Source organism: Haliotis rufescens, unplaced genomic scaffold (genome assembly GCF_023055435.1).
Source record: "Haliotis rufescens isolate VD_foot unplaced genomic scaffold, xgHalRufe1.0.p SCAF_42, whole genome shotgun sequence".
Lineage (NCBI taxonomy): Eukaryota > Metazoa > Mollusca > Gastropoda > Lepetellida > Haliotidae > Haliotis > Haliotis rufescens.
Window position 1 is genome coordinate 3309000 of NW_025964135.1, and position 144179 is coordinate 3453178.

At 40.8% G+C, this 144179-nt stretch overlaps 6 protein-coding genes and 1 long non-coding RNA gene across 7 annotated transcripts; 3 read left to right on the plus strand and 4 right to left on the minus strand.

The window, feature by feature from the left end:
* The first annotated feature begins 11377 nt into the window (after nt 1-11377).
* On the plus strand, nt 11378-18992 carry LOC124148173. Its single transcript, XM_048382875.1, has 6 exons — nt 11378-12004; nt 13627-13681; nt 15521-15638; nt 16934-17102; nt 17983-18044; nt 18957-18992. The coding sequence occupies exons 1-6, from the start codon at nt 11686-11688 to the stop codon at nt 18990-18992; spliced, it is 759 nt and encodes a 252-aa protein (XP_048238832.1). The 5' UTR covers nt 11378-11685.
* Nucleotides 18993-52045: 33053 nt separating this feature from the next.
* Nucleotides 52046-57586, minus strand: LOC124148201 (uncharacterized transporter slc-17.2-like). Its single transcript, XM_046519179.2, has 6 exons — nt 57380-57586; nt 55880-56029; nt 53936-54068; nt 53186-53336; nt 52982-53075; nt 52046-52347 (listed from the first exon to the last, which is right to left on the minus strand). The coding sequence occupies exons 1-6, from the start codon at nt 57536-57538 to the stop codon at nt 52117-52119; spliced, it is 918 nt and encodes a 305-aa protein (XP_046375135.2). The 5' UTR covers nt 57539-57586; the 3' UTR covers nt 52046-52116.
* A 6950-nt stretch (nt 57587-64536) lies between these two features.
* LOC125372547 (uncharacterized transporter slc-17.2-like) lies at nt 64537-71353 on the minus strand. Its single transcript, XM_048382920.1, has 4 exons — nt 71214-71353; nt 69237-69353; nt 65262-65428; nt 64537-64849 (listed from the first exon to the last, which is right to left on the minus strand). The coding sequence occupies exons 2-4, from the start codon at nt 69337-69339 to the stop codon at nt 64604-64606; spliced, it is 516 nt and encodes a 171-aa protein (XP_048238877.1). The 5' UTR covers nt 69340-69353; nt 71214-71353; the 3' UTR covers nt 64537-64603.
* An 11147-nt stretch (nt 71354-82500) lies between these two features.
* Nucleotides 82501-88812, plus strand: LOC124148225 (cubilin-like). Its single transcript, XM_048382917.1, has 9 exons — nt 82501-82598; nt 82883-83064; nt 84095-84263; nt 84581-84762; nt 85806-85968; nt 86444-86628; nt 87080-87248; nt 87580-87761; nt 88031-88812. The coding sequence occupies exons 1-9, from the start codon at nt 82541-82543 to the stop codon at nt 88196-88198; spliced, it is 1458 nt and encodes a 485-aa protein (XP_048238874.1). The 5' UTR covers nt 82501-82540; the 3' UTR covers nt 88199-88812.
* Nucleotides 88813-92197: 3385 nt separating this feature from the next.
* LOC124148202 (cubilin-like) lies at nt 92198-118551 on the minus strand. Its single transcript, XM_048382919.1, has 5 exons — nt 118132-118551; nt 93966-94147; nt 93299-93467; nt 92781-92962; nt 92198-92545 (listed from the first exon to the last, which is right to left on the minus strand). The coding sequence occupies exons 1-5, from the start codon at nt 118196-118198 to the stop codon at nt 92378-92380; spliced, it is 768 nt and encodes a 255-aa protein (XP_048238876.1). The 5' UTR covers nt 118199-118551; the 3' UTR covers nt 92198-92377.
* On the plus strand, nt 99817-102890 carry LOC125372548. The gene is made up of 2 exons (XR_007218183.1): nt 99817-99971; nt 102668-102890. It is a non-coding gene; the product is annotated as an uncharacterized LOC125372548 (long non-coding RNA).
* Nucleotides 118552-122713: 4162 nt separating the features above from the next.
* LOC124129048 (sodium-dependent phosphate transport protein 3-like) lies at nt 122714-141059 on the minus strand. Its single transcript, XM_048382916.1, has 11 exons — nt 140790-141059; nt 138955-139298; nt 133969-134202; nt 133222-133309; nt 131540-131635; nt 130495-130628; nt 128437-128577; nt 127718-127850; nt 125933-126083; nt 124205-124295; nt 122714-122878 (listed from the first exon to the last, which is right to left on the minus strand). The coding sequence occupies exons 1-11, from the start codon at nt 140830-140832 to the stop codon at nt 122723-122725; spliced, it is 1611 nt and encodes a 536-aa protein (XP_048238873.1). The 5' UTR covers nt 140833-141059; the 3' UTR covers nt 122714-122722.
* Nucleotides 141060-144179: the final 3120 nt, after the last annotated feature.

A 144179-nucleotide genomic window follows, 5' to 3' on the forward strand; every position in this document is an offset into this window, starting at 1 on the left:
GTGTGCGTGTGGGTATGCGTGTATATGCGTTTGTGTGTGTCTGAGTATGTGTGTGCGTGTGTGTGAGTATGGGTGTCTCTGTGTGTAGGTGTGTGTGAGTATGTATGTCTGTGCGTTTTGTGCGAGCGCGCGCGCGTGTGTGTGCAAACACCCCGATCACATGCAATAAGATGATAAATAAGATCATTATTCAAGATGGACTCCTCAGTCAGGTGTAACATGGTTAGGTCACGTCCCATATTCTAGTGGCCAATGGTATATAACTAACGGGAACCACATAGGATTCCTACTTGGATATTCGGGGTGGGACTTGTTACAGATGTCTCAATACTTACATGCACAATCATTGTCTCTCAATGTGTTTGCATTACAGCACATTTTACCTGACATCTAGCCAGTACAGCTAAATATAGCAATATTTATTTCGTAAAATCTGAGGCAAATGTATTTTACCAGTTTTTTCTAAAACAAATGATTTAAAATATAAAATGATGTCTGCAAATGTACCCAAAGGGAGTAGCTTTGAAACAATTCTTGTTTTCTGTGTGGGTTTTCTTTATTGGATATGAAGTCATAATTTTCCAAAATATTTTGCATTTTACGCCCAAAGGATATTTGTTTGTTTGTTTCTTTGTTGTTTAACGCCGCATTCAGCAATACTCCAGCTTTTTGACGGCGGTCTGTAAATAATCGAGTCTGGGGCAGACAATCCAGTTTTAAGATACAATTCAGGTACGATGACATGCATCAACCAAGTCAGCGATCTGACCACCGATCCCATTATTTACTGGCGTTGACGTTTTTTATTATATTTGTTAATTATATATAAAATATATTAAATCACTATTTACAAATCGATGTGCTTTAAATTAAGCCCAAATCGTTTGGACAAAGATGACGTCTGTCTGGATCGAACTAGACTCCACGCATCCTTCTAGATATTGCCGTCAAATTCACATGGCGCGTCCTTCCGTGAATGGTTTGTCAGATCTTCACACAGTGAGGTGTCTCAACGAAACAAAAGATAATATTGAGAGTGGTTTATGAATATGCTTGAATGGCATAGTCCACTACGTTCCCGTGAAGATGGGTATAGATCAATACATTGGGTAAATGCTAGCTTTTACCCGTGAGGACCCGGGTTAGAATAGGTCTTCAGCCACCGATGCTTGTCGTAAGAGGCGTCTAGCGGGATCGGGTGGTCAGGCTCGCTGACTTGGTTGATGCATGTCATCGTATATAAAGCGATAAACCCTTTCCATATTCAATAGAAATCTCTGCATAAAGCAGAGTCGATGGTACGATTCTGACTATATCATGAACATGTGTTTATGAATCACTTTCAAATAATGATGATACCAGGTGTTCGTTGAAAAACAAATATCATCTCTTTAGAGACGTTATCTAAAGCAGGGCAACACCGATGACTTGCCACGGTCAAATGCGAGGATCAATGCTTATAATGTCAATCGGTAGGACCATTGTTTACAGACCGCGCCATATTGCTGAGTGTCGTGTTAAACAACAAACAAACAAACAAACAAACATTCTAGCTTTACGCGTCACATGCCGCGCTAAAACAACTAACACAGCCATATTCAGTTGAAATATAATAATACAATTTTTATTTCTCAAGTCAGGATCACTGACATAATTTTGCATGGAATGAGGTCGAGTCCGTCACGTGGTCATAGCTACAAAGTACGCATGCGTACAACTCATTGTTCAGTTCGCTGAAGAGTTAACGTCTGTGTTTGCCGGTACAAGTATGTGGCGATATGTCCAAATTATATGTGTGCTTCAGACACTACAGATAGGACACTGACGGGATCATTTTGTTGGTTGCGATGACCGTATCCCCTGTGGAGATGCAGTAGTGCTCTATACGTCCTGTAGCACATCTCCAGAATGTTTGATCGATGCCATATTGACATATAGTTGGTTGGTTGGTTGTTTAACGCCGCACTCAGCAATATTACAGCTGTATGACGGCGGTCTGTAAATAATCGAGTCTACACCAGACAATCCAGTGATTACTATCATGAGCATCGATCCACGCAATTGGGATCGACGACACGCATCAACCAAGTCAGCCAACCTGACCACCCGATCCCATTAGTCGCCTCTTACGACAAGCATAGTGGGTTGCCGAAGACCTCATCTAGCCCGGATCTTCATCTTACTCCCATACGATACCTCTCTGCGTGATGATCTGGGGAAACCTCAATAATCAGCTCTGGGTAAAATATAATCGATAAGTTCCGAATGCCACAAAAAATGGATGAAGACGAACAATAAACGGATGAGGACATATTGTTACCTCCGTTCCAGTTGAGTGTATTTCATTCATGTTGTGACTGAAATAGAATTGATGTTTTAAATGCTATATCCTTATGTTAAAATTGTAATTATTTCTCGCCCGTGAAGAGATCACCCGTTTGATAAACATACAGTTGTAATATATCCGTAACTCTACGTTGGGCTTCGATGACAGCACGTTGAGCCGTACAACCAATGTAAACAAAGGATAACTACGCCAAAAAAAGTAGATTTTCACGTATTTGCATACTTTCTTAATGAACCGTAACCATTTTTTGACATTTGTTTATGAAAATGTGTAGACTTGCCAAACATGAAACGGATGAAAAGCATATGCAATATCTTGAATGGACTGTGAAAGATGTGACGAATAGTCACATGGCGCTGGCCTGTGGCAGAGGGTAGGAGAGTGCAAGTTTCACTGACAAATACTGAAAAACTCCCAACCTCCCTGGGCTTTTTCAATGACATTGCGTGTAGAGATGTTAGATCACTGTGAGGAGCTTATGCATACTCGATGACCCCACAACCCTGTTGGTAGACTGACGTCACTTGGCATTGTTTTGTCGGTGGATCTTGCAACAAAATTCCACAAAATACGTCATAGGGCATTGTGACGTGATTGTAAATTTCGTGGTGTAGGTCCCTGTTCCACAAGTCGATCGTAGCGCAACGGCAGTCGTAAGATTATGATAAGTATTGGAGTTACAATAACTTTAATAGCGCTACGATAGCTTTGTGGTACGGACCTAAGAATTCTAACGGTATGCCGTTGTATGGTATTAAATTAATAAGTATCTATCACTGAAATGAATTATAATATGGTACATAACGATATGGTGAACCCCGACACAACCTCATTTGAAACCAGTGTATATGAACAAGGCTTAGAATGTCTGCGATGGAAAATAGCAGTTGCCGCTCTGCAGCTGAAACTTCACAAGCTTGTTCCCACCAAGGATGGCTAACACGTGTTATTTGTGGGCTCAGCCTATGTGTTCCGTTTTTTGCGATATTTTAATTCTTGACCTTGATCGGACCTTTGCACTTCATCGATGCTGAAAGCTGAAACGTGTATTGCCATTACTCAGCCATTTTGGTGAAATGGAATTTAGTATTTTAAGTAATTTACTGGACATGAGTAACCTGTCCTAATCATTTATCACAGGAAACCCCTGCCACCTTACCCAGCGTCGGTGTGTTTGCATTGACAAGCAATGGACGTCATGTCGAGCAATATTCCAGCAGCTCCAGCCTTTAGTGTTTACATTTCGCAACTTCTGTGATACAATTAGGCATGCTCTTTTTAGCAAGATTTCAAAGAGCGTCATATGAGACTTGCTTAAAAGGTGTTTGATCAAGGTTACAACATTCAAGGCCTCAGTAAAGTTTTCAAAAAGTTTTATGGTCGATATGTTGAGGACATTTTCAGATTTGACCCATCACTGACAAAAGTTATGTCCGATGCAATTCCCTATTTTGTCTTGTACCATATGTTCCCGTGTTTTTTTTCAGGTGAACAATTGACTTGCCTTTTCATGTGTTTGTGACCGGTGCCGTGCCGTGGATGGTGCAGGGTACTCTCACCCATTCGCGAACATCTTGTATCATCACTATTCGATAGTGATTCATAAACACATGCTCATGATATATTACGATTCGTACATTATGCGTTATGCAGAGATTTCTATTGAATATGGAAAGGTTTCTGTTGCTTTTATTGACATACTCCCGTAACGAGATGTTTCCAGTCCGGACTCACTCACTCACTCACTCACTCCATCTTCTTTCCTTACTCACTCACTCACTCACTCCATCTTCTTTCCTTACTCACTCATTCACTCACTCCATCTTCTTCACTCACTCACTCACTCCATCTTCTTTCCTCACTCACTCATTCACTCACTCCATCTTCTTTCCTCACTCACTCATTCACTCACTCCATCTTCTTCACTCACTCACTCATTCACTCACTCCATCTTCTTCACTCACTCACTCACTCACTCCATCTTTTTTCCTCACTCACTCACTCACTCACTCCATCTTCTTTCCTCACTCACTCATTCACTCACTCCATCTTCTTTCCTCACTCACTCACTCACTCACTCCATCTTCTTTCCTCACTCACTCATTCACTCACTCCATCTTCTTTCCTCACTCACTCATTCACTCACTCCATCTTCTTCACTCACTCACTCATTCACTCACTCCATCTTTTTCACTCACTAGTCCAGACCTTATGAATATTGGACTATTCCCCAGCTCGGCATAGCTGAGGCCATCTTCTTCACTCACTCACTCACTCACTCCATCTTCATTCCTCACTCACTCATTCACTCACTCCATCTTCAATCACTCACTCACCCCATCTTCTTTACTCACTAGTCCAGACCTTATGAATATTTGCACATTCCCCAGCTCAGCATAGCTAAGGCCATCTTCTTCACTCACTCACTCACTCACTCCATCTTCTTCACTCACTCACTCACTCCATCTTCTTTCCTCACTCACTCACTCACTCACTCACTCACTCCATCTTCTTTCCTCACTCACTCACTCACTCACTCACTCCATCTTCTTCACTCATTCACTCAATTTATGTTCTTCACTCACTCACTCACTCCATCTTCTTCGCTCGATAGTCCAGACCTAATGAATATTGGCACTATTCCCCAGCTCGGCATAGCTGAGGCCATCTTCATCACGGAGATCCATATCTATGAGGTGTTCTGGGCTGGTGGCGTTGAGGCGGTGTCTATCCGGGATTCGAACTCCAACTGGGTGGTGCTGTGGACAACTACAGATCTACAGACAATAAAGAACAGTCGGATCTTTACTCCTGAATTCCTGGTAAGCGTGTTTCACACATACAGAAGATCGATACCATGACACGACACGCACGGTTTTAATGATAGATTCTGGGTTTTTTAATTGCTGTTTGGTTAATTGAAGTTTTCTTACAGACAGACTAATTATATTTTCAGTCAGCGTTTAAAACATACAACCCTTTCAAGCTTATGTATTCTACCTGTAACACAATATTTTTCAGACCATCTAATATGGATTTATGTTGAGGGGAAAAATTATGCTTTGGCAGCAATAACGTGAACAGATTCTTTTTTCAAACAAATCCAGTTCTGATTCTTTTGCGCTGATCACGGTTTGACTGCCTGGGAAGTTATCGCCACACAATTGGTTAAAGTAATGTATCCATGGTTCACACAAGAAGGCTATATGTACCACGTTGAAATATTCTTCCTTTAGGCACCAGCTTTCAAATCTGACGCCATTAGGATTGACCTTGACCTTGGCACTACCAACGTTTGGTCCGAGTTTGATGCCATGCGAGTGGTTGGAACAAGAAACAGAACAAGAATATTTGATCTGCTGTGACCTTTTTAAAAAATGGATGAGGATCGACTGCTGATAAAGGACAGCGCTGATGACACCAAAATTGGGCCATGTGCAATATTTTGGAAATTTTCGGCTTTCAAACGAAGTCACTTCAAACATCGGGTTCATGAGGACAATGCTGCAGCTCAGCATTTTTGACATCAATGCTCCAATATCAGTGTACTTCGTGTATATAATATGCTCCTCATCCACACTGTTGTCATATTGCTGGAATATTGCTTAAAGCGGCGTAAAACCATACTCACTTACTCACTCACTCACTCACTCTCATCCATAATCAGTACCTCACTTACTTCATAACAGTGTTAGAATCAACACCATACGTCGCCCCTAACTGTAATAAAGAAGTTCTTCATGCACATAGCTTATCCTTACATGCAAAGCATGTTGCTCATAACCACATTGGGTCCAGATTTTGTCATTGCGAACCTGAGACAATGTTTTGCGTAACTGTGTTAGCAGACAAGGCGGTGTTTGAGTAATTCAAATCGATATCCTGGGACCGACAAATGGCAGGATAACGATTGACACATTATTATCAAATAATTGAACCATGAATCTGGAAGAGATTCTGTTCTTATGAACCACTTAGAGGTCGAGGTTTCAAATCACAATAACCACCTCTAATTGATACGGCTGGTTTCACGGCCGTATCATTGCGGAAACTACTATTTATGGATAAGTCCCTTTTCATTGTTATATAACAGTGTATATTATCGTTGAACAATGATTGAAATTGTGTTGTATTATTTCTGTATGGGCAGAGTGTGGAACTTTCCAGTATCTAGTTAGACGGTATATAAGGGGACAAGAGCATGCCTCTCGCATCTCTCACGCAGTTCATCACATCATGACCAGCTTTCATGTGAGGATCACTCATCATCCATAATTTTCTTTCATTACGCTACGCTTTCGGTCCCAAATTCAATATAGAACAGTTACATCTGCAGGAAGTTCAAATCCAAGTTCAAGTAATATCAAATATCACACCCACCGGTCCAATATCAATGTACTATTACTCATAAACAACATATCAATACCATGACGTCATTACATCATCATGGCAACATCCGAACAATGAATCAACGTGTAAGGTTCGTTGTTTGTAATCTTTATTTCGATTGTTTGTCCAGTGAAGACCAAATGAACCATGTACTCGGGGGAAAATTAATAGATTCCGTGTTCCTAAATTACCCTTTTATAGATATTGAGTAGCTGTTGATGTGCACTAAAGGTGGACTGGTATTGAACGTTTTGTTGTTTCATAGTGGATTGTTGATTTATGATCAATACGATATTAAAGAGGGACGTCTTTGGGCATTTCGACATCGAAGACTAGTAACAATAAAAGCAAGTATATCGGATTTGTGTTTCTAAATTGAGTTTCTGACTATAACAGACATTATTGATCATTACAAAAGTATATATGACAGTAAAAGAGTTAAGGGCGGTGTTCATATTATCTATGCACACTTTGTTCTTTCATGTGGCCCTATCGATATAAGGGGCGGTCGGGTAGCCTAGTGGTTAAAGCGTTCGCTCGTCACGCCGAAGACCCGGGTTCGATTCCCGACATGGGTACAATGTGTGAAGCCCATTTCTGGTGTCCCCGCCGTGATATTGCTGGAATATTGCTATAAGCGGCGAAAACCATACTCACTCACTCCAAGCTGACCAACATGCTTATTTCCATACATACATATGATAAGTTATTATATATACAGTAGAATACGGATAAAACGAACATGGTTAGAGCGAACAAACGGATACAACGAGCTGTTAAAAAGTCCCCGATTAATCTCCAAACTCTTTAGTTTGTAGACAACTGCCATGCGCACCCTACTGTTTCCAATCTGACGAACATTAAACTTGTGTTTCTTCCACCAAACACAACATCGAAGATCCAGCCGATGGACCAGGGGATTATCGCTAATCTGAAACACTACAAGAGGCAAATGATGTTATCCAGTTTTCACTCACTATCGATATTAGCTGTTTTTGTAATTGTTATATTACAGTGCCGAGCAAAATAAAAAATCACAAGAAAGTGATGGTGGCTAAAATGAAACAAACAAAAAGTAGTTATTCGATGATGATATGGTTAATACGAGTATAATTGTTTGGAACCCAACTCACTCACTCATTCTTCGGTCACTATGCGGTGCAGCAACGACATGTGTCTAATCTTGTGAGCCGTTGTTGTAATCCCTGATGTAGGTGAGTGAGTGAGTTTGGTTTAACGCCGCTTTTAACAGTATTCCAGTTATATCACGACGTGTCAGCTTAATGTGGGAGGAAAGCCCGAAGTGATGCAGGTCACAGACGTGTACCACTTCGGTTAAACCCACGAGCACGGGTATGATGCTGACAATCTTAGAAAAATAAGCGGGGCGAACCGGGATTCGAACCCACAATCATAGGTTTCTGGCGTGCCCAAGGGACGCAACTCTGCACAGCGAATCGCGGCGCCTTAGACGACTGGGCCACCCATGCCGGGCTATAGACACGTTGAACACGTTGCCAAGCGAGAAACATCACCGGTTTTGTAATGTTAGCTTAGAACCTTTGGGCCGAGCTGTAACTGGCTTACCTCGCGCTGCAACCAGGTTTTTAACTGATTCGTTGGTTACAAGGGGCACGGGTGGCCCAGTCGTCTAAGGCGCCGCGATTCGCGCCGCGTCCCTTAGGGGCGCCGGAAACCTATGATTGTGGGTTCGAATCCCGGTTCGCCCCGATTTTGTTTCTAGGTTTGTCAGCACCCTATCGTTTGCTTTGGTTTCACCGAAGTGGTAAACGTCTGAGGCCTGCATCACTTCGGGCTTTCCTCCCACATTAAGCTAACACGCCGTGATATGACTGGAATACTGTTAGAAGCGGCGTTAAACCAAACTCACTGACTCACTCACGCACGTTGGTTACAAACCTGGGCGAACATGGGTGAACGTAGGTCACACAAACACGTGAAGTATTGACGATGACCGAGTATAATGCATCCAATCTGAAAGACGTTTTGCAGACGATTTAGCAGAGATTTCTTATAAATATGGAAAGGATTTTGTCGCCTTTGTTTGTAGGTCTGTTGTTGTAATCAATACATTATCTAACTCTGATATGTGTATGTATCGTTGAAAACTTTGTGGCCCTTTCCACGCCAAGTGTTAATGTTGTGCAGAAACTGCATCCGAGACATGTTTTCTTAAACAATAAACTGCGCTATATCGATTACAGGAGTGTTCTGTTCGTTTTATATGTAAACATATATATGTGCATTACAATATGCCACCAAGTACCTAATGTAATTCGTATAGGTGAGCGATTAAGTTGGAACAGTTTCCCGATGAGTCAACGATCATTTGAGTGCAGCACGCCTAAGGGAGGCAGCTCTGCAAAGCTACTTGCAGCGCCTTCGAAGACTTGACTCCAGCGGAGTGGTGGATTGGGTGGATAATTACACTAAAGTGACTGTGTGCAATTGTGCGTCTGATCTGTGTTCCTGTAAGTCTTAGTTGGCATGTGAATACAGTTGCCATTTCAGATAATACTGTAAACTACCTTTATAACGAACACCATTATAACGAGTATACTATATAACGAACTGTTGTTTGCTCCCGAACATTTGCTGAAAAGAACTACGGATTTCACGAACAAACAATAACTGGTCCCTTTGAGTTCGTTAGAACCATAGTTTACTCTGTTTAACTTACCGCGTCGCTATATCAGTGCAATAATCTTGGACGCGACGTTAAACCTCAGTTCACCTCACCTCTGACTTCGTTATAACCATAAATGACTGTATTTATCATAACAATTTTGGCCCTCGATCGCGACACATATATATATCACTGACTAACGCACTCTTGTGGTTTCTCCCACACTTGTGGGATACCTTTGCAGAAAGCCCAGGGGACAACAATAGCTATGTCATACATACAGTTACAGAGTGAATAATCACACGACGTTGCAATAGTTTAACACACAATTAGCTGATAAGACCAATATTGTCCAAATAGTGGTTTTTATTCCAGTTCTATAGTTTCATTTATGCTGTGAACTGAAACACTGAACAAAAGCCAGGGCCGTAAGGACGAAGGCGAGGCGTGCTGCCCGGGTTGCCTTGGGGTTAAAGCTTTCGTTCGTCACGTCAAAGGCCCGGTTCGACTTTGGTTAGCCCCGTCGTCAAATTGCCGAACTATTACTAAATATGGTGTATATACTCACTCACTCACTCACTCACTCACTCGCCCACTCACTCACTCACTCACGTCCTGACACATTCTAGTTATATATATATATTTAAATTAAATTTCGAAAAAGGCCAGTATAAAGTTTCATTCTTATTCATTTGAACCCTTCCGATCATTTTAATAACGCTTTCTAAATGTTGTGCCCATTTGTTTAATTACGTAGATCAATTGGGTACACACTCAGCCTTAGCTGCAGCTTACCGACACCGTAAGTCAATAATCTGTCTTTCTTCTTCGACTTTGTGGATGGTTTAAAAGACCGGCAATATCTTTCCCGCGGCGTAAAACAATCTTTACTCACCGAAGTCTTTAAGCGCATTAGCGTCCCAATAGCTGAACTTTTAGCCGATCAACGTGACTGAGTATTGTTTTCGTAGGGCTAAAGAAGGCACCACTGTTATTGTAATAACATGTTATCTTTCTCAAAATGAACTTATTCAGCGAACAAAAAACTGCAACAAAAGACCTTTGAAAAAAGCGACAGAACCAATTCAGAGTTCATGCACACCAGAGACGAAGAAAAACTATTTCTCGATTTTTCACTATTTTATATTTTCATATACATGTTGGAAACACGGATTTCTTGTCTGTTGCTTAGAGGCCAATTGTTGTTTTTATCTCTGATACAGTTATGTTGTTTATGATCAACATGTGTTGCCACTGATTATCAGGAATCATGGCTCTTGATAAAGGTGAAAGAGCAATTGCACTCAGCCACACCGGCTATATCCGATCTGTAAGAATACAATCTGTATGCTTGAACACAATAGCCAACACTTTTCAATATATTGGGAATCCTCATAATTGGTCGTCATTTTTTAATATCTATTATCCATCGTTACAAGAACCTACGAGCTGTTCAATGTTTATAGTGTAAACCTATCGCCAGTTGCCATAAGACTCATCAACAAGGACGATATTTGTCTTTGATGGATTGATTGATGCGCCATAGGCCATGAAACATGAAACCGAATGTTTCTTTTCATCCTGAAAAACGATTTTGTCAGGTAAAAATCCGGTTCTAATGTTAGTTTTGCGCCAGTAAAGAATGTCCGTATATTACAAACAGTCATTTTCTTCATCCTATTTAGATACCGAGCAAAGAAGATAGGAAGACCTTTTCATTCTAAAAATGTGCTTCTGACAAGGTTTTCTTTCCTTGCCCTACGTGCCGATCATGTTTAGTAATCCCTTGGAAAACTCTTTCTGGCGTCACTTAGAAACGACCCAAAAGAACTTGCTTTTCAAGTGTAGAACAGAATAGATATTGGTTTATCCACCAACAGGACTATTGATCCCACCATATGGGAAGCTTGGCATAAGGACCTAAGGGCATATGTTATAAGGACCCGTACCGAAACGACGCTTTTCACAGTATTAAAGAAGTTGTTATCCTTAAAATTGTGTCTACCTTGTCATCCGTCAACTTCTAAGTAATGCCTATCAAACAACATATGGGAAGCTTTTGAAATTAGACTTAAACAAATACACATACCGTAACATTATACGGTGCCCAAGGGGCCGGCACAAGTGGACCGCAGTAGAGAGTTGACTACTGAGCAGGACGGAACCTTTCTGCAGAGCAATGGCAATCAACTAAGCAGACCATGCTGTAAATGACTGTGTTAAATAAGCCAAGAAACACTGATTGAATTTCGTTAATGAAAGTTCATTTCGTCTGTGTTATTACCATCTGAGAACGCTGAACATGAAGTGGACTATCGCATTTTATCTGTCATTGGTGCAACTGTCTGCCGCTAACCAAACGTGTGTGGACATGAGATTGACAATAGGTTTGCACACCTCTGGGTATGTACAAGCTGGTGCAGCCAAATTGTTTGTTAATGCTGAAAGCAAACTAGACTGCATCGCCTTCTGTTACTTCAAAGGAGTCAAGATCGCTATGACGTATGATCCAGGCACTCTGAAGTGCACGTGTTACAATATGCTGTTGGGTGCAGGGACAGCGGCTCCAGGTGCCTTTGCGTATGAGTTAACTGGCGAGCCTAAGCCAGCCATCCTAGCAGGTAAGAGAAATGCAATATGTCTGTCAGCAATGTTTTCAACAAAGTCTGCCTTGTTGTATTTCTTTTTAGAACACACATGACCTATGTTTTACCCTCCAGTTCCAGTTTGGTAAGTGTGTTCTTCCTTCACCTCCCCATCTATCGTTCACAATCAACAATCTGTTTAATATGTCACTACCAGCTATAAACGTGTTCAGCACCTGGATTCGAATCCCAGATTCACCCTCATTACGTGTTCAGGTCTGTCTGCACCATCCCATGGTAAAAGTCCAAAAATGGTAAAAGTCTAAAAGCGACATCACTTAAACCATTGGGTGCCTTTTCGACATATATGTCCCTCTTCTTCAACAATAGGGCGGTCTCGCCCATAATTAAGGGGTGTGAGTGCGTATTATACGCGAAAAAATAAGTCTTGTGTACATTGATCAATCGGAAGGGGTGCCAATTGGGATTGTTCTCTAGCCATTATATTAGCAAATATCGCCGTGGGCGCTTATTAGAGCGGGGCGCTTATTACGTCGAATACGGTAGTGGATGTCATGTCACCTAATCACTTGGAGCATTCCATGCCATGATCCGGCGGTCTCGGGGTTCGAATCCACACTACTTCTTTATTTTGATGGTTGGTCTGACAACATCTTATCCCTGTTGCTAGGTTCCTCTCACTCACTCACTCACTCACTCAGTCAAACACTACTTCAGAATCTAAAATCCAATCTTTTCTAGCATTGAGTATTGGCGTCACAAGCATTCCATTAACGTACTATGTATTGTCTTGTTAACGATAAAAACGGTTGTCTAAATAAATATGAAAAGTGATATCTTAAGAGTGAGTGAGTGCGTTTGGTTAAACGCCGCTTTAAACAGCATTCCAGTTTTATCACGGCGTGTCAGCTTACTGTGGGAGGAAAGCCTGAACTAATGCGTTTACCACTTCCATGAAACCCACGAGCACGGGTATGGTGCTGACAAACCTAGAAACATAATCGGGGCGAACTGGGATTCAAACCAACAATCATAGGTTTCTGGCGTGCCCAAGGGACGCTGCTCTCACAGCTAATCGCGGCGCCTTAGACGACTGGGCCACCCGTGTCCTCCATCTTAAAAGAAGCCTGAAGAACGATTAAAATAATAGATTAAAACATATATTTCTTTTCACAAAATATTTAAAAAAAATAATATTTATTACCTAAATGACCTGCAAATTTGTTTGGCATTGACCCAAACATATTTTGTCACCCCTCACGTGTTCCTCTCACAGTAAGCTGACGCGCTGTGATATAACGTCAATACTGACAGCGTTCAAAGACACGAGTGGAGATCCGGGTTACAATAGGGCTTCCGCAACCCATGCTGGTAAAATACGATTATGCTTGTCGTAAGAAGCGACTAACGTGATCGGGTTATCAGACTTGCTGACTTGGTTGATGCATGTGATCGTTTCCCAAATACATATATAATGTTCACGCAGCCAATCACTTGATTGCCTGGTCAAGACTCGATTATTTACAGACCGCCGTTATATACCTGTAATATAGCTGAGAGCGGAATTAAAGAATAAAAAAATATCAAATGAAGAACGTGGTATACCCACCTCACTCACCCTGAAAGTCTGATTGCAGATACGGTGGATACCTGGATTTCCTCCTTGATACGAGAATCGTCTGTATACTCATAGTAAGTACTGACTCAACATCGCAGGTGAGACACCGGTGAAGATCCGGGGTAGAATAGGTCTTCAGCAACCCATGCTTGCCGTAAAAGGCGACTATGCTTGTCGTAAAAGGCGACTAACGGGATCGGGTGGTCAGGCTCGCCGACTTGGTTGATGCATGTCATCGTGTCCCAATTGCGTGGATCGATGCCCATGATGTCAATCACTGGATTGTCTGGTCCAGACTTGATTATTTACAGACCGCCGTCATATAGCTGGAATTGCTGAGTGCGGCGTTAAACAACAAACAAACAATCAATCAATCAATCACAGGTGAGAGCTGATTCCTCTATATTTTACTATGTTATGCTACTCCGTACATGATTTGAGTTCGCTCGTCACGCCGATATTGCTGGAATATCTCTTAAAAACGGCGTAAAACCATACTCACTCACTCACTCACTCACTCACTCACTCACTCACTCACTCACTCACTCACTCACTCACTCACTCACTCACTCACTCACTCACTCACTCACTCACTCACTCACTCACTCACTCACTCACTCACTCACTCACTCACTCACTCACTCACTCACTCACTCACTCACTCACTCACTCACTCACTCACTCACTCACTCACTCACTCACTCACTCACTCACTCACTCACTCACTCACTCACTCACTCACTCACTGAGTGTTCAAAGGTCACGAGCCATCTGACGGCATTCGTGACCAACTCGTGTTATTCCGGGACAAGCCGAATAGCGACTCGTGCCCCTCTCGGTGCCATTTCTCCGACTCGGTTTCATCTAAGCGAACACGGGAACAGCTAAAAGAATTGTCACCTCGTCAAATTTCCACACAAATATCATATATACTGACTCAAATTAAAAACTTCACATTTTTAAAAGTAATCCCATATATGATATACAACGGACAAATGTATCAGAGAAGGTAATTTTTAATCATTTATGTCCAAAGAAGGATTTTAATTAACGGTGGTAACCATAATTTTATTCCAAGCACCTACAAATGGCCGTAAAGACTTTTGTTTTCTTGTGTTTTTCTTTTTTTGTTAATGACTGCTAACAAGTATGGTTGAAAACACGTGCGGTATTATGGCCACGTGATCAGTTGCACGTGAAAAACACTTTTGCCACTATAGTGCTGTGCACATGATTTTGATCGATTCACCTGCACAAAAACGGGTGTTATCTGAAGACAATACGTGGCCATTACTGTTTCAATACACAATAAGGGCCCACAATGATAACTGGTCAAAATGTTACAATTTTAGGATTGTGAAGTTTTTAATTTGGTTCAGTATATGAAGACTTACTCATATTCAAGAGATATTGTTTAGTTCGATGCACAAAGAAACATATTGGTATGTTGTGTGAACCTATGCTCATGAAGGCATCACAATTGACGTCATAAATTCACGAGTGAGTGAGTTGTGTATAACACCGCTTTTGACAGAATTCCAGTTAGATGACGGCGTGTGGTGCTGACAAACTTAGAAACATAATCGGGGCGAATTGGGATTCTTAGACGACTGGTCATATGACAGAATCGGGTGTTCCTTAACCTCTTTTGAGTAGCATATGTCATAAAGCACCTGTACGAATATTAAATGGCTGATGACTCTTCAACACTGATTGAGTGAGTGAGTATTGTTTTACACCGTCTTCAGCATTCCCATAGCAATATCCAGACAGGGGATACTAGACATGGGTTTCACACACTGTACGGGCACGAACCCGGGATTTCGGCGGGGCGAGCGGAGCTTTAACACTGGGCCATCCTGCCTTGCCGGTACTTATTTAGCATATGTCAAGAGTGATACTTGTTTGTATAGCACAGCATACGACTACAGCGGTCACAACGTCGTTGGAGCTCCCGACTACTACCCCAGCTACGGCAACACCGACCTGGCATGGTGCCCTGATTATTTGGATGCTGATCAGTTCATAGAGGTGAGATTACAAAGCCGTTTGTCGTGATTACAACCCCATATGTCGTGATTACAACTCTGCATGTTGCAACTACAGCCACGTATGTCGTGATTACAACCCCGTATATCGTGATTACAACACCGTATGTTGAGGTGACAACCCTGTATATCGTGGTTACAACCCCTTATGTCGTGATAACAACACCGTATGTTTTGATTACAACCCTTTATGTCGTGATTACAACCGTTTATGTTGTGATAACAACCCTGTATGTTGCGAGTACAACCACGTATATCGTGATTACAACCACATATATCGTGATTACAACCACGTATATCGTAATTACAATCCCTTATGTCGTGATAACAACCCCTTGTGTCGTGATTAAAACACCGTATGTCGTGATTACTACCCTTTATGTCGTGATTACAACAGCGTATGTTGTGGTTACAACCCCTTATATCGTGATTACAACCCCGTATGTCGTGATTGCAACACCGTATACTATGATAACATACCCGTAGGTCGTCATTAAAACCCTGTATATTGTGATTACAACACCGTATGTCGTGATTACAACCCTTTATGTCGTGATAACAACCCTGTATGTTGCGTTTACAACCCTGTATGGCGTGATTACAACCCCATATGTGTCGTGATTACAACACCGTATGTCGTGATAACAACCCTGTATGTTGCGATTACAACCCCGTATGTCGTGATTACAACCACGTATGTCGTGATTACAACCCTGTATGTCGTGATTACAACCCTGTATGTCGTGATTACAACCCTGTATGTCGTGATTACAACCCTGTATGTCGTGTTTACAACCCCATATGTCATGATTACAACCCTGTACGTCGTGTTTACAACCCCATATGTCATGGTTACAACCCTGTACGTCATGTTTACAACCCCATGTCATGGTTACAACCCTGTACGTCATGTTTACAACCCCATGTCATGATTACAACCCTGTACGTCGTGATTACAACCCCATATGTCATGATTACAACCCTGTATGTTGCGATTACAACCCCATATGTCATGATTACAACCCTGTACGTCGTGATTACCACCCTTTATGTCTTGATAATGACCCGCGAAGATCCGAGTTAGAATATGTCTTCAGCGACCTATGCTTGCCGTAACTGGCGACTATGCTTGTCCTAAAGCGCGACTAACGGGATCCGTTGGTCTATTATTTGAATAAATAGAACTGTGTCATTTTGTAATGACGTTACAACCGTGAATTCTGTTTATTATTATAGTTTTTATTATAAATATTTTTATTAACGATCACCTCTTTCCAGCTCGGCATACCCGAGGCCATCTACATCACGGAGATCCACATCTATGAGGTTTTCTGGGCTGGTGCCGTGGAATCGGTGTCAATCCGGGATTCGAACTCCAACTGGGTGCCAGTGTGGAGCACCCCTGCCGTCAGTGCCATCGAAGAGAGTCGCATCTTTGTGCTTTGTGGTAACCATTTTTCTCCGACAGGAGTACTTGGGCCTCTTAGAAGAATGTATGAAATATGTAATAATAAACATCGATCCATTAAGAATTAAGAACTATGTGACGAGGAAGTGAGTGAGTATGGTTTTACGCCGCTTTTAGCAATATTCCAGGAATATCACGGCGAAGGAAACCAGAAATGCGCTTCACACATTGTACCCATGTTGGGAATCGAACCCGGGTCTTCGGCGTGATGAGCAAACGCTTTAACCACTAGGCCACCCGACCGCCCGTGAAAAGGAAGAAATGTTTTAAACGTTACCATCGAATTTCCTCCTCCTGTTTGACTATTTGCACTTTTTATTACTGTAACAATTTTGCAGACGCGAACGGAAAACGTAGAAGTCCCATAATTCTATTGTATTTCAAATTTGTGAACGTTTGGGCTGGTAGACCCGTACACTGCCTACTTTATGTAATACAGCGCCTCATCAAGTGCCAGATAAAGTAATTAAGAAATGAATAATCTCCCCGTAAATTACTTATGCAAAGGAACAACATCTAAGATAAGTTCTTTACGCTTCGTAATGCATTAAGCCACGACGAGCGCTGGCAGTATCACCCACGGCAAGGTGCATCGCATTGTTTTTATCATTACTGAAAGTAGACTCGGATAAAAAATAAGAACATTTTATGCCGCGTTTGTGAAAGTTCTATGGATCTGTAAAGGAAGTACTAAAATTGATCATTTGCAGTCTAATTGTCCAATCCAATTGCCAAAGAATTTTATTGTTCAGTGGGTTTTTATTTTATAATATACCTGAGTATACTCCAATGTGTTTTGCACCGCTTACCCTCAGTGTAATAACAACCTGGTGAATTTCGAACTCCAACTGGGTGCCAGTGTGGAGCACCCCTGCCGTCAGTGCCATCGAAGAGAGTCGCATCTTTGTGCCAAGCTTTGTGGTAACCATTTTTCTCCGACAGGAGTACTTGGGCCTCTTAGAAGAATGTATGAAATATGTAATAATAAACATCGATCCATTAAGAATTAAGAACTATGTGACGAGGAAGTGAGTGAGTATGGTTTTACGCCGCTTTTAGCAATATTCCAGGAATATCACGGCGAAGGAAACCAGAAATGCGCTTCACACATTGTACCCATGTTGGGAATCGAACCCGGGTCTTCGGCGTGATGAGCAAACGCTTTAACCACTAGGCCACCCGACCGCCCGTGAAAAGGAAGAAATGTTTTAAACGTTACCATCGAATTTCCTCCTCCTGTTTGACTATTTGCACTTTTTATTACTGTAACAATTTTGCAGACGCGAACGGAAAACGTAGAAGTCCCATAATTCTATTGTATTTCAAATTTGTGAACGTTTGGGCTGGTAGACCCGTACACTGCCTACTTTATGTAATACAGCGCCTCATCAAGTGCCAGATAAAGTAATTAAGAAATGAATAATCTCCCCGTAAATTACTTATGCAAAGGAACAACATCTAAGATAAGTTCTTTACGCTTCGTAATGCATTAAGCCACGACGAGCGCTGGCAGTATCACCCACGGCAAGGTGCATCGCATTGTTTTTATCATTACTGAAAGTAGACTCGGATAAAAAATAAGAACATTTTATGCCGCGTTTGTGAAAGTTCTATGGATCTGTAAAGGAAGTACTAAAATTGATCATTTGCAGTCTAATTGTCCAATCCAATTGCCAAAGAATTTTATTGTTCAGTGGGTTTTTATTTTATAATATACCTGAGTATACTCCAATGTGTTTTGCACCGCTTACCCTCAGTGTAATAACAACCTGGTGAATTTCGTGATGAATAATTTGTGTTCACTTTGCCTTTTTTATGATGATAAATTTCCAGGTTATGACAGTAGATGCGTACATCGATCCATGCTAACGGTGAGGTACGGTGAAATGGGGTTTAACATCGCGTCCAAGATTATTGCACTTATATAGCGACGTGCATGTACGTGTGTGTGTTTGTGTGGCTGCTTGTACTAGTCCGGACTGATGCCGATTTATAGTGCTAGCTCACTGAGATACCATGCCGCAGTTTAACATGAATACCCCACTCAGACACAGTATACTGACTCCGAGTTAACCAGTCCTTGTTTTGGCCCCTTAATGCCGAGCGCCAGACAGGGTAACAACAAGTACCATCTTTTAACGTTTTTTGGTATGACGCGGCCGGGGATCGAACCCCGGACCTTCCGCTCTCCGGGCGGACGCTCTACCACTAGACCACGGAGGCGGTCTCAATGCTAACGTCTCCAGTAGCTGCACGACGTTGGCGTGAACTGTATGAGGATGTGTGGCTGACAGTCCTTGCCCCTTAAAACAGAATCATGAAATATCACGATGATTAATAAAATGGAGAATCTCACCCAAGTGTCTTTTGACATCAAATATATCTACACTACTACAAAATGTCGAGACAAATCCTTTGGTATATCAAAAGGCATATAATTAATTACGGACAAAATATAATTCTCATAGATCTATTTTTACAGACGGATTTACAAAATGATTGTGAAAAAGTGTTTGTAGCCAACTCATTGCTTAGACTTTTTTTATACTGGCTGGTATTGTGCACTATCCCCAGTAGCTGAACCGATGACGTAAATACTGCTGGGGTATCCTGCAGGAAACAGAGATACCGTAAGTCCCCATGATCCCCAGCGAGGTGGCCCAGCTATGGTTACTGGTGCCCAAGAGCCTGTGCTTTAAACAGTGTTAAATAATATTGTTTGGCTAAAATATGTTTGAAAAATATGACTTTGTATTCAAGACTCACTTGTGTATATATCAACTTGTTCTCGTCGCTATATTGTTGTAATAATGCCGATGCGACGTCAAATTATATTTCACTCACACACAATAATGACAATTATTGCAAAGTGCGCTTTTCAAGAAATATCCACTTTTTTATCGATAAACATCATCATTGCGTTTTTATCACGTAGTTACAATCCGGGCAAGAATCGACAGTCAGGTGACTGTGAGCGGTTATAGTCAGCAGTGAATTTGGTTGATAGCGCGTATAATACTATCTGCACGTGCTTTTCGTTCAGTTCGTGCTGGTAATGTGCGTAAAGATCGTCGCTCGCGGTGACCTGACTGACGATCCCAGTCGGATTGTTACCATGTGATCAAAACTCAATGACGATGTTTATAGCTGGCAAAATAGATATTTCTTGGAGAACACACTTTCCAATTTTTGTCATGACTGTAAGTAATGTTTCTTACCGTCGGAATGGCTTTTTTTCACTTTATAAGTATAGACACACATGCAGCTATCTTCGTTAATTAATCATCGCGATATTTCGTGATTCTGTTTCAAGTGGCGAGGACAACAGTACCATGTTTCAGGGGGGCACGGGTGGCGTACGTCGCAGTTTTTCGTGCCCCTCGAGTTGCGTCTTTAGGGCGTGCCCGAAACCTACGATCATAGGACCCGTGAAGATCCGGGGTAGAATAGGTCTTCAGCAACCCATGCTTGGCGTAAAAGGCGACTATGCTTGTCGTAAGACTAACGAGATCGGGTGGTTAGGTTCGCTGACTTGGTTGATGCATGTCATCGTATCCCTATTGCGTGGATCGATGCTCATTATGTCACTGCCTGGTCCAGACTCGATTATTTACAGACCGCCGTCATATAGATGGAATATTGCAGGGATACATTAATTATCCTTTTACGGAAATAAAGGGCTGCAACATAGAGAAATAGATTCGTCACAAGAGGTAGCGTTGGCGTGGGTTCGAACCCTAGATCCACTAGTTTATGATCCTTGTTAAATCCTCAACGGTTAATTACAAGAGTAAATGTATCCAAACTGTCTCTTCTATTCACGGGGCGGTCGGGTAGCCTATTGGTTAAAGACCACGCCGAAGACCCGGGTTCGATTCCCGACGTGAGTACAATGTGTGAAGCCCATTTCTGGTGTCCCCCGCCGTGATATTGCTGGAGTATTGCTAAAAGCGGCGTAAAACCAAACTCACTCACTCTTCCATTCACTAAGCTGTCACGCTTGATGCAACTGAAATACCTTTCAAAACTTAATTTACATCACCCACTCGTTAGTACACGGGGAATGGATTCATTTAATTGCCTTATTGAATCATTGAGACACAGAAAAAGCCATTTTACTTTCTTTTTTTGTCAGCCTCCTCCCTTCAAGTCTAATGCCATACGACTCGACCTTGACCTTGCCACCATCAATAACTGGTCCGAGTTTGATGCCGTGAGAGTGATTGGAACCCGTACGCGCTGGATTATGTAACGGTGGAATCGGTCAAACACTACACCACGTCGTCGACAAGCTCCTACGATGAGACTCTCGACTTCTGAGATGTTGGGAACGGACATCCTTGCTTTCGGATCATCTGTGCAGCATTTAACATGTTATATTTCGAATTCTTGGAGGAATCGTATATTTCTAATAAATCCTACATGCTTCGTTCCTGTACCTCATCTCCTGTCGTCCTTTATCACCATTGTTTGATGGCTATGTTAATCTCTGTGTATATGTAGGGGCGGTCGGGTGGCCTAGTGGTTAAAGCGTTCGCTGTGTTCGCCCAATCTGTGACCGTATATGTCTGGAATACAATACACAAAAGGAAAATACACAAAAAGTAAAACTGTTTCTGTAGCTAAATGCGCACAGGCTTGGCAATGTCTTTCAAATATTTCATGCATATATAGTTACATATTGATACCTGAAATGTGAAGGTCCTCAACAAAATAAACTGACGTCCAAAAGAAACTTTACCAGAGTTTGAAATCAAAAACAACAAACATACATGCCTGAAGTAAAGTGTATTGAGAAGATCAATATATCAACATAATCAACACTGAAAATGACAATCATACCGCGACCGAGAATGACGTCAGAGCCCCCCAAAGTTGGGTGTGGTACAAAACTCGAGCTTTCAGAATCATGGACAATATGCAGAGTACATAAACATTCGCTTACGTTCAATAACAACTCGTTAGTAGCGTGTGTGACCACCAAATGCCTCATTACACGCAAAAACTTTTCGACGCACAGAAAAAGTCAGTCGTCTGATGAAGTCATGCGGGATTTGACGCCATTCTTCTTGGAGGGCCAAGATCAGTTCTTGCCGGTTGGCTGGAGAGTGTGGTCGTTGTCGAACACGACGATCCATTCAGTCCCAGAGATGTCGTGTGAGCGTGCAGGCCACGGCAGGACGTTGATGGCTGCGAGGAAGTTAGTGACAATTCTGGTTGTATGGGCTCCAGCGTTGTCATGCTGATATATGACAGCACGTGGCTGCTGTTGGAGAAATGGTAGGACGAAGAATGTTATTCATGTAACGCTGAGCTGTCGCCGATGACGTCACAGTCAGGAAGCGAGGTGCAAGGTACGCAAGTACCGGTCATCATGGGGCGTAGTCACCCTACGTTTGCCTGTTCTTGGCCTGTCAGCGGTCCGCCCTGTCTGTCTGTAACGTTGCATCAAGTTGGTAACGGCAACACGGGAGCAACCGAAGGTTCGTGCAATATGGGCGTGGGTGGCTCCCATCTGTACCATACCCAAGGCTCGTTCACGTTGTTCGACTGTGAGTCGTGGCATTTCTTTTGTGTTTTTTTTATCACTGTGGATGTCTGACTTGCCGTTGCAATCGTTTTATACCCTTACCCGCACGTGCATTTGCAGTTGTCCGTGGTGCACGTGTTTTTAACCTTTTCGCGTGTTATCTCGCAAATATGTAACAGACGATTAACATTTTCTGCATACACTGTTGTTGTGTTTAGGTTATGTGTTTCAGATAGACTTTGGATGTCAGTTTAGATATTCATTGTTTCCACTCCCACTTACAAACTCTGAACAGACAAAACTTTACTACATTGTAAAACTATGATGGTAAAGTTATGTAATCAGCAGCAAGATATCTGCACTCTAAGCCCATTAATATTTATCATTTTTTTATAAAACAGTTGACTGATATGTTTCAGATGAATGTAGGGAAGTGGAATCTTTGTCTCCTCAGAACCCTAGTGCTGCAGCTTTTACATTTGCAGATGTATCTGGGGTATCTTACATTGCAATTCAATAACAAAGGAATGTTTTTGTACTAGACGGTTTTTTTGTGATAGTTCTTGTATGAGAATAGTGAGTGAGTGAGTGAGTTAAAATTTTACATCGCATCGGCAGTATTGCAGACATATCGCGATGAGAACAAGGTAGTTTCTATAATTAAAGACCTGTCGACAAAGGACAGTAAAACAGTAAGGTAAATATCACAGTTTAGATATAAAACAGACCACTAGCAACCAAATCTAGACCACCTAACTGGGAATCATGGGGACTTACACTGCCTTTGCTTCCTGCGTGATTCCCGGCAGGATTTATGCCATCACTTTGGTCACGAGTGGTTGATTGAAGTGCTAACCAATATTAAAAAAATATACGCACAATCAATACATTAAAACACTAGTTGATATTAAACACGTCAACAGAGATGGACTGCCAGGGGGACAATAATTATACACGACTTTGAGCCCCTGAGTGGCACAGCCTTCAATAATCTCAGTTGTTAATAATATCAGTCAATCACTGGATTGTCTGGTCCAGACTCGATTATTTTACAGACCGCCGTCATATAGCTGGAATATTGCCGAGTGTGGCGTTCAACAACAGGCAAAGCAAAGTTAATAATATCACACTAATTTAAAACAATTCAAAATTTATCAAATAATTCAATTTCTTTTAAAAAACTGAGAATTAAACGGCCATTTATATTAGTAAAAAGATCCTTTAAAGAAGTTGAATGATAATAGGTATCTCTTGTGAGAGAAAAGTCTATACAGTCAAGCAAAATATGTGACCAATGCGACATCGTCCTAGAACAACTTCGTCATGTGTGGACTGGCAACCCAAGTAGGTATAACCCAACTTGGGTTTAAATTCATGAAGTTCATTTGTACCTACTTGGGTGTCCCATCCTTTCTGCATCAAACTACGAATATATTCCTTGATGCCTTGTTGAAAATCACTGTAGGGAATGGTAAGATGGGACATTGGTTGATCAAGAGCTGCTTTAGCTGCAGCGTCAGCTCGTGTGTTACCAGCAATACCAACAAAGGACGATGTCATATTCGCCAGTAGCAAGGTAATATATAAGTTCTAAAATATCAATAATTAGCGGGTGGTTCGAGTTGTCAGTCTTAAGTGCCTGTAGGCATGATATAGAACCGGAGGAAATGATGAAGTGTTTACATACAGTTTGTTTTTTGAAAATGTGTCAAGGCTGTGTGAATAGCCTTAGCTTCAGCAGTAAATATTGAGCTATTATCTGGTAATCTGGAGGAAACAGTATTTGAACCAATGATGGTGAATTAAAAATACAATCATATGCTGAATTGGACGGGTTCGATTTTAGTTTTGTGATATATTGTAATGCAAGTTTTAAACGACATTGTTTCAACGGAGGCTCACCAGCCTCTACATACAGACTATATCAAGAGGTGAGGTCCTGAAAGCTCCAAGACAGAGTCTCAAGCCCGGGTGATGAATTGTATCTAGTTTCTGTGAGTTACTTTTACAGGCTCCATCATCAAAGATGGAACTATAGTCTAATTTTGAGCGGATCAAATATCGATACAAATATAGGCGGGTTGTCTGATCTCCACCCCATTTAGAGTGTGATACGACTTTCAGCAGGTCTAGTGCTTTCAAACACTTTGCCTTGAGATATTTATATGTGGCAAGGAAGTCAAGTGGCGGTCAAAAATAAGCCCAAAGAATTTGGTCTCCTCGACTACCTTTATGGGTGTGTCAGATAGAAATAGTTCGGGGTCTTTATGATGTCTATATTTCCTGCAGAAGTGGATAAAATTAGTTTTAGTTTTAGAAAATTTAAAGCCATTAGCAAGGGAGCATTTCTGGATTTTATTGAGACAACTGCAGTTGTCTTTCAATAGTGTTGATGTTTTTCCCCGCGACAAGAAATGTTAAAATCGTCCACAAAAAAACGACCCATCAACTGAATCATTCAAAACTTTTGAGAGACTGTTTAGCTTGATAATAAATAATGTTACAGACAAAATACTGCCTTGTGGGACACCCTGATCCTGATTATAATGGTCAGACAGGGTTGAACCATTTCGGACTTGAAATTGTCTGTCTGTTCATTAAAGTCTTTACCATTATCAGAAGTGAAATTGACTTATCTTTTCCTGTTGTTTCTTAATTTTTGGAAACTCCGGGACATAATTAGACGTTGAAGAATGTTTTGCTAACGTTTCTCCAAGTTTATTTGCAATGTCACTTTTATCCGTTAATAACGTGTCACATTCCTTAAGATGGTGAACAGATGATTCTGTACCTTTGCCTTTTATTTTTTTAACCATATTCCACACTTTGGATATGGGCGTGCGGGAATTTATTTGGGAGACATAATCCCTCCAAGACTGACACTTATGTTGTTTAAAAGCATGTCGTGCCTTGGCATTTGTAATTTTAACCTTATCTAAATTATCGACTGTAGGATGTCGGCGAAAATGTGTTTCTGCTTTCTTCCTACACTTTCATGCATGTTTGCAGTCACTGTTAAACAATGGTCTGCGAATATGAGGATTTGCAGAGGACATAGGAATTGTTTGATCAGCTATTTAATTGAGCTGATGTGAAAACAATTGAATCGGATCTTCAATATTTTGAAAATGATGAGGAGTAAAATTTTTCAGTACATAATGTTTCATACAATGACCAATTGGCCTTGTAAAATTCCATCTGGATGTGGGGGATTCAGGATTCGGGTTCACAGCTTTAAGAATGGTGGGAAAGTGATCGCTCCTGCAGAGGTCTTCATGGACAGACCATTCAAATTCGTTAAAAGGAGTTGAAACTGTGAGAGACAGATCAAGTGATGAGTACGTACCAATGGCAGGATGTAAATAAGTGTTTGACTCATCATTAAAGATTCAGAAATGAAGTACCTTCCCTTTATTATTGGTGTTCACACTTCCCCAAAGAGGGTTGTGCCCATTTTGATCACCCATGTTTAGGAAGCTGATCATATGTATAGATTTTGAAGATCACATTGTCGAAGTGTAGTTGATGGAGGAATGTACAATGACCACAGAGTAAATACTATGTGTAAAGTTAAATTAACGGCAACAGCTTGAAGATTTGTATTAAGAAGAACAGGGCTGCAAATGACACCCTGCCTCACAAAAATAGAAGATCCTCCAGAAGCTTTATCTCCTGGCGGAGAAAAGGAATGATGACAGTTGTACTGCCGTAAATCAAATTTATCTGTATGTTTAAGATATGTCTCTTGGAGACATAGTGCAGATGGTCTAAAATCTTGTATCAAAAATTGCATATTGTTAATTTCACTGAATCAAATTGAGGGTGCCACTCATGGAGGCTCAACTGGGGATCATGATAGTGTGGAATGGTCACTCCCACGTACAGGGTGTGATGGAGGTACGTCCATATCAAGTGGTTCAAACGGATTATGAACCGTTACAGCAGAATCTGGAGATCAGAAGATGGAGGCAACTCCAAATGCTAGAGAGTCCTGGCCTTTTTTTTCAACTGTTTCTTTTTCTTTTTCATTTGGTTAACTATCTCAACTTCTTGCTCAGATATTGGGTTCAGAGGTTGGTTCAGATGGACCTTGTGTTGGAATTTCTGTCTGAGACGCTGATGAACTGATATGTGAGGTGGTGGCATAAGTGTATCACCAAGTGTGACCTATGGATCAGTCGCCCAAGATATGTCTGTTTGACATGAAATGGATTGTCTCGTTACCTTGGGAACAGGAACAAAAGAGCGTGCAGTAGAATATGTGAGAGAGGGAGTTTGACTAGGATTGGGAAGTAACTTTTGGCTTCAGAAAAAGAGATATTGTTTGTGTGTTTAATTTTTGACAATGCCAAATGTTGTCCATCACAGTTGGCACACTTGATGTCATTGGTGCACTCAGGGCTCTCGTGAGCCCAAATGCAACGAAGGCATACATTATTGTGGGTGCAGGTCTTGGCACCATTGCCAAACTGTTGGCACTTACAACATCTGAGTGGGTTAGGAATATATACCTCTACATCGATGTTAAAGTAGCCAGCTTTTATTGATTTTGGAATAGTGGAAAGTCTAAAGGTGAACAGATATGTATTTGTTTTGATGACATTGTTGTCCTGTTTTCTCGTAAAACGTTTCACAGAGGTAACTCCTGATGTGTTAATGTTGCTGCAACTTCGTCTTCTGTCATGTCAGACAGACACTTTGCTCGGGCTCAAACAATTCCTCTGCAGGAGTTCAGAGATTTGTGCACTGAAACAACAACCTGGAGACCCAGCAGATTGACAGATTATTGTCTCCGTGGACATTCGACAAGAAATGAACCATTTCTGAGACGAGTTACATTTTTTACTTCTCCACAGACACTCTGAATGCCCTTGGGGACAGCAAAAAAAGAATTAAGTTTGAGAGGATTCCCATCAGAGGAAGATATGACTATAAACCTTGGCCAAGAATTAGCAACATCTGGAGAGACATCTTCATCAGATGACAAAGAGTCCACATGACGACGTTTATTGGTTTTCAATTTGTGACATGGTGTGAGAATAGAATTCGGCACCCCTGATCCCCACCCGCCATCGAGTGTCAATAAAAAACGATGCCGTAGAGGAAGCCAGTCTACAACATCAGGGCTACAGGAGTGTTATACTCCAGCAAATACCACACGAATAGCTAAATTTGTCTACCAAAAGAAATGCCCAGTTGTTTCGGCCCATGGCAGAACATTGGAGACATATAGAATTCGGAGGTTGACATCGCCAGATTTGCCCATGAGCCACCGCCTACTGGCATACGACTCGAGGCAAGATTTGATTTGCGTAATTGGGTTACCATAATTCATTATAGAAAATGGATTATTATGAGGTATCACACGTGACAGTTTTCCATGACGTGACCAGCCGATTGAAAGAACCGGGCCCATTCTACCACCCGTCAAGGTGAAGTTAGGGTCAAAGTAGTGTGTTTGCGCAAGAGCAACACTGTTCCTGGCTCCAGTGCCCTCAACCACCAGAATCCCGCCCTCCACCGACACAGGGACGCAACCCACGGCAAACAGGTTGCCCAATTCGGTCGCCTTTTACGGCCAGCAATGGGGTGCTGGGGAAAGAGCTATTAGCGCTACCCAGCACTCACCACGAGGAGGTTGCTCTTCATGAGTGCCGTATTACTGTGAAGTATGAACATTATTGCGGAAGTTCTGAAAATTGTTGTACCAATAGCAAATACACCAGCATGCTCGAGAATGCCGAAAAAACTTATTGATATGTATTGTTGGCACGTGGCTTACATTACCGAAATAAATGTCAACACAATTAGATTTTTCAATGTGTATTTGGAATGTTTATGGTGTCACTGGAGATAAAATAAACCAAATGTTCTTGCAACCTGTTTTTCATACCATATTGTCAATAATCTGGTTTGAAGGTTTCATAAGAGTTACAATGTTTTACGTCGCACCCAGCAATATTCCTGCTATACGACGGCGGTCTGTAGAGAATCGAATCTGGACCAGACGATCCACATTTGACATGACTACCCATCTACCCAATTGGGATACGGTGTCATACATCATCGAAGTCAGCCAGCCTGACCACCCGATCCCATTTGTCTCCTCTTGCGACAAGAATGGGTTCCTGGCGACTAATTCTAACCCCGGGCGGCGCTCTACCACTTGACCACGGAGGCGGTCTCTATGTGGAATGGAGGAAGATCAGCCTCGTTCTCTTTAGAACTCAAAGTTGATAAAGAATTAGTCAGCATCAACATTTCGATTTATGGTCAATATGAATAAATAAAATAATCACTGAGTGAAAAATACTCAATTTAAATAATAAACATGAAAGGAAATGGGGGCCGACCATTTGATATCGGGTAATGGGTTGATTTTATCTAAAAAATTAAATTGTCACCAAAAATTCCTTAAAAAAATAATTTTATAATTGAAAACATGCCTGCTACAGACATTACAATAAAGTGTTTTTCTTTTCTAAAACTACAGGCTCATAGTTTTAAATAAAATCCTATCCACAAAGGCTGTTCTGTGGTGATAATAGCGGGATGATGCATCAATAATTTCTTTCCATTTCTTCGAGCTGAATATTTATTGAATGCTTGCTGTGAACTTACTTTGCAGTTGATCTTGGAAAGAATAGGTCTTAGGACACCCATGCTTGCTGTAAAAGGCGACTAACGGGATCGGGTGGTCAGGCTCACTGACTTGGTTGCTGCATGTCATCGTATCCCAATTATGTGGATCGATGCTCACGATGTCAATCACTGGATTGTCTGGTCCAGACTTGATCATTTACAGACAGCGCCGTCACATAGTTGGAACCTTCTAAGGGGAACTTAAAACAACAAACACAAACCATAACGTTTAAGGTTCTGTGGAGTTACATCCCTTTACTCGGGGCACAAATATATGTATAGGTCAGTATCCACTGGCGAGGAAGCTCAGTAGGGATAGGCAATTAAGCCGGTGCACCCGGTCATGTATTGGAACACCCAGACAGAGGTTGGCAAATAGTCTAAGCCACATTTTAGTCTGGACAAGCTATTCACACATCTTTGAACTTTAAAACAAATGTGGTTGATTGGTTTGTTGTTTAACGCCGCACTCAGCAATATTCAAGATATATGACGGCGGTCTGGACCAGACAATCCAGTGATTGATAACATAAGCATCGATGACATGCGTCAACCAAGTCAGCGAGCCTGACAACCCGATCCCGTTAGTCGCCTTTTACGGCAAGCATTGGTTGCTGAAGACCTATTCTACCCCGGATCTTCACGGATCATTAAAACAAATGTTGGGTAGATATCATCAGTTATGATAATACATTTATCAGTTTCCTGACGAGAAGATTAAACATGCATTGCTGAATGGATCAGGTCAATTAGTTTCTCCATGGAGGACACTTTGTTGTGTACTCCAAGTGAGACAAGTTTCTCTCGCAAGTCAGCCACAAACATGTCATCTAAATGTGACTGAGTATTGGGAGCAACGCTGTTGATGTCATTTTGTATATTGGCCCTCTTTGCGCTTCCGGCCTCTTGTAGCTCAGATTCCCAGTACTCAAGCTTACGTTTTGAGTCTGGTCAAGTGTGACTGACTTTCGACACGCTTTCTGACAGTCAAAGTCTCAATGGGATCGTCCCACTTTTGTGTTTTCTGCTGATGAATCCTTTTGATATCATCATATATTGTTTCAAGAGTCTGTCCACTAAATTTTGCAATATTCCCGTGCCTCGACATGAAAACGGGTACATGGTACACTAAGCAGTGCATGTAGGGAGTGATATTCTTTTTCAAGAAGCCCCTCCTTTTCTCCCCTACTCTAAGAAGTAACTATCCATTCCCTAGCCATGTCGTGCAACTGTCGTGCGTCAACTACGAATTTGTAAATGTCCCTGAACCCTGTCCAAACGTCTATGAAGTATGTCTCCGTACCTGGAGTCAGTCGACCGTGAAGTTTGTCAGGCAGTTGATTGAGAACTTTTTTCTTGATGTCCACTGTGGACCCTTGCTGTCCCTATCCTCCCATACATAAAACGACAACCCTCAACATCTGACGCTTTCTTCTATCCCATGTTAATATTTAGGTTTCCCTTGCCTTAATTTTGCTAACTCTTTATCCCTTGCTAGAACGTCCGTGATTCTCATCAACAGAAGTAGCTCGTCCAGGACAAAGTTGTCGACAGCAATTTCAAACAGTGGTGTGTGTTGAACGCCTAACTGGGGCTTATCTGAGTGCGATCTTATCTCGTCCATCGTCCTGCATATAGGGTTGATAGAGTAATACATCCAGTCATGCGTCATGTTGTGTCGGTCGTCTTTGTTTACTTCACGCAGTGGACACGCATAATTTCCCGTAGAACCCCCCTAAGCCAAGAACTAACTGAATCATTTTCAAATCAGCCCCAAAGAAAATATCGACCTCTACACATCTGTCCCCAATTTGGATGAACTTGTCCTTAACGATGGAGTTAACTTCTTCGAACAACGGGACCAGAGACATTTTGAGGTTGCTGTAGTTCTCTTTGCAGATGATAATTGCTAACGTGTATTGATTTACTGATGATTGTTTGATTGCATCATCTATGATATTGAAATTTGAGAGGCTACCGACTCTAGTCCCATCCCAATCAAACTTAAATCTAACTTTTTCCACACTTAGCCTAGACTCTAAATACTCTAAACATTGCCTGGTACTCTATGTATTTTGAACTCGCGTGACAGTTTAGCTCTAGATTCTGCAACTGCCCCTACTCTGGGCAGGTCTTTGTTGATCTGGGCAATTTTGTGATAAGTTGAGTCACCTACCCCAAATTTATCAAATACAAACAAGATCTGTGACAAATTTTCACTTTCCCCATCTACTGATTCCTCACTATCATAATTTACAGTAATTCTTCCCCATTTGATAACTTTAGTTAAAGACAAGTTGGTGTAAGTCCAAGGGTTCTAATGACATCTAATGCCTTTAATGTAGATGCCTGAATATTGTTCAGGGTTCTGTGGGCCTGGCGTTTGCTCATTTTGTCAAAATGTCTACTCTGACCGAGTGGCGTTTGAGGTGGCATATCAGCAAGCTCCACAACAGTCTCCCTCATTTGCCTAGCATTGACAACTTCTTTCTCTAATAACCCTTCGTCACGATATGGCTGAAATATTGCCGATGTGACGTAAAGCATAAACTCACTCACTCTAATAACCCTAATTTGTAAGACGGCTTTGCATACGCCTGATTTACACACCAGTAAGCCTTTTGAATTTTGAGTTAACTTTTGAAATTGTAACGCATATGCGTTTTTCTATTCTGACAGATTGTTGTAATTGTATTACATTTAAATTTGCATTAAGAATGTCCATGAAAGTGAAATCAGGATGTGCGGTTGGGTAACTGTCTATTTCTCGCAAACATTTATGGAAATTTTTTTAAAAGAGACAATTTTCGGCTGATTGTGGAGTTGGTGATGCACTGACACATGATACATTAATTCTACTTCTCAAGGAAGTACCCCTAACATCATTGTTGTTTGCCCTGGCTATATACGTGTACCTAGTCAACCACACATTAAGAATCCATAAGATGAACCAAAGATAGGTCATACTAAGTGTTTATTACTAGGAGTCAAGTGTCCTCAAACTGCACACTTTACTGGTGACAAACATGACAAGCTTCTCCATCGGTGCATTCCGCATTGTCAAAACTCCACATCTTCTTCATAGAAAGCTCTCGGTGAAACTCTCACAGGAAAGTTAATCTGATGACCCTCGCTATGTTGGTTAAGGGTATACCTCCAGTGACATTTTACTGAAATCCTTCTTTTGAAGAAGGGTCGCATTGTTATAGCTGGGCAGGTGACCAAAGGCGTGTCTGTATACGTCAAGCTCTATGTGTGCTGATAGTTGACCACCTGGCGATTTGACTGCTGTCCTTAGTAACCTCTCAACAGTAGCTGTAACGAGATTCAGGCACTCGCCGGACACGGGAGGACAGTTGTAATCTTGCTTTGAAAGTATGTCAGTTATATCAGGGCGTGTAAGCCTAACGTGGGAGGAAAGCCCGGAGTGTGCAGGTGTCAGACGTTTAACACTTTAGTGAAATACACGAGTTTGGCCAGCTAGAAACATAATCGGTGAGAACCGGAACTCGAACTCACTAACGTATGTGTCTGGTGTGCCAAAGTGACGCAAGTCAGTACAGCTAATTGCGGAGACTCACACGACTGGGACACCCGTGCCCCCATAATGTTTACGAAAACAAGTAATTGAAACACAACGTTTGAATAACCGTTAACCATAATAATTAATAAATATCTTAAATGAACAAATAATGCAGTATTTATGAATATAGCTCTTAATATTTTTTTCTTTGTCTGAATATTTATTATATCAGCATAACTATGGGAATTATCAAGATGACTTTCAAAACGCAAGTATAATTAATCGCATGTCAGACAGAAATCTTGACAAATTTCGTTTTATATTATTAAAAGAGAACTTCAATGAGTTCTGCTTACATACGTTTCTTGATATAAATCTTTAATTTAGTTTCATAGACGTTTTACGCAATAATATAGGCTTTTAGTACATTTTGCAACAATTTCCAGTTGTTATAATGCAAAAATAATAGATCCTTCATTGCGGATTGTCAATTTCCCGTTTGGAATGGTTTGTTTTTGGAGATGTAACATGTTATGTCAACCAGACAACTTAAACTATTGGTCGAAAGTATAGGAGATAAAATACACTTTGAAAATCATCATAATGTTTTTTATATTATATGTTGTCTTATTGTTGCCATCAATTAACATATCAACATGCCTGAGGAGTGAGTGAGTGAGTGACTTGAGGTTTATAGTCACATCGGCAATATTTCAGCCATATCGTGACGAAATCAAGTTATATATTAATGAAAAACAAAACTGAACTATAAAACCTGTCGACAAATGAAAGTAAAATAACTAGATTATCACAGACGTAGATTTAAAACTAGCATGTGATTATAAAATTTGAACTATTCATACTACAAAATAAAGATGGGCTAAAGATCACCAACAACCAAAGGTAGGTCACCATACTAGGTACCATGGGGACTTTCTCATACCTGAGGAGACTTGCGCTTCCAAATGAGTCTTTCTATGGGGTAGCTTCCAACTGTGACACGATTGCTGACAGATTTGTTGAAAGAAACAGTCTGTCCTTCGTGGAGCGCTCTTTAGTTTGTGACAATTTGAGTGCGAAGTTCCATGTTAAACATTTGGCGAACTGATGAAAAACACCAATGAGGTTCCACAAGCATTTAGAGCTTATTCTTTCAATCCAATTAATACACAACATAAACAACATTTCAGTGCTTTCATTTTCCCCTATGACATAACGAGGATAGACGGACAGGTGTAACTCTAATGGACCAAATGATGTTTTCATAAAGGATCAGTGTAGGTACACGTAATCGGGTATGGACAAATTCGAAGATTATCCACATTTCCTGGCTAAATTAGCATTGTTTGTAATGTTAAAAACGACTGCAGTGGATAATAATGGTTATGATACTTTGAATGAAGGTCTTGTACAATGGTTTTAGAATGGCTCAGATAACACAATAAATACAATCGCTGCTGTGCCTTTTGTAAAAGTAATCTGAATGAACATTCCATGCTAGTTTGTGATGAGGCTTATTTCATTTATGCCTGAGTCACATATCCACCGATGCCGGGAAAGATTAGTTTCGCCGGACGATCATCTGTGAGCATTGGCAATGTCTTCGACATCGGAGAGAATCCTGGTGGAAACATCGGAGGAAATTAACTCGGAGTTATTTTCTTGCGGCGACAGGTGGTCCACACCCCCATCAGTAATGGATCTGTGACACATCTTCCGGCAGGCCATCAGTGACCCTCCAGGCACCTGCCAGACCGCAAGGGAATCGGACAAGTTTTGTAGTGTGCTGGTGTGGTATGGTCATCGGAGCATAGCCGAAGGGTCATCTGCCGGGAATCAGTCAATACTCAGGTGACCGGACGATTAAGCCAAGTCGTAAGGTAACCAACCGGAGTCTGGGCAAGCATTGAGCAGGCGCCGAGCGGGTATCATTTATCAGACACCGGAAATGTTAACGTGCCTGTTCCGGAGTGTATATTTAATGGGCTGAATGGGAGGAGCAGGATAGAATATCTTCAGGATGCCTGTCCCTCCACACACACTGAGACTGGGCTGGCTCCGTATGCAGTACACTAGAGCCCGAAGCTCCTATGCCTTTCCACTCTTCATCTCCGAGGCACTCGTGAAGAGCAACCTCCACGTGGTGAGTGCTGGGTAGAATGTGTCCACAGCACCCCATTGCTTGTCGTATGAGGCGACTAAATTGGGCAACCCGTTTGCCATGGGTTGCGCCCCTGTGTCGGCAGAGGAAGGGAAGAGTCTGGTGGTTGAGGATGATGGAACCGGCAATAGTGTTCTTTAGTCCAACACACCACTTTGACCCTAACTTTGCGTAGACGGGTGGTAGAATGGGCCCGGTCCTATCAATCGGCTGGTCATGTCAACCCCTGTGTATGAAGTCTTTGATATGGTTTGACACTGTGCATTTACGTTTTTAATAGTCTTGTTCTTTAGATACTTGCCTAGAGCATATACCCAGAAGGCGGTGGCTCATGGGCCAATCTGGTTGATCTTTTCGATCCTCTGGAGTAAACCATTCCTGTATCCCTATGGTGTTAGTTTGCTGGAACTCCGCTTACATTTGACATCGCCCTTGTTGGCGCTCCGTTGCGGGCAGGGACCAGGTTTGCTGATTCATTACATATACAACCATGGGTAAACACAATACAAAAAAACCAAAACGGCAATTATCAGAATCTGATTCTGAACTCGATTCATCTGATGATGAAACAGTGATTATTGTATTACGAAAGGGATACTTGGCCTCGTTTTATGGTTATGGAAGCTAAGTGTGACCGTACTCTAGCTTCATATTCTCCATTTTTATTGGAAAAAGGACTCAAGGGTAAAGCTGGTGAGTTAAAGGATGTTAAGAAATTACGTTCTGGAGCGCTTTTGATTGAATGTACCAGGAAATCACAAGCTATCAATCTCATGACATCAACCAAGTTGGAAGATACACCTGTTAGCTGTTCTGCTCAAAAGACCTTAAATTTTAGCAAGGGCATAATCAGAGATCGCGATCGCACTCTGGCAGAAGAAACCATTGAAGAAATTGTATCTGAACTTCAGAATCAAGGTGTGATTGAAGCCAAACGATTCACATATGGTAAAGATGGCCGAGTTTCCCCTTCAAACACATACCTTTTGACTTTCGACACAACAGTTCTTCCAAATTCCATTAAAGTTGGTTGTTTTTCCATGCCTGTGGACCTCTACATTCCACGACCTACTCGCTGTTTTACGTGTCAAAAATTTGGACATTGGCAGAATTCATGCACGCGTAAAGCTACTTGCTTCAGATGTGGTCAACTTGATCATGATGGAAACACATGTACTCAGCCTCTCAAATGCTCAAACTGTCAAGGTGAGCATATGTCATCTCCAACTGACTGTAGTGAATATCAGTTTCAATCCATGGTACAAAAAATTAAGTATGAACAAAACCTCAGCTACTTTGATGCAAGGAAACGCGCAAAAGCAGTCACATCCGCTAACAATACAGGGCATTCTTATTCCTCTGTAGTTAAAACAGCTACAATGGTTCAAACAACATCAGTTCACTGTCAAACAGATCTGTCATGGACATAAGGAGACAAGCCAAAGCCAGTCTCTTACATTGAAAACAGGCACTCGTGAAGAGCAACCTCCTCGTGGTGAGTGCTGGGTAACGCTAATCGCTCTTCCCCCGTGTGGAACCGGGGCAGAATATTTCCACAGCCTCCCATTGCTGGTCGTATGAGGCGACTAAAATGGGCAACCTGTTTGCCGTGGGTTGCGTCCCTGTGTCGGCGGAGGACGGGAGTCTGGTAGTTGAGGGCATTGGTTCCTGGAACTGTGTTCCTTTGCCCAACACACTACTTCGACCCTTACTTCGCCTAGACGGGTGGTAAGATGGGCCCGGTCTTATCAATCGGCTGGTCATGCCAGGCCCTGTGCGTAAAATTGTATCTGCACACCTGTGTTGTATTTTAATGTATATTTTGGTCTTGGTCATGTTAAACTTGTATGTACTCACAATTTGTGATGGAATTAATTGCCTAGAGTCTTATGCCAGAAGGCGGTGGCTCATGGGCCAATCTGGTGATGTTGACCTCCGAGTAATGTATGTCTCCAATTTCTTGTCTAGGGCAGAACCAGTCTGACATTGAATTGGTAGATAAATATAGCTATTCGTGTCTTATTTGCTGGAGTATAACAACCCTGTATCCCTGGTGTTTGCATTCTGGATATCCGGTGCAATGTAACACTGTCCTTGTTGACACTCCATGGTGGGTGGGGAGCAGGGTTGCTGAATACTTTTCTTTCACCATGGCTTCTAATCATCCTGGTTCAAAGCGTAGACATATAGAATTAGGCTCATCTGACGAGACAGCTGCAAATATTGATTCTTGGGCTCGTTTCCTTGTGATCGAGGCTAAAGATCATGAACCCATCAAACTGAACCCCTTTGCCATTTCTAAAGCCATTCAAGGATATTGTGGAGAGGTTAAAAACGTGACACGACTTCGCTCTGGCTCCCTTCTTGTTGAATGTGTAAGGAAACAACAATCAATCAATCTGTTATCAATCAGTCAATTTGCCAATATTGAGGTTGTTGTTTCTGAACACAGGACACTCAACTCCTGCCGAGGCATTGTCCGTGACAGGACTCGTTCTTTGTCGGACATGTCTGAACAAGAAATTGCTGAAGAGCTTTAAACTCAGGGAGTATCTGCTGTTAAACGTTTCTCCCGCAAGAAGGACGATTCAACTTTTGAACCAACAAATACGTACTTGTTTACGTTTGCCAGATCTTCTATCCCACAATCAATTAAAGCTGGATACGTCAACATCGGAGTGGAGGTGTATGTCCCCAATCCACTCCGATGCTTTAGATGTCAACATTTTGGCCATGGCTCTAAGTCCTGTAATCGTTCTGTGGTTTGTCAACGCTGTGGCGACAACCATGAGAGTACTGATTGCCAACAAGCCCTCAAATGTGCGAACTGTGATGGCAAACATATGGCTTCCTCCAAATTCTGCCCTATTTGGCAAAATGAATAAAAAATACTAAAGATAAAGTGTGAAAAAAACATTACTTTTGGAGAAGCAAGACAACTGTTCAAGTCTCAATCACCACCTCAGTCGACACTAAATTACTCTGCTGCTGTCTCAAAGCCAGTCCAATCTTCATCTGTCTCGTGTCAGACAGAGTTGACATGGGTCAAATCTGATCGACCCCTGGCGACTGCTCCTGCCGTCGAGCATGACAAATCTGATGCAAAAACAACAGCACCACCTTCAACTTCTCAGGCAGCGAGTCAGACTCCACCTGAACCAACAACAACTGCAAATGTCAAGCGGTCAAATCGGGAAAGAAAAAAGTTGGGTAAAAAACAATTACCAAGGAATCCCTCTCCTTCAGAGGTACCTCTTCAAAACTCCTATAGTGCTCTGGACATGGAAGTAACACCATCGTCTGAGAATTCTGGTAGGAGTTCTTCCTCCTCACTTTCGCGTGAGAGATCCCCTATTGAACCACCATGATTCATTCGCCTAATATACTTCAATGGAATTGCAGAGGACTAAGAAAGAATTTTAATGACTTACAATTGTTAGTTCAAGATTATAACCCGTCAGCATTATGTCTCCAAGAGACATATCTTAAGCACACTGATACGTTTGATCTCAGGCAGTACAACTGTCATCATTCATTTTCTCCTCCAGGTGATAAAGCGACCGGAGGCTCTACTATTTTAGTCCGACAGAACGTCATTCACAGTCCTGTACATTTAAATACTAATCTTCAAGCTGTAGCTATCCGTATTACTTTGCACATTGCATTTACTTTGTGCTCTTTGTATATCCCACCTTCATCTGCTCTTCGACAGTCTGATCTACAGAATCTATATGATCAGCTCCCAAGGCCCTGCATCATCATGGGCGATTTAAACGGGCATAACCCTCTGTGGGGAAGTGCAAGTACAAACAACAAGGGGAGAGTTATTGAAGATTTTGTTTCTGATAATGGTTTATGTCTATTTAATGATGATTCAAACACCTACTTACATCCTGCTACTGGAACCTATTCTGCCCTTGATCTGTCCCTCACAGATTCAAACATTTACAATGAATTTGAATGGTCTGTGCATGACGACCTGTGTGGAAGTGATCACTTCCCTACTGTCTTAAAAACTGTAACATCGAATGATGACCTGACTTCATCACGATGGAATTTTGGCAAGGCCAACTGGTCCTTGTATGAAAATTTATGTGTTGATATATTACAACCTGACAACTTCATACATGTACCTGATCCCATCCAGTTATTTTCGAATCAACTCAATGATATTGCTGACAAAGCAATTCCTAAGTCCTCTGCAACTCCTCATCTTCGTAAACCATGGTTTAACTATGATTGCAAACAAGCAAGAAAGTGTAGGAAGAAAGCGGAAAAATATTTTCGCCGACATCCAACAGTTCACAACTTGAATACTGTTAAAATTACTAATGCCAAGGCACGACGTGCTTATAAACAAAATAAGCGTCAATCTTGGAGGAACTATGTCTCAAAACTTAATTCCCGTACACCCATTTCCAAGGTGTGGAACATGGTTCAAAGAATAAAAGGCAAAGGTTCAAAATCTTCTGTACATCATCTAAAAGAAGGTGACAGATTAATAACTGATAAATTAGATATTGCAAATAAACTTGGCGAAACTCTTGCCAAAAATTCTTCATCAACAAATTATGTCCCTGAGTTTCAGAAATATCAGAAACAACAGGAAAAGAAAAAAGTTAATTTTGATTCTACTAATGGTGAAGATTACAATGAAGTATTTTCATTGCATGAGCTACATACCGCTCTTGAGCAAGCTCATGATACTGCAGCGGGTGCTGATAATATCCATTATCAGTTATTGAAGCATTTACCTGAATCATGTCTTGAGACACTTTTAAATATCTTTGACCAAATATGGACTTCAGGGCATTTTCCTCCTTCGTGGCATGATGCCATTGTAGTCCCCATCCCAAAACCTGGCCGGGATCATACAGATCCCTCAAATTATCGCCCTATATCGTTAACCAGTTGTGTTTGCAAAACCATGGAGCGAATGGTGAATAATAGATTAGTTTGGTATCTGGAATCCAATAACCTTCTCACAAATATTCAGTGTGGTTTCCGGAAAAATAGAAGTACTATTGATCATTTAGTACGGTTAGAATCCTTTGTTAAAAATGCTATTGTTAATAAACAACACGTGGTATCCATTTTCTTTGATCTTGAGAAGGCATACGATACTACCTGGAAGCATGGCATTCTGAAGGATTTACATGATTTTGGCTTGAGAGGTCGTTTACCTCATTTTATATCTCAGTTTTTAACAGACAGGCAATTTCAAGTCCGAGTGGGTACAACCCTGTCTGATCATTATAATCAGGATCAGGGTGTCCCACAAGGCAGTATTTTGTCTGTCACTCTATTCAGTATAAAAATTAACAGTTTGTCAAAAGTTTTAAATGATTCAGTTGATGGATCCCTTTTTGTGGATGATTTTAATATATCTTGTCGTGGTAAAAATATGCACACAATAGAAAGGCAATTACAATTATGTCTCAATAAAATTCACAAGTGGTGTCTAGAGAACGGGTTTAAGTTTTCCAAATCAAAAACTAACTGCATACATTTTTGCAGGAAATATAAACCGCATAAAGATCCTGAGCTTTTTCTAAATGGCACCCCTATCAAAGTTGTGAAGGAGGCCAAGTTCTTGGGACTTATTTTCGATAGCCATTTAACTTTTTTACCACACATTAAATACCTTAAAGCTAAATGCCTGAAGGCACTTGATTTGTTAAAAGTCGTTTCTAATTCGAAGTGGGGAGGGGATCAGACAACACTATTGCACTTGTACAGGTCCCTGATCCGTTCCAAACTTGACTACGGCTCCATCGTCTATGGTGGAGCCTGCAAAAGTAACTTAAAAAAACTAGATACTATCCATCATCAGGGCCTGAGGCTTTGCCTTGGAGCTTTTCGAACGTCTCCAATTCACAGTCTGTATGTAGAAGCGGATGAACCTTCTCTTAAACAACGCCGTCTGAAATTATCTTTACAATATGTCACTAAATTATATTCAAATCAGTCAAATCCAGCTTTTAATTGCGTCTTTAATCCTCTTTACCATGATATCTACAATAAAAAATCATCTCTCGTTCCACCACTCGGAATAAGAATCCAGTCTGCCATGTTTGCTTCTAATATTAAATTGCATGATATTGCTCCCTTTCAACTGTTTTCATCACCTCCTTGGCAAATGGTAAGGCCAGAGGTTGACCTCACATTAACCAACTTAAAGAAATCAGATACTAACCAATTAATTTACCAACAAGAATACAATCAATTAAGAACCACTTATAACACTTATAAATCTATATTTACTGATGGTTCCAAGGATGGTGGTGCTGTTGCTAGTGCCACTGTCATTGGATCCAGGACAATATCTTCGCGATTACCAGATAACAGTTCTATCTTTACAGCAGAAGCAAACGCAATTTTTACCGCACTACAATATATCAAAAACCAATCTAAACATAAACAATTCATTATTTTTTCAGATTCTCTATCGTGCCTTCAGGCGATTAAAAATATATCTTGCAAACATCCACTTTTAATCAAGATTCTTGAATTATTTAATGATCTTGCTACTGGCCAATATGACATCGTCTTTTGTTGGTTACCAAGCCATGTTGGTATCACTGGTAACACAATGGCCGATGCTGCTGCAAAAGCAGCACTCAACAAATCTGTGACACCACTTCTGATCCCATACACTGATTTCAAACCCGCGATTAGATCTTACATCCGAGATTTAATGCAGCAGAAGTGGGACACCCAAGTAGGTATCAATAAATTACATGCAATTAAACCAAATATCGGTTACACCTACTTGGGCTGTCAGTCCAGATTTGAAGAGGTCATTATGCGACGATGTCGTATTGGCCACAGCAGATATACGCACGAATATTTATTACAAGATGAGGATCCTCCGTTTTGTATCCCTTGTGATGAAAGAATCACGGTCAAGCATGTCCTGCTTGACTGTATTGATTTTTCCATCACAAGGGATAAATATTTCAAAGTGTTATCTGTAAAGGATCTTTTTAATCAAGTACATGCTCATTTAATCCTCGGTTTTTTAAAGGAAATAGAATTAATTAATAAATTTTGATGTACAAAGATATATATTTTATAAATTGGTAGAATATGATAATTAACAGAGATTGTTAGTGGCTATATCCTCGAAGGGGGTTGAAGTAGCGTAAAATTATTGTCCCCCTGAGAGGATATGTAAGCCCACATAAATCAAAGTAATTTTATATCTGCCAGTGTTTTAATCGAAGCATATTTGTTGGTTTTAAATCTCCGGCTAAACCCTGTCAACGGTCGCCAGTGACTAAAGTGATGGTGTAAAAATCCTGCTGGGGTCCATGCAGGTAGCAACGGTACTGTAAGTCCCCATGGTCCTCAGTATGGTGTCCTCACTTTAGTTGCTGGTGATATATAGCCCAATTTTATCTATTGTAATGTTATGAATTGTCATATTTTATGGTTCTGTACTAGTTTTAAACATATATCTGTGATAATCTAGTTGTTTTACTGTCCTTCGTCGACAGATTTTTATACAGTTTACATATATGTTATTAAAGTCACATTTTCTCTCGTCACGATATGGCTGCAATATTGCCGATGTGACGTTAAATATTAACTCACTCACTCACTACATTGAAAACAACCAACCCAAACAAAATAAAGTCAGTGCACCCATAGTAACGTAAGAGGCATCTACATCAACATCACCTGAAACAACACCCAAAACTGTAGCACAAAATATTGTTAAAAGTCCAAAGAAGAATTATCAAACTGACAGAGTGTCAAAGGCACTCAAGGATCCCGTACAACTTTACAACAAGTATGGGTCGCTTGAGGATATGGATACGGAAGTATCCCCTCACTCACTCACTGGTGGTCGTACACATGGCCACTCTCCCAAAAAGAAAGACAGGAATCGACCCCCTGTTACTCCACCTTGATGAGTAACATACATGATCTAATTCAGTGGAATTGCAAAGGTCTCAGGACAAGGCACTCGTGAAGAGCAACCTCCTCGTGGTGAGTGCTGGGTAACGCTAATCGCTCTTCCCCCGTGTGGAACCGGGGTAGAATATTTCCACAGCATCCCATTGCTGGTCGTAAGAGGCGACCAAAGTGGGCAGCCCGTTTGCCGTGGGTTGCGTCCCTGTGTCGGCGGAGGACGGGAGTCTGGTAGTTGAGGGCACTGGTTCCTGGAACTGTGTTCCTTTGCCCAACACACTACTTCGACCCTTACTTCGCCTAGACGGGTGGTAAGATGGGCCCGGTCTTATCAATCGGCTGGTCATGCCAGGCCCTGTGCGTAATATTGTATATGCACATCTGTGTTGTATTGTAATGTATATTTTGGTCTTGGCCGTGGTTACTTGTTTGAATTCTCAATTTTTGATTGACTAAATTGCCTAGAGTCTTACGCCAGAAGGCGGTGGCTCATGGGCCAATCTGGTACTTTCGACCTCTGAGTTCTGTATGTCTTCAATTTCTTGCCATGGGCCGAACCAGCCTGACATTTTATTTGATAGACAAATACAGCTATTCATGTTGTTCTTACTGGAGTATAACACCTCTGTATCCCTGATGTTTGCATGTTGGAGATCCGATGCAGGACAACATCGCTCTTTGTAGCACTCCATGGTGGGTGGGGAGCAGGGGTGCTGAATACATTAATTTCATCATGGCTCACAATATATCTGGTTCAAACCGCAATGACAAGAAGAGACGTCTGGAAGCTGAGATTTTCTCATCTGACGACGATGCTTCTATTTCACAAACTTCAAATTCTTGGGCTCGGTTTATCGTCGTGGAATCACGTAATCAACTACCTTTGAAAATCAATCCCTTCGCTATTTCTAAAGCCATTGAAGGTATCTGTGGTGAGGTGAAGAATGTTTCACGGCTCCGGAGCGGCTCTCTTTTGGTGGAGTGTGCACGGAGACAGCAGGCTATTAATCTTTTAAAATGTACTAGCTTTGCTAACACAGAAGTTGTTGTTTCCGAACACAGAACGTTGAATTCGAGTCGGGGGATCATCCGCGACAGAGCTCGTTGCCTGGCAGAAATGTCAGAAGAAGACATTTTGGAAGAACTCAAAGGACAAAGTGTCACATCAGTGAAACGTTTCAATAGAAAAGATGGTGAAAATATTGTTCCAACCAATACCTATTTGTTCTCCTTTTCTCTTCCCACAATTCCACAATCTATTAAGGCAGGCTATTTTAACATCGGAGTGGAGGTGTATGTCCCCAATCCGCTCCGATGTTACAAATGTCAGAAGTTTGGCCACGGCTCCAAATCATGTGATCGTCCAACTGTTTGCCACCGTTGTGGTGGAAACCATGATGGTACAGGCTGTACAGCAGACCTGAAATGTACAAATTGTAAGGGTGAACATGTAGCATCATCGAAATCCTGCCCTTTTTGGACACGTGAAAAAGACATTTTGACAATCAAATGTCAAAACAATATCAGTTACTTTGATGCCAAAAAACTCTTTGATAGCCGGACACCTTCATCCAAACAATCTTATGCTGCTGCTGCTGCTGCTGATGTCTCTCGCTCTTCAACACGTAGATCTATAGAATGTCAGACGGACTTGACGTGGACACATTCTGAACACCCGCTGCCTCTGACTACATCATGTGACAGTCAAACAACTCATTCTGTCAGCCCAGGTGAAATGTCTTCAGATTCTATCATTGTGACTCAGGTTGTGGCCCCATCTACACCCACTCCTGATAAACCAGCTACCAACAAACCATCAACTGAAATGCCAAAAAAACAAAAGAAGAAACAAAACAAGAAAATTTCTACAAAGATCCCTACTCTCACTGAAACATCTGTAGATGTTCACAATTACTTTGAGCCTCTTGAGATGGATGTCACCCCATCTTCACACCACAGCAGTGGTGACTCCTCTTCACGTTTACGTGAACGATCTCCGGTAGAACCACCATGAATCATTCGAATCTAATTCAATGGAATTGCCGAGGACTTAGGCACAATTTTAACGAACTGCAATTATTATCAACGGATATTTGTCCATCAGCAATTTCTTTACAAGAAACGTACCTTAAAACAACCGACACATTTGATTTAAGGCAGTATAGTTCGTATCATTCCTTCTCTCCTCCGGGAGATAAAGCTACTGGAGGAGCTTCTATTTTGGTGCGGCGGGGCGTTGTTCACAGTCCTGTTCCGCTTGACACGAATATGCAAGCTGTTGCAGTTAGACTTACACTGCATATTGCCTTCACACTTTGCTCCTTATACATTCCTCCATCTTCAAATCTTCAGCGTAATGATCTCCAAAAACTGTACGACCAGCTCCCAAAGCCCTGTGTCATCATGGGTGATCTAAATGGACATAATCCTTTATGGGGAGGTTCTATCATTAATCAAAAGGGTAAAGTCATCGAGGATTTTGTTTCTGATAATGACCTCTGCATCTTTAACGATGACTCGGACACCTACTTACACCCTGCAACTGGTACGTATTCATCATTAGATCTGTCTTTGACTGATTCAGTGTTGTTGAATGAATTCTCATGGACCGTCCATGATGACCTATGTGGGAGTGACCATTTCCCCACCGTGCTTAAACCCATTCATCCCGTTGATGATCCACCTTCACCTCGATGGAATTTTGTGAAGGCTGATTGGCTTTTATTTCAATCTTTATGCAAAGATAAATTACAACCTACGTCTTTTCAGAATGTTATTGACCCCATTCAGTTGTTCTCAGATCAACTGAATGAAATTGCTGATGAATCAATACCTAAGTCCTCGATCAACCCACGTGTTCGTAAACCGTGGTTTGATGACACTTGCAAACACGCTAGGAAATGTCGTAAGAAGGCGGAGAAATACTTCCGTAAACATCCCACTGTCCATAACTTGAACATCGTCAAAATTTCAAATGCTAAGGCGAGACGTCTTTTTAAACAAAATAAACGTCAATCCTGGCAGAATTATGTCTCAAAAATTAACTCTCGTACCCCCATGTCCAAGGTATGGAACATGATCAAAAAGATCAAAGGCAAGGGATCAAATTCTACAGTAAACCATCTAAAGGATGGCGATACTTTGCTAACGACTAAATCTGATATTGCCAATAGACTTGGGAAAACGTTATCTCAACATTCGTCTTCATCTAATTACGCTCGTGAATTTCAAAAGTATCAACTCCAACAGGAAAAGAAAAAAGTAAATTTTACATCTGATAATGGTGAAGATTACAATGAGGTATTTTCACTACATGAGCTACATACTGCCTTAGGGCAAGCTCATGATACAGCAGCAGGCGCTGATAATATTCATTATCAGCTACTGAAACACTTGCCAGAATCATGCCTTGAAACTTTGTTGACTATATTTGATGACATTTGGACATCTGGGACGTTTCCACCTTCATGGCATAATGCCATTGTTATACCAATACCCAAACCCGGGCGGGATCATTCTGATCCATCAAATTACCGACCTATCTCTTTAACTAGCTGTGTTTGTAAAACGATGGAACGCATCGTAAATAATCGATAAGTGTGGTACTTGGAAACAAATAATCTTCTTACCAATATACAATGTGGTTTCCGGAAGAACAGAAGTACTATCGATCATTTAGTGCGTTTAGAATCGTTCATTAAAAATTCCATTGTAAATAGACAACATGCTGTATCGATCTTTTTCGATTTAGAAAAAGCTTACGATACAACATGGAAACATGGTATTTTAAAAGATTTACATGACTTTGGTTTAAGAGGCCGTTTGCCTCATTTTATATCGCAATTTTTAACTGACAGACAATTTCAAGTTCGTGTTGGATCAACCCTGTCTGATCATTATAATCAGGATCAGGGTGTTCCACAGGGCAGTATTTTGTCTGTCACATTGTTCAGTATAAAAATAAATAGTTTATCAAAAGTATTAAATGACTCAATTGATGGGTCATTGTTTGTGGATGATTTCAATATATCATGTCGTGGTAAAAATATGCGTACTATTGAACGCCAATTACAGTTGTGTCTTAATAAAATTCATAAATGGTGTCTTGAGAATGGCTTTAAGTTCTCACAGAGGAAGACCAATTGTATACATTTCTGTCGGAAATATAAACCCCATAAAGACCCTGAACTCTTTTTAGATGGCACTCCAATCAAGATTGTAAAAGAAGCCAAATTTTTAGGATTAATTTTCGACCATCATTTAACCTTTTTGCCACATATTACTTATCTGAAGACCAAATGCCTGAAGGCCCTAGATTTGTTAAAAGTCGTTTCAAATTCAAAGTGGGGAGGGGATCAGAAAACCCTCCTTCACTTATATCGATCATTGATCCGTTCTAAATTGGACTATGGCTCCATTGTGTATGCTGGAGCTTGCAAGAGCAATTTAAAAAAGCTGGATTCAATTCACCATCAAGGACTACGTCTATGTCTTGGTGCTTTTCGAACTTCTCCGGTTGACAGCCTCTATGTGGAGGCTGATGAACCTTCTTTAAAACAACGCCGTACTAAATTGTCTCTTCAATATATTTCTAAATTACGTTCGAACCCCTCTAATCCTGCTTATGCCTCTGTATTCTACCCCCTCTATGAAAATCTATTTCTGAAGAAACCGAAGCTGGTTCCTCCACTTGGGATTCGGCTCAAATCCAATATTACTGCTGCAAATCTTGATCTGGATCTTATCTCTCCTTCTCGGCTTTTGTCTACTCCTCCCTGGCAGTTGGTGAGGCCAGAAGTAGACATTTCACTGACACGCTTTCTCAAGTCTGAAACAAATCAACTGGTTTATCATCAGGAATATTTACAATTAAGAAACAAATATGACACTCACCGTTCAATCTTTACTGATGGATCCAAGGGTGGTGGCAAAGTAGCAAGTGCCACTGTCGTTGGATCACAAACCATATCATTTAGAATACCTGACAATAGCTCTATTTTCACTGCTGAGGCCAATGCTATCCTTACAGCTTTGATATATATTAAACACCAGTCTTCATGTAAACAGTTTATCATCTTTTCTGATTCTCTTTCTTGCCTTCAGGCACTGCATAATGTATCTTCCACTCATCCACTGATTTTAGATGTTTTAGAACTTTACAATGATCTTTCAACTGGCCAATACGACATCGTCTTTTGTTGGTTACCGAGTCATATGGGCATCACAGGTAACACAATGGCTGATGCTGCTGCTAAAGCAGCACTCAACGAATCTGTGACACCACTTCTGCTTCCATACAGCGATTATAAACCTGTAATAAGAAACTACATCAGAGATATAATGCAGCAGAAGTGGGACACCCAAGTAGGTATTAATAAATTACATGCTATAAAACCAACCATCGGTTACACCTACTTGGGTTGTCAGTCCAGATTTGAAGAGGTCATTGTACGACGATGTCGTATTGGCCACTCGCGATACACACATGAATATTTGTTAAAAGGTGAAGATCCTCCGTTCTGTATCCCTTGTGATGAGAGAATCACGGTCAAGCATGTCCTGCTTGACTGTATTGATTTTTCCATCACAAGGGATAAGTATTTCAAAGTTTCATCGTTAAAGGATCTTTTTAATCAGATTAATTCTCATTTAATTCTTGGTTTTTTAAAAGAAATAGAATTGCTTGATAAATTTTGATATGTACATGTATTGTAAAAAGTATGTGATTTTAATTTGGTAGAATGACGTAATAACTGAGTTTGTTAGTGGCTGTACCTTCAAAGGGGGTTGAAGTAACGTAAAATAATTGTCCCCCTGAGAAGGTATGTAAGTCCCATTTCATTCAAAGTATTTTTCATTTTCCATGTTTTTAATCGTAGAATTCTTGTTGTTTTTAAATGTTTTGGCTTAAACTTGCCGACAATCACCAGTAACCGGAGGGATGGTGTAAATCCTGCTGGGTTACCATGTAGGTAGCAGAAGTATCGTAAGTCCCCATGGTACCTAGTATGGTGACCTACCTTTGGCTATTGGTGATCTAAAGCCCATTTTTATTGTGTACTGTACTGAATTGTTATGAATTTTATTCTGATATGCTAGTTTTACAATCTACATTTGTGATAGTCTAGTGTTTTTACTGTCCTTTGTCGACAGATTTTATTGTCACTATGTATTAATATATAACTTGATTTAGTCACGTTATGGCTGAAATATTGCCCATGTGACTTAAAACTTAACTCACTCACTCACTCACTCAGGACAAACTTTAATGAGTAACAGCTAATAATACAAGACTATACACCGTCAGCAGTCTGTCTCCAGGAGACTTATCTAAAACAGACAGACAACTTTGATTAGCGTCGGTACACGTCTTATCATTCATTTTCTCTACCGGGAAATAAAGCTACTGGAGGATTACGATTTTGGTGAAGCAGGGAGTGATCCACAGCCCTGTTTCACTTCATACTAATCTTCAAGCATGTGCAGTACGATTAACTTTGCACGTAACAATTACATTGTGCTCTTTGTACATTTCACCTTCATCTGCTCTTCAACAGTCTGATATTCAGAAGCTACATGATCCGATTTGCGTGGATCGATGCTCACGGTGACTATTGATGAATATTGCTGAGTGCGCACAAAACAAACAAAAGACAAACAAAACCACTATGTATACCATTGTTTATCATTGTACGCATTCCTATCACCCTTATGCATGATCCAGACAGTTATGATCATGAAATATTAGACAGTTTTAGAAATATTTCACAAATTGTATTTGAATGTTGCTCGGCTCTTTGCCTTAGGACAATGGTGCTATACTGGGAGGATACACCCCCTCTTTTATACCCCGCATGCCGGCTAAAAAAGCGTGTTCCGATCTTTCATACTGGAAGACGTCCTGTCATTTTTGAACATGATATTAACTCCAGAAGGAAACACCCATAAAACATATTTCCAAGCATGAACTCAACCCCTGCTATATGTGCATCCCATTTTATCTGAAGAGGGGACCCGTGAAGATCCGGGGTAGAATAGGTCTTGAGCAACCAATGCTTGCTGTAAAAGGCGACTATGCTAGTCGTAAAAGGCGACTAACGGGATCGGGTGGTCAGGCTCGCTGACTTGTTGATGCATATCATCGTATTCCAATTGTGTGGATAGATGCTCAAGATGTCAGTCACTGGAATGTCTGGTCCAGACTCGATTATTTACAGGCCGCCGTCATATAGCTGGACTATTATTGTTGAGTGCGGCGTAAAACAACACACAAACCAACCAACTTAAGAGGGAAAAAACAGAAGGCTCTGGGCTCAAGATAGTTAAAAAACACTCAAAACGGCTGCTTTAATGTCTCTGCCCAAAAGATTATTTTGTCATTGCTACTTCCGCCCACCTATAGAAGCATCGACCAAAAAAAATAAACATGGGAAGTCAATACATGGAAAGAGGACGAAAAATTACCGGTAGCTATTCAAGACCATTCACTGAGGGTTTAGTATTTTCTTCATCATACTAAGTCCCCATATTTATATTGTGTCTGCTTTTAAATATTCCTCAACTAGTTTTAAATCTAATCTGTGATATTCTAGTTATCGTACTGTCCTTCGATGACAGGTTTTTATAAAGTATAAATAGATGTATCATTAATGTATAACTTCCCATCACGATATGGCTGAAATATTGCCGATGTGACATTAGATTTTAACTCACTCACTCTTCATCATACAGCCAATGCAAGGCAGGGCATGTCTCACCGTCAACACACTGACAGCACATGGTTACATAAAAAATAGGAATCTGGTGCTACGAATCGAGTGCATATAATTGTTGATCCGGCAACTAAATGGCAGATAAACGAAACTACTACCCATGACATGTACAGCGCATCGACTATAGGCGAAGAGCCTTACTTTTCGTATTATCATTGAATAGTATTCATTGAATTACTTTGTTATGACGCCAAAAATTAAAACATAACACATGCAGAGTCCCAAATTGATTATAATATAACAGTTCCCTTTTGCTATAGATGCAAGGCACACAAATAGCCTATAGATGCAACAGACAACAAATATTCCCCGATCGCATATAAATGAAATTCACATAAATAGCCCCCGGTTGCTTATAGATGCAACACACACAACCAGTCCCCGATCGCTTAACCATGCAAAACACATGAATAGTTTCCGATCGCATATAAATGAAATTCACATAAATAGCCCCCGGTTGCTTATAGATGCAACAACACAGCCAGTCCACGATTGCTAATAGATGCAACACACACAACCAGTCCCCGATCGCTTTACCATGCAAAACACATGAATAGTCTCCGATCGCATATCGACGCAACACACACAAATAATCCCCGATGGCTTATAGATGCAACACACACAAATAATCCCCGATGGCCTATAGATGCAACACACACAAATAATCCCCGATGGCTTATATATGCAACACACACAAATAATCCCCGATGGCTTATAGATGAAACACACAAATAGTCCTCGAATGCTTGTAGCTCCAACACACACAAACAGTCCACGATTGCTAATAGATGCAACACACCCAAACAAATAGTCCCCTATTGTCTATAGATGCAACACACATAAATAGTCCCCGATTGCTTATAAATGAAACACACACAAATAGTCCACGATTGCTAATAGATGCAACACACCCAAACAAATAGTCCCCTATTGTCTATAGATGTAACACACATAAATAGTCCCCGATTGCTTATAAATGAAACACACACAAATAGTCCACGATTGCTAATAGATGCAACACACCCAAACAAATAGTCCCCTATTGTCTATAGATGTAACACACATAAATAGTCCACGATTGCTAATAGCTGCAACACACCCAAACAAATAGTCCCCTATTGGCTATAGATGTAACACACATAAATAGTCCACGATTGCTAATAGATGCAACACACCCAAACAAAAGTCCCCTATTGTCTATAGATGTAACACACACAAATAGTCCACGATTGCTAATAGATGCAACACACCCAAACAAATAGTCCCCTATTGTCTATAGATGCAACACACACAAATGGTCCCCGATCACATCAAGCATCCACCATCTTTAGCCCCCCCCCCCCCCCCCCCCCCCACCCCACCCCAACCCCAAAACACACACACCCTTTCCTAACACAGGCACACACACACACATCTCACTTCTGTATCAAGCACTATCTCATCAGAAATTATAGATGAGTTGAAATGCGTGTAGTTTTCTCTTCAAGCCTGCCACTGTTGAGTTGAAGCGCACTGCTCGACACCGTCGGGACATCCTTGCTCTCCCCCACGATTACCTCCACCTGATCCACGGCCCAGGGCTGCAGCTCCCCCCGGGCCTGGGTGCCGAACACCACAGTCCCCAGGACACAGAACCCCCCACACACGTAGAACACGTTCCGCCATTCTTCCTGGGTTTTCTGTGAGAGAGAAGTTGGTCCTTCGTTGAAACGTTAACTAGCATTATGTGGCACTTATAATGATAAGGGTGTGCGGGTAAGTTGGGTTTAACACCCCTTAGAACCGTGTTGCAGTTAATTGTTTTACGGCGTGTCAGCTTGATGTGGGAGGAAACCAGAGTGATGCAGGTCTAATACGTTTATCAATACAGTAGAGTCCGTTTATAACGAACACGCTTATAATTATAACGAACTGACCGATATAACGAACTTATTTTTCAGTCCCGACAATTTGTTGTGTAAATTATGTATATATGCTTATAACGAACTACGGTTATTACAAAAAATTAGTGGTCCCTTCAAGTTCGTTAGAACCGTAGTTTCCTGTATTTTGAAACCGCTAGTGTGGGTTTGGTACAAACAAACCTAGTGACATAATCACGAAGAAGGGAATTCGAACCAATGATTCTGGCGAATCTAAGGGACGCAAATTTGTTCATGATATATGTCCAACAACTTGTGTGTCATTTGTTATTGTCTTGAGATGCCAAATTCATTAATCATTTTAGCTATAAATTGCCAGTGAAAGTCTTATTAGCTGAAAACAAAATGCAAGCTTTTTTGACATACTTCGAACAGTATTTACACGACTTACATTTGGAGTCAAAGCACCAGCCACCGTAGGCCCCCCAACACCCGCCACTAGTGCCATGATGGAGTTGATCACGCCGAACAACACGCCGCTGTGCCTACAACATATGAGTGAGTGAGTGAGTGAGCTGATCTTCCGTTTCTCTCGTTGGCCTGTTTCTGTGTGGAAATATTATTGTAATAATAATATGGCTATAATACACATTACCTAGGGGCAAAGTCCACAACGTTGACCATAAATCCTGCAGCTCCCAAGCCAATGAACCACATAGCACACGCAAGGAGAAACACAGCGACGTAGCGGTCGTCAACGTCAACGTACCCAGTACAGACTAGACTCGCACCTGTCCCAATAAATCCTGTCGGAAAGAATAGAACACACATAACAGCGTCAACATAAGAATTCTCTATTAAAAGCAGAGCCAGTTTTACTATTCATACCATTTCATAAGCATGTCTTTATGAATCACTATAAAATAGTCATGGTGCAGATATTCGCGAAGGGGTGAGCGTACCCTGCCCCACCGGTGGTACCCGTCACAAACACAGGCACGGGCAAGTCTTATAGAGACACTTTAGAAAGCTTTACTGGGGCCTTAAATATTGCAACCCTGAATTATAATACACTGGACATTCCAGGATGGGATGGGACTTGCTTCGGAGCCCCGACATGATGAGTGAGTGTGAGTGAGAATGGTTTTTACGCCGCTTTTAGCAATAGTCCAGCAATATCACGGCGGGGGACACCAGAACTGGGCTTCACACATTGTACCCATGTCGGGAATCGAGTCCGGGTCTTCGGCGTGACGAGCGAACGCTTTAACTACTAGGCTACCCGACTGCCCCTGGGAGCTCTGTCAGGTGCATGTTGCATTGAAGTAATATAAGTTGATACAATGCTGTCTTCTAGGACACCAAATCGGCAACCATGGAGGGAATCAAAGAAGATTGTTCTTGCCTACGCTTTGGAAGATCCTCCGTGTGGCCGTCGTGCTGAGGTATTTTCTTGACCGGAGGTAGTCCGCCAACTGACCGGCGATCAAAGAGGACACAGTCTGGCTCATATATGGGATGGAGGAAAGAAGTCCGTTCTGCAAGCCAAACAATAAATGCTTGCGTTCATCAAAACATATATCCTTTCCCTTTGTTACAAGGTTAACGTTATTATCCTATTTTTGAGGGCATTGTCATTTGCAGAAGCCCGAGGTCTTCCATTAACTGCCCGACAAAGGAGGGCAGTTGAAAAGAGCGAGGGCTTCTGCAAATGATAATGCCCTAAAAAATAGTGTTACCGTTATTTTAGGTAAAATGGATAGAATTTGTTATGAAATTAAAATAAACAACAATATCGGTTTTGACCCACATTTACAAATATGGAAACGTCATAGAACAAACCAGATGACGTCACTATTGAACATCAATATGACGTAATTTAACAACGGGCGTGATAATGGCCCGTCGTCAAACAATATTAGGGCATTATCAAGTTACAGTGGCCGTTCATTTAAGAATTGACCTTCACTTTGTGTGAGTTCATTGGAGTATGAACCTTCATAGAGTGAGGGCCAAACTGTATGAACGTAGGAGCTTGCGACACTATGAAGGTTTATACTCCAATGAACTCACACAAAGTGAAAGTCAATTCTTATAATTTTTTATCACAATTTCTTACCTAAAAGGATGCAGGCCAAGATCTAAACACAAATATGTTTAGTACGTGTGACTTAATGTTTACACTGACAGCCATACAACAACCAGCTATATCGCGGAGTAAAATAGTTCCTCAAAAAGAGAGGTGACATGGGCGTATGGATGCACAACTTGCTCTTCCGAAACATCTTACGCAGCACGTGTTCAAATCATATCCTCATTAGATAAGAAAGGTATGTAAAGGTCTGTTCAAAAGCGAACTCACCGTTGTGTCGTCACTAGCCATGCTCATGCCTCCCTCGTTCCTTACTATTATCCATTCAACCTTACAGTGTTCCCTACCACACTTTTCTGTCACAAAAATCACCCGACGAATTATTAAATACCATATCATTCATGCGTACTCGCGAGTTCGACGTCTGACGTCTGACGCCTGGAGCCGTTTGCAGTTGCCATATCGGCTCAATCCTCACAACTCGGTATCTCGTAGATTACGGAATGGGACGAGTGTCCCTGAGTATGATGCGCTGGCGCTACACCAGGCAATGACCGCACAATGGCCGTCTCCACTAGACAGACAAACATGGCGGACATGACTGTGTTTACTAAAGTAAGACGCTAAAATGGGTGGCTAAAGTTCATTTTCATGAATGCTGTTACAATGTATATGTCACGAGAATAACGTCAAATTGTTACTTTTAGTGAAGGAAAATATTATTCAAGCTGTTTCGGGACAAATGTCGCCGATTATGCCCCGTTTCCTCCGATTGTTATGTTGAGGGTTGAGCGGAATTATTGAACGCCCTGTATAATAACTTGGAAAAAAATATTTTGATCCGCAAAAATGGTCTTTAAGGATAGGGACACGCCTTGGTTCTGATATTTGGCCACTGAATTTTATTTGGAATTTGTTTTGCTATTACATAATTAAATTAATCATAAGTAGATGAAAATGTTTTGAAAATAATATTTAATTAATTTCAATCTGGTGTTTTTATACTACAGTAGACTACGGTTATAACGAACACGCTTATAACGAACTACGGTTATAACGAACTAAAATTAGTAGTCCCTTTGATTTCGTTATAACCGTAGTTTACTGTATGTGGGTACTTGTAATTGCATATCATCCTGTGAAAAAGAGAATACACATGGAAGTGTCATTGTTTAATTAAAAATAAGGAACATATTCTATATTATTACCCCATGAGCCGGTATTTTTACATATACTACATTAGTTCTACATACGTACCTCGGTTATATTAAAGTTGAAGACTTCATTCATGAAAGTTGGCGCATGCGTCCTCAGAGTCTGAGTTGCCCACTCTGAACAAACATGCCCAATCAAACAAGCCCACGTGGCTGCTGACGTCATCATTAACAACCATGGCGTAGGGGAAACCTATGAATGCGAGCACATGTTCCCTCAGTAGACTGAACATGACGTTACCCGGATGTGACATGACTGACAATATAGACTGGTAGAGAATGATGAGCTGATCTAATAATCTGAAACACATTAGGTGTGTGTTCACATTGGAGGTGAGGTGAAATGGGGTTTAACGTCGCGTCCAAGATTATTGCACTTATATAGCGACGTGCATGTACGTGTGTGTGTTTGTGTGGCTGCTTGTACTAGTCCGGACTGATGCCGATTTATAGTACTAACTCACTGAGATACCATGCCGCAGTTTAACATGAATACCCAACTCAGACACAGTATACTGACTCCGAGCCGAGCAGTCCTTGTTTTAGCCCCTTAATTTCGAGCGCCAGACAGGGTAACAACAAGTACCATCTTCTAACGTCTTTTGGTATGACGCGGCCGGGGATCGAACCCCGGACCTTCCGCTCTCCTGGCGGACGCTCTACCATTAGACCACGGAGGCGTCTGGTCACATTGGACGTCAACTGTTTGGATTGATAACTCTGAACTCCTTCTGACTTCTAGAGCATTGCGTATACACCACTCAACATGGCATTACGCGGCCATGAACGCTTGTCGCCATCGCTAGGGGGACACACAGACAGACTTCGGACGTCACATACAAAGTTAGTTCACGCAACTTATGATACCGGTAGTTGCGTATCTGAGGTATGTTGACATAGATAATTCCGTTGTTTTTAGGATTCGTGAGTATTAAGGTGGCTTGTAGCTCACTGAGTCTGGATTAGAGAACAGCGTGGCGATAGCGTGAGCAAAGAACATTGGGGAGCGATTACATGCGAATCCCCGCCCTGGAATTTCCACCTAGAGATTTTCGTGATTCGTGTAGCATTTAACAATTGCTAAATTGACATACGTCTTATAATATACATGCACATCTAACTATAAATACATTTTATTTTTCAAGCATACATTTTAGTTTTCAAGCATCAAGTGATATAAGGTCAAAAAACATTCATAGGGCCAGACCCGTGAAGATACCGGGGTAGAATATATATAGGTCTTCAGCAACCCATGCTTGCCGTAAAAGGCGACTTTGCTTGTCGTAAAAGGCGACTAACGGGATCGGGTGGTCAGGCTCGCTGACTTGGTTGATGCATGTCATCGATCCCAATTGCGTGGATCGACGCTCATGATGTCAATCACTGGATTGTCTGGTCCAGACTCGATTATTTACAGACCGCCGTCATATAGCTGGAATAATGCTGAGTGCGGCGTTAAACAACAATCCAACCAACCAATCATAGGGCCACGTTTGGTTTCACTAAGATTAGCCGGAAAGTGTTGCAAAACTCGGTGCCTCACCTTGTGGGAGCCCCCTATACTGTCCAGGATGTAGGTTCTCTCTTCCCGTGAGATGCGGGGATGTTGGGAGGGAGTGCTTGACACGGTGATGCACCACACCCCACACCATAACACACAAAGCCCACCTACACAGGTAAGACAGATATTATATGTCTCCATAGTCTTCACTACAGCAATTCTCAATCTCTTCTTTCTTTGTTTTTGTTTAATGCTAAATTGGATCGTACATGATCCTCTAAAATAGTATTAGTTTTACTTGTGTATGATCCTCCAGTATTAGTTGCCGTGTAACTGTCAATCGTCCCCCAAAATACTTAATATCAACATTTTTTCACATCCTCCGTTTGTTTGTTTCTTTGTTGTTCAACGCAACACTCAGCAATATTATATTCCAGCTACATGACGATAGTCTGTAAATAATCGAGTCTGGACCACACAATCCAGTGATTGATATCATCATTATCGGTCAACACAAAGGGGATGCGATGACATGCACTAACCAAGTCAGCTAGACTGACCACCCGATGCCGTTAGTCGCCTCTTACGACAAGCATAGTCGCCTTTGTACGGCAAGCATGGGTTGCTGAAGACCTATTCTACCCCGGATCTTTACGGGCCTGACACATCCTCTGTACATATATAAGTCTACATCTAATTAGGATCTTGTATTACATTTATTTCTTATCATGTGTCCGTCATGATAGGTTCAGTTTTATATCTAAATATGATCTTTATATGAATTCCAATTGATATTCTATCAATGCTAACATACAAAATTTCATATGAGTTGACATATGTCTCCATGTGTGTGTCTAAATATTCATCTGACTTAACATCAGTGAGTGAGTGAGTTTTGTTTTATGCTTCTTTTAGCGTTAATCTAGCAACATCACACTGGGGGACACTAGATATGGGCTTCACACATTGAACCCATATGGGGAATCGAACCCGGGCCTTCGGCGTGACGGGTGAACGCTTTAACCACGAGGTTACCCAAATGCCCTTTTACAACAATAGCATTTATAATCTTCAAAAAACGAAACGCAAAACGGATATTCCCGAGACAAGAGAGTTAATTGACTTCAAAAGTCCAGTTTCCACCCTTGCCGACCTAGGCTGGAATTCCTGGGCTCGATCGTAGCGCCACCTGTCGCTTTTACGTGTTATGTCCTTTCCATGCCTCTCCTATGGACCAATCACATTCCACCTCTCTTATCACTTGCATTTGCTTCAAACAAAATGGCGGTGTAAATCCACACGCCGACGTCAACCACAACCCCACACGTTGCAGCAGTTGGCTTTTACGTTGCAGGCCGAGTGGGCTACCATTTCCAAGGATGTGATTCACATACTCGTCTCTTCCATGGGCAAGATGTGTCAGGCCGCTATCGATTCCAACGGGGGACATACGCGTTATTGATGGTAACTGACCTTCACCTTGGACTTTTCCTATGTACCGATAACTGAGATGACTACAATCACCAAGTGTTCTCTCCACAACATTTTGGTTCAATTCCTAGGACGGTTCCTCGTATAAATGTATTTTCCTACCGCACACAAAACTGGCTTTGCGTTTCTTGTTTAGGAGTATATAAGAAAACGAATACCAGCTTTTGTTTTTTCATCTAGCGACGTTTCGATATAGATTCTTACTCCGTTATTAATCGACGTCGAAACGTCAATTTTGTTATCGACACAATTGTACGTTTTCCTATTTACTCACAAACCTCTAAAATGCAAACCAAACAGGTAACACGAATTCAGTTTTCCTATGTTAAGACATTTAGATTATCCAGTATATACAAAATGCAAACTTCATACAGAACCTGATAAATAGAACATTGAACCCCAGCCATTGTCGAAGCCGTACTCGCAGAGAAAGCCAGAAAACGCAAAAGCTGCTATAGTTCCAATTTTTGTTCCTGAAATGTGATTGTTGACAGTTAACATACAGATATGCTATATGAATTCATCATTTCAACATTCGGGGATGATTCTACGAACAGAACATTTTTACCGCACACGACATCATATACACACAATGTTGAAGACAACCTGATTCTTGCATTGTAGTGAGTGAGTAAGTGAGTGAGTTGGGTTTGACGCCGCTTTTAACATTATTCCAGTTATATCACGGCGTGTCAGCTCAATGTGGGAGGAAAGCCCGAAGTGATGCAGGTCTTAGACGTTTACCACTTCGGTGAAACCCTCGAGCACGGGTATGGTGCTGACAAACCTAGAAACAAAATCGGGGTGAACCAGGATTCGAACCCACAATCCTAGGTTTCTGGTCTTTCATTGTAAGATATATTAGTTTCTGGTAATAGTTGTATGATCAAAATAAACAAACTGGCAACACATACATCCGGTAGGCTGTACGAAAATGAGTTTAGAATCTAAACTCAGACAAGACATGCTTAGATCTAAACATGATTAGGAATGTTTTTTAACCCTTAGCGGAATACACATTTGGTGCGTTTTATCTAAACGCATGTAGGGGCGGTCGGGTAGCCTAGTGGTTAAAGCGTTCGCTTGTCACGCCGAAGACCCGGGTTCGATTCCCGACATGGGTACAATCTGTGAAGCCCATTTCTGGTGTCCCCCGCCGTGATATTGCTGGAATATTGCTAAAGGCGGCGTAAAACCTCACTCACTCACTCACTCACTCACTCCTGTACATGAGGGACACTGACTGACACTCACTCACTCACTAAACGCATGTAAGTCTAAACACCTGAAATGGGCTATCATCTCACAGCCTGAACACCGCCTCAACATAACGTCAGAATTTAAACATGTTTCAATAAAGTGCATATAATTAGGCAATATATCAAATATGGATAAGATGTACAATATAAATGGAAATTATATGTGTAAATCAGATTCACAGGCACTTGTATAACACATATTCGGCGGAACTCGGTTAATTGCGACAAGGTGACACTTAAGCTTGTACGACAACAGCCACCATAGCACAAATCAAGAATTAATAGTATTTCTCTCATACAGGAGTAAGTGAGTGAGTATGGTTTTACGCCGCTTTTAGCAATATTCCAGCAATATCACGGCGGGGGACACCAGAAATGGGCTTCACACAATGTACCCATGTCGGGAATCGAACCCGGGTCTTCGTCGTGACGAGCGTACGCTTAACCACTAGGCTACCCGACCGTCCCTCTCATACAGGAGGTTGACAATGAAAGTGTATCTGATAACTACGAAAGACCCTTAACTTTTTTAAGTTACCACCCAGGTCCTATATTTTCGAAACCATCTTGACCCATAAACTGTCGTAAAGATATCGTAGACTGCCGTAGCCTATTCACGAAACTACCGAAATCTATGCTAACTCCATACCAGTCCTAAGTCCAGGCTCATTATTTACTGTCTTCTGTCATATTGCTAGGATATGCTTTGTTAAACGACAAACAGCCATACTGAAAGAGAGGTGAGGTGAGGTGAGGTGAGGTGAAATGGGGTTTAACGTCGCGTCCAAGATTATTGCACTTATATAGCGACGTGCATGCACGTGTATGTGTGTGTGGCTGCTTGTACTAGTCCGGACTGATGCCGATTTATAGTGCGAACTCATTGAGATACCATGCCGCAGTTTAACATGAATACCCCACTCAGACACAGTATACTGACTCCGAGCCGACCAGACCTTGTCTTAGCCCCTTAATGCCGAGCGCCAGACAGGGTAACAACGAGTTCCATCTTTTAACGTCTTTTGGTATGACGCGGCTGGGGATCGAACCCCGGACCTTCCGCTCTCCGGGCGGACGCTCTACTACTAGACCACGGAGGCGGTCACTAAAAGAGAGGACCTTTTAAGACATACTCCATGGAGGAAAGAGTTGAGAGTGACCTTTGGGTACAGGAGAGGAACGACGTCAGAATTTGTGACCACGAGGGTTATTCATGACATTTTCGTCATTGTGGTCCCTCCGGCAGGCATATGTTTAACACTGACATTGGTCTGTTCTTTGCGCGGGATATTTGAGTGTAACGTATTTTCTACTTTAAGTCATGTCCCCGAGGCACTTGGGGTGTTGCTTTATCGCGTGACATTGGTTGTTATGTAGGACGGGAAGGCTTCACAAATCTCAAAGGTACAGAAGCAAAATGTTTAAATCGATGTAAAGAAATAGAGAATCTCACCCTCGTGTCTTTTGATATCAAATATATCAACACTATAGTTGATAAAAGTGGGAAAACTCCGAGGCTTGCCGATGATTTTTTCCACTTTTATCAACGTGTGTTGATATATTTGATATCAAAAGACACGAGGGTGAGATTTTATTTATCATCCAACATCATTCTTTTCAGTTTGTAGACAGTAATAAGCAGTGTCTTAAGTGTAAACAGTGTCTTAAGTGTCTTAAGTGTACTGCTAACAGCTTCAGTAGCAGAGTCATTAGTGATGTCATTTGATTGTGACGTCATGGTAACCAATGACGTCACTATGGTCTGCAAAGCATTGTGATGATGCAATTTCATTGCAGCGATATCTGCAGAGTAGATATCGCTTGATCTCACCCAAGCGATATCTCCTGTGGGTGCCAGTTTGGGATGATGAAGATAAATATTTAAAAGTCTCTAGAAATCCCTACAAAGAAATCAAGAACGTTTCACCTGAATAGCAGATGGCCAGCAGTTTGGTCCTCTCGAGTGGGGGCGCCCATTGCCCCCACATACTGTGCATTGAGGGGAAATAGACGCCCTACAAATAGAATAGGTCATGGGGTGTATTGAGGGGAAATACACGCCCTGAAATCAGCAATAGGTCATGGAGTACATTGAGGGGAAAAAGACGCCCTGAAAACAGCAATAGGTCATGGAGTGCATTGAGGGGAAATAGACGCCCTGAAACAGCAATAGGTCATGGAGTACATTGAGGGGAAATAGACGCCCTGAAAACAGCAATAGGTCAATGAGTGCATTGAGGGGAAATAGACGCCAAGAAAACAGCAATAGGTCATGGAGTACATTGAGGGGAAATAGACGCGTTGAATGCAGCAATAGGTCATGGAGTGCATTGAGGGGAAATAGACGCCAAGAAAGCAGCAATAGGTCATGGAGTACATTGAGGGGAAATAGACGCCAAGAAAACAGAAATAGGTCATTGAGTACATTGAGGGGAAATAGACGCCAAGAAAACAGCAATAGGTCATGGAGTGCATAGAGGGGAAATAGACGCCAAGAAAACAGCAATAGGTCATGGAGTACATTGAGGGGAAATAGACGCGTTGAATGCAGCAATAGGTCATGGAGTGCATTGAGGGGAAATAGACGCGTTGAAAACAGCAATAGGTCATGGAGTACATTGAGGGGAAATAGACGCCCTGAAACAGCAATAGGTCATGGAGTACATTGAGGGGAAACAGACTCCCTGAAAACAGCAATAGGTCATGGAGTACATTGAGGGGAAATAGACGCCCTGAAAACAGCAATAGGTCATGGAGTACATTGAGGGGAAATAGACGCCCTGAAACAGCAATAGGTCATGGAGTACATTGAGGGGAAATAGACGCGTTGAATGCAGCAATAGGTCATGGAGTGCATTGAGGGGAAATAGACGCCAAGAAAGCAGCAATAGGTCATGGAGTACATTGAGGGGAAATAGATGCGTTGAAAACAGCAATAGGTCATTGAGTACATTGAGGGGAAATAGACGCGTTGAATGCAGCAATAGGTCATGGAGTACATTGAGGGGAAATAGACGCCAAGAAAACAGCAATAGATCATGGAGTACATTGAGGGGAAATAGACGCGTTGAAAACAGCAATAGGTCATGGAGTGCATTGAAGGGAAATAGACGCGTTGAAAGCAGCAATAGGTCATGGAGTGCATTGAGGGGAAATATACGCCAAGAAAACAGCAATAGGTCATAGGGGATTGAGGGGAAATAGACGCCAAGAAAACAGCAATAGATCATGGAGTACATTGAGGGGAAATAGACGCGTTGAATGCAGCAATAGGTCATGGAGTGCATTGAGGGGAAATAGACGCCAAGAAAACAGCAATAGATCATGGAGTACATTGAGGGGAAATAGACGCGTTGAAAACAGCAATAGGTCATTGAGTGCATTGAAGGGAAATAGACGCGTTGAAAGCAGCAATAGGTCATGGAGTGCATTGAGGGGAAATAGACGCGTTGAAAACAGCAATAGGTCATGGAGTGCATTGAGGGGAAATAGACGCCAAGAAAACAGCAATAGGTCATGGAGTGCATTGAGGGGAAATAGACGCGTTGAAAGCAACAATAGGTCATGGAGAGCATTGAGGGCAAATAGACGCGTTGAAACCAACAATAGGTCATGGGGTGCATTGAGGGGAAATAGACGCGTTGAAAGCAACAATAGGTCATGGGGTGGTATTGAGGGGAAATAGACGCGTTGAAAGCAACAATAGGTCATGGGGTGCATTGAGGGGAAAAAGACGCGTTGAAAACAGCAATAGGTCATGGAGTACATTGAGGGGAAACAGACGCCCTGAAAACAATAAGAGGCAACCAATTGCCTGACACCCCACTCAGCAGTAGTCCAAAATTGTCCCTGTCATAAACACAAATATGTACTCAATGATACCAGTAGTATTGAGGATGAGTATCACAGATTGCATGAAATATATCGGCTGAACTAGGAATAAAATGGATATTATTGTATACGTGTTTGGGGCCATAATGACCACTTGGTGATTGTTGACGATCGCCTGAAGAATTGGTCAACAACCCAATCAGACTACGATGCCAATATGCTACATGACTCAAGGGGTGGATTTGACAGGTTTTTTTTGCAGTGAACTGGGCTGGTAGCAAGCTACTGTTTTTCCTGTGATCTAAAAAACATGTCATTCCAATCGTCAAATGTCTTTAAAACAAATTATGCAGAGATGACTGTCAGGAAGGAGGGCCTTATGACAGTGAAGGTCAAAGGGGCATCCAAGGGGAACAACTCTTGTGATCATGTTGTCAATCCTCTATTCATTACGTTTTAAGGCTAATATACCACCATCATAATGCTGCAAATATGTTTGAAGGTCAAAGAGGCATCCAAGGGGAACAACTCTTGGGATCATGTTGTCAATCCACTATGCATTAAGTATAAAGGCCAACATACCACCATCATAAGGCATGCAAATATATTAAGACTATTCTTGCAGAAAGTTAACATTTCGCCATGATCCATTAACTATCATTACAATTTCAGCTGCCACAACCATTCATTTTGTCACCTGTGAAGCGCCAAGTATCACGCGCAGCACATACACCAGGTAGATGGACGTCCGGGCCCCGATTGGTAGAAGCAGTGTGGTGATTGATCCAATCAGCATTCCGATAAACACGACGTGCTTCCCGCCATATTTACTGGCCAGAATTCCCGCGGGAATCTGTGTAACCATATAGCCATAGAAAGAGGCGCTGAGGATACCCGCTTGCTCGCTCTTCGACCAGAAGAATTCAGCATGCTAAAAATAATATGGATGACAATTTTTCATCTTTTTTTTATAATTCTTGTGGGAGTTTCTGGTATATACAGACTCTGCACTGTCCCAGGTGATGTAGTTGAGATATGATTTCGAATGAGTGAGTGCGTGAATGGTTGAGTGAGTAGGGTCTTACTGAGCTGCAGCAATATCCAATATCAGAGGCCTCCAGAAATGGATAGAGTGAGTGAGTGAGTGAGTATTGTTTTTTCGCCGCTTTTAGCAATATCCAGCAATATCACGGCAAGGGACACCAGAATTTGGCTCCATACATTGTGCCAATGTTGGGAATCGAACCCGGGTGAACTTCGGCGTGACGAGCGATCGCCTTTATCACTAGGTTACCCAACCGCCCCAGAAACGGAGAAACGCAAAAATGAGCCATAATCTGTACCTCTGAAACTGGTGATGTGGTCTTCGTAGTGTTGATGGTGTTGAGGTCGGTGTTGTTGACCATGCATACGATGGCCACACTGAGAATTGCTCTGTTCGACTCTAACATCACCCCTCCGAACAGGCCAACGAATGCCAACAGCAATCTTTGTGAACAGAGGCTCCGGCCTGTGATCATACGAAAGTCATATACAAGTTTTGTTTTGTTTGTTTGTTTGTTCTTTTACGCCGCACTCAGCAATATTCCAGCTATGTGACGGCGGTCTGTAAATAATCGAGCCTGGACCAGACAATCCAGAAATTGGCATCATGAGCATCGGGATACGATGACATGCATCAACTGACCACCCGATCCCGTTAGTCACCTCTTACGACAACCATGGTCGCCTTTTAAGGCAAGCATGGGTTGCTGAAGACCTATTCTACCCCGGATCTCACATATACAAGTGGGACTGACTTGTGGTGCGTGAAAGTTCTCAATATGAGAGTTATATGACCACAGTTTCCACATCGTTTTGGTTTTGATGACCATATATATTTACATGCATCCCTACCGTCAAAAACCAAATATATGTCATCTAAAGTTTACAGGAAAACAAAATGTGAAATGCTGGACTTCTTTACAGATAAATATAACATTTATGTGAAAAATTAGGTACAGGACATTAAGGCAAGAAGTAAGCAGCCCCATTGGCACCAATTGTATCCCTGATCTTGCTAATCTGATTCTTCATGCATATGAATCGGAATTTGTGCTTGGATTTGCAAAATTAAATCATGGGAATTTGGCTAAGAATTCTAAATTAAGTTTCAGAAATTTCAACGACCTGATATCGTTCATCAGCCATCAAATAGCCATTTTCCTTCCGCTGAATTATTCACCTTAACTAGAAAACGAATCAAACCGCCTCATCTAGATCTTTCAATAACGATGCAGAGTGACAGGGGCACCAGTAATGGATTCCCACAGTGTACCTATCTGTTGAATCGATCCTGGATCTTCGGTGAGAAGACGACCGTTTATCATCTAGGCTACCCGCCGCCCCTCCACCAGGGTGAACAATCAAGCCCTCAGTAAAGCTTTCAAAAGGTGTTATGGTAAACTTGTGTGTGGAGGACATGTCCAAATTTGACATATTCTGATGCAATTCGCTGTTTGGACTTGTACAAAATGTCCACGGATGGCGAAGGATACGCGCACCTTTCTGCGAACCCCTGGTGTGATCGCCGTTTGAGAGTGATTCAGAAATATTGTCCATTGTACGATTCCGACTGTATCATGAGAATGGGCTATTTGCTATTCCCTTCTTTTTATTTTGCTATTTGCTTTCACTTTTTGACAAATTGACCTGCATCTCTGGAGAAAGACATGTAACTATATATATTGTCACCACGTTCACCATGGTGTACAATTGAAATATCAAATCTTTTTGACAGATTGAACTTGACTATTTTCTGAAATTGCAAAAGGCCAAGAAGGCTTGAGAATCCACAGATTTTACATTTAACGTGTCCGTAAAGAGAGTCGTTCCTTCATTGTAATCAAGAAATAAACGACGAGTTTTTTATCATCACATAAAACACTGCAGGGAGAATAATTTCTGAGGGGCTCCGAGTGATTTATCTCCTTGCAGTGTTTTAGTGTACAATAAACGATAAACAACGACCACGAGTCGTTTACTTCTTATATTAGATGTTAGCATTATTTACAACCTTATTTTTTATATGAGTTGTTAGAATTATTTACAACCTTTAAATTTTGATATTTCCTGACTATTCTCACAGTTCTCACTTTTTCATTACGATTATCTGTACCTTTTTCTCCCAAAACCGATTGCCATATTTCGCCCACCTTTGGATGCGATCTTTCGGTCATTGCGTTTATTTGCGTTGCATCTAAGGGGAACAACTTACTACCCTCTCAAAAATAAAGTCGTCCAAATTACGACGTCATCAAGTTGCCAGCCTATGTTCGAATTTTCAGAAAGGACGTCATGATAATGTTTCATCGTGAAATAAACCACGCTCGTTCTTCATTGTTCCTTCCCATATATCGAGTAGCTATCATATATTAAGCATAATGCTTTACTTTGAGACATGGATGTAGTGGTACATTTGCTGGAACCAGCAATGTATGTCTCTTTGTTCGGGTGTGAATGGAGCTTTGCAATCCAATACAAAAGAGGAATGGACATCAGGTTTTAGAATCAAGTTAAAAGTCGATTGTACTGATGCATGAATTTGGCTATTTTTCCCTCAGTTAACATACTGGCCATACATGTGAAATTATATGTGATAAGTCACTCACACCAAGTTCTTTGATCAAACACATGAGATTGTAGGAATAGTACAATGCTTTTATTTTGGACAGATCATACACAATGAGTCAATCCCACATTGGGCCACCCGATTCTAATTAGTCAGCTCTTAATACATGCATGGGGAACTGGGGACCTACTTTCTCCGTTAGGGCATGCATTCGTTACTGGGAACTTGACTATCCCGAAAAACCCGTTATGATAATAATAATAATGTGCACTTATAATGCGCTAGCCTCCATGTAGTGTTCATGCTCAAAGCACTACATTCAAATGTCACCCTGGAAAGCATTTTTGAACAAATGTGTCTTTAGTTTTGCTTTGAATGTCTGAAATGTTGAGGAAAGTTTAATCTCAAGTGGGTACTGGAACCTATTCTGCTCCAGTCTTCACTAAGGAAACACACATTGGGTACTGGGACGTTTTCTGCTCCGGTCTCAACTTAGGAAACACACGTTTGGTACTGGAACCTTTTCTGCTCAAGTCTTCACACAGGAAACACACGTTGGGTACTGGAACCTATTCTGCTCCAGTCTCCACACAGGAAACACATTTTTGGTGCTTTGGACCTTTTCTGCTCCGGTCTTCACACAGGAAACACATGTTGGGTAGTGAAACCTATTCTGCTCCAGTCTTCACACAGGAAACACCCGTTGGGGACTGGGACCTTTTCTGCTCCGGTCTTCACACAGGAAACACATGTTGGGTGCTGGGACCTTTTCTGCTTCGGTCTTCACACAGGAAACACACGTTGTGTGTTCATACCTATTCTGCTCCAGTCTTCACACAGGAAACACCCGTTGGGTGTTGGTACCTATTCTGCGCCGGTCTTCACACAGGAAACACACGTAGGGTACTTGGACCTTTTCTGCTCAAATCTTCACACAGGGAACACACGTAGGGTACTCGGACCTTTTCTGCTCCAGTCTTCACACAGGGAACACACGTAGGGTACTGGGACCTTTTCTGCTCCGGTCTTGACACAGGAAACACATGTTTGGTACTGGGACCTTTTCTGTTCCAGTCTTGACACAGGAAACACCCGTTGGGTATTGGGACCTATTCTGCTCCGGTCTTCACACAGGAAACACACATTGGGTACTGGGACCTTTTCTGCTCCGGTCTTGACACAGGAAACACATGTTGGGCGCTGGGACCTTTTCTGCTCCAGTCTCCACACAGGAAACACACATTGGGTACTGGGACCTTTTCTGCTCCGGTCTTCACACAGGAAACACATGTTGGGTGCTGGGACCTTTTACTGCTCCGGTCTTCACACAGGAAACACACGTTGGGTGTTGGTACCTATTCTGCTCCAGTCTTCACACAGAAAACACCCGTTGAGTGTTGGTACCTATTCTGCTTCGGTCTTCACACAGGAAACACACTTAGGGTACTGTGACCTTTTCTGCTCCGGTCTTCACACGGGGAGCACACATTGCGCACGTGGCCCTTTTCTGGTCTCTTCACCCCCACCGCCCACCCTTAACCCCCCATACCCCATACCCCATCCCAACCCCCCAACCCCCTGCCCCAGGGTAAAGGTGAAACGAGTTATGAGCTTTGGCGTTAGTGTATCAATTCCTGTTTTCAATGGTCTAGTAATGATATTAAATTAAACAGTTGTTCACACATACACGTAATGTGCTTCCTTATACCTTTATTTTCAGGTGCCCCACTGATTTCGGATGGCGGTTGATGTTTAAGGTGACCGTTCTGAAAGAAACCGTTATTCTCCACAGCTGCATCGTTCCCTGTCATATCGAGTGTAGGTACTGAAACATATTGGATTTCAACGTATTCTAAATTATCACTGGTCTTTGGTGTCTTATTCGAGCTGTTGGGGATTAAACTTTCCGTTAGTATCAATGCTGATTGGTCAGCTGTGATATGTCTGATTGCTTCATTGACGAGAACAATGTAATATTACGTCATGTCCATGACGTCACGTATTGAATACGTTATATTATAAGAGGAAAGTTTCTCTGTGACCTGACATTCGTGTAAAAATTTGCACATAAATTAGAAATAATATTATATTTAATATTATTTTCTATTTTCAAATTAGAAACGAATGGCAACCTTTTACTGATGGCCGTTGTTGCAACTGGCCAATTTTCTAAACCTCTTATTCGTTCATCAACCTTATCAATTGTCATTTAAAGTTAACTTGCATGCATGTTTTTTTTATGGTCACCCTTGTCCATAATGATAAACGCATTCGTCCCCGATTACAAGACACCCAAGTACATCAAACCGTGATCAAGTAGTCGAGTGGTTAAAGCGTTCGCTCGTCATGCCGAAGACCCGGGTTCGATTCCCGACATTGGTACAATGTGTGAAGTCCATTTCTGGTGTCCCCCGCCGTGATATTGCTGGATTATTGCTAAAAGCGGCGAAAAACCATACTCACTCACTCACTCAATCACTCACTCACTCACTTACAGTGATCACACGTTGCACCAGTTGCTCAACCATATTTCGGGGCGGTCGGGTATCCTGGTGGTTAAAGCGTTCGCTCGTCACGCCGAAGACCCAGGTTCGATTCCCGACGTGGGGGACAATGTGTGAAGCCCATTTCTGGTGTCCCCCGCCGTGATTTTGCTGGAATATTGCTAAAAGCGGCGTAAAACCATACTCACTCACTATACTATATTTAGGAAATTGCTCGCATAAAATACAGATGTTTCCTGTGTTGAAATAATGTTTAGTGTGTCTAAATTATATTATTCATATTATATAATATTTGTTATTTTTTATGTATCATAATCATCACCATTTCAATGCCAATTATCAGTCACTTGACACTCCACGACAAACCTAATCTCACATACTCACAGTATCTTCTCTTTGAAGGTTATGACTCTAAAGAAATGACCTTTCACATCGTGACGTGAATCAGCTAAATTCTTAGTCAGTGACTCACGTCACCACGGACGTTGAACGTCACGTCTTGGAAATATACTATAATTAATATATTGAATAACCCACTTGAATCACGGAATTACTGATTATGGGTCAAACATGAAAATAATGACGCTGTAATTCAAGCTGGCATCCTGAGTTATCAAGGGCATAGTCTCCCAAACATGAAAACAGCCCTGGACCCATTCGCCACCATGTCATCGCTGGCAACATTTCTCTTTATTTTGCGAATCCGTGCAGACATTCTGATTCCTATGCATTAAGCAACAGATCTTTCACCCTCCCCTCCAAACTGTGTTTAATATTGCCCAGTGACCTCTAAGTAATTGGTGGTTATGGACAGTATTACAGTCACATCACAGCAGTCTGATTTCCATGTCCCCCTTTCTGTCATTTAGAATTTTGATTTATGATACGTTCCGAAATTTTTGTACATGAAAAGAGAAAAAAGTCCTTATAAAGAGGAATTAAGATATGAATCGGTACATATAAACAACATACTGCCAAACCTTCACTGTAATTAACATTGAAGTTCACAATAGGGGTTTGATAGATCATCGCAATAAAACTCTACACGTGATAGGTGCAACATGGAGATATTATGGTGATGTATCATAGACTGTACTGGACAAATGAACACATTGTATATATACTCAAAAATATAAATATTCATACTCAGATTGAACATTAGAAAAGTATGCGGTGTTTACCTGTGAATTATTTTGTATTTCGACTCTCAGTAGATGATCAGAGACATAAACTGCAATGCTCCTCGACGAGCTGATAATCCCATTCATTCATGTAGCGTCCGTCCTTTACGCGGTAACCTTTGAACGACATTGTGCTTGCAAGCTGGCTTGGTCCCATTACTGTGCCTGTGTTACAGTAAGTCACGGTATTAAAAATATATGTTGGCTGCATAATGAGTGACTGATTGTTCGTCATGACAAAACTGCTGACATGTTTTTGCTAATGAAGTTAATACAAGGAGTGGCTGTGTATATTTTCGGCTCATTGAGGTGTGGAGGAAATTCAAACCGTACGAATTTTATGAATCCTAGGAGTGGATAAGGATAGGAATCATACCTCAAAGGAGCGAACAAATACAGTCATCCTTGAAATTTAATGTTCACCTAAGTTTTATTCGTTTGTTGTTTAACGCCGCACTCGGCAATATTCCAGCTATATGACGCCAGTCGGTATATAAAAGAGTCTGGACCAGACAGTCCAGTGATTGATATTGTGCGCATCGATCAACGCAATTGGGACACGATGACATGCATCAACCAAGTCAGCGAGCCTGACCACTCGATCCTGTTAATCGCCTCCCACGACAAGCATAGTCGCCTTTTACGGCAAGCTTGGGTTGCTGAAGTCAAATTCTAATTCTGATCGTCATGGGTGTTCTCATCAGTAATGTAATGGCAAACACTCATATAAATCAATTACATACTTTTATGATGGGATCGATACACATTCCTGGAGTAGGAATGAAATTTCTGGCTGGATATGAATCAGGTAACTGCTTAATTCATGAACATAAGCTGGAAAGCCTCCAAAGTCAGTAGCCATGCAACGCAAATTAACACCAAACAAAGTTCACTGAGCCTGTCAACAAAGGCATACAAAGGGAAATAACTCCCAACTACAGGATGAACTAAGAGCAGTTACGGTCGTTTCTGTAGCTTCACACACTTTCCATGTTTATCCTTAACCTGTCCTGTTTGTCCTGTAACGTATCAGTAAATACAGAGATCGCAGCTCGTACTTATGATTGGTCCTGAAAATTGTAATTTCGATCGACGGGTACATTGATCTTAGCCTACAATGGCTTTTTGAAAGTGGATGGGGACTTAAGCCGAGATCTAATATAATCACGATCTTATGGATTTACAAAAATTACCTCGATAATAAATTCGCAAGTAGGCCCTGGTGAGAGGCTGTCATGGAATCACTCGACATCCTTTGGGGTTCTTCTGAGGTCAAAGGTGTCCGTATCGGTGGTACTTTTTGTATTCATTGGGGAATGAAAAATACAAAATAATTTGACTCATTTAGCCATACAGATTGCAGTTATTAGAATGAACGCAGACAACAATGCATACTTGACAATTGTTGTGTTTGAGCAACAATTAATAGTATCATGCAAAATTGTTTTCCACAGCAGTTATATTTTTGGTGAGATTCTAGCAGGTATCGGTACAATGAAATTGCATCAGAATGCGTTGGAGACCATTGTGACATCATCGGTTACCATGACGACGCGAATGGTTGATTCGCAATGAGTCGTGGATGAAGGTTATAACCTCCTCGGAAAGCATCGGAGTTTAAAACTTTAATCGACTTGGGTTGATATAGTTCACACCAAAAGATATTCCGGTGTTATTATCTATTTATTGTCTGTGCTTGAGCATCAGTTGATATTTGGTGACCCTTTAGTATAATCCATTCGCTAACTGAGTTAAGCTGAAGTGGAAGTATGTTATAAACCAACGTTCATCTTCTCTGCACGGACGTACGCGCGTGTTCGCGCGATCAAATTTATTTCACATCACTTTAGGCTCGTAAAACAACAAGAGCAAAAGTGAGCGTGGCTCACTAATACTCCCGATCCGCCTAGTGTGTCAGTAGTTTCAAATTAAATAGCTAGGATAGGGTTAAGGTTTGAAAAATTCATTTAAAAAATGAAAAATTCATAAAAACATTTTTTTTTCTTTTGACTGCACCCCTCCATATGAGACAGATTCTATGTACTAAGTTTGAGATGAATCCACTGAATCGTTTAGGAGAAATCGCGCCGACAAAGTTTTCGGACGGACGTTAGGGTTTGAAAAACTCATTAAAAAAAAAGGAAAATTAACAACAAAAAAAGTTTTCTTTTGACTGCACCCCTCCATATGACACAGATTATATGTACTAGGTTTGAGATGAATCCACTGAATAGTTTAAGAGAAATCGCGCGGACAAAGTTTTCGGACGAACGGACGGACGGAACCTTGGTATAACTATATAATAAAATGGGGTATAATAAAATGGAAGGAAAATATGGATTTATTTCTCGTTCTGGTTCTGGAATATTCCTTAGCGAAAATAGTGTCACATGTAAGTATACATGTTTCCTGTCGTTGCGTCATCCCTATAACCATCTAAAGCCACGCCCAGCAACGGGCCAGTTTAAACCATCAGACACGCACACGAGACATACAGGTTACATTACAGGGTTGAACGAGTCATCTCCGAGATCCTATTCAAAACACGTGCCTGACGTTTTAAAGCTGAGAAGACTATCAGTAGTTACCAAATATAGACATCGACAGAAAGGGCTTCATCATGGTTGCGACCAGCTGTGCCCTGACCCGGATATGACGCGGTTACGAATTCACACCAAGATGGCCAGGCAACAAACAAGACAAAGTTGTATTTGTTGTATTTTCAGAAAAAAAACCATATACGATGTTTAATAAGACTTGTCACGGGAATAATTTTCATAAATATTTCCCATCACCACGTTCATTTCGTACTTCTTAGTCCAATCAGTATAGTTGAGAATATGTATTGTATATGCTGTCATATTCAAATTGTGTCGAATAATGCGTATACTTTGATAATCAGTGTATTTATTGAAAGTGAATGCAATCAATCAGCAATACTCCAGGTATATTTATGTGTCATGTACGTTATTGAATATGCACCATGCAAACCAGATCACCTCCCCCATGCTAAACCCCATCTTTTTCCCAACCTACCTTCACCTCCGGCACCCCACGCCAGCCTACCACCACTCCTTTATCCAGGGATACACCTCCCCCACCTACCAATACCCCCTTCCCACCGCGTTCACCACCAGCACACCACGTCAGCCCACCCCCACCCCCCGCCCCCCCACCCCCCAAATCAACCTCCAGCCAACCCCTACCACCACGTTCACCACCAGCACACCACGTCAGCCTACAACCACTCCTTTATCCCCAAATCCCCTCCGCCCTATACCTATACCCCCCTCCCCAAAATCAACCTCCAGCCACCCCCTTACTACCATCCCCCACCAAGTTCAAGTTCAGCCGGCTCCCACGTCAGCCACGCCCCCCCCCCCCCCCCCCCCCCCCCCCCCCCCTTGAAATAACGTCCTTCCTAACGTCCATCTTATCCACTCCACAACCCCAACCCGCATTTACCAGCTGTGTTTATCATATGCGTAATTGAGAAGCAGGGTATGCAGAACATAATAATCAGATTATATGGTAACACATCCACCCAAGACCCGTGAAGATCCGGGAATAAGGTCTTCATCAATCCATGCTTGCCGTAAAGGGAGACTATGCTTGTCCGTAAGAGGTGACTAACGGGATCGACTTAATGCATGTTATCGTATCCCAAGTGCGTAGATCAATGCTCATGATGTCAAGCAATGGATCGTCTCGCCCAGACTCGATTATGTACAGACAGCCGTCGTATAACTAGAATGTTGCTGAGTGCGGCGTTAAACAACAAACAAACATCCATCCATCCGAAATCCGTGTAACTTGACAAGGCTTCGTTCCCGTGTTTTTTTATGTGAACAATTGACTAGCTTTTGCATGTGTTTGTGACGGGTGCCATCGGTGGGGCAGGATACGCTCACCTCACTGCGAACACCAGGTATCATCACTATTTGATGGAGATTCATCAACTCATGCTCGTGATATATTCGGAATAGTACTATCGACTCTGCTTTTAGCATAGACTTCGTTTGGACATGCAAAGGTTTTTCTCGCTTTGTTAACTAGGCTAACATAGCACTTGCCCAAAGGCGGTTTTGTGATATGACCTCAGTTTTGACGAATACGTTTTACCATCCTTCTAACTGCAATTCTTACACACAGATTACACATACCAGTACCTGTCGTCAAAGATTTTCGATTGTTAGAATATTTATATATATATATTTAGTTTGTAGCGTATGTCCAAAATAGTGATTTACTTAATTTCACAAAAAAACTGGTTGTAATTTGGAAGTTGATATAATACATTTGATGTTCAAAACGTACGTAAAGGTACATGTAATGTAGGTGATGGAGACTGTCTGCTCGCAGGCACTCGTGAAGAGCAACCTCCTCGTGGTGAGTGCTGGGTAGCGCTAATAGCTCTTCCCCCGTGTGGAACCGGGGTAGAATATTTCCACAGCACCCCATTGCTGGTCGTAAGAGGCGTGGTGAGTGCTGGGTAGCGCTAATAGCTCTTCCCCCGTGTGGAACCGGGGTAGAATATTTCCACAGCACCCCATTGCTGGTCGTAAGAGGCGACCAAAGTGGGCAGCCCGTTTGCCGTGGGTTGCGTCCCTGTGTCGGCGGAGGACGGGAGTCTGGTAGTTGAGGGCACTGGTTCCTGGAACTGTGTTCCTTTGCCCAACACACTACTTCGACCCTTACTTCGCCTAGACGGGTGGTAAGATGGGCCCGGTCTTATCAATCGGCTGGTCATGCCAGGCCCTGTGCGTAATATTGTGTCTGCACAACTGTGTTGTATTTCAATGTATATTTTGGTCTTGGCCGTGGTTACTTGTTTGAATTCTCAATTTTTGATTGACTAAATTGCCTAGAGTCTTACGCCAGAAGGCGGTGGCTCATGGGCCAATCTGGTACTTTCGACCTCTGAGTTCTGTATGTCTTCAATTTCTTGCCATGGGCCGAACCAGCCTGACATTTTATTTGATAGACAAATACAGCTATTCATGTTGTTCTTACTGGAGTATAACACCTCTGTATCCCTGATGTTTGCATGTTGGAGATCCGGTGCAGGAAAACATCGCTCTTTGTAGCACTCCATGGTGGGTGGGGAGCAGAGGTGCTGAATACATTAATTTCATCATGGCTCACAATCCTTCTGGTTCCAACCGAAATGAAAAGAAGAGACGTCTCGAAGCTGAGATTTTATCATCTGATGATGATATTTCCGTTTCACAAAATTCTAATTCTTGGGCTCGATTTATAGTAGTTGAATCACGAAATCAACTACCGTTGAAAATTAATCCTTTTGCCATATCAAAAGCCATTGCGGGTATTTGTGGTGAAGTCAAGAATGTTTCACGGCTCCGGAGCGGTTCTCTTTTGGTAGAGTGTGCACGGAGACAGCAAGCTATCAATCTTTTGAAATGTACTACATTCGCAAACACTGAAGTTGCTGTCTCTGCACACAGAACGTTAAACTCAAGTCGAGGCATCATCCGCGACAGAGCCCGTTGTCTGGCAGAAATGACAGAAGAGGAAATTCTTGATGAACTCAATGATCAACATGTCACGTCTGTGAAACGTTTCACAAGAAAGGATGGAGATAACATTGTCCCAACAAATACTTATTTGTTCACCTTTTCACTGTCGACCATACTACAATCTATAAAGGCAGGATATTTTAACATCGGAGTGGAGGTGTATGTCCCCAATCCACTCCGATGTTACAAGTGTCAGAAGTTTGGGAACGGTTCCAAATCATGCGATCGGCCGATTGTTTGTCACCGTTGTGGTGCAAATCATGACGCCTCAGATTGTACAGCTGACCCCAAATGTGTGAATTGTAAGGGTAAACATGTTGCATCTTCAAAATCATGTCCTCTTTGGCAACATGAGAAAGATATTTTGACAGTCAAATGTCAAAACAACATTTCTTTTCAGGAAGCAAAAAAAGTCATTGCCAGCCGGTCACCTCCATCAGTGCACACTTATGCTGTTGCTGTCTCTCGACCTTCTACCACAAGATCAATAGAATGTCAAACTGACTTGACATGGGCACACTCTGAACACCCTGTGCCTGTGGTTACAACATCAGAGAGTCAGACAGATGATTCAGATACTCAATCATGTGGCATCTCTCCAGCATCTCAGGTTGTGACTCAGACTATGGCCCAACCTAAACCGACTCCTGAATTACCAGCAACTAACAAACCATCGACTAAAATGCCCAAAAAACAAAAGAAGAAACAAAACAAGAAAATTATTACTAAGATCCCTACTGTCACTGAAACATCTGTTGATGTTCAGAATTTCTTTGATCCTCTCGAGATGGGTGTTACTCCATCTACTATGAGTGGTGACTCTTCTTCACGTTCACGTGAGCGATCTCCTATAGAACCGCCATGAACCATTCAAATATTTTTCAATGGAATTATATTGCAGAGGACTTAGGCACAATTTTAACGAGCTGCAATTATTAACAACTGATTTAAGTCCATCAGCAATTTCTTTACAAGAGACGTACTTAAAAAATACAGATAAATTTGAATTAAGGCAGTACAGTTCGTATCATTCTTTTTCTCTTCCGGGAGATAAAGCTACTGGAGGTGCTTCTATGTTGGTGCGGCGGGGCGTTGTTCACAGTCCTGTTCCGCTTGACATGAATTTGCAAGCAGTTGCAGTTAGACTTACACTGCATATTGCCTTCACACTTTGCTCCTTATACATTCCTCCATCTTCAAATCTTCAGCGAAATGATCTACAAAAACTATACGACCAGCTCCCAAAGCCCTGTGTCATCATGGGTGATCTAAATGGGCATAATCCTTTATGGGGAAGTTCAACCATTAATCATAAGGGAAAAGTGATCGAGGATTTTGTTTCCGATAATGACCTCTGCATCTTTAACGATGACTCGGACACCTACTTACATCCTGCAACTGGTACATCATTAGATCTGTCGTTGACGGATTCAGTTTTGTTGAATGAATTCTCATGGTCCGTCCATGATGACCTATGTGGGAGTGACCATTTCCCCACGGTGCTTAAACCAATTAATCCCGCTGATGTTCCACCTTCACCTCGATGGAATTTTGTGAAGGCTGATTGGCTTTTATTTCAATCTTTATGCAAAGATAAATTACTACCTACGTCTTTTCAGAATGTTACTGACCCGATTCAGTTGTTCTCAGATCTACTGAATGAAATTGCTGATGAATCAATACCTAAGTCCTCGATCAACCCACGTGTTCGTAAACCGTGGTTTGATGACACTTGCAAACAAGCTAGGAAATGTCGTAAGAAGGCGGAGAAGTACTTCCGTAAACATCCCACTGTCCATAATTTAAATATTGTAAAAATTTCAAATGCCAAGGCAAGACGTCTATTTAAGCAAAATAAACGTCAATCCTGGCGGACTTATGTCTCTAAAATTAACTCTCGTACCCCTATGTCCAAGGTATGGAACATGATTAAAAAGATCAAAGGCAAGGGATCAAATTCTACAGTTAACCATCTGAAGGATGGCGATACTTTGTTAACTGATAAATCTGCCATTGCCAATAGCATTGGTGAAACTTTATCTCATCATTCTTCTTCATCTAATTACGCTCCTGATTTTAAAAAATATCAGCTTCAACAGGAAAAGAAAAAAGTAAATTTTACATCTGATAATGGTGAAGATTACAATGAGGTATTTTCACTACATGAGCTATATACTGCCTTAGGGCAAGCTCATGATACAGCAGCAGGCGCTGATAATATTCATTATCAGCTGCTGAAACACTTGCCCGAATCATGCCTTGAAACTATGTTAAATATATTCGATGATATTTGGACATCTGGGATGTTTCCAGCTTCATGGCATAAAGCCATTGTTATCCCCATTCCCAAACCTGGGCGGGATCATTCTGATCCATCAAATTACCGACCTATCTCTTTAACTAGCTGTGTTTGTAAAACGATGGAACGCATGGTAAATAATCGATTAGTGTGGTACTTGGAAACAAATAATCTTCTTTCCAATATACAATGTGGTTTCCGGAAAAATAGAAGTACTATCGATCATTTAGTGCGTTTAGAATCGTTCCTTAAAAATTCCATTGTAAATAGACAACATGCTGTATCGATCTTTTTCGATTTAGAAAAAGCTTACGATACAACATGGAAACATGGTATTTTAAAAGATCTTAATGATTTTGGATTAAGAGGCCGTCTGCCTCATTTTATATCCCAGTTTTTAACAGACAGGCAATTTCAAGTCCGAGTGGGTACAACCCTGTCTGATCATTATAATCAGGATCAGGGTGTCCCACAAGGCAGTATTTTGTCTGTCACTTTATTCAGTATAAAAATTAACAGTTTGTCCAAAGTTTTAAATGATTCAGTTGATGGATCACTTTTTGTGGATGATTTTAATCTATCTTGTCGTGGTAAAAATATGCACACAATAGAAAGGCAATTACAATTATGTCTTAATAAAATTAACAAGTGGTGTCTTGAAAACGGGTTTAAATTTTCTAAATCAAAAACTAATTGTATTCATTTCTGCCGAAAATATAAACCGCATAAGGACCCTGAACTATTTCTGAATGGCACTCCTATCAAAGTTGTTAAGGAGGCCAAGTTCTTGGGACTTATTTTTGATAGCCACTTAACTTTCCTCCCACATATTAAATACCTTAAAGCTAAATGCCTGAAGGCTCTCGATCTATTGAAAGTTGTTTCTAATTCAAAGTGGGGAGGGGATCAGACAACCCTCTTACACTTATATCGATCACTGATCCGTTCTAAACTTGATTACGGCTCCATCGTCTATGGTGGAGCATGTAAAAGTAATCTAAAAAAACTAGATACCATCCATCACCAAGGTCTGAGGCTTTGCCTTGGTGCCTTTCGCACTTCTCCTATTCCAAGTCTGTCTGTTGAAGCGGATGAGCCTTCTCTTAAACAACGCCGTGTGAAACTATCATTACAATACATCACTAAATTATATTCAAATCAGTCAAATCCAGCTTTTAATTGCGTATTTAATCCTCTCTACGAAGATATTTACAATAAGAAATCATCTCTTGTTCCACCACTTGGAATAAGAATAAAATCAGTCGTTTCTGCTGCGAACATTAACTTTCAAGATATAGCTCCTACACAACTTTTTTCATCACCTCCTTGGCAAATGGTAAGACCAACTGTAGATCTCACATTAACTAGTCTTAAGAAATCTGATACAAACCCACTAATTTATCAACAAGAATACAATCAATTACGAAACAATTATGACACTTATAAATCTATATTTACAGATGGATCCAAGGATGGTGGCGCAGTTGCTAGTGCCACTGTCATTGGATCCAGAACAGTATCTTCAAGATTACCCGATAATAGTTCCATATTCACAGCAGAAGCACACGCCATTTTTAACGGCACTAAAATATATCAAGAACAAATCTAAATATAAAGAATTCATTATTTTTTCAGACTCACTTTCGTGCCTTCAGGCTATTAAAAATATGTCATGTAAACATCCATTTTTAATTGAAATTCTTGAGTTATTTAATGATCTTGCGACTGGCCAATATGACATCGTCTTTTGTTGGTTACCAAGCCATGTTGGGATTGTTGGTAACACACTGGCTGATGCTGCTGCAAAAGCAGCACTCAACAAATCTGTGACACCACTTCTTTTACCATACAGTGATTATAAACCTATAATTAGATCTTACATCCGTGATCTGATGCAAAAGAAGTGGGACACCCAAGTAGGTATAAATAAATTACATGAAATAAAACCAAATACTGGTTACACCTACTTGGGCTGTCAGTCCAGATTTGAAGAGGTTGTATTAAGACGATGTCGTATTGGTCACTCACGTTATACTCATGAATATTTACTTAAAGGTGAGGATCCTCCATTCTGTATCCCTTGTGATGAAAGAATCACGGTCAAGCATGTCCTGCTTGACTGTGTTGATTTTTCCATCACAAGGGATAACTATTCCACAGTTTCATCGCTAAAGGATCTTTTTAATCACGTAAGTAGTCATTTAATTATTGTTTTTTTAAAAGAAATAGAATTATTACATAAATTTTGATGATATGTTCTGTAAATAATATATATTTTAGTATTGGTAGCGGAAAACTTTTTAACTGAGATTGTTCGTGGCTTTACCCTTGATGGGGGTTGAAGTAGTGTAAAATGATTGTCCCCTAGAGAGGGTTTGTCAGACCACGTCATTCTAAGTAATGTTTTTTCACCACAATTTTAATCGTAGTATATATGTTCTTTTATTCTGGCTACATTTGTCAATCATCGCCAACACCTGAAGGGATGATGTAAATCCAGCTGGGGTCCATGCAGGTAGCAAAAGTACTGTAAGTCCCCATGGTCCCCAGCGTGGTGATCTACCTTCAGTTGTTGGAGATCATAGCCTGTTTTTATAATGTATTGTTATGTATAGTAATATCAATTTTATGACTCCATACTAGTTTTAAATATTTCTCTGTGATAAGTCTTGTTATTTTACTGCCCATCGTTGGCAGGTTTTTTATATGTTTTCAAAGTATTTATAATCTTAAACCTTTGATAGTGACGTTATGGCTGAAATATTGCCCATGTGACTTAAAACTTAACTCACTCACTCACTCACTGTCTGCTCGCAATGAACATGTCTAGAAGTATGTTTTGTTTCTATGACCTCTCTATACCGATGCATGGACGCATTGTTAAGTTGCAACAAACAACACGATATGATGTCTATAATTGATTTTAACATACTTGAGAATATATTTCATCTGTCAAAGTATATGTATACATTACAATACATTAAGTAAATCAAAGACACATATAACGTCATATATATATGTCGACCATGTTTATACATGCCAAGAATTTACACAAATATGTCATGTAATGAACAGTACCTTCCTCAACTACAGGTGAGATCAGTTGAAATTATGCTTAACGTCGCGTCCAAGATTATTGCATTTACATAGCGACGTGCGTATGCACGTGTGTGTGTGTGTGTGTGTGTGTGTGTGTGTGTGTGTGTGTGTGTGTGTGTGTGTGTGTGTGTGTGTGTGTGTGTGTGACTGCTTGAACTAGTCCGGACTAATGCAACTTTGCTGCCGTTTAACATGGATACCCCACTCAGACACAGTATACAGACTCTGAGCCGACCAGTCCTTGTTTTAGCCAACTGAGATACCATGCCGCAGTTTAACATGGATACCCCACTCAGACACAGTATGCTGACTCCGAGCCGTCCAGTCTTTGTTTTAGCCCTTTGTTTTCTCCTCCTGCATATCATTCTTCCTCCAACCGACTCTACATTCGCATGATCACAGACGGTTCAGTTAGCAGAAAAGGGTTTCAGGTTAAATATGAGGCAATAAGTAAGAGCCTTTATCTCTTTCTTGCTGAACTGTTTGACAGTCATAACAAAGTTGATGGATAGCAAAGTAAACAAAACGTTTATGGATAACAACTTCTATGGTATACTGTAACAGCGGCGATACCGAACAACGGAGAAATGATTCATATATCGATACATCACTATACTGAAATTAACAAATTGTTCTGTAGATCACTTAGTAACATATCATTAAACATGTCATTCCATTGCAAGATTGACCAAATATCAACACCAGGTATTCCATTCAGCACTTTCGTATTACAGCATGTGGCGGATCGCTCACAGGAACATATGGCGCTATCAAGAGTCCCAATTACCCGAATCCCTACCCACATGGAACAAACTGCTTGTGGAAGATAACTGCTCCAACCAACTACTACATCAAGCTCACCATTAACGACTTCCACGTCGAATCACACTCGAACTGCAATTTTGATGCTCTTGAGGTAGGAGAACATCACCCCAGATGTAATTACAATTAAAATTAAGTTTGATTTAAGACTAAAATTATACCAATATGATGGCTTCGTCAGATCACCGTTAAATGTTTCTTTCAAATAGGAATGTATACTGTGATTCTTTCTCTATCATATTTTTTGTCAATGGTAGTATGTGATGTCACGTAGGCTAAAACAGGTTCCGTATACCTCATGTATGTGTCAGTGGGGATTGGATGATATGATTATAACCATTGTATGTCACCATTAGTAACATATCATTCAACATGTCATTCCATTGCAAGATTGACCAAATACCAACACTCAACGGCTAGGCACTTTCCTATCGACCAATGGTTTGCCCAGGCCAGTCTCAATTGTAGGCCACCGTAACACAGCTGAAACTGTGCTGACTGCCACCATCTTCCGAGGCAAGGGCGTTAACCGACTATAAAAGTCCAGATTCTACCCTTACCTAACTAGGATGGACTATTGTTGCTCAATCGTAGCTCCACCAGTGACTATTACGAGTTATGTCCCATCTATGTCCCTTCTATCCATCAATTAGATTCAATCTCTTTTTGCATTTGCTTCTGACAAAGTGGTGGCACCTATTCAAGACGATCGTATCAATAATCCTAATCTACGATGTAATAAAACGGGTCTCACCTTGCGAAGTGCATCAAATCACTAGAACGCCTTGATTAACAACCTAAACACAATATTTGAAAATATCTTTCGATGCCCACTTGACGGTACACATTCTTTGCAAATCCTGCAATCAACCCAAATCTGCATGTTGAAATCCATGTTGCTCATGAACTAGATGTCTCTTTCGTTGGGCGATTTTGATTGGACTATGCTCGCACCAGTTAGTTCAGCCAATATATAACTCCAGAATTCCAGCTTAGTTCGGCAAGGGCGGATACTGGACTTTTATAGTCAGCTAACTCCCTTGCCTCGGGAAAATGAATACCACATAAAGCTACAAACTAACAAGTACTGTGTGATATGTATACGTCTTGTATGTCCCATGAAGGTGTATGGAGGTCCAGACGCGTCGGCCCCACAGTTAGCCAAGCTTTGCCACAGTCAGACAACAACACAAGTCCTCACAACCACTGGCAATACCTTGTCCCTCAGATTTAGGAGTGACGCTGGCGTGACCATGAAGGGCTTTTCAGCCGTGTACAAGGCATTTAGTGGAGGTAATTGACATGCTGTCAAGGCTGCCATCTTTTGATGTTTATTTGTTGCATATAATTACGCACACGGCAGTGAGAATATATTTGATTCGTATCCATCATATATACTTCCTAATATTTTCTATTATGTTATATCATATTTTAAATGACCCTTGGATATGTCAACAGTAAAGATTCAAATAATAGTTCCATGCGTATGTGAAATCATCCAACAGTAATTCTTTCCCTCTTCGTATCAGTTAGTCCTTTCCAAAAAGATGCAAAAGCAAATAAAACGTATGACGTTTTTCATCGTTTTTGTATTCGTTTGCACGTTTAGGGCTGCGGGGGCAGCTTCAGTATTCCCCAGGGCGTCATAGTGTCCAAGAACTACCCCCAGAACTACCCCCACAACACCGACTGTCAGTGGCGGATCACAGTGGCGAGGGGAAGCAGGGTGCGGCTGAATATAACCGATTTCGACGTAGAAAGTCACAGCACCTGCCAGTACGACTATGTTGCAGTAGGTATTTCTGTAATAAAGGCGATAAAAACCATTTCCATAGTCACAAGAAATCTCTGCTAAATGCAGAGTCGATTGTTGCGAATATTAATTATCCCCCGCCCCAACGAAGTTGGCGGGGGATATAGAAATGGGTTCCGTCCGTGTGTGCGTGCGTGTGTGCGTGTGTGTGCGTGTGTGCGTCCCAAAATCGTTTCCGGAGCATAACTCAGAAACCGTTAAATATTTCTCTACGAAACTTTGCATGTCTATCAGACTCATGCTGAACTGGTGCCTTTTGCTATTTAGGATTTTTGATAATTTTTTAATTTTTACGTTTCATTGGCAACAAGTTGGACTTAGGTTCTATAAGTGTGCTGTTCGTTTCCGATGCGTAACTCAAAAACCGTTAAATAATCTCTTACAAAACTTGGCATGTTTACCAGACACATACTGAACTGATGCCTTTTGCTATTTAGGAGTTTTATAAATTTTTATTTTTTACGTTTCCATGGCAACAAGTTGGACTTAAGTTTTAATAAAGGATTGGTTTACTTAAGGAGTATAACAAATAAACTGTTAACTACTTCCTTGCCAAACATTGCATGTCTATATATAAAGCGCATACTGAACTAGTGCCATTCGATAATAAAGAGTTTTAGAAATGTTTATTTTAGAATTTCCATTGCAACTTTTTGACATGGGCTAAGGGAATGTACGGTCAGTTACCTGGTTTGGGACCATAACGTGTTAAAATGGGCGGGGGATATAGATGACTTTGTCAACTATACGCTTGTTACATATAAATACATGGACCGTTAGAATTCTTACTGAGCTACAAGTAATACAGATTAGGAAAACATATTTACATACGTGCAAGGGACCGACTATTTGTTATTTTGGGAGTTGGGATTGTATCAATGAAAAATAACTTTGCCTCTAAAATGAAATTGTTCGCTTCACGTACAGTAACTGAAAGACGTGGGTCCAAAAAGACGCCATTTTACAAGAAAGTACAAATATGTGCATATATGGTAATTCCTTTTATCTTTTGTTTCTTTAAGCTACACGATGGCTATTCTGCTGCATCTAGGCAGATGTTGAAGTACTGTGGCTCAACGCTGCCATCTCAAAGGATATATACGTCATCATCCAATCAGATGTATGTACACATGAGAACAGATGGCACCGTGAGCGCCCGTGGATTCCGAGGGGAATTCACCACTGGTGCGTATAGAATGTAACTTAGATGATGATTATGTATAAAAACTTAAAGGTGTTTCACAAGTGTAACTTTTAAATATGGACTTTCGGTCTGTTCAAGAATATTTTATGGGTACGCATCCGTTGGTTTTTGAAGAGAGTCTGTACAAATTATTTTGAATGATGTTTTCGAAACATCCTTTAACTAATTATTTTTCTTAAATTATGAGTTTTATTTGTCGTAGCAGTCTGACAGGAACATTTCATTGCAAGATTGACGAAGAATATTAATTTATAATTAGTTGCTTTCTGAAGAGTATTTCTTCTGTTTGTTATGAATTTATTTTTCAAAACATCCTTTAACTAGTTAAGATGTAATTCTTTTTTTTCATTTGTCAGTTTTGTTATTTCAGCGTGTGGCAACAGTCTCACAACAGTCTGTTTTATGAACATCTTTTAACTAATTATAATTAATTCTTTTTCTAAATTTTGAGTTTAGATGTATGTGGTAGCAGTCTGACAGACACTTACGGAACATTGACCAGCCCAAATTACCCCGGCAATTACCCCGTGAATAAAGATTGTCAGTGGAAGATTACAGTTCCAAGTGGCAGTTATATCAAGTTGACTATTACCAGTTTTGACCTCGAAACACATTCCAACTGTTCATACGATGTCGTTGAGGTATAATTTGTTGATATTTTTATAGCAACATTTAAGTTTCACCGTTTTGTTCGGTGCACCCTCTACTAATGCTTGAAAATACTCAGAAGTATGTCGGATCTTTGAGCAGTAATGCCGAGTTTGTTGGTGCCTATTGGCTGAATCGTGACCTAATAATTGGTCTCAAGCGCCTAAAATAATAGAATGTATTGTGAAGTGCAATGTAAAATCTTCATTGATGTATGTTTCTTTTGGTGCCGTAGAGCTTTTTATATATTGGTGGAATGTCAGAATAAAGTGCAGACTTATTTTTGTATTTCCATACATATATATATATATATATATATATATATATATATATATATATATATATATATATATATAGTCCATTATCTGAATCATTACAGATCTACCTCACACATACCCTTCAACCCGGCGTTAACCAAACTCACTCATTCCTCCATTGTTGCAGGTCTTTGGAGGGCCTGACCTGTCCTCTCCACGTCTTACGAGACTCTGTCACAGACAGACCACTCATCAGATTGTAACATCAACGGGGAACACCATGCTTGTGAGATTCAAAAGCGACAGCAGCGTATCGGGCACAGGGTTTTCTGCCTTTTACCAGGCTCTAAATGGAGGTAGCTAATGTTTTCAGTAACCTTCTCCTGTACGCAATACGTCGTTCTTAAAAAAACCATATACTACATTGAGCCAGCACGATTCAAGCTGTATCTCTGCGATCTGTGCATAACCGAACGCCAGTTACTGACAGCATAAGCAAATATACAGGCTACCAGGGTATAATGACACACAAATCGGCCCGACCGAACCAGACCTATCCTGACCTGGAATCCTGACTACAGCACTAACACATTGGAGTCTTAATGCAGATACTCATAATGTCCAAGACCATTCATTCCAATATGTTTATCTGATGACATATGTTAATACATACATGTTATTCTAAAGGATGTGGCGGTACATTCAGCACCCCTAATGGAGTCATTATGTCCAAAAACTACCCACAGACCTACCCTCACAACACTGAATGCCGCTGGCTGATCAAAGTTGAGTCTGGCCAAAGGATTACACTCACCTTCGTGGACTTTGACGTTGAAGATCACGCTAGCTGCAGCTATGATTATGTCGCTGTAAGTTCAGTTTGATATGGTTCATATATGTTTTGTTTTTAAAAAAAGAATATTCCCTTTTCTTTTACACGCATTTATTACTGATAAAATATGGAAAAAAAACATAATTTGAAAACATGATATTTTATCTCTCTTTTTCTAAACCTCATATTAAAGTTATTTAAACATATGATCAGAAATAAAATATTGATATGATTTAATCGATTTTTTTATGATTCTTTAATGAAGTAGACTTGGCATTTTAACATTATTCCTTTGTTTTCACATAGCTCTACGATGGGACAAGCACATCTGCCAGGCAGCTGTTGAAGCACTGTGGAAACAGGTTACCTGCTCCGACTGCATACAGGTCATCATCCAACTCCATGTACGTGCGCATGCGCTCTGACATCTCCGTCGCGTCACGGGGATTCAAGGCAGAGTACAGTTGCGCCTGATAGCGATGAGGAACTGTATTGCATTTTAGTCCATATCAACATATTCTGGACTCATTGCGATTTTATCTTTTCCTTCATATAGCTCTTTGTTTTATGCTGATATTACTGATTGAGATGATTCTAAACTAATATATGGATTTGTATAGAAAGTATTTTTCCTCTTTTTCTTTTGGAGGTACTTGATCGCTAATGTTTGCAACGTTCATTTTGCTTTGATTTTATGGTGACTTCAAACAGTTGATACCAGTGCTACTTTTGTTAACATTTCCGTTTAAATGTTATGTAGACTTGTAGAGAGTGAAACTTGTAACTTTATCCTGATAACATAAAGGTTGGATACACGTAGATGTTGTTTTTAAAAATAAGAATTCTGGTATACATTGATTTTACAATTATCATTGTTTTCTTATTCTTCGCTTACCAAGAAAGCTAAAGGAGTTCCACAATATCATTTTAGTAATAGCATGTATGACTCTGTATTTAGTATTTTCAGAAAAGATTATGTGGGTGTTATTGTTCACCTAATGGGTAAAGAAACGAACACTTATATCAATTATAATGAATATGTTTCTGAAACATTCGGATACTTTCTAATTTCGCATATGAATATATGTTTCTAATAAAAACCGTAATCTTCACTGATATACTTCTCAAATTCATTCTTTTAATTCTTTCTTTGTTTAATGACAAACAATATGCATGATTAAAAATTATGATTAAAATACTCCGTTATTAGTATTTGTTGTTTTGATACTGTTTTATTACACATAGACCGCCTGCGTGGTCTAGTGGTAAAGCGTCCGCCCGGAGAGCGGACGGTCCGGGGTTCGATCCCCGGCTGCGACATACCAAAAGACGTTAAAAGATGGTACTTGTTCTTACCCTGTCTGGCGCTCGGCATCACAGGTCTAAACAAGGACTGGTCGGCTCGGAGTCAGTATGCTGTGTCTGAGTGGGGTTAAACTGCGGCATGGTATCTCAGTGAGCTGGCACTATAAATCGGAATCAGTCCGGGCTGGTACAAGTAGCCACACACACGTGCATGCACGTCGCTAGATAAGTGTAATAATCTTGGACGCGAGGTTAAATTTAACGTAGCCAATTCTCTTCACCTTAACAGAACCAATGTTAATAATAGATATGAAACCCATGAAGATTCCGGGGTAGAATAGGTCTTCAGCAACCCATATTGGCCGTACAAGGCGACTATGCTTGTCGTAAGAGGCGACTAACGGGTGGTCAGGCTCGCTGACTTGGTTGATACATGTTATCGATCCCAATTGAATGGATCTATGCTCATGTTGTCAATCACTTGTCTAATTCAGACGCGATTATTGACAGACCACCGTCATATAGCTGGAATATTGCTGAGTACGGCGTTAAAAACAAACAAACAAACAGCATAAAAAAGATAACAAGCTAGACAGTGTTTACCCAACTACCATCTATATACTCTGTTTTGTTAATTATCTCGGAATGCATTCATCGTAGAAAGGTAATACATTAATACAAATCCTTAAAATAGCCAAATAAAACTAAAATTGACACAAAAGTGCGCTGGTATGAAATAATAATGCCGTGTGTACTCTTTGAAGCACCTTGTTTAGTGAACTTTATTGAGTGTCAGTAATAAATACTATGGCGATTGTAGTCTGGAAGCCCTTCAATGCATGAAAAAATTTTAGATTTAGGCCAAGTTTAGTTCAAACGCCATGGACACCCGCGGATGAGATGTCTTGAGGGGAGGTACATGTAGAGGGGTCAAGCCAGTTGAATTTATTTGCTGAGGAGAAATATGTTTTGGCTGTGAAGGGTAGTGTAGATGCCTTTACTGGGTTTTGTTTCTGTTTGGGGAAGTACAGATTCCCTTGTTGTTTAGACCCGTGGCCCTTTGAGAGTAATAAAAGTGACTAAATACAAATTGTCAATCCAAGAGAATAACCAGTCTAGATTATATGCCAAAACAGATTAAAGATTTGGCGTAAAGGGAAAAATAGACTTATATGAATGGACCACTGAAAATCAGTGATGACACCAGGTGTTCGAGAAACGAGTAAGCATGTTCCCTACCGGTAGCACCTGCTATTAACACAATTTGCAAACTAGACCTGAAGCCGCACAGCAATACTCCTACCATGCGATGGTGGCCTGTAAACAAACCATACAATAAATTGGTTGATGAACCAGAAAATCTAGTGACACGATAGTCCATTAACTGATTTTGTTAAAACTTATGAAAACGATATGTTAATTTAGAATTACGTCTGCTGTGTAATAACATAGCGTGAATGTTTCGCCCCAAAGCTTTCCGTTGTAGTTGACACAGCATAGACAAGTGAAACTCAGGAAAACCCCTTCCATTATCCAGCCACTGGTGGATACATTTTTTTCCTGTTTTACTGTATTTACATGATCGAAAATTGACTTTGAATACCCTGTTCACTTTGAAATGTAAGTTACTTTTATTATCTTGTGGTGTTTGTAAAACAAATTTTACTATCTGATACTAGCCAATCCTGTATCGGTATATTGTATCGGATTCAAGAACCGATGTCTGTAACATAGCAGTGGATCCGCCTACAACAACTTCCGTCATATTTGCTTTTTGCTAGTTGTTATTTGTATTAATTTATGTGAAAAGAGGTGAAGTGAAATGGGGTTTAACGTCGCGTCCAAGATTATTGCACTTATATAGCGACGTGCATGTACGTGTATGTGTGGCTGCTTGAACTGATGCCGATTTATAGTGCCAGCTCACAGAGATACCAGGCCACAGTTTAACATGAATACCCCACTCAGACACAGTATACTGACTCCGAGCCGACCAGTCCTTGTTAAGACCCTTAATGCTGAGCGCCAGACAGGGTAAGAACAAGTACCATCTTTTAACGTCTTTTGGTATGACGCGGCCGGGGATCGAGCCCCGGACTGTCCGCTCTCCGGGCGGACGCTCTACCACTAGACCACGGAGGCGGTCAATGTGTAAAGCAACAGTATTTAAACAACACATACTAACAACAGAGTATTTTAATCATAATTTTTAATCATGCATATTTTTTGTCATAAAACAAAGAAAGAATTAAAAGTAAAAGTACCCATTAGGTGAACAATAACACACACATAATTGTTTCTGAAAATGCTAAATACGGAGTCATACATGATATTACTAAAATGATATAGTTGAACAACTTTAGCATTCTTGGTAAGCGAAGAATAAGAAAATAACGATAATTGTAAAATCAATGTATACCAGAATTCTTGTTGTAAAAAAACAAAACATCTACTTGTATCCAACCTTTATGTTATCAGGATAAAGTTACCAGTTTAATTCTCGACGAGTCTACATAACATTTTAACGGAAATGTTAACAAAAATAGCACTGGTATCAAATCTTTGAAGTCACCATAAAGACAGAGCAAAATGAACGTTGCAATCATTAACGATCAAGTACTTCCAAAAGAAAAAGATGAAATATACTTTCTATACAAATCCATATATTAGTTTGTGATCTTAAATTTGGAAACTGACAGATACTCCTGTCCATATACTTGCAACTGCGTTACTTGTTCGTATTCCTGTACATGGGGACGGTCGGGTAGCCTAGTGGTTAAAGCGTTCGCCCGTCACGCCGAAGACCCGGGTTCGATTCCCGACAATGTGTCAAGCCCATTTCTGGTGACCCCCGCCGTGATATTGCTGGAATATTGCTAAAAGCGGCGTAAAACCAAACTCACTCACTCACTCACTCCTGTATATGAGGGACACTGACTGAAACGGACATAAAGCATTCACATGATTGACTTCCATGTTGTCCTCCATTCAGCAAAGGAACTGCTTTGTTTATTGTTATTACATTCAGTGCATGGAAGAACATATACTACTGGAGGGTATGAACTTTAATCATCAATACTTTTGAAATACTTATGTATCCGTTCAGCAGGCGCGCGGACAGTTCAGTTGTCAACACGTGTATATAAAAAAACAAAGCTAAATAAGTCATGATGCTACATCTACTTTATCTACAAGTACACATGTGTAAAATACACGGGCAATAAAAAACAGAATCAGCTCCATCAGTAATATCAGCATAAAAAAAGATATATGAAGGAAAAGACATCATCGCAATGAGTCCAGAAGATGTTGATATGGACTAATATGCAATACAGTTCCTCATCGCTGTCAGGCGCAACTGTACTCTGCCTTGAACCCCCGTGACACTTCGGAGTTGTCAGTGCGCATGCGCACGAACATGGAGTTGGATGATGACCTGTACGCAGTCGGAGTAGGTAATCTGTTTCCACAGTGCTTCAACAGCTGACTGGCAAATGTGCTTGTCCCATCGTAGAGCTATGTGAAAACAAAGGAACAATGTCAAAATACCAAGTCTACTTCCTTGACGAATCATCAAAATTTCTATTAAACCATATCAATATTTTTTTTCTTATCATATGTTTAAATAACTTTAATATGAGGTTTAGAAAAAGAGAGATAAAATATCACGTTTTCAAATGATGTTTTTTTGCACATTTTATTAGTAATAAATGCGTGTAAAAGAAAAGGGAATATTTCGAACTGAACTTACAGCGACATAATCATAGGCGCAGCTATCGTGATCTTCAACGTCACAGTCCCTGAAGGTGAGTGTAATCCTTTGGCCAGAGTCAACTTTGATCAGCCAGCGACATTCAGTGCTGTGGGGATAGGCCTGTGGGTAGTTCTTGGACATAATGGCTCCATTAGGGGTGCTGAATGTACCGCCACATCCTGTAGAATAACATGTAATTATGTATTAACATATGTCATCAGATAAACATATTGGAATGAATGATCTTGGACATTATGAATAAAAAGTATCCGCATTATGTGTCTAATTTGTTAGTGCTGTAGTCAGGATTCCAGGTCAGGATAGGTCTGGTTCGGTCGGGCCGATTTGTGTGTCATTATGCCACTGGTAGCCTGGATATTTGCTCATGCAGTCAGTAACTGGCTTTCGGTTATGTAAAGATTACTGAGATACAGCTGGAATTGTCGTGCCGTGTGCGTAATTATGTGCAACTAATAAACATCGAAAGATGGCAGCTTTGACAGCATGTTAATTACCTCCACTAAATGCCCTGTACCCGGCTGAAAAGCCCTTCATGGTCACGCCAGCGTCACTCCTAAATCTGAGGGACAAGGTATTGCCAGTGGTTGTGAGGACTTTTGTTGTTGTCTGACTGTGGCAAAGCTTGGCTAACTGTGGGGCCGACGGGTCTGGACCTCCATACACCTTCATGGGACATACAAGATGTATACATATCACACAGTACTTGTTAGTTTGTAGCTTTATGTGGTAGTCATTTTCCCGAGGCAAGGGAGTCAGCTGACTGTAAAAGTCAAGTTTCCACCCTTGCTGAACTAAGCTGGAATTAAGATGAGTTGTATATTGGCCGAACTAGTGAGTGAGTGAGTTTGGTTTTACGCCGATTTTAGCAATATCACGGCGGGGGACACCAATAACTAGTGTATGCATAGTCCAATGAAAATCGCGTGACGAAAGAGACAACTTGTTCATAAGCAACATGGATTACAATATGCAGATTTTCACATACTACCCATGACAAACAATTTGATAGAGAAAGAATCACAGTATACATTCCTATTTGAAAGAAACATTCAACGGTGATCTGACGAAGCCATCATATTGGTTTACTTTTAGTCTTAAATCAAACTTAAGTTATTCTTAATGGACATATTGTAATTTGATCTAGGGTGCTGGTTCTCCTACCTCAAGAGCATCGTAATTGCAGTTCGAGTGTGATTCGACGTGGAAGTCGTTAATAGTGAGCTTGATGTAGTAGTTGTTTGGAGCAGTTATCGTCCACAAGCAGTTTGTTCCATGTGGGTAGGGATTCGGGTAGTTGGGACTCTTGATAGTGCCATATGTTCTTGTGAGCGATCCGCCGCATGCTGCAATTACGAAAGTTCTGAATGGAATACCTGGTGTAGGTATTTGGTCAATCTTGCACTCGAATGACATGTTCAATGATATGTTACTAAGAGATGTACAGAACAATTTGTTCATTTCAGTATCACAGCAAAAAAATGCAGTATCCGGATACCTGCCGGATACCTCCGGACACTTACCCAAAACGCGTCCGGGTATCCGGTGGCAGATATCTTGCCCGATACCAGATCCGTGGTATCCGACATGGACACATCACCTGAAAGTATGCCACCTGGAATCCGGGTATCCGGCACCGGATACCTCAATCTGGGTGTCCAAGGATCCGGCACTGGATACCAAGGATCCGGCACCGGATACCTCAATCTGAGTTTCCAAAAACATGTCACAATTTGGGGGGTTGCATTTTGTTCAATTAAGTGTGAAACACCTAAATATATATTGGAAACTAACCAAGAAAATTGAACATTGCTGAAGGTATCCGGAAGGTATCTGGCAGGTATCCGGATGCAATTTTTCGAGGTGTCTTATTTCTGGTAAATAATGTTAGCCTGGGCATATCAGATAGCTGTAGTAATATTCTGTGTCATTTTAGTTGTAAATATCCCCTTAAAGTTGAGATCTATGGGCATGTACTTTTGGAGAAGACAATTTTTTCAATTTCATCTATAATTCTTTTTAGATGTTAAGCTGTTTAATGAACAAACATCAGTTCTAATACATGTATGATGATTAAATTTCATGTTCAGACTTCCAGATTGTTCTGAGTGAAAGTATAAACTCATCGACTGTGTGCTCACTTGGGCCTTTGGTCCTAGTGAGATGATAATATGATTATTTGTAAAGGTACAAGTACTTGTTACGAGCATACCAGCTTCATTTAAGTTTGAAACAGAATATGCCTCACTCTGAGGGTGACATGTACCAGATTTCATCACACTACAGAGAGCTGTTCCTTAGTTACTGTGAACATTTTTACTGAAAGACATTGAAAGCTAATTTGACCTTCAATATCAGTTGCGACTATTTCAAAAACAATTGTAAAGTGCTTCATTCAGGGTAATATTGACAAACATATGACAATGATATACAACTATATGTATAAGAGTTATTTAGACTTCTGCAGGAAAAGGCACATTAGAGAACAAGAGTCATCAGAAACATGACATATACCCCAGCAGCTGTCTGTAAAGTAACTACTTGTAAATGTGCAATTCTGTATGTAATGAGTCAACAGTTTAAAGTTCTTTAAGAAGCATACATTGTTTACCCACAAAAGATCAACCATGGTCGCATCCATATGAATGCCAAGTTTCGATCAAATACATTGAATGGTTTTCGAATTCTGCCCCGGAAACGAACCCCATCCCCAATTGAGTCTATGTCGAACTTCATTCCATAAAAATTCCACTATGCACAGCAAGTTGTGGTGCCTTTGATAATTAGGCCATCCATGCCAACAGGTGATAAAGAACAAGCAAACTGAAGAAATATTTGCAGAATAGCTACATGAACATGATGAACCAAACAGAATAATTTCAAATATTTACCACTGACTGCTACTCTTCTCTTGTTCCTCGTTGCTTCTCTTTTTCCATTGATGCTGTGCAGATGACTGACTCATTCATTCATCCAGAAATTCTGCAAACATAAGTATCATTCACATTAAAGAAATGTCCAAACGGTACATGCTCTACATTGAATTCAATTGAAAAGACCCCAGTTGAGATTCCAACTTAGAACTGTCCTTATTAAAATATTTCATCCAAAACATTCAGAGATAAAACATAACCATGATAACCCCATATTTAACAACTGTCAAACAATTATTTGACAACAAAGCCAGGGTCATTCAACATACACTTTACATAGGGAATCACTTTTTGCAAAAAAAGATCCTCGCCAAGGTCAGAGTCATTCCATGAAATATTGAATTATTAAGTTATGAAGCTTAACATAACAGTGTAATTATTAAAATATCTTAAGCGTAAAAAAAATAAAGTCTTTGGTGGCCATTAATGTAAATTATAGTCTGTATTAGCATCCCACGAAAGTTTAGAGTTAATAATCGTTCCTAGATCTTTGTACTTTTCTTCATTATCTATAAAAAGCGGATCTAATTTGGATCATCTTGTTTTGACCACAAATCCATTACGCCCCTTATGCAAAGGGGCAAATCCTTGTCCTCATAACAAACAGTTGACCATAATACTAAAAAAGGACCCTTGGCGTTTACGGTAAAGTATGTAGAGCAGGAAAATATCTAAATCAATCCGTTCCATAAGATCTCTGCACAGAAATCATAAGGAGTCTATGTCGAACTTCATTCCATAAAAATTTTAAAAAATAAAAATTTGAAAAATCCCAAAATATCAAAAGGCACCACTTCAGTATGTGCCTGATAGATTTGCCAAGTTTCGATCAAATACACTGAATGGTTTTCGAATTCTGCCCCGAAAACGAACCTCATCCCCAATTGAGTCTTTGTCCAACTTCATTCCATAAAAATTTTAAAAAATAAAAGTTAGAAAAATCCCAAAATATCAAAAGGCACCACTTCAGTATGTGCCTGATAGATTTGCCAAGTTTCGATCAAATACACTGAATGGTTTTCGAATTCTGCCCTGAAAACGAACCCCATCCCCAATTGAGTCTGTGTCCAACTTCATTCCATAAAAACGTAAAAAAATAAAAATTAGAAAAATCCCAAAATATCAAAAGGCACCACTTCAGTATGTGCCTGATAGATTTGCCAAGTTTCGATCAAATACACTGAATGGTTTGGAAAACCTGCCCCGGAAAAGGAAATGATTACGGACGGACAGACGGATGGACAGGGACAGACAGATTTGCTGATCACTATATCCCCCCGCATTATATGCCGGGGGGATAAAAAGTAAGTGTATGACCTTTTGTCAACTTCTATCCCTGCCCTAAAGAAGAGTTTGGCCATTAACAATTTTTTTGTCTGGCTATGACATTGACCTTTGACATAGCAGATCAATGTGTTATTCCAAAGATGTCCAAGCAATGCATGGTTTCGTACGATAACTGTGACTATCAAACTGAGGCAAAATATTGGAAAATCCCCATTTACACAGCTGGCTAATGAAACATAAACAACAACAAAATTATCAATTTCTTTTATTTATATGCCTATATCACACATTGAACAGTGTTCACATGATGGTTCCTGATGCAGTATGCAATTTCCTCCTATTCTTCAATACCCATAACAGAGCGGGATAACTGTTCGCTTGTTACAGTTCAGAGTTACTTGCCCTCAAACATCCTTTTCCTTCTATATTGCCATGGAAAAACAGGAACCAGGATGAGGGGAGGCCAGATGGGCTCTATCCCTGTTGCATTGTGTTAGTAGAATTGTGAACATTCTATTTGGTGTTTGGGTCCACATTTATAGACAAGTAGTCGCAAACATCATTCCTTTCAAGAGATTACCACATGGCCAAAGACAATAATTTCTTCAACGTCCTTGAAGGGTCCCACTCCGACTTGGCATTGGTTGGTCTTCTCACATTAGCCTGACCAGCCTTTGTGAGTGTGTCCCAGTGTCAGTTGGCATATAACTTCTTGGTAGGCCCCCATTGAAATAACAGGACTCTCCTCATTGCTGTCTGCCAATCACTTCGGAAATCTGGAAGGGTCCTTCCAGACTGTCAACCTGTCATCCGGGTATCTCAAGCTGGTCTTCAGTTTCTGCAGAATTATGTATAAAGATTGTAGCAATAGAAAAGAATTGTTGCAACATGTACTTACAGATAAAAGGCAGGAAATTCACTTAATTTATCATCTTTGAGTTTTGTTATATACCAAACATTTGAGATATATATTGTTCCATGCTGATGAGTTGAAACAATCATTAACTGACATCTCTTAAAAATGTTCCTAGCAACCTATACTTGCCATACAAGCCAAAGTAATAGATGAGGTAGCAAGTGGGCTCATCGACCGCTCGTAATCGTACCCAATAACGTGGGATGTTGTCCGTAACAGTCATCGTTGGTGCGTCTGGATCGAGCTCATAACATTTATCACTGGTTTGCCTAGTTGAGATTTGAGATTTGATTATTTATAATCCTTGTCATTTAGCCGAACTATTGCTGGATGTGATGTTAAATGAGTGAATTGGGTTTAACGCCTCTTTGAACAGTATTCCAGTTATATCACGGCATGCAAGCTTGATGTGGGAAGAAAGCCCAAAGTGATGCAGGTCTTACATGTTTACCACTTTGATGAAACCCACAAGCAAGTGTATGATGCTACCCTCGATTCAAACCCACGACCATCGGTTTCTGTCAAGCCCAAGAGATGCAACTATGCACAGCAAGTTGTGGTGCCTTTGATAATTAGGCCATCCATGCCAACAGGTGATAAAGAACAAGCAAACTGAAGAAATATTTGCAGAATAGCTACATGAACATGATGAACCAAACAGAATAATTTCAAATATTTACCACTGACTGCTACTCTTCTCTTGTTCCTCGTTGCTTCTCTTTTTCCATTGATGCTGTGCAGATGACTGACTCATTCATTCATCCAGAAATTCTGCAAACATAAGTATCATTCACATTAAAGAAATGTCCAAACGGTACATGCTCTACATTGAATTCAATTGAAAAGACCCCAGTTGAGATTCCAACTTAGAACTGTCCTTATTAAAATATTTCATCCAAAACATTCAGAGATAAAACATAACCATGATAACCCCATATTTAACAACTGTCAAACAATTATTTGACAACAAAGCCAGGGTCATTCAACATACACTTTACATAGGGAATCACTTTTTGCAAAAAAAGATCCTCGCCAAGGTCAGAGTCATTCCATGAAATATTGAATTATTAAGTTATGAAGCTTAACATAACAGTGTAATTATTAAAATATCTTAAGCGTAAAAAAAATATAAAGTCTTTGGTGGCCATTAATGTAAATTATAGTCTGTATTAGCATCCCACGAAAGTTTAGAGTTAATAATCGTTCCTAGATCTTTGTACTTTTCTTCATTATCTATAAAAAGCGGATCTAATTTGGATCATCTTGTTTTGACCACAAATCCATTACGCCCCTTATGCAAAGGGGCAAATCCTTGTCCTCATAACAAACAGTTGACCATAATACTAAAAAAGGACCCTTGGCGTTTACGGTAAAGTATGTAGAGCAGGAAAATATCTAAATCAATCCGTTCCATAAGATCTCTGCACAGAAATCATAAGGTCACGAAGCCCTGCTACGTACCTGGCATCCGCATTTGCTGCCAATCGCCTTTCCAAATACTGTTGACTTCCGCGTTGTGAATGGCTCAGGGGAACTTCGGCCGGCATTTCCGTGGTGGAGGTGAATGAGAACAATGTATCGATACACGAGGTAAGCTTATCGTAATCAAGCATCACAGTGTATATCGATACACGAGGTTTGTTTACATCCATGTTCTAAAATGGCGCCCTGGACCGTGGGGGAATATGGGTAAAATGGCTTGTTCCGGGTTAACACTAAGCTGGGCCCCCGTCTCTAATATCACAATATTGTTTGGCACAAGTTGACGACGCGCATAGGGAGCCGGGAACCAGCTTAACACGACATAAGCTGGTTCCCGGCTCTCTATGCGCGTCGTCAACTTGCGCCAAGTTATATTAGAGACGAGGCCCAGCTCATTGACCCTTTTCACACTTCGCTACTTCCGGTTTGAAAGCGAGGCTTGGAGAGCAGAAGGTGAAGGCTGGATAGCACATGAAACACATGGAGATGTCAACAAGGCATGCAATCGGGACAAACTGTGACAATTTAACCATCCCGGTACATTTATCGCAAGTATTGAACATTATTCTTATTGACAAACTATTCTACTGTTATCTGGTCTCCTTACCGATATAAATTTGAGTCTGGCCGTTCTGTTGTGATTTCAATTTAAAATATCCATGACCACCTGGTAACTCCCAGTGCAGTTTATGGTAGCTGAACAGACTTACCGTATTCGACGTAATAAGCGCCCCGCTCTAATAAGCGCCCACGGCGATATTTGCGAATATATTGGCAAGTGAACAATCCCAATTGGCACCCCTTCCGATTGATCAATGTTCACAAGACTTATTTATTCGCGTATGATACGCACTGGTGTGTTATATGCAACCTTAATTATGGGCAATTAAATTCTGGAAAAATATATCTGTCGTACATGAACACGAAATTTATCTTTCAACTCTGTTTTCTTTTCACCAAAATAATATTTTAATAAGAGCCCCCTATTTCTATTTTGAGAGCGCCCTGGGCGCTTATTACGTCGATTACGGTAATACAAATTCTACTGAAATCTTGTAAAAAATAATTCATTGTTTACACACCATTAAGCCAAACTATTTATTGTGAGTTTAAATACCTTTTGACCATATCTAGATATATGTCAGAAACTAACTAAATTAATATGTTGATATAATGTATCAAATTGTAACCTACTGAGAATTTACAATCGTAACAAATCAGAAGTTTGCATCAGTTGTGTATTTGATGTAAATTGTAATGGACTCAAATGCATTCCAATAAAATATTAGACCTCTAGATCTACTTGTGCTGTTGGGATTGTGAACAGTTGTTATTTTGATTGTCAATGTTGACAGATTAGATAGCATGAGGTGTAATATTTCAACTGAATTATTACATAAAGGGTGTGTAAATATTTAAAGTAAAGTACAGTTTGATCTGCAATTTTGGTAACAATTAATATTTCTCCCAAAATGATATTTACTTTACTGTACCAATTTAATCATGTCATGAAATGAACAAAAACCCAACTAATAATGTCCAGTAAATGTTCAATCTACATGTGGTCTTTATATTATTTACAGAAACAGATAACTCTTTAACAGTTTGTATTCAAATATTTCAAATGCATAAATTGATATTGACATTACTAAAAACTTAAAGTATAAAAAGAATTATTTTTAATTCCCATGCGTATTGCAATCATAACTCATTTATTCCCTTTGTTTAATTGTGAAACCCATCTGGTTTTATGTCCACAAACATGTTTTGAAACTTTTAAAATAAAAAGATATTTTTTGGTGCAAGCAATTGCCATGTATTATTGATTATTAATCATATCAATTTATATATAAGAATATAGTTGTGCTTACTGTGTCATTTTGCAATAATTATATTATTATGATGTAATATTTTACTATTGTTAACAATCTTTAGAACTTTAGTTTATTTCAATCACGTCAAGTGGTGTGATCATTTTCATATTTATTTATAATTCAATCAAAACGAGAAAAATAAAAAAATATAAATACATAGAAGAAATTTGTTTTCCTTGTCAAATTACGATGATAGCATGAATTTATCTCATGCTCCTTGTATAGCATGCTCCTTGTGAAAATTCATTCCATTTCTTCTTCGAATGTACCTTATATGATGATTTTAGGGAGACATTACTGACAGCTATCGATTATCTTGGAGGACAAAATACTCTACATAGTATTCTTTTTGGTGATTCAAACTTAGATGTTTTCCTGAATACAAAAATATTCTTGTCTGTACACAAATTTATAGAAACGACTAACAGATTCAGTAGCTAGCATATTATTGTTTCCAAACTGTTAATCATTAATATTGTTAAATCTATATTCAACACTAAAATATATAATATTAGGATATGTATGAGATGCACACTGGCTTCACTTTCCAGCACATTGTACATATCCTTCATATGAGCACTGTATATATATTGCACACTATGTTTCCACAATGTGAAGCTTCAACTGTAAATTGTTCATTTTCATTATGCAATATTATGTATAACTGTATATAGGGAGAAGGCGGTAATAATTGCTGCCCATTGTCTTTTTGGACAATAAAATATGTTTAATAATATTTCATCTTGTGATCTGACAAAGTTAATATTTTCTAGTCAAAATATCAACTTTAGTAAACCACATGAAGAGATAAATATTGCATTTGACAAAATAAATTCAAGTCTTATATTTTCTTTTTGATCTTCATGACCTTACTCAGAAAACCATAGTGTCAATGAGGCAGACTGACTGTAGGTGTGACAAAACGTGATATTTCACCTGATTTTAATAAAAATCTTATTTTTTTCACTCTAGCGAAAGTATGTTTTCAGCATGGTCATGATTAAATACATACCGGTAATACAAATATCAAAACGTGTTTCAATAAAACAAGAGTGAATTTCTGTGTGACATTGATATAAAGAGCTGTAGTACACTGTCATTAAATTGATGTATCTGTTGAGTTTACCCTTTACACAGAATATACTGTTTGAGTTTTCGACATATCAGATGAATTGATGCCTTCAAGATTGTTCTAAAGTACATGTAGCATGTAATGTTACACACTGTGATTAATTTTCCTTAAACTTCTCTATTTCAGAAGAATGTTGTTTTCTAAATAAGCAATATTTTGAGAGAAGGTGAATATGCATTGTTTATAAAAAATGTTATTGAAGTAGGAATATTATTACAATATAATAGAATTATTCATTTCAGGCCAGCGAGTCAACACAATGAAGTACTAGTATCCCGTGACGGATGTCTGGAGGAGCTTTCTGCTGACAGTAACACAATGGTTACAATGTGCGTCCTGTCAAAGGACGAGGAAGTGAAAAGCCATATTCATTCAATCATCAAATGTGGTTCCTGTCACATTTCTCTTAAATAGGACGAGGAACTGAAAAGCCTTATTCACTCACAAATCAACATGGCCAATATTTATCGGACACTGAAAAAGCACATTGTACCATTTGTTTACAAGCAAGAAAATTATTTTCTCCTGGAATTTAATTAGGTGCTTTTGACTGACAAAGACACCCAGTCCATGTTAAGTTTTGAAAACTTATATTGTGAGAAATAAAGATATGAAAATTTTGGTTTTTCTTTGTCAAATATGAGAAATCCAGATTGTTCCATCAACATAATTTGTACCGATACATATATTTTATCTTGGCTTGATTACCAATTGAAGTTGATTCCTTTTTATCTTTTGTTATTTTATCTGTACTCATATCTGATCAAGACATTTTCAAACTATTCAGGATAAATGTATTAGTAGCTTCCTTTTGATATACAATTACCTTTCATCATACAGGATTAGGTGAGGGTGTTCAAGAAGTTGGTAGTTGTATCAATTCTTATATTTCTTCAATTTCATGCATTATTTATATTTATCAATTTTTAGTTTCCTTTTAACTTATTTTAAACAGTTCACACATTATTACTTTTGTAGTGCAAGGTGCAATCTCAATCGGCAATAATCAGTTAAGTAAGTGATGTTTGAAGAACAAGTAAAGTATCATCTGTCCTCGTACACACTGAATAGGGTTATCGCCCCTTCTGAATATTTATTTTGACACACGAATTATTTTCATAATTAACATTGTAATATGTTAAAATGAAAATCATAGCAGAAAAAGTGTCTTTTGTCAACTGGACTCATGGCAAAACGATAGTGCGTTGTGCAGCAAACACCACTATGAAATGTGAAATAAACATGATCTCAATCTTGATCTAGAGTTCGCCAAGCCACGCATTGACTGAGCAATTTTGCAAAAGTACACTGACGTGTTTCATGTTATGCAGTTTATTTACGATAGAAAACTTCTGTCATTGAATGTACTGTCACATTGTACCTATATGCCAACGAGGTTATGATAAAACAATCTATTTCTGAAATACGTATCTCGAAATGCACCTTTCGATTCACTTCCGTGATCCTGACAGCAAAATGCTAATTCCAGTGTATAACAGGCATATTTTAGTTGGACCTCATGATTTAATGTCAAATATCTTCTGTATTATATACAGAGGATACCATTTTTTGTTTGTTTGAAATGTCCATCAGTGAAATGCACAACATGCTGTCTATTCCCTATGAGCTGATGCGACTCTCACTGCATGGAGCTATGCTCTCCAAGCCTCGTTTTCGATCCAAGATGGCGAAAGTGTGAAAAAGGTCAATGCACTGAACACGATCGGTCATTTCGTCAAAATTGGCCAAATATTGAGATTGCAGCTGAGGTCATGCTGGCAGCTGAAGTGACACATTAAGGTAAGGAATATGTGAATATTACAATGATCACGTATTAATGTAATTTACCACATGTAAGCCTGTCACATGTGACACATTAACTTTTATAGCCAACATGTAAGTAAATGTATAATTATATTTTTATAGGACAAGTAGCCTGTCTATCATATGTTAGTATTTGCTTATGTATATAATGTAGATATATGTTTACTTTAACTGGATAATTTGTATGCTAATTTGTATCACTGTCTTATTTCATATACTCCCTTTACTCTGTGAGAATGATTAATAGCCTCAACATATTTTTCCAGGTGTGAAGAATCAAGAACATCTTTAATGACAGCGAAGTTTTGCATCAGAGATCATCGTGAAGTGGAAGATAAGACATTTTAAGGGTATGAACATTTTCACTTGAACTAGTTGAACAATAACCATGATGACAACTTTATCATGGGGGAATTTTTGGTGCTGGGGTAGCCTAGTGGTTGAAGCGTTCACTCTTCGTGCTGAAGACCCAGGTTTGATTCCTGCCCCATAGCTGCGATATTGCTGAGTGTGGCGTAAAACATCAAACAAAGCTAAAAGCCGCAAACTTAGTCACGTGGGGATTCCAGGTTGAAGTTGGTCCCCGTCAACATGATCAACCTATGCTAGTTGTAAGAGATAACTTAATGGATCGGGTGAACAGGCTCGCTGACTTGGTTGATCCATGTCATTGTATCCCAATTGTGTGGATCGATGCTCATAATGTCAATCACTGGATAGTCTGGTCCAGACTTCATTATTTACAGCCCGCTGTCATATAGCTGGAATATGGCTGAGTGCAGAGTTAAACAACAAACACCAACATGATTCTACAACCTGCTCTTGTGGATACCATTTTGAGGATCCTACACATAACTTCTTTTCAGGTCTTAACTATTGCAATATGTTCTACTACATGTGTTTTAAACATTTTTTTTTTCATAGTGAACTGGATTTCCAAACAAGCCGATGGCTTATCTAAATGATGCTCAAATACAAAATAAGTATTAATAAAATACTTATTCTATACTATTGCAAACTATTAGTTGAGCAATAATGTAATCATCTGTTTATAAGTAGATAATGAAGGAGAAGTCCATATTGATTAAATCTACCAGATTCTGAGATAAATGCACGTATTGATTGATATATTTCAATGTTTTCCTGTACATAATTTTCAACAATTCCATATAAAGCTTTCTTATATCATAACCATGCTGTATAATAATACCTATTATTTCTAATAATAGCATAATTTGGACACACAAATAAGTAATGAATGGTATTTTTATAACAGGTGCTACACATGCGGGATAGGTCATTTGACATGAATCAGTTTTATGTGAATTTAAATCACTACAAGCTGATCTGAGTCATGAAAGGATATGACTTTGATTCTGTAAAAATGGAAATGCTAAAACATCTTCTAATATTAACCATGCTATTACAGAATCTGTTCACTTGTTATTGTATGTAAAATATTTTTGAACGATTACATCCATCTAATGATTGTTTGTATGTGTGATATGCCAGTAGAGGTATATGTGTACAAGCATGTGCATCCGCGTAAAAAAATTATGTATGTTTGGCTAGGTACCAGTATATGAATGAGTGTTGTTTTGTGCGACTTGTATGTTAGCATCATCATAGTTTCAACAGACAGTTTATGTATATCAAATGTTAAATTTCTTTGTTGGGAGAAATGCATATCAAAACTGCCATTATTTTATAACTGATGAGTAGAACTTTTTAAGTATCTGGCATGATACATTTCCTTGGTCCACAGAAACATGTTACCAATAAACTGACTAGATGAGTAGCATAGCAGTCAGTATGGTTGGAAACAGACTAAGCTTACTTACTTACTTACTTACTTTGGAGATTTAACGTGCGCTTTCCGACTGATGCGTATTTCGCACACGGGCCCGGCCAGGCCATTTAATGTGTTTCCGAAAGGGGCGAAGGTGGTCTGTGCAACCCAAGAGGGGGGTTTTAGGGGTTGCTTATATAGAATTTGGGAATTTTGAGATTTGGAATAGATGCCGATGGGATTGGGGAGGAGAACTAAGGGAGCTGGGTATGGTGGATGTTTGTTTGTTTATGTGATTTTGATTTGGTGAGTTATTGTGTTTTTAGATGCGTTTTATTAGTTCCGTTTTGATTAAGAATACGCCTAAGGCCTTGAAGTTTTCTAGTTTATTTTGTGGGTTTAGTATTGCTTCTAGAGTTAGAGCCTTGTTTAGATTGAGGGTGGTTTGTAATGCGGTTCGATGTGTTAGGTAGTGTGTGCAGTGGATGAGTGCGTGTTCTGGGGTTTCTGGTTGTTTGCAGTGTGGGCAGTTACCTGTAGTGTGTTTTTTAAATTTTTTTAGGTGGTTATTTAGGTTGGTGTGTCCTGTTTGGAGTTTAGTGATTACTCTGTCGATTTTTTTGGATGGATGGAGAATTTTTGGTTTGGTTAGTGGTTTGCTGAGCACTTTTTTGATTTGGCTATTTGAGTTTAGATATAGGTTATGCCATTTTTTGGTGATTTTTTGCTTGTTTACACTTTTAATTTCTGATTTTGAGATGGGTAAGTTTAAGCTTATTTCTGGGATTTTGAGGGATAGTTTAGCTGCTTTATCTGCGTTTTCATTACCGTATATTCCTACGTGGGCGGGTATCCACAAGAAGGTTATTTGTTTGCCTGCCTTAGTTAGGTCGTTGGAGCTTTTAAGTATTTGATTTATTAATTTAGGTCGGTTTTTGGTATTTTTGTTTTGGAGGGCTTGCAGTCCACTTAGGGAGTCGGTAAGTATTAGGATTTTTTTGTGGTTTTTGGATTCTTGATTATGGAGGGCTGAGGCCATGCCCATTAGTTCTGCCGTGAATATTGATTGGTTGTTTGGGAGTCGGAAGGATTGTGTGGTTTTAGTTGGTTGTGTGGTATGGACTCCGAAACCTGTGTGTTTGGAGGTCGGATCTGAGGATCCGTCCGTGTAAATGTGACACCAATTTGGCCAATTTTCGTGTATGTATGCTAGTGTGGTAGTTTTAGCTATGTTTGGGTCGGTTTGTTTATTTATTTGGCTAGCTAGTGTTGTGTCTATTTTGGGTATTTTAAGTTTAGGGGTGAAGATATTTGATTGTTTGCAGTTTTGTTTAAGATTTTTAATTTGGTGTTCATTTAGGTAGTTTGTTATTCTTTGGGATATTGGGGTAAGTAAGGGGTGTTTACGAGCTAGAGCTTGGTTTTTGGGGCTGATGTTTTGGTTTATTAAGTTTTGGATGAGAGGGTTTGATTGGGACGCGGCCCAGAAATTTAAGCTTAGCTGTTCCCTGCGTAGACTTAGTGGCATTTCTCCTGTTAAGGCCTGAAGTGAGGTGTAGGAGGTGCCATGTTGGGTGCGTGTAATTAGTTTGAGAGCCTGATATTGTATTGAGTCAAGTTTTTTAGATAGAGAGTTGTTTAGGGTGTTGTATATGGCGCAGCCGTAGTCTAGTTTTGATCTAATTAGTGATATGTAGAGAGAGAGGAGGGTATCTTTGGATGCTCCCCAGTTAGAACCAGTTAGGCATCTTAGGGTGTTTAGGTCTTTACTGCATTTAGTTGTTAGGTTTTGGATGTGAGCATCCCAGGTGAGATGTTCATCGAAAATAAGTCCTAAGAATTTGGTTTGTTTTGACTAAGCCGTCACTACTCAATTAAGTAATTAACAGACAATTGCAAGTGATAATACCCACCTGACACTAGTTGCCCTGTTAATCCCTAATCCACCATGAGTTGACATTGAGTTCATCTTGCTAATGAGCTGTTGTGAGCGTAACGAGATGATAAACATCAAAGGGGGGGGCAGGCTTTGATCATGTGTTCTGTAGAAGAGATTATGTCACTTGTTTAATGTTTATTTAGGATTAGCTACATCCCTTGATGCTACCAAGGCCATGCTTGAGATTATCAGACAGTTTGTCTGGATACAACCACAGTTGCAGTTTGTACTCCAAGCGAGCAACACCTCCCAAGCCAGCACAGAGCATTGCCTGATAGCCAGCCAAGGAGAAATCCATCATCGGTAATTATCACGTTATCCTTTCAGCCTTATTCACATACTCTTAAAATCACTCTCATCGTTTGTTTGTTTGTTGTTTAACGCCGAACCTAGCAATATTCCAGCTATAGGACAGCGGTCTGTAAATAATCGAGTCTTGGCCAAGCGAGCAACACTTCCCAAGCCAGCACAGAGCATTGCCTGATAGCCAGCCAAGGAAACTCCACTCGGAAATTATCACGTTATCATTTCATCCTTATTCACCTACATTACTCTCACCGAATTAATCACAAAACCCCTAAATCCTTAAAAACAACAACACTCAACTCTTAAAAGTAACCAACACCTTATCCTCCCCCATATCCCTAACACAGCTCGCACTCATTTCTACTCGCTACCCACGCCCACCACTCAAACACACCCTTTGCCCCAACTCCAAAAAACAAAAAAACTGCTAATCCCCCCTTCTTGTTAACACAACGCACGCTCTTTCCTACTCACCACCCACGCCCACCACTCACATACCTCCACTCCTTCGACTAAATATCTCCTAATCCCCGCTTTCCACTTGTCTCACCTAATCCCAGCCTTCCAGCAAAACATAAATCTTTAATAATTAATCCACTTCACAAACCCTCCTACTAAAACCAACAACAAATAACCACCGCAACCTCCTCCGCCTCCTTAACACAACTCACCAAGTAAAAGCAACAAACCAACTCACCTCCCCAAAACACTACTCCCACTCCACCACCACTCACCACAACACACGCTCTCCAACTCTCCAACACAACACCCAAACAACATTACTGACACCCGCAACGCCACACTCGCAGACATTCCAGCTCCTTACTCACCCACGCCTGCGGAAGCGCACAACACTTCCGGGAGGTCACTCGGAAACATAGCCCCGACTGAGTATGGCGAAAACATGACACACACCACCCCCACCAAACCAGCTAACTCGCCACCTCAAAACACCAAAAACGCAAACTCGACACATCCACTCCACCTCCATCGCACACACCCTCCCCGGCCGCCTTCCTCACCACCTTCGCCCTCTACTTCTTCTCAGCAGGCTCAGGCACCACTCTCTCACTAGAACTTTCGGCAGATAAAATAGGACTTTGGTTTAAAATAGAAAAAATAAATTACAACAATATTAAAAAAGCCAACAAAGGATACCAGATAATCTTCCCTAACCGAGAATCTTACAACGCAGCAAATAAAATAACTCAAATATTCCACGTCACGGTAATCAAACAAACACCTAATTGGCAACAATATACACGAGGCGTAATTAGGGTTAACCCAAGGGAAACAAATGAGGACTTACAATTATACTCTCTAGAAGCTAACATAAACCAAGACAAAAACCCTCAGCCCCTAATCACCAGCACACGTAGAATAACCTCAACTAGAAACGGAAAAACGGTCCCAACCTCCATTGTCATAATCAACGTCAAAAAGACCGCTAAATTCCCTGAAGCCCCCAAACACATATCCTTCGGAGCCCACACCAACTTAGAAGTCAAACCCTATATAAAGCAGGTTAAGCAATGTACAAAGTGCCTCAAATACAACCACACTGCCTCCCAATGCACATACCGTAAAACTAAATGTAAAAAATGCGCACAAACAGACTGCCCAGGCACATGCACACCCTGGTGCATCCACTGCAAATCCACCCAACACACTTCACTTTCAAACCAATGCCCATACAGACACACACTCACCCAGCAGGCCAACAAACATATAAACATAGACACGGCTAAAATCCAAACACGAAAATTTTTCTACACCTGCATCTAAACCACTCCTCCCTACACCACACCCAAACACCATCCCACAAACAAACACCACACCCATAACCGACAGCTCTGTCTGGGGCCCCTACCAAGAAACCGCACCCACCTCACACACAAGCAGCCACTCAACCAACCACGAACCCTCCCACATCACACATAGCCAAAACATCAACCCCCGCATGCAAAACAAACCTCAAAATGACCACCACAACACGACCCTCATCCAAGCACCCTACAGCCCATATGGTAACAACACTCTCCCACAAGCAAGCACAACAACAAAACACAAACACTAAGAAATCATCAGCTACACCCATCCCACAAACACCTTCACAATCCTCCACATCACATGCCTCCCCCATGGAAACTCAATCAGCTAAACCTAATCTAACCGATGACGAAGATTTCTCCATTACTGAGGAAACAATAGACACTACTCCAACTAAAACAAACCAAACTCCCCAACCAGCCAACACCCAAAACCTAAATAACCTCACCTTACTCCTAGCATACATGCATAGTCAAAACTCACCAAAAGCTAGCATGAAATCCTTCCACAAAGTAGCTTTCAATCTAAAATTAACCGATCTTCCCTTCTTCCTCTTTAACCTCCATCTAAAAGAACTCACCGAATAAAATATAAAATAAAAAATAAATCACCAATCACCCGAACCCAATATTCGAAGGACTAAATATTTTTCAGTGGAACGCCAACGGACTCACCTCCCACGGCCATGAACTAAAAACTAAATTTAAACTAAATAAAGGCCCTCACATTGCTTGTATACAGGTAACCAAATTCTCAAAAAAATCCAAATTCACACTACCTAACTACAACTCAGTTAGAACTGACAGAGCTAAACCGAAAACAAGAAGAGCCGCAGGAGGACTAATCATATTTATCAGGGAAGATATAAATTACGAAGAAATAAAAATAGACACGTCAAACCTAGAAGCCAACGGCATTAAAATCACATTAAATAACCGAAACATAAACATCATAAATATTTACCACTGGGCGGAACAAAAAGTCCAACCTGAGGATCTAAACAAACTACTCCAAATAAGCGATAAATCTACTATATTCCTAGGAGACTTTAACGCTCACCATCCTACTTGGAGCATAGATGATAAAATAGATAATCATGGCAAATTAATCTCCGAATGGATAGAAACAAACGACCTAGTACTCCTTAATAGCAACCAACCCACGAGGTACGATAAGATAAACCAAAAATGTCGGCTATCGACCTAACCATATGCGCCGCAGATCTAGCCCAAAGTACTCAATGGGAAGTGCACGACGTCCCGCTAGGTAGTGACCACTTCCCCATAAACATAACCATAGGAAATACAAACGTACCAATCCAAACAGAAAACCAAGAACCAAAATTCCATTACAATAAAGCTAACTGGGACCAATTCCAAGATATCTGCAACGAAGCTAACTTAAACGAAATAGAAAATAATGATCCAGAAACCTATTGTAAAAACCTAACAGACTATATAATAAACGCAGCCAAAACCTCCATCCCCTTCAAAACATCTAAGACAGGCAAACCGACGGTACCATGGTGGAATGAGGAAATATAACAGACTAGACGAAAACGTAAATCAGCCTTCAATAAAGCAAAACGCGACTACAAATATTTAAACATAGCCCACGAACTAAACCATCAGGTTCAAAAACTAGTCCAAATAGCCAAAAGTAGAGACTGGAAAAAATTCTGCGAAGGTATAAATAACCGTACAGATGCCAGAATGGTCTGGCGCAAAATCCACGCCATCAGAGGCTTAAAACGACATAAAAAAAAACCTAACATTGACAACTCAACCAACCCCGCCCAAAAAGCAAATAATCTCGCCAACCACTTTTCGGCCGTTAGCAGTAACACCAACTTCAGTAAAAAATTCCAAGATAAACTTAAAACAGAAAACAAACCCACAAAAGAACCAAACAATAACAATCTAGAAATAAATCAACCCTACACAATGGAGGAGCTCCTCTACGTAATCCAAAACAGGAAAAAGGGCACAGCCCCAGGATTAGACCTAACTTCTTACCAAATAATTAAAAAACTCCCCCTAAAACTACTCCAGGCACTACTCAAACTATACAATCTCATCTACCTAAACGGACAGGTTCCTACTCCCTGGAAACAGGCCCTAGACATACCAATCCCTAAACCTAATAAACCAGCTAATCAAGCTAGCTCATATAGGCCAATATCCCTAACTTCAAACTTATGTAAAGTAATGGAATCAATGGCTAAAAATAGATTACAACATTACTTAACCCAAAATAACATCATAAACCCAGATCAAAGCGGTTTCACTACCGGCCGCTCAACCCTAGATAACCTCGCCCGACTAGAACAAGATATTAAGACAGCACAACTAAATAAACAATATACCACAGGCATCTTCTTAGACTTCTCTAAAGCTTTCGACATGGTATGGCACGATGGGCTAATACAAAAACTTAAAAAAATAGGACTCAAAGGTCAGATAATAAACTACATCCAGGACTTCCTAAACAATCGTAAAATAACCGTGGGTATAGACCAAACTATATCGGGCCAATGTCCCCTAGAAAATGGTACTCCACAGGGCAGTATCCTCAGCCCCACCCTCTTCAATATAATGATAAACGATCTATTCGAGGGCCTATCCCCTAAAGTAAACACATCAAAATTCGCGGATGATGGAGCCATCTGGATCCGCACTAAAAGCATGAACATGGTCCAAAATCTACTCCAAAAATCTCTTAATAAAATACAACAATGGGCTGACAAATGGGGCTTCTCCCTTAACTCAGAAAAAACAACAGGAATAGTATTCAAACATAAAAACATGAAACCCGCCTCCCCACTCCTCCAGCTAAACAATCAAACAATCAAATTTCAAAAACAAACCAAATTCTTAGGACTTATTTTCGATGAACATCTCACCTGGGATGCTCACATCCAAAACCTAACAACTAAATGCAGTAAAGACCTAAACACCCTAAGATGCCTAACTGGCTCTAACTGGAGAGCATCCAAAGATACCCTCCTCTCTCTCTACATATCACTAATTAGATCAAAACTAGACTACCGCTGCGCCATATACAACACCCTAAACAACTCTCTATCTAAAAAACTTGACTCAATACAATATCAGGCTCTCAAACTAGTTACACGCACCCAACATGGCACCTCCTACACCTCACTTCAGGCCTTAACAGGAGAAATGCCACTAAGTCTACGCAGGGAACAGCTAAGCTTAAATTTCTGGGCCGCGTCCCAATCAAACCCTCTCATCCAAAACTTAATAAACCAAAACATCAGCCCCAAAAACCAAGCTCTAGCTCGTAAACACCCCTTACTTACCCCAATATCCCAAAGAATAACAAACTACCTAAATGAACACCAAATTAAAAATCTAAAACAAAACTGCAAACAATCAAATATCTTCACCCCTAAACTTAAAATACCCAAAATAGACACAACACTAGCTAGCCAAATAAATAAACAAACCGACCCAAACATAGCTAAAACTACCACACTAGCATACATACACGAAAATTGGCCAAATTGGTGTCACATTTACACGGACGGATCCTCAGTTCCGACCTCCAAACACACAGGTTTCGGAGTCCATACCACACAACCAACTAAAACCACACGATCCTTCCGACTCCCAAACAACCAATCAATATTCACGGCAGAACTAATGGGCATGGCCTCAGCCCTCCATAATCAAGAATCCAAAAAACACAAAAATATCCTAATACTTACCGACTCCCTAAGTGGACTGCAAGCCCTCCAAAACAAAAATACCAAAAACCGACCTAAATTAATAAATCAAATACTTAAAAGCTCCAACGACCTAACTAAGGCAGGCAAACAAATAACCTTCTTGTGGATACCCGCCCACGTAGGAATATACGGTAACGAAAACGCCGATAAAGCAGCTAAACTATCCCTCAAAATCCCAGAAATAAGCTTAAACTTACCCATCTCAAAATCAGAAATTAAAAGTGTAAACAAGCAAAAACTCACAAAAAAATGGCATAACCTATATCTAAACTCAAATAGCCAAATCAAAAAAGTGCTCAGCAAACCACTAACCAAACCCAAAATTCTCCATCCATCCAAAAAAATCGACAGAGTAATCACTAAACTCCAAACAGGACACACCAACCTAAATAACCACCTAAAAAAAATTAAAAAACATACTACAGGTAACTTCCCACACTGCAAACAACCAGAAACCCCAGAACACGCACTCATCCACTGCACACACTACCTAACACATCGAACCGCATTACAAACCACCTTCAATCTAAACAAGGCTCTCACTCTAGAAGCAATACTAAACCCACAAAATAAACTAGAAAACTTCAAGGCCTTAGGCGTATTCTTAATCAAAACGGAACTAATAAAACGCATCTAAAAACACAATAACCTACCAAATCAAAATCACATAAACAAACAAACATCCACCATACCCAGCTCCCTTAGTTCTCCTCCCCAATCCCATCGGCATCTATTCCAAATCTCAAAATTCCCAATTTCTATATAAGCAACCCCTAAAACCCCCCTCCTGGGTTGCACAGACCACCTTCGCCCCTTTCGGAAACACATTAAATGGCCTGGCCGGGCCCGTGTGCGAAATACGCATCAGTCGGAAAGCGCACGTTAAATCTCCAAAGTAAGTAAGTAAGTAAGATACAACCTGATGTCTTATTGGATTCTGCCTTGTAGCAAACTATGTATGTGACAAGGACTTTGACCACTCTGTGCAGATGCATAACAATGCATAATGAACTTGGGGTATGATTCAATTATGTCACACAAGTCAAAGATGGGTTCCACTGTATTTAGAAACAGACGATAGATGCAATACTGTGTTACTTTATAACAATCAAATGAGTATTCAAATAGGAATACACATATATTTACAATTACCCTTGAAAAGTTCCAAAACCAAATAGAACTACTTAAATTGGGTGGATACAGATTTTTTTAAAGGGGGGTGCACAATTAAGATCTATTTAGTGTCTTTGGTGGTAATTTATACAGAAATAAAGATTTTTTTCGAAATAAAATACCCTCTGTATCCGCCCATACTATTGCCAGTAGCCGAATTAAGGTCCCTTAAATGTAATATACATAGTTTTTAGTCGATTGTTCAGGTGGTTCTTTTCAGTTGATTTTTGTATCAGTGTCTATTTTGGCCTTCCAAATAATGGTAGATATTGAATATCAATTTTGGCGAAAATATCTGTTGTATGAAATCCTAATGTTACTTACTTTTGTATTTGAGATGATATTTGTATTTGGTAGCCTAGTGGGTAATGCGTTCTCCACAGCACTGGGTTCAGTTCCCCACATGTGTTCTGTGTGAAAAGCCCATTTCTGGTGTCCCCGCAGATATATTGCTAGAATATTGCTAAAAGCTGTGTGAAACTATACTAACTTGCTCACTCATTATATAGTATTTTGAGATCACTTACATGACTTGTGTGATTGAAAGTTCTGATAATTATGAATACTGTATTCGACGTAATAAGCGCCCAGGGCGCTCTCAAAATTTCGTGGTTTATGCTGGCAGCCTGAAATGTTTATGTACGACAAATATAATTTTCCAGAATTAAATTCCCCATAATTAAGGGTGCATATCACACACGAGTGTGTATTATACGCAAATAAATAAGTCTTGTATACATTGATCAATTGGAAAGGGTGCTTATTGGAATTGTTCACTAGCCAATATATCAGCAAATATTCCCGTGGGCCCTTATTAGAGCGAGGCGCTTATTACGGTAGTACATGTAATACGGTAGTACTGTTTTTATGTATAAGAACCTATTTTATGCAATTGAATTGCAATGTTTACCCTTCCTATATTTTGATGTAATGCAAACATTTGAGAAAAATTCCGGTGAGCCTTACGGCACTACAGGAATTGTTTTCAGAAGATCAATTCCAATTTTGTATTTTCTGTAAAATTCACTGTTTGCTATGGCTTTTTTACATTGGTTAACATGGTTTGGTTAACAGTTGCTTGATAAATTGTCATTACCTTACTCATTGAGAAACCAACTTTTTACCCTTTGTCAATATATGTGTGTTTCTTATATTTTTAATAACAAGCTTTTAAAGATGTTATAAATTGTTTCAGGTACCTGGATTTCACAATGACACCAGATCAGACAAGTCATACAAAGGACTCTCCGGATGATGAATAATCCTCCCCAGAACTAACCTCAGAAAGTGATGATTCTGAATGAATAATGCCACATCAGTGTGATTCTGTAGGTTGTTACGACATTAATCAAGTCTAAAGGAATTAATACAATGTACCACAGCAGTGAGACTATGTTTATGTGGTGTACATTGACGCTGACTATACAAATCTGAATGACTTTTGTGGTTTACTGCACAAACATAATTGACTTTAGATATTCTTCTACCTTGAAATTCTTCTGAGATTTGACTAATTTGTTTATTTAGAAAATGGCATTGAAGCATCTGTTTCTGTTTTGGAATGTTCATGCAAACACCTCTGGTTACTGAACCAATGAAATCAATAAATATGATTTTTTATCTTAAAAATATTTTTGTTTTGCTTATTTAAGAAATATGATATCGATCATTCATAACATAGGTGCTAACATATATCAAATATACTAATGCCCTGAATGTTTTCCTACAATTAATACAGCTCACTGAACGAGTTCCCTGTCAGTAGAAAAATTACATTGATATTTTTATGTACCGGTACTTCATTAGGTGTTTTCTGTGGATGCCATTAGTCTTATGCACCCATTTGGGTTAATGATATTCTGTTTCAAACTTCAATGAAACCTGTCTGTCAAGATGTAACAAGTACTGATACAGTTCCAAAATAATCTTTTAATCTCACCAGGAACAAAGGCCCAAGTGAGCACATAGCCAATGACTTTCATATTTGTGTCAGAGTGAGTATGGTGTTATGCCACTTTATGAGCAAAATTCCAACAATATCATGATGGGTGACACCAAGCAATGTAGCGATGTGGTGAATCGAACGCTTCAACCACTAGGCTAGAACAAACTGGGAATATGAAGATGAAATGTAAGGATACCATCATACCAGGACTGAATGCTTTTCATTTAATACGATGAACATCTAAAATGAAATATATATGAACTTTAAAAATGTTTTCACCAAAGATCTCAACTTTAAGGGGATATTTACAACCAAAATAACACAGAATATTACTACAGCTATCTGCTATGCCCAGGCTAACATTATTTACTAGGAGAAAGACATCTCGAAAAATTGCATCCGGATACCTGCCGGATACCTTCAGCAATGTTCAATTTTCTTGGTTAGTTTCCAATATATTTTTAGGTGTTTAACACTTAATTGAACAAAATGCACCCCCCAAATTGTGACAAGTTTTTGGAAACTCAGAATGAGGTATCCGGTGCCGGATCCCTGGACACCAAGATTGAGGTATCCGGTGAGGTATCCGGCACCGGATTCCAGGTGACACACTTTCCGGTGAGGTGTCCATGCCGGATACCACGGATCTGGTATCCGGCAAGGTATCTGCCACCGGATACCCGGACGCGTTTTGGGTAAGTGTCCGGAGGTATCCGGCAGGTATCCGGATACCGGAAACTGCATTTTTTTGCTGTGTTATATAGTGATGTATTAATATATGAATCATTTTTCCGATGTTCGGTATCGCCGCTGTTACAGTATACCATAGACGTTGTTATCCATAAACGTTTTGTTTACTTTGCTATCCATCAACTTTGTTATGACTGTCAAACAGTTCAGCAAGAAAGAGATAATAGTTCTCACTTATTGCCACATATTTAGCCCGAAACCCTTTTCCGCTAACTGAACGTAGAGTTGGTTGGAGGGAGAATGATATGCAGGAGGAGAAGGTCGCGAGGAGATGCTGGCGCCATCATGAAAATGGCGGTGAGAATTATAGACACGATAACCATTAATGAGATCAGTCACGCACACCATGTGACCAAATGCTGCAAAACAAAGCACAATCAAGGAAACCAGCAATCTCACCTGCTGCAGGATAAGCTGCTCCAGTAATGAAAAGAATGATACAAGAGGCAGTGCGAAGAGTAGACATCTTCTTAACTGAACAAAATCTTTGTTCCCTTTTGGTAGAGTTGTTGAAAGTCTTCTTTTATATAGTCTCAAACAAACCGCCCCATACCAGTTTTAGCCAACCTGAACCGCTTTGACGCAGTTTATGATTGTCCGTTCAAATCAACTGACCTTGATCGAGTTTCAAAGCTGACATGTTTCAATAATGTCTCGATGACCAATTCCAGGAAGATTCGTTATTGGACATCCGGGCCAACCTGAACGGCTCTGACGTAGTTTATGATTGGACGATTAACTCAACCGACCTTGATCCGGTTCCAATGCTGACATGTTTCAACAATGTCACCATGACCATTTTCAGGGAGTTTCATTATTGGGCTCCCGGTAAATGTTGTTCAATCCTGAGGACACCTCTTGCACGTTATTGCTAGATGTAAAGCAGATTTAACTTCTTCTTTTATATGATATACACACATATCGTCTTTTCGGCTTTCCAAATGCTTTGTAAATATATAACGTCAATGCCAGAAAATAACCAGTCTCGTTTATCAGACGAAAAAGATTCCATTGGGCCTAAAAGGCAAAATAGTGAAAATTATATTGACGGGATCACTGAAAATCAGTGATAAAACCAGGTGTTCCCCAAAAGAGTTAACATGTCCTACAATAAGCAACCGCCACTCAAACGCTTTGCAAAAGTGAATGTAACTGGCCTGATTTGTTTCTTGAATAATACATCATATCCATATATAAAATTATGTCAACACAATGATGCTGAAATGTGGTAGCTGTTTTTCTTAAAAATGTACTGTGTTCATGACATAACCGACTTCTTTCCTTCCTTTCATCCTTGGCTAAAAGCAACAAAGCCCTTTCCATATAAGGGCATACGGATGTTGTTGTCCGGATTGTCCTTGAAACGCATCCTTGTTGCTTCAAGCTATCTGTTTACTCCTTAACTCGCATTCTCTAGAAATGTGATCTATTCTTATCAAATAACAACACAATATTAAAGTCACATTTTAATTAAAATGAAAACGCTCACAATGAGAACAAGACTTGTTTGACCTTTTTGGACGAAACAAACTCGTGCTTTGCGGATACAGTTTCAAACAATGCAGATATACTAACGCTTCTCTATAGTTCGATGTTGCAGTGAGTATGATGAAGTGAAATAAGGTCACATGCGCTTTGGAGGTATACGTTTTCTAAACTGTATCCATTCAACAAGAACATGTAATCAACATGACACCTCTTATTTCAATAACCCATTTTGTTGTTGCAATCATGAAATGTATCACACCTAAAGCATAGGCATCATGCATACACACAGTAAATACACACAGCGAATGCACAACATATAACACATATCAAACATAGGAAACATACATACACACAATGAATGCACGATATATAACATATATCAAACATAGGAATCATACATACACACAATGAATGCACGATTTATAACACGTAAAATCAGGATCACAGTTATCTCGAGTCAGTGCTTATCTGGAAAGTGTCCTGGTGATCCTGTCTAAAGCTGTAAGTGATACTTCGTCCACTCGAAGTCCTTTAATTCGACATATCGTTCAAGACTATGAAATTGTTTCGCTATTATAACTGCAATTAACTGTAATCATATGTATTTAGTTATGAAATAATGTATTTAACTGAAATATATAAGCGATGTCTATAGTGATACGCTGAAACTTCTTTTTGTCTGGCTAAGCAATACGATGTATTTAAGAGTACAGTAAAGTACGGTTATAACGAACTCAAAGGGACTACTAATTTTAGTTCGTTATAACCGTAGTTCGTTATAAGCATATAAACAGCATAACTACAGCAAATAGTCGGGACCTAAAAAGTAAGTTCGTTATATCCGTCAGTTCGTTATAAGCGTGTTCGTTATAACCGTAGTTTACTGTAATATCATGATGATCACTGAGACAATGTACAATTCAGAACTTTTGTATTCCTTGTTGAATATCATGTTTATCTCATCAGGTGACCAGACAAAGTGTAAAGCATAATGAGTGATATCTTCCTTGTATCTTAGATAGTCCCTATGCCTGCAAGTTTAGGAGGCTGAATTACATATTGGGAACCTGGGTGGGTTATCAGCCATTATCACATACCTGTATAACACAACAAGGGAGGATGCTTCCTAAAGTTTGAGAACTGGAACAAATATAATAGAGTAACGCCATAAATGTGGAGAATCTCGTTCAAGACGGTGAAACTTCACTGTCCCTGATGATATCTTGTCAGCACCACTGTCTATTGTAGGAGCGACCCTTATTTCAAACTACAAAACTTCGATGTAATTCAAAACACTTTAAGGGGCACAGGAGACACAGTCGTCTGGGTATGCAATTCCCAACGCAGAGAGTGCTTCTCATATGCCTGGAAACTAAGACCGGAGATGTGAATACTGGTTCACCCTGATCTTGTGGCTAGGTTTGACAGCACCATACCTGTGCCCCTAGATGTCATCAAGTGGTAGTCGACCGAGACCTGCACAACTTGGAACTGTTCACTCTGTCACCTTTCATAATGGAGTTTCAACGTGTCAAGTTGTTCCTGAACTATTCCATCAGTTTTATACAGTTCTTGCTTTATCGCATGACTGTGAACTCTCCTGTGTATGTACACTTCTACCCACTAGCAACAATCAATCTATAACGGAGTGGTAGCAGATCTACCATTATCAAATGAGAAAATGTTTACCTTTCAAATGATTTTTTTTTTTGGTGGAGGGGGAAATATATTTGACCCGGGGGGCAATAGGGGGGTTGGCCAGGGGAAATAGGGTGAACCACATTCTTCGTATATTGATAGTTAAGGAATGGATTCCCTTGTTTGCAAATTTCAAATTCAAAAACATGCGCTCTTTTTTATGATTTAGTGGAGACTTTTCCTGTTTGACCAAACGTTTCAAAGAAATATCAATTACTATACTCTCTATTCGCTACTCTACTCTAGCGGAAGTTCCGGGGTTCGATACCCGGTCGCGTCATACCAAAAAACGTTTAAAGGTGGTACTTGTTGTTACCCTGTCTGGCGCTCGGCATTAAGGGGCTAAAACAAGGACTGGTCGGCTCGGAGTCAGTATACTGTGTCTGAGTGGGGTATTCATGTTATACTGCGGCATGGTATCTCAGTGAGCTAGCACTATAAATCGGCATCAGTCCGGACTAGTACAAGCAGCCACACAAACACACACACGTGCATGCACGTCGCTATATAAGTGCAATAATCTTGGACGCGACGTTAAACCCCATTTCACTTCACCTGTAGACCCATCCGTCAGCAAGGGTTGCTGGAGTCGTATATTGACACCGAGTACAGTCTTGTTCTTTGGAGAGGCAACAAATCTTCCAAATGAATGGTATCATTTGGCCTTCGTCCTTTCTTGTGACCATGGCTGCGTCGACGTCTTTGGGATGCCCGAGACAGGCTCAATACAGTAAACTACGGTTACAACGAACACGCTTATAACGAACTAACGGATATAACGAACTAACTTTTTAGTCCCGACTATATGCTGTAGTTATACTGTATATATGCTTATAACGAATTACGGTTATAACGAACTAATATTAGTTGTCCCTTTGAGTTCGTTATAACCGTAGTTTACTGTACATTGATATTAGCAGTTCGTTGGTTAGAAAGACTGACGTCTTTTTGTGTCATTACATCCATATGACATTGCTCACAGAAAAGTCGAATCCAATGATTTTCTTCGAACATTCTGTAAGGGCGACTGTACTTAAGGCTATAAGATGGAATGTATATTTTCTCTAATATCCTCACGTTGAAATGTTGGTAGACACAATTGGAAGTATTTCTGTTGATGACCGAACTATGATGGCTGACTGGTCGATAATTCCTGTTGTTTCTCTCCAACATAAATTAATTCACAAAAGGTATATTTAATGCCATATATGACGTTTTTAGTTTGACATGATAGGTCATCAAAAGATTTTGTGCAGTATGTTTTAGCTGTAAAAATGTGAATTCAGGATCAGTTATCAAAATAGGACAGATTGCTGCATGTTGATTGTTTCGAACGATATATGTCCTCCAACTTTACTGAACATTTTTTAATGTTTGGAAAGGAATTTTCGTTAACTAGAAGACGCCTTCATGTTGAATATAGGTCGATTTCATGATATCCCGAAGGACCAGCCGAGCACTGCAACCTAAACCATATGTTGCAGCAGTCCCGTCTGCAGCACAGTGATGCTGGGCGTCACAACTTTACCGTCTCGACCCAAACACTTCGCATTTTGTTCGTTCAACATTTGTTTTGTCAAATACTACCATGTGTTTGGTGCACCCCGCCGTGATATTGCATGGAATATTACTAAAATCGGCTGAAAACCCAACTTACCTCCTCACCCTAAACAAATGAGATAAAACCTTATCTATTGCATTGACTACATAAGATACATAACGTTCGTATCCACGTCTCAATTGATGCATACAATCACGAAGATTCACACTTCAATTTTTATTTTCAAGCCTCCAATAGAACATTCTAAGCCGCTTCCTGTTTAAGGTCTTCTGGCTCTCTTGGCTTCTCCTTAGCCCAGTCCTGTTCCTGGCCACTGCCGAACACCAGGAATATGACGTCAGAAGCAAGGACGATTCCCACTGTTATAAAGAACACTTTCTGCCACTGTTCCTGACTTTTCTGGAAATAGAAGATGACATCACAACCCTTTAATTGCGACCAAAAGATAGTTTTGGTTATGTTGGCGAACAATGAAATGACCACCATGGTCACACTTTTTATCTCCGTGTGTGTGTGTGTGTGTGTGTGTGTGTGTGGGGGGGGGGGGGGGGGGGGGGATGTGTGTGTGCATGTGTGTGAGTGAGAGTGTGTGCGTGTGAGTGAGTGTGTGGGTATGTGGGTGTATGTGGGTGTGAGTATGTGGGTGTATGTGTGAGTGTGGGTGTGGGTGTGAGTGTGTGGGTATGTGTGTGCGTGTGAGTGAGTGAGTGTGTGTGCGTGTGAGTGAGTGAGTGTGTGGGTATGTGGGTGTATGTGGGTGTGAGTATGTGGGTGTATGTGTGAGTGTGGGTGTGGGTGTGAGTGTGTGGGTATGTGTGTGCGTGTGAGTGAGTGAGTGTGTGGGTATGTGGGTGTATGTGGGTGTGAGTATGTGGGTGTATGTGTGAGTGTGGGTGTGGGTGTGAGTGTGTGGGTATGTGTGTGTGTGTGAGTGAGAGAGAGTGTGTGTGTATGTGTGCGTGAGTGAGTGAGTGAGTGTGTGGGTATGTGTGTGGGTATGTGTGTGTGGGTTTGTGTGTGTGAGTGTATGTGTGTGAGTGTGTGGGTATGTGTGTGAGTGAGTGTGTGGGTATGTGTGTGTGAGTGAGTGTGTGGGTATGTGTGTGGGTATGTGTGTGTGAGTGTATGTGTGTGAGAGTGAGTGTGTGTGTGAGTGAGTGTGTGGTTATGTGTGTGTGAGTGAGTGTGTGGGTATGTGTGTGTGTGAGTGTGTGTGGGTATGTGTGTGAATGTGTGGGTGTGTGAGTGTGTGTGTGTGTGTGAGTGAGTGTGTGGGTATGTGTGTGTGGGTATGTGTGTGTGAGTGTATGTGTGTGAGAGTGAGTGTGTGGGTATGTGTGTGAGTGAGTGTGTTGGTATTTGTGTGTGGGTATGTGTGTGTGTGGGTGGGTGTGTGGGGGTATGTGTGTGAATGTGTGGGTGTGTGAGTGTGTGGGTGTGTGTGAGTGAGTGTGTGAGTATGTGGGTATGTGGGTGTAACGTCCACCTGCCAACATACACGAACATATAGTAAGACGGTATTTTTGTCATTGGCGATCGGGTCCAACCCACCATGCACGCACGCACATGTTCGACCCGTCACTAGTTTACATGTCTTTTCGTAGGCGTATGAATGATATTTAGTGTTCCCAGACATGCATCGTACGAACTGTTCATGTTTGCTGTCTTCTGGATTATCACATTTCGGGAATGGTTCATGTTCATGAGTATAATACGTGTACCTACATCCAGCGTCATGGACGACGTTATCAGGGGGTTGATGATGGTCCCTATGATAGCAACACTCAGCGTCACTCCCATAATCTGCCCAGAGTACCTGAAATAACAACAAATCTCCACTTATATCTCCACAATAATACTTATTATCTCCACAATAATTAAGGTCCAACACGCTATGTACTTCAATTACATACTCTGCAAGAAAAGAAACGCAAAAGTAGTATAATCGTAAATTTCTGATAGAGTGTTGTCGACATCCATACAAAATTACAAAATTAATACCAAAAAAATAAATTGGTCATTTCTGCATGGATTGGAATTGATTTGTGTGGAAAGAAAGGGGTACTGCAGAACTTTGGTGAAAAGATGGAAAAAATAGCACAAACATAACCACATAAGAGACTGATGCCAAAACACACCAACATGGCATGCACGTGCGACATCATTTGTTGGTCTATAAAAACGTTGGGTTTTCATTTGCATGCCATCACAATCTAATAGCAAGTGAACAGCGAAAACATTCCTTGACTGACGGAAGCCCAACGCAACAACGCCATCGGCCGATTGCAAACAGGAGAATCATCTTCGTTTTTTCACGTAGCACAAGGCACCATTACAAGACTGTGGAACCATTATCAAACCCATGGGACAACACGTGATCTTCCCGGTCGACCATACATCACTACTAGAGCACAGGACAGATTCATACGGCTACATCACTTAGTGAAAGAACCGCCACGGCCACCTCTACAACTACGGCAATACCAGCATTGCGCAGGGTATCAGCCCACGGATGAGATTCTTCGGCCACACGTCCTTCCTATTATGCAACAAGCGAACGTCATTTTCAAACAAAACAACGCCCGACTTCACACAGCAAGACTGACAACAGCTATTTTCAGGAATCACAACATCCAGGTCCTGTCATCTCCAGATGTAAACCCAATCGAACATTTATGGGATGTACTGGATCAACTACCGCGTCAGCAACAACCACAACCCCTCCAATATCTGGTAAAAGCACTACAGGCAGAATGGGTGCACATTCCCCGAGCCACAATTCGGGATCTGATTTGTTTCCATCGGACGACGATGCAAGTAAATTTTGGACTCTAATGGTGGACATACAACAAATTGAGAACAGATAATGTGTGACAATTTTGAACAATCGATAACCATCTGTTGTTTATTTGTATGATATATAAAATATACATTAAAAATCACTTTTGCGTTTATTTTTTTGCAGAATATATGATATTAGTTACTAGTTATTTTATGTTACGTTATATGTGCTCTCGACTTTCTGTGTGGTGCTAGAATGTTTAAAGTCACAGCGATTCGCTGTGCAGAGTTGCGTCCCTCGGGCACGCCAGAAACCTATGATTGTGGGTTCGAATCCCGGTTCGCCCCAATTATGTTTCTAGGTTTGTCAGCACCATATCCGTGCTCGTGGGTTTCGCCGAAGTGGTAAACGTATGAGACCTGCATCACTTCGAGCTTTCCTCCCACATTAAGCTGACACGCCGTGATATAACTGGAATACTGTTAAAAGCGGCGTTAAACCAGACTCTCCGCGACTGACATTGTTAAGTTTCCGTGATTGGTGACCTGTGCGCTGTGACCTGTGACCTGTGCGCTGTGACCTGTGCGCTGTGCCACGTGCCCCTATCAGCTTACCACCGATGACATGCGAGCGCGGACATGGTGTTGACAGACTGTTTATTCCAATGTTACCTTGGGGCTATATCAAAGTAGTTGACCCTGAAAGACGCCATTGTGGTTGAGTGGGACGTCATCGTCAGAGTTAAAAGCGCCACTGCCAGCATTCTCTGGTCAGAATTCAGGAACCCAACTCCGATCAACATGGCTGCCGGAACCACGGAACCTGCGAAAAACAGCACGAGGTTGAACAGAAAATGTGATATCCAAAACAGTCAAGTCGTGTAGTTGACACGTTATCAGCTGAATATGTCCCTTAATTTCAAATATATCAACACAAGTCGATGAAAAAACAAACAACCAAAAACCCATTAATATCCAGAGGAATGCCAACCTTGTTGATGAGTGTTGATATGTTCGACGTCGAAAGACATCGGAGTGAGATTCTATTCATCATCCAAAATCAATCTCCCTGTTTATGAACAGTAAGAACCAGTGCCTTGAGTGTGAAAAGTAGAGTGAGGTGAAATAGGATTTAACGTCGCGTCCAAGATTATTGCACTTATATAGCGACGTGCATGTACGTGTGTGTGTTTGTGTGGCTGCTTGTACTAGTCCGGACTGATGCCGATTTATAGTGCTAGCACACAGAGATACCATGCCGCAGTTTAACATGAATACCCCACTCAGACACAGTATACTAACTCCGAGCCGAACAGTCCTTGTTTTAGCCCCTTAATGCCGGGCGCCAGACAGGGTAACAACAAGTACCATCTTTTAACGTCTTTTGGTATGACGCGGTCGGGGATCGAACCCTGGACCTACCTCTCTCCGGGCGGACGCTCTACCACTAGACCACGGAGGCGGTCGTGAAAAGTAGAGGCAATCATCAGAGTGTCATAGAGATAGGTGATGCCATAATGGTCTGCAAAGCATTGTGAAGCAGTTCATTATGATGCAATGTATCCCACCCACCCACTGATATATCCTGCGGAAGCCAGTTTGGAGTGATAAACGCAGACACGGATGTATGCCCAGTCTGAGATTAACCTATAGAAGCGCCCTTACAATCAGCAACACTTAATGGCAACACCAGCAACTGTTGTTTCCGCATACCCAGAGGTGGACACACACGCTATTGATTTGTAAATTGACATCTTGGCATGTTCATGTGTTTTATGTAATCACGCATTTTCTGAAGTCAGTATGGCAAATTAAACCATTTGAACAGTCTTTTATCTATTGCAAACCGAAATTGTTTTAGATTTGGTAATAAAACATAACTTTGCATTAAATCTTATTCAATGTCACAGGAACTTTTGTTGTTCAGTATATATCATATTTCTCCAAAGACTTTTATCCAAAGCTTGGCGGCCCGTGAAGATTCCGGGGTAGAATAGGTCTTCAGCAACACATGCTTGCCGTAAAGGTGACTATGCTTGTCGTAAAAGGCGACTAACGGGATCGGGTGGTCAGGCTCGCTGACTTGGTTGATGCATGTCATCGATCCCAATTGCGTGGATCGATGCTCATGATATTAATCACTGGATTGTCTGGTCCAGACTGGATTATTTACAGACCGCCGTCATATAGCTGGAATATTGCTGAGTGCGGCGTTAAACAACAAACCAACCAACCAACCAACCAAAGCTTGGCTAAAAAAACAATTATCGGTTCCGTGTGGGCCGCTGTCCACTTTTTTCCAAAACCAGAAACTGTTCAAGATGCGGGAAACGTAGGGTGGTAATATACTCAAACATCATCTCGTGCTTATACAGATTTACCAGATAGAGTCACTTACTGACAGCAGGACATCGCCACATGTTGTGTTACCCCATGTCCTGCTGCGCATGAACTCACCTATAGTCTGGAACAACTTCCGGGTCACGGTGGTGGACAGGTAACCCTTGATCAGCAGGTTGTCCGCAACGTAGGCAGAGAGTATGGCTCCAATAAACCGGCCGATGAAAGGAAGTGAAGACAAGCTGCCGTTCTGCACAAACATGAAACCATTCTCAGAATACGTTTGACAACTGATAGTGTTTCATAAATTATCTTCGTGTTGGGACCCGAACCTGAGCACCGTTCCACGAAGCGATCTTAGCGCTACGACTATCCTAAGCCAGTGTTAAAGGATGGGAGTTACGATCACCTTAACAGTAAGATGGCTTTGTGGAACGGGGCCCTGGGTCTTAGATTTTAGGGGCATCGCAATAAGCAATATTTCAGCAATATGGCAGGGTTGTGATGTGGTGTGTGTTTGTGTGTGCGTGCGTGCGTGCGTGCGTGCGTGCGTGTGTGCGTGCGTGTGTGTGTGCGTGCGTGTGTGTGTCGGGGTTGGGTAAGAGTACACAAGAAAATGGCTTCATACATCGTCTACGTGTGGGGACGCGAACCCGGGTCTTAGGTGTGAGGGGCTAAAGCTCTAACCACTGGGCGACCGTATCGCCCTCATGCCCCTCAGGTAATGATATTGAGGTGACGTTAAATCATGGTCAACGACAACAAATTTCTTTAAAGAACAGTTTTGTTGAAGACTTAGTATTAATCACGTTGTGTATCCACCAGGACGACCTCACCTCCTTGATACTGAACTTGAGGACATCATCCATGTACAGCGGTATGAACGTCGTCATCGACGTCAGCACCCATGCTTCAGAGAAGTGGAGTGTCACCAGCGCCCAGAACGGCGGCGATCTCACGATCTTTTTCCACGGTGCCTGGAATGGAATATATGACATCATGGTAGACCTACATTCATCATACTTGTAATTGCTGCACTGAAGGCATAAGTGAGAGGCCAGAGCAGGATATGGAGGTGTTCTACGCAAACCGACGTCTCCGTAGTTTAGTGGATAGAACGTCTGTATGGAGAGGGGGCACGGGTGGCCCAGTCGTCTGAGGCGCCGAGATTCGCTGTGCAGAGTTGCGTCCCTTGGGCACGCCAGAAACCTATGATTGTGGGTTCGAATCCCGATTCGCCCCGATTATGTTTCTAGGTTTGTCAGCACCATACCCGTGCTCGTGGGTTTCACCGAAGTGGTAAACGTCCGAGACCTGCATCACTTCGGGCTTTCCTCCCACATTAAGCTGGCATGCCGCGATATAACTGGAATACTGTTAAAAGCGGCGTTAAACCCAACTCACTCACTCACACTTACTCTAGATTTGTCAGCACTATACCCGTGCTCATGGGCTTCACCAAAGCGGTAAGTGACTTGAATACAGATAAAACGGCGTTAAAGCATACTCACTCACTCACTGACTCCAGACAAACTCTTACGACTTCATCACTGCGTAGCTGTATGTATGACTGACCCGCTGGGTTAACACGTCATAGAACCCTACTTCATCACACAGTATCCCGGCAATATAGACAACTATAACTAAAGGAGTTGAACCTCGTTAACTCGAGACCAATGTCGAATTATCCGTTCGGGACAAGCATTTGTTGTTCATTATTGAATAATTACCACTTTCTTATGGTGGGTAGTAAACTAATGGGATAAATATGCAAATAACGTCAATCTAGACAGGAACTATTTTATTATCCATACATTTTCGATGCTCGATAAACCATTTTGAAGGTTCCCAGAAACGTCGACACTTTTGTAAACAAATATGGCTGCAAAACCTTTGGCACTACATAATCAATGAGACGGTTAAGTCAGGCATTGTATTCATACGCGGATTCTTAAGTTTCTTCAACGTGTGGAAGTACGTCTAAAACTTTAATATATTTTTAAATAAAGTTATATAACATAAAGATTTTCATTCTCGTTTGTTGTCATATCGAAAATATCACATATCAAGAGTACAACATGTCGTACTTTATAGTATAGAAGCTATGCAGTAGTTTCAAGGTAGGTTCAGTACGAGTGAGTGAGTGAGTATGGTTTTACGCCGCTTTTAGCAATATTCCAGCAATATCACGGCGGGGGACACCAGAAATGGGCTTCACACATTGTACCCATGTCGGGAATCGAACCCGGGTCTTCAGCGTGACGAGCGAACGCTTTAACCACTAGGCTACCAGACCGCCCCTTGGTTCAGGACGAGATTGGCCTATGACCGATAGGTCAATGCAGATGTTCGCGCAAGCTGTGTGCTGACGATCTGCGAGCTGTGCCTCAACAAGCATTCTACTATAAACATCGGATTCAAGTCGAAGCCACAGGACCATGTGACCGCTGTGCAGAGTTGTGCCCCTTAGGCGTACAGGAATCGATGACCGCGGGTTCAAATCCCGATTTCACCCCGATAATTGATTCTTGTGAGCACCTTACCCTTGGTCGTGGGTTTTACGTCCCTTTGACACGTCGTTGCGTAACTGATATACCATTGAAGGCGGCGTTAAAACTAATCACTCACTCTCTAAAGAAAAGCTCACCACCACTCCTGCTCTTGAAATACACACTCCCCAGTGAAGTGAGTGAGTGAGTATGGTTTTACGCCGCTTTTAGCAATATTCCAGCAATATCACGGCGGGGGACACCAGAAATGGGCTTCACACATTGTACCCATGTCGGGAATCGAACCCGGGTCTTCGGCGTGACGAGCGAACGCTTTAACCACTAGGCTACCCAATCGCCCCCCAGTGAAGTGACCCTGTTGTTTATACAATGAGAAAGGCGTACCTTGACAGATGTTGTTTTTGTTGTTTTCATATAGTAGATGATGCGTTTCTCCCTGTCAGTCATCCGGGGATGTGACTCCGGGGAGTCGAACACGACCACCACCCACAGGACCAGCCACACACAGCCACACCCTCCTGGAGACGAGACAATAGTACACAAAGGAGATACACCTAGTGTGTTATGAAATTTGATGAAGGTACACAATTATTTTAATTTGGAACCGAGCGGTTTAGCGCGAGATAAAGGTTGGCCGGGATGGTAATGAATATCTAACACAAAAAGGTTTGTAAACAACATGTTGCCAGAAATAAAGTTTCGTCAAACACATTTTTATAATGTTATATTTTACTTTCTTTGTCGATTGTTTCAATGACGATCGAAATTGTCCTACTCTGTCTGTTCGCTTCGAACATGTCCCTAACAGTTTCATATTTTTCATTTGTATGCAAAAGATATGCCTTCTTAAAATCTTATAATCTCACCACCGAAGCAGTCAGGATTACTGCCTAGAACAACATATAGTCGCCAAAAACAACCGCTCTCAATTTACCGTATTTCCTCTATTAGACCGTCTATAAATTTCGCGAGAGCCGTTTACCCGGCATGTATTTGAGATCTGGCATGCATTTTTCACCACTATTCTGCTTTTACCCACAATGGAATTTTTTTCGGCACTAACGTGGCTATTCTCTGGCACTGACATTCTATATTTGCCTGGTATTTTCGAAATGTTAATACCATTGAATATGTTTAATGAATAAGTGGTTCATTAAATACGATTGAAATAAGATTTGTTTTGTATGTGTGAAATGAAGTTTACGTGTGACTAATTGATCTTATGCGCCAATGATTGATTCAGAGTTGCATACCTATTTATTCTAGTCATTCAACCAATCAATATCGCTCACCCATTACAATGTGTAACGCCTTCAAATGCATGACATAATTATATTATGTTAAAAGTTGAAGTTTTACAAAAAATTATCCATAGAAAATAACACTTGCATTAACAAAGACAAAATGTCACGTGGTGTCCGACCCTTACCGTATACATAGAAGATGAAGGGCCAGCCCTCGTCGAGCGGGACCCCGCAGATCATGGCGGACCCCACGGTCACTATGATGCTCCCGATGTTGACTCCTTGGGAGATAAAAAAAACATCTGTCCAACAAAGTAACAATACTAGTAGTCGTCGAAGTCGTGGGAGTAATGTTATTTTGTTAGAAGGGTAATAGTAGTAGGGGTAACAGCAGCAGTTTTGCATGTTTGTTTTTTGTTTAACGCCGCACTCAGCAATATTCCAGCTATATGACGCCGGTTTTTAAATAAGCGAGTCTCGACCAGACAATCCAGTGATTGACATCATGAGCATCGATCCACGTAACTGGGATACGATGACATGCATCAACCAACTCAGCGAGCCTGATCACCCGTTCCCGTTAGTCGCCTTAAGTGTTACGGCAAGCATAGTCGCCTTTTACGGCAAGCATGGGTTGCTGAAGACCTCTTCTACCCCGGATCTTCACGGGTCAGCAGCAGAAGTAGAAGTAGCAGTAGTAGAGGTAGGAGTAATAGTAGTAGTCGCTTGTAGTAGAGACAGTTGTCGCAGTCGTAGTCATAGTCGTAGTCTGATAACTTGTTCAATAAAATCTGGAAAAATATGGTTTACCTCGTTATTTAAAAAGTATATAAACCTTCACCTGATACATTGGATGTGCTTTGTGTTCGCCTGATATGCTGGATGTGTTGTGTGTTCGCCTAACATGTTGGGTGCTCTGTGTATTCGCCTCGTACACTGGATGTGATGTGTGTTCGCCTAACATGCTGGATGCGCTGTCTGTTCGCTTGATACGCTAGATGATCTGTGTGTTCGCCTAACATGTTGCATGCTCTGTGTGTTTACCTAACATGCTGGGTGCGCTGTGTGTTCGCCTAACATGCTGGATGCTCTGTGTGTTCGCCTAACATGCCGGATGCTCTGTGTGTTCGCCTAACAGGCTGGGTGTGCTGTGTGTTCACTTAACATGTTGGATGCTCTGTGTGTTCGCCTAACATGCTGGGTGTGCTGTATGTTCACCTAACATGTTGCATGCGCTGTATGTTCGCCTAATACGCTAGATGATGTGTGTTCGCCTAACATACTGGATGTGCTGTGTGTTCCTCTTTTATGCAGGTGTGCTGAAAGAAGTGCATCTTGAAGCAGTGGGGGGAAACCAGTCGTTGTCTCAAACAAATTTCCCGATTTTAAAATCGACTACTACTCTTATCGTAAAATAATATATTATTCAAAACATCAAATATCTTTCAACAAGCCACAAATGGAGTGAATCAAATTTTGTTTAACGCCACACTCAGCAATTCTCCAGCTTTTTGAAGGCAGTCTCTCAATCCAAGGGGGCGGTCGGGTAGCTTAGTGGTTAAAGCGTTCGCTCGTCACGCCGAAGACCCGGGTTAGATTCCCGACATGGGTACAATGTGTGAAGCTCATTTCTGGTGTCCCCCCCCCCGTGATATTGCTGGACTATTGCTAAAAGCAGCGTAAAACCAAACTCACTCACTCACTCAATCCAGGACAAGACAATCTATCTATTGATAGTATCAACAACGATCAGTCGGGACATGATGACACGCCATCAAACCAAAGTCGCCGAGCCCGACCACCCAACCCAGCCGGTCGCCTGAACCAGTGACGAGGATAGCAATGTCATGTAATGTGTAGTACGTACCCGAATTGGTGAAAGCAGCAAGCTGGGCCTTCTCCTTTATGGGAGCCCAGTGAGACCATAATACTTGTTGTGACGGCAGAACAACACCCTTTAAAGAAGTAGGACAAGCCTTCACACAACACGTCACAGATCTTTGAACTGCTGGATTTATAATGAGCATGTATTCATGTTTGGATCAAAGGTAAAACGCCCATGCCCCAGAAAAATGTCTTCAACTGGGTTTTCCTTTGTATTTTTTTGTGTTTTAAAGACAGGTAAAAAGTAATCCGTCAAATTACGATACGTTTAAGATAAACAGCATATATTGTTATTTCAATTTATTATTTCAATTGTCAACACCGTGGTTTAATTTGGCTTTCAATGTTAGAATTATTAGCAGTGTGTATAGTTGTAACAGCAGCAACAGTCTTATCACCATCAATACTGAACATATTTCATGTTATGATGGGTGCACGGGCGCAAAGACGTCTAAGGCGCCACAATTCGCAGTGCAGAGTTGCGTCCCTTTGAGACCCCAAGACACCTATGACTGTGGGTTCGAATCCCGGTTCGCCCAGATTTTTAAGTTTCTAGGTTTGTCAGCACCATACCCGTGCTCGTGAGTTTCGCCAAAGTGGCTAAGATCTGCATCACTTTGGGTTTTCCTCACACACTAAGCAGACACGCCGTGATATAACGAGAATACTGTTAAAATTGACGTTAAAACCAACTCACTTACTCACGCACTGATTCCAAGCCTGAACGTACCGACGCAAAACCCAGGGTGACCCTAAGTGACACGGCCAGGTAGAAGTTGACCCGGAACGCCATTGGCAGCAAAAGCGTGATGAGGGAACACGTGATCAGAGATAAACCAATCATTTTCTTCGGTCCAAACCTTGCTGCCAGAAACCCGCCTACAAAGGGCGTGGTTAGGTAACCATAGTAATAACTTGAAAATAATACGCCCTCCAGGTCTCGGGAAAAGTAGGGGTTGGTTTTCTGTAAAATGAATAAAAAGGTGAAAGCACATATTGCCATGTATTCCCGGCCACAAGTGTACACAATGCTGTTTTGTTGCCATAGTAACAATAGCAGGGTTATGTACAAAAGTTTGCCGCTGACACTGTGTGGCGCCAGGTTACATTCAAATAATGGGTATGAATTATATGCAGCAGAAAAAACCTCATACTTAAACCTAATAATGTAACCGATGAGACGGAATACGCTGAACACCCGGCGTTATTACTGTATCTTTACTGTAACTTGAGTGCAGGTCCTTGAATGTGCTGACCGCCTCCGTGGTCTTGTGATAGAGCGTCCGCCCGGAGAGCGGAAGGTCCGGGGTTCGATCCCCGACCGCGTCATACAAAAAGACGTTAGAAAAAAGAAAAAAGATTGTACTTGTTGTTACCCTGTCTGGCGCTCGGCATTAAGGGGCTAAAACAAGGACTGGTCGGCTCGGAGTCAGTATACTGTGTCTGAGTGGGGTATTCATGTTAAACTGCGGCATGGTATCTCAGTGAGCTAGCACTATAAATCGGCATCAGTCATAGTACAAGCAGCCACACACACACATACACGTGCATGCACGTCGCTATATAAGTGCAATAATCTTGGACGCGACGTTAAACCCAATTTCACCTCACCTCACCTTGAATGTGCTTCCCTGTCTTCTTATGTGAGTGAGTGAGTATTGTTTTAGGCCGTTTTTAACAATATTCCATCAAAATCACGGCGGGGGACACCAGAAATAGGCTTTACACATAGTACCTATGTGGGTAATGGACCTCGTGTCGAGCGAGCACTTTAACCACTGGGCTACCCCACCGCCCCCTTTTTTGGAGGTGAAGTAACGTTAAATGGGGTTTAACGTCGCGTCCAAGATTATTGCTCTTATATAGCGACGTGTATGCATGTGTGTACAAGTCTTTACAAGTCCTGTGTTTCATGTTGTTTGTGTTGTTCTTTGTTAAAAAGCCACACTAGCAGTACTACTGCTACATGACGGGAGCCTGTATGTAATCGAGTCTAGACCAGACAATCCAGTGATCGAGATTGTGAGCAACGATTACGACCACCATCCCCACGATGTCTAGGTCGGATGTAAAAGCGCTAGCCAACTGGGATACCACGCCTCGGTATAACATGGATACCCTTCCCAGACACCGAGCCGACCTGTCCCTGCTATTTCCCAGCGCCAGGAAGGGTACCAGGAAGTATCATCGTTTGACGCGGCCAGGGTATCGAAACACCAACCTTCCGCAATCGGGGCAGGCGCTCTATCCACTGCGGCACGGAGATGATCTTTCGTTTTGACGATGGACACGTGGGAAATGACATGTATAAGTGTGTGTTGAGGGGGGGTAAATGATTGTGTATGTCAATTGCAGTGAAAATATGTTAGACCCGTCTTCCAGGCGATTCCTGATGGGAACGTCACCTTAAATGCCTTTGTGAATCTTGTAGTTGGTTAATCAAGACTATTACCCACGGGACGTTACCTTCAGGAACAGCGGGTTTCACTGTATAATAATAATAATAAGAAGAAGAAGAATCTCGTGGGAGGTCAGGCCTGTACGAAATTAGGGATGCAGATTAGGGACAAACTCCTGAATTGCCATATCAAGGGCAAATTTCGGGTAGAGTACAAATGTAGACTTAAGAAAATCTGGAGTTCAGAGCTGAACGCTCGCAATAAAGTCAAAGCCACAAATACTTATGCTGTGCACGTCCTTTCATATTCTTTTGGTGTTGTTCATTGGACGAAACAAGACATTCACGGTATTGACCCTTTCACACGAAGAATCATGTCAGACAATAGATCCCACCACCCTCGCTCTACCCTCAATCGCTTATACGAGGGGTGTTTCCCCTGACCCACTTCCGATGGACCTAGTGGAATGAAACTTGGCATAGGTATTGGTCTTTCTCCACATAGGGACCACCAAGTTACACACATCTCCCATCGTTTTATGCAACTATGGAGACCTCGCTAGTAAAAACCCTCATTTTGCGTCTCAAACCAGGACTTGACTTCAGTAATCAGTGTTTCATCATCTGTGAAACGTTTTCCCTTCAAAAATGACTTCATGGTTGGAAAGAGGTTGAAGACAGATGGTGCAAGGTCAGGAGAGTAAGGAGTATGTGGAAGGATTTCATAGCCACAGGACCGCGCTTCTGTCTGGGCAACATGAGAGTTGTGTCCTGGAGCATTGTCTTGCAGGAGACGGACACCCTTGGTCAGCATGCCACGCCTCTTAAGCTTGATAGCGTCCCGCAATTTCCGCAGCAGTGAAGCATAATAAGTTCCTGTAATTGTGGTACCCTTTGCCAAGAAATCCATCATCATTATTCCGTGCTGGTCCCAAAACACCGTGAGCATGACCTTGCCTGCAGAGGGTTGGACACGTGCCTTCTTTTGGGGTGGTGACTGAACTTTAGTCTCAGGATCATAGTGATGGACCCATGTTTCATCCTGTGTGATAAGTCTGTCAAAAAAGTTGTCTGTTTTTTTGCGGCAAATGTCCAAAAGATCCTTTGAGCAATTGACTCGTTCCTGCTTTTGGAAAGGTGTGAGCAACCTGGGAATCCATCGTGCAGACACCTTATGCATGTTCAAATTGTCATGGATGATTTGTTTCCACAACACCCTACACTGATCTTGACATCTTGTGCTAACTGGCGATCAGTTTTACGTCGGTCTGCCAAAATGGCGGTCTCCACTTGATGGATAGTGTCCTCATCAATGGCTGAATGGGGGCGACCAGGAATGGCAGCTGTTTCCACAGATGTCCGACCACACTTGAACTGGCGATGCCAGTGTTTAACAACGTCATATGGTGGGGCATCTTCCACATAAGTTGCTTTCATTTCATCGAAAGTTTCTTTTGGTGTGCGACCTTTCGAATATAAAAACCTAATCACTGCTCGGTATTCTACTGGCTCCATTGTCACACCCTACTCGATCATAACACCTGTAAAAGTGGTAAGATTAATAGTTCGGTGCTGCAAATTCAGACATAACCCATAGATACATGTATCATTACACATGTGAAATTTCAACCAGATATGATAACCCTAAGTGGTTTAGGGGAAATCTTTAATGAACACCCCTCGTATTTATCAACCCTTATGGGAGGGGTGGTTTCATTAACGTTTGGGCTCTTCATGATAGAATTGTTTTGTGCACTTCTGCACACATTAACTTTTCGTGATGATCTTCTTGTGAAGCATGTCAAGACTCATGATGAAAATAAGGCATTCCACAGTTTTCTTAAACGAGCCAAGGATTTGGCACATAATCTCAATGTCAGTGTTGATTTTGTAGAAGGTTCTGTACTGCTGGACGGTACAGTAATGAGTACCAACCAAGCGAAGTGCCATATCCAATCGGCACAGACTCAGTTTTTCAAGGAGAGGCTATCTGAACGACAATTGCATCGAGTTTATGTGCAGTGTGTTGAGAAGGTCAGCAGCCCTGCAGAGTCCTCCGCTGGCCTGAAAAGTGAAACAGAAGATTTCTGTTTTCTGCTCAGGACCAGTCACTTCCAACTCGAAACCGTCAATGCGTGATTTTGCATCAAAATGTAAATATGAAATGTAGATTATGTAATGAATTTAATGAGACTGTCCAACACATTGTCAGTGGATGCCCCGCTTTGGCACAAACACAGTATCTTAAGCGACATGATGCTGTAGCTCAATCATGTTATTACCGTCCTCGCAATGCTTGTGGTTTTGACACAGAGGTCCATCCATGGTACGAGCCAGAATATGTAAAGGGCGTCATTGAAAATAATAAATACAACATTCTTTGGAATAGGCCCGTATACAGCCTCAGACGTATCCAGGCCAACAAACCTGATCTTGTCCTTTTTGATAAATCCAATGAAATCATTTATATCATTGAATGTTCTGTCCCTTTCGACACTAATGTGATTGACAAGATTGAGGAAAAACATGGCAAACATGCGGACCTCGCTTTCGAAATCTCACGCTTGCATCCCAAGTACCAAGTTGTCCGACTCCCCATTGTTCTCGGTGCCTTAGGTTTGGTACCTCCCTATCTGTTGACTGACATTGGGAGAGTACCCGGGTTTGATACCAGGAATACAGCCCTTCTGACAATCTGTGTAATGCAGAAGGCTGCACTGTTTGGGAGATTCCACATTCTCCGAAAAATTGGGTTTGACTGGGCAGCGCTTCCTGGGAGAAGTCCCATTCGGTGTCTGGGCTGCGTGTAGAGGGGAGGGGGTAAGGGCCCTGTGGTGATGAGCTTAACCAGCCTGACTGTGCCAGGATCACCCAAACCCTCTTTGATGCATTTTTCATTTTAATCTGTACCAAATAATAAAATAATAATGCTACAAAACCCTTTCCATATCCAATAGAAATCTCTGCATAAAGGGCCATGAGCTGGTGATGACCCTAACCAGCCTGACTGTGCCAGGATCACCCAAACCCTCTTTGATGCATTTTTCATTTTAATCTGTACAAAATAATAATGATAATGCTACAAAACCCTTTCCATATCCAATAGAAATCTCTGCATAAACCAGAGTCGGTTGTACAATTCCGACTTTATCATGAGCAAGTGTTTATGAATCACTATCAAATAATGATAATTCCAGGTGTTCGCGAAAAAGGGAGTGTTTCCTGTGCCACCGGTGGCATCCGTCACAAACACCTGCAAAGGCAAGTCAACTCTTCAAATCTATATGGTAAGGATGACCAATGTAAGATGTTACTTACGTACATGCTGGAGGGGGTTGTAGGGCGGTCAGTGAGGTTTCCACCCGATATATTCTGCGACAGAGTAATGTAGCCGTACCCTGCTGTAACGTTGGCAAACCCTGTCGACGTTGTTGTGTTGATTGTAGAATTTGCAACATCGCCGACATCCACCTCCATGCACACTACTGCCATACTGAGACAGTGACGTAACGTTATCAGCAGGACTGACGCCATGGCACTCATGTAAGCAATGGCCCATCGACAGGACGTGAACTTTGACACGAGCGTGTCGTCAGGTGGAGGTAACTCTTCCTTTTCCTGTTGCAGCCATGATGATTTTTCATTATCCTCTTCAATCTCGCCTTGAAACAATGAAAGAACACTGGTAGGCTTAGTCTTATTTGAAATAAAATCTTGCGTCAAAGATATCTATATTTGTAGTACTTGTGCTTTAAAATGTCACTTTAAATACGTACGTTATATACGTTTTATGATGAAATGGAGGGTTGGCAAATCATTTCAGTTCCGGTCAGGCTTCTTCTCTTTTAAGAGTGAGTGAGTGAGTGAGTTAAAGTTTAACGTCACATCAGCAATATTTCAGCCATATCGTGACGAAACAAAATTTGATATGAACAATATATATTAAACTGTTTAAAATTCTGCTGACAAAGAGCAGTATAATAACTAGAACATCACAGACATTCGTAAAACTAGTTTGAGAACAAGTAAAAATAGATAACTAACTAATCATTTAACAACACATTATAGAAACAGGCTATAGATCGCCACCAACTGAAGGTTGATCACCGCGCTGGTCTCTTTTAAGAATGCTAACAAAATAATTCAATGATGTATTATATCATTACTCTTAACTCCGAAAACTGTCAATCACGATTTCACCGGGAATAGCTGGGCCTGAATTTACCAAGTTACATTATATAATAGATTGTTTTGAATCGAACACTATGCTCGTAGACTGCAAAAATTGTATTTAATGACTTTTCAAAATATAATTGTACCCTGTTATCTCGAGATCCGTCATCTCCAAAGTACCCATATCTCGAACCTATTCTCCGGTCTCACTGTGTAAATATATATAATTGTGATCGCTTATCTCGAATTCGAGATAAAAAGACATAGTGCTATCTCAAACAAACCTTTGACTTTACTATAGAATTATATACTATATAATCTCGAAGTTGGCATTTGCCACATAAATAGCTTAAGAAAAGCGTATAAACATCCTACATAGCGGTGAGTTGTTATCCTCCTAGGCACAGACTGTGGAATCTGGAATGAAGTCACATCCAGAGATCACTTGCAACATTGTCTAATTGAGGGACTGGCCATTCATTATAGAGGTGGGTGGGATGGGGTGGTGAGATTGGTCCTAGGACTGTATCATACTTCCCCACCCCCCACTACCCCACCCCACCATTTTATGTAATATTGTTTCATGGCCTCTCCCAATATATTTAACTTTTTTATGCCACATCCTTCAATATATGACCAGTACCTGAATAATGCGAGTTGATACATGGTTAATATTGTGGTTTATGCTGACAGCCTAATTTGATACAAAAGAAAAGTCTGTGCGTATAATACACGACAGATATATTTTCCAGAATTTAAATGCCCATAATTAATGGTGCATATAACACACGAGTGCGTATTATACACGAATAAATAAGTCAAGAGAATCACGAGTGTCAGTGCTAAACGTCCATGATTTGGATTTTCTTCCCATGACTCTTCGTGATATAACTCAACTATTCCAAAAAAGCTTCATTGAACCAAACTCACTCACTCACTCACTCACTCACTCACTCACGTATACTCTCTGTCTAACATACCATGTCCGTCACCTTCAACGCGCCTTCCTGGTTCAATCTCCATGTTAAACTTCACTTTCTTCTCAAGTCCATCCTGCTTCACCGTCCGTTCCGACAACCACACAACTACTACACCGTCCACGACCTCCGTACACACGGCCCATGTGCACGAACAACAACGTTTCCTATAAGCGGTGTGTGGTGACACGACAACGTGTTCAGATACAATTAAACCATATATTGTCTAAGATACTATTATAACTAGAATTAAGACGTTTCCGTGAATTGAAGCTTAACAGTTGAGGTTGTAATCGTCTTATACGACTGCGGTGTATTTACTGTCGTCTTGGTGTTTTCCCCTGCGTGATATTCTGAGGCTTTTTCCACTTATGTAAATAAAACATCTAGGTCATGACCTAGACTCGGGGAGGCGTTTCATCTCAATGTTAAAGGTCACGACAACTACAATAAGTTGTGTAGGACTGGTATTTTGGGTGAAATAGTGTTGAGACGCCTTAAGAGAGAATCCTGCTCGGGTTATTAGACAGTCACAATATATTTGGTTTATCAATATCTTAAGATGTGTATCAGTCTAATTATTTAAGGATTGACTTTGGATTATTTTCGGTTCATTGAGGTATGAATTGAAAAACCATGTACAAACTGTATGAATCTACGTAGCAGTGTAATAGTCGCAATTTACCAATTTCTAATTATAGATGGACGTCCCTAAAAGACTCCTACTGAAAGCGGAGTTTCCAGACTAACGGGGTACCGACTTATGTGATTTCAGTGTACATGTAATGTGTGTTGTCTATACTTGAGCTGACTTGACATTAAACCAGGCTAATGTCAAAATCGAGAACGTCTGTCATGCACAGAGAGACGTCTGGCTGGAGGCTCAGCTAGAGTGAGTGAGTGAGTGAGTGAGTGAGTGAGTGAGTTGCCACGAATAACATCCCTGGAATGGGTCCCAAATATAGTGCAAACTTAGGAAACGACCCCGACCTTTGACTTCACAAGGGAATGTTTTAACCGCTGGGTTTCTACAAGGCCTCAAAGATAACAGAAAGATCGTGTCGCTTGATTATTTCACGCTGTCTGAAAAACGTCTTAATAGATAAAAAAATGTATCCCATGATATTTAACAAGATCTGGCACACAATAATAACAGCATCGCATTACTTGTGTTGTCATTTAAGATTTTTCATAACAAGCCGAAACGTTACCTTAATTGCTGGCCCAATAGATTCCCCTCGAAATTTTGAATTACGTTCTGGCGAACAGTACCCGAACAGGAGCCGCAAAAGTAGCCACAGCAATATTTCAGTTATATGATGGCGGTCTGTAAATAATCGAGTCTAAACCAGACAATCCAGTGATTGACATCATGAGCATCGAACCATGCACTTTGGATCGTGGACATGCATCATCCAAGTTAGCGAGCATGACCACCCAATCCCGTTAGTCGCCTCTTACGACAAGCATTGTCGCCTTTTATGGCAAGCATAGGTTTTGAAGACGGGCGCTATCAATATCTAATAAAGCAATAATCTATTTTAATCAGGATCCAGTCGCGACTGTATATTCCTTTTAATCATTATGGCTTCACTACCCGTGTGCTTCATTACCTGTCTGCTATTTGTTATTTTTACTGTAGATTTAGCTTCATCAAATTATAATTAAATATTCTTTGTGGTCATCGAAATTCCTGCTTTCTGATTAGCTGAATTGGTCACGTGTCTTGCATTCATTTCCCAATGAATGTAAACAATTCAGCCACGCCCACCGAGGCGGACTACATTGATTACTACGGAGTTTCGGGGAATCCCAATACTACAGTCGAGGGAATTTCTGCTCACGTGTATCGTCATGCACAGGACAGTTTGCATATTCATTGTCCAAACAACCCTTTGAGACCGAAAGCCGAGAAAGAATGAAACAGCAAACGTTCAGGTTCGCTCGCCTGTTTTTTTCCCGCTAGCCTCGGTTCCATAACTTTCATGTCTTCGTGTTTCATTTCTAACTTGCATTTTTCTAACTATTTCTTCCCGTTCTCAGGGAACCAATGTTTGAATCTGGCGGTAACTGACCATGTCATTTGAAGCAGCCGCCTTCCCCGGACATATTTGTTCCGGTTCGTTACAGTCTGTCTGTTGCAGTTCTTCTCGCCTCTTGCCTTGATTGCCTATGAACATTGTTTTGATCTTATTCTCCGTTGATTGGCTACTGACTTTGTGGGCGTGTCAAGTTATGTGCATAAATTAAAAGATCACCTGATTAATGTCACGCCACAGTATGTATTCCTACACCTGAAATGTTTATCAATCTGCTTGACAACTGTTTTTTTAGGTAAACTATTGTAGATAAAACATTTTTTTCATTGTCGAATTTAATTATAAGCATTGAGTGTGTATTTTGGGGGGTTTATAGAGGTATGAATTGAAAAACCAATACGCGAACTTTTGTTAGAATCAGCTACGCGGATTTTTACATTTTACACATCGGTTTTTCGATTCATTCCTATATTTACGTGTTGTCTATTAACGTTGCTGTCAATGTTAATCTGACGCTCATCACAACATGTCATACATTTATACCTGTCATCACTTGGTAGTTGTCATTAAAGCTTGATAACGGTGTACGAATCTACATCGAAAAGTCGCTCTATCCAGCAAAACAGAAGTTGTTATCCATACAGTTTTAGATTTTTCTTATTTATTTGCCAACTTATAGAGTGCCAATCAACCATTTAATGGATTCTCTGTATTTTAAATGTTGTTCAGGCCTTTTGAAAGACAGCATTGACCAAATCTCTTGAAATATTTTATAAACATTGAAAGGGTTACATTGGCTATTCAACTGTGTTAAAATAATCATCATCGTGTCACGCATGCGCGTGCGGGAACGTCCTAATAGAGGCCTCTGGCGTCAATTTGGACACCTTCAAACGGTTGCATTTCCCTAACGACCCCTAATAGGTGTTTCGGATTTTGTATCACAAGTCTTAGAATTTGGAGAGCTTTCCAAAGAGCCATCACGTACAAAAATCGCTTGATATTTGAGAAAAGTGTGTTTTTCACCTCTCCAGCAAAAGTTCATCCAAGTGAGCAAACAGAAAACACATTGGTCTACTTTGTGTGTTTTAGAAACGTGCCAATTTTCGTTTTGGGCGTAAATGTGTATGCCTTTAGAAGCACTTTGCATTGACCAAATCTCTTGAAATCTTTTGGAAACACTGAAAGGGTTACGTTGGCTACCGAACTATGTAAAAATAACACCCTAACTGGGTGCGTCTGACGTCAAATTTGACACATTCAAACGGTTGTATTTCCCTAGCGACCCCTTATAGGTGTGTCCTACCGGTACTTCCGTTATATGTCGGCGAGTCCCATTAACGATATCTCCATT

What these genes read in the sequence shown, in the direction of transcription:
- LOC125372547 (XM_048382920.1), bottom strand. Translation starts at nt 69,339, where the DNA reads ATGACAGGGAACGATGCAGCTGTGGAGAATAACGGTTTCTTTCAGAAC. An exon ending in TGGGGCACCTGAAAATAAAG is followed by an intron (nt 65,429 to 69,236) that starts GTATAAGGAAGC and finishes GTATGATCACAG; the next exon opens with GCCGGAGCCTCTGTTCACAA. An exon ending in CCACATCACCAGTTTCAGAG is followed by an intron (nt 64,850 to 65,261) that starts GTACAGATTATG and finishes TATTATTTTTAG; the next exon opens with CATGCTGAATTCTTCTGGTC.
- LOC124148201 (XM_046519179.2), bottom strand. Translation starts at nt 57,538, where the DNA reads ATGGAGACATATAATATCTGTCTTACCTGTGTAGGTGGGCTTTGTGTG. An exon ending in TCAACTTTAATATAACCGAG is followed by an intron (nt 54,069 to 55,879) that starts GTACGTATGTAG and finishes TTTGGCTTGCAG; the next exon opens with AACGGACTTCTTTCCTCCAT. An exon ending in GAGGATCTTCCAAAGCGTAG is followed by an intron (nt 53,337 to 53,935) that starts GCAAGAACAATC and finishes TCTTTCCGACAG; the next exon opens with GATTTATTGGGACAGGTGCG.
- LOC124148225 (XM_048382917.1), top strand. Translation starts at nt 82,541, where the DNA reads ATGATCACAGACGGTTCAGTTAGCAGAAAAGGGTTTCAGGTTAAATAT. An exon ending in GTACAAGGCATTTAGTGGAG is followed by an intron (nt 84,264 to 84,580) that starts GTAATTGACATG and finishes TGCACGTTTAGG; the next exon opens with GCTGCGGGGGCAGCTTCAGT. An exon ending in TTACCAGGCTCTAAATGGAG is followed by an intron (nt 87,249 to 87,579) that starts GTAGCTAATGTT and finishes GTTATTCTAAAG; the next exon opens with GATGTGGCGGTACATTCAGC.
- LOC124148173 (XM_048382875.1), top strand. Translation starts at nt 11,686, where the DNA reads ATGAAGTGGACTATCGCATTTTATCTGTCATTGGTGCAACTGTCTGCC. An exon ending in GAATCGTCTGTATACTCATA is followed by an intron (nt 13,682 to 15,520) that starts GTAAGTACTGAC and finishes TTGTTTGTATAG; the next exon opens with CACAGCATACGACTACAGCG. An exon ending in ATGCTGATCAGTTCATAGAG is followed by an intron (nt 15,639 to 16,933) that starts GTGAGATTACAA and finishes ACCTCTTTCCAG; the next exon opens with CTCGGCATACCCGAGGCCAT.
- LOC124129048 (XM_048382916.1), bottom strand. Translation starts at nt 140,832, where the DNA reads ATGGAGATTGAACCAGGAAGGCGCGTTGAAGGTGACGGACATG. An exon ending in CAACCCCCTCCAGCATGTAC is followed by an intron (nt 134,203 to 138,954) that starts GTAAGTAACATC and finishes TTCATTTTACAG; the next exon opens with AAAACCAACCCCTACTTTTC. An exon ending in CAAAAACAACATCTGTCAAG is followed by an intron (nt 128,578 to 130,494) that starts GTACGCCTTTCT and finishes ATTCCATTCCAG; the next exon opens with GCACCGTGGAAAAAGATCGT.
- LOC124148202 (XM_048382919.1), bottom strand. Translation starts at nt 118,198, where the DNA reads ATGTCTACTCTTCGCACTGCCTCTTGTATCATTCTTTTCATTACTGGA. An exon ending in GCAATTACGATGCTCTTGAG is followed by an intron (nt 93,468 to 93,965) that starts GTAGGAGAACCA and finishes TGTCCCATGAAG; the next exon opens with GTGTATGGAGGTCCAGACCC. An exon ending in GTACAGGGCATTTAGTGGAG is followed by an intron (nt 92,963 to 93,298) that starts GTAATTAACATG and finishes GTTATTCTACAG; the next exon opens with GATGTGGCGGTACATTCAGC.